The sequence below is a fragment of the Dryas octopetala genome, chromosome 4 (assembly GCF_963921425.1).
Source record: "Dryas octopetala chromosome 4, drDryOcto1.1, whole genome shotgun sequence".
In the NCBI taxonomy this organism is placed as follows: domain Eukaryota; kingdom Viridiplantae; phylum Streptophyta; class Magnoliopsida; order Rosales; family Rosaceae; genus Dryas; species Dryas octopetala.
Window position 1 is genome coordinate 14432191 of NC_141369.1, and position 143867 is coordinate 14576057.

Consider the following 143867-nt stretch of genomic DNA (forward strand, 5'->3'; position numbering starts at 1 on the left):
TTTGAGTAATGTATCCAAATTCAGCTCATAAGGCCCCTTGGCTGGAAATTCTAAAAGACTAAAACAAGTATGTTTCACTACTACAGCTCCAAAGACAACATGCATAAAAGATAAGAGACTCAAGGGGGCTAAATATGGTTTTAAGAAAAACATCATGTTCAATAAATTCTTAAAACGCATAAAGCTTATGGACATATGCTTATATATATATATATATTTAAAAGACTTAGTTGTACTAGTAATACGTGCCACAAAGCCATGTTTGTTATATATCTATAAGAAATTAAATTTCAAACTTGTCTCTCGATCATTCTCTTTAGAAACAACAACATTAAATCAGTGATATATATATATATATATCAAAGAATATGTTGGCGATCATTACATTTTTTTTATGACCAATCACAATGTTTTTTAATATAGTAGTATTAGCCTTTACCGTAGGGATATAACAAGAGCCAAACTTTGATATAAAAATTCTGTTTTCCTTAGAAAAATAACTAGACTTGCCAATCATTTTGTTCTCATTTATTTCTCTACCTTTCTCTTTCTCTATTGATTTGCTACTAAAAAGTAACGTCCGCTAAAAAGCCTAAAAGCCAGGAAGTTCTAATCTTTTCAATTCTTACAAGCTTATGTATGTTTTTATATAATTTTATTTTTAATCAGGCTTATTTCATGATTTACCACTCAGAATTGTTTTTCATTCCTACATTATAACTTGAAAGTTTTTTTGTTTCAGGTTACCACCTATAACTTACATTCGTACGTGTCTCATTTTATCTTGTTCCATCAACAACTTCGTAAAAAGTACTGATGTGGCCGTTAATGTTGACGTGGCGTGCTGGATGTGCGTTATGTGTCACATATTTTTTTAAATTTTTGGATTTTTGGATTTTCTTATTTTTATAAACTTTGAAAATTTATTAAAAATAGTTTCGGACTTAGAAAAATACACAAAAAATTCTTATGGACTCTTCTTGACTAATACTAATTTACTGTAGGGTTCAATTATCAATTTACCTTATGAAAATTTTCAAAAAATTTGGAAAGATAAATTTATTTTTAAAAAATTAAAATAAATTTTCCTCTATTAAATAAATTCTAAAATTTTCATAAAATCTTAGACGAATTCTCAATAAATTTGGAAAGTGCAAATTTATTTCTAAATAGATGCGTATAACTCAAAATTTATAGTATTTGCTCATCATACAAAGTACAATCAATGAATTGAATGACATGTAACTTTCACGAGCCAATGAGCCATGCGTCCCCAAGTCTCAAAGTAAAGTGAAAAATATCTCAAGACTGTTTGGGTCATATCACCAGATATACAAATATCTCAAGACTGTATGGAGCCTTTGGTCAATGAACTCCAAAGGTTGCCTTTTCCGACTTCCTGACTGTTTCGTTTCATACCCGTAACCCATTCTCCATATTTGCTAAATTCACAGCCTCATTTTCATCTGTCTCTGTGAGTCTGTGTCAAACTTGTCTCAAAAAAATTTGTCTTCTTATTTAACACATTGAGAATTAGAACCTATTTTCAATTTAACTTCGATAGTGGATTTTCTTTTTTTTTTTTGGATACTTGGACTTGGAACTTATAATTTTATTTTTGATTTTGATTTTTTTAAATTTCATTTTCCCTTCTCAACCCTTGAGAGGGGCTAACATATAGAGAAGAACTTGCCTGCCCCGGTGTTAGGGGGACAGGTGGTGTCACAAGAGAGAAAAAAAACAGAGAGAGAGAGAGAGAAAGAGAGAGAGAGAGAGGAGAGAGATAGAGAGAGAGGGAGGAATGGGGATGCCAGCTGGTGTAATAGGGGGTGCAGGCAAGTTTTATTCTAACATATATAATAGGGCAGAGATTATACCATTAATTATTGAAGACTTGGGTGAGTTTGGCCATGGCTATTAGCTTTATGTTGTTGTACACAAAGTTGGTTAATGTTTTGTACAAGAAGGCTCTCTTCTACACTATTATTATCTCATCAGTAGTGCTAGACATCTCACAATTTTATATCATAATTTCATACCACCTTATGTGGCAACTTACATGACATTCATGCATTGGATACTAAAAATTAAAAACAAAAATTCAAAAATAAAAAGAAAAAATTTGTCCAATAAAATAATGACACGTAAAATGGTATAAAAATATGGTATAAGAATGTGGTAAATATAGTATTATTCTTATCCCATTTATCAACTTCTTTAACGTGAAAAATAATACTACATGGCCAAAAAAAAAAAAGGTGAAAAATTATAGAGTAAATTATCCATAAGTATCTTAATTATACACTGATTTTTAATTTAGTACCCCAACTTTAAAAATTTGACAAAAGTACCTTAATTTTCATTTTGTGTCAAAATAGTACCTCCGTTAGTTTTTCTGTCAAACAAAACCGTTATATGTTGACGTGGCAGGAGTATTTTCGTCTTTTTCCCCACATTTAAAAGATAATAATATTTTTTAAAATTTTTGAATAAAAAAAATTCTTAAAAAAATTAAAACTTTTCAAAATTTTAAAAAATTTTGGGGGGGCAGGGAGGGTCGAGGGGGTTGGGATGGGGGGAGAGAGGCAGGGGGTGGTTCTGGGTGGGGAAGAAGAAAGAGAGTGGGGGGCTGGTGCTGGGCATGGGGTGCAACGGGGCCAGGGTTGGGGTTGAGTGGGAGCGGTGTGACGGGATTGGGGGTGGGGGAGGGTTGGGTGGGATGGGTGGGGGTGGGCTGGATGGGGGCTGGGTGGTGGCGGGAAGGAGAAGGGATGGGACTGGGTGGGGGCGGGGCTGGGTGGTGGCGGGAAGTGGGTGGGGGTTGGGTGGGGGCGAGAAAGGGGATGGGATGAGTGGGGGCTGGGTGGTGGCAGGAAGGGGAGGGGATGTCTGATCGGGGAGGGGAGGGGACAGTGGCTGGTCAGGGAGGGGTTAAAAATTATAATTTTTTTAAGAATTTTTTTTTTTCAAAAGTTTTAAAAAATATTATTATCTTTTAAATGTGAGGAAAAAGACAAAAATACCCCCCGCCACGTCAACATATAACGGTTTATTTGATAGAAAAACTAATAGAGGTACTATTTTGACACAAAATTAAAGTTGAGATACTTTTTATCAAATTTTCAAAATTGAAGTATTAAATTGAAAATTAATGTATAATTAAGGTACTTAGAGATAATTTGTTCAAAAATATATTATAAACCAAAATAAAAAGTGTGATGACGTGTCTCAACAAAATACGGTTTTTGTCTTGAGAGAAATTACGTGTTGGACTACATGCTTTCACTTTGTTCGAGGTAGGTGACGTATGACTTTTCCCTTTCCGCCACGTGGGTCAACTTCCGCCGCTGATCATGGAGTCCACGTTGTTGGACCCGAATCCGTCCACCGCAGTCCAATTGTACAGGACCAATTGGGGCAAGTTGTTTAGGCAAAGTGGCAAACCTCTCTCTGTGGCTGCTGCCTATTGCTATCAATTAATACAATAATGTTTGCTGTAGTCGTGCACTCATGAATCATGCTAAAGTTTTTGGACAGTTCTGCGCAAATTTGGAGTAGCAATATCAAGATTATCTGCAAATATAGAAAATATCTAATGTTATTCAAATGTTCCATTCAAGTTCACTTTGACTTTAAATAGTAAGCTGGTTCGTTGTTCTGTGTGTCGGTGAAAACTCATAATTTTAACAAGTCATTGCACTATTGGTTTACTTGTTATTTTATAAATTTTGTGTAGATTTATAAATTTTTTTAACTGTCAAGTACATTCACAAATTACATCGCCTGTAACACATTGTCAACTCTGAAATTTTGAGAGTCTGAGACGAACAATATAAATAAGACCCTTGTTGTCTTGATCTACATACGCACTCACGTAATTTATTTTTTCATAAGTGCTCAAAAAATTCATTATAATAATAATTCAAAATAAAAATTATAACATAACAAAACATATAACAAACTATATATATCACAAACAAAAGTTTTATAATTATATCAAAGCATCATGTAAACCCCCAAATAAAAGTTTTATAATTACATCAAAGCATCATGTAAACCATACATGAAAATTAATTTAACCCTAGTTTTCAATTTTTCTCAAAGAATAAAAACCATACCTTGTTTAAATTGGTGTAGGTTTTGTTTTAGAAATTTCGGGATAAAGGGATTTGGGTTATGTGATCTTTTTCACGTTGGGGGGTTCTAGAACTCTTTTTTATTTTTTTTCCTTTGATTTACTTAGTTGAATTAAATATGTATCTGTTTAGTTGATGAGTTTAACAAATTGATGGCCCTATTTCAATTGGGCTATTTCTACTTTTGAATTGGAACTTAAAATATATATATATATATATATATATTACTTGGAGGCACATATTAACATTTTTAAGCCTAACATATAATATATATCATATAAAGGGTTAAAATTTCGAGGCCCTTGAGATTGGGGGGCCCGAGGCGACCGCCTACTCGGCATCCCCTTAGGGTCGGCCCTAGGTCCATTATGTCAAAACACCCTAAATGAACGTTGAGTTTTGTCCATGTGGAGAGACAAATGGGTCAATTCATGTTCTAATGTAAGTCAAATAGGGTCAATTAGGCTGATCGTTTTGTTATTTGAAAAAAAGTGTTGGTCAGTTGGACTCAATGTGTGATCCCATTTGAATAACAAAACCATTTGAAGTGATCTCAATTAACTTGAAAGTACAAGACTATAATATATTAAAAAATTATTATACTCTAAAAATTTGCACTATAAAAGATAAGATAACAATATATATCAAACTAATAGATATCGCACCCTCATTTTAGATTAACTTTTGAAAAATATTAACTTGTTCATATTTGTCAAACAACCTATATTTTCGTGTTGTATAATATTTCAGTACATTTCAACAATTGTCCTTGTGGGGTAGTAGGCAACAGGCATGTTTATAAGCTTCCAAAGTTCGTGGTATTTGTTTATAAGCTGTGCTTCACAGAATCACAATAACTTTTTTCATATTGCTCATTGTTTATGTGTATCCATCTGCTTTGATAATTGGTGCAAACGTGCAACTATCGCACAACTCCATTTGGTATCTAAAATAGATGGATGATGGATCTAATCACATGTATAAGTTATAACCACTTTGCGTATATTGTTCTCTTCTCAAATATAAGATCTTTGTATTATTATATTGTGAATTTAGATTAGACATTCAGATGGGAATCAGTCTAATTAGTGATCTAAATTTATAGCTTGTCGATATTAAGTTTCCAAATTATTTGACAACACATTTTCTAGTATTGTACGTACAAATATAATATTGGAAATACTTTGCACTTTCTGAATGTTTTTTATTTTCTTTCTTTAGTAATTAAACCAATATATATTTGAACCGTCAAGCCAGCTGATTTGACTTTGAGAGTTGTGTGGCTGATTGAGAGGTCATAATATGCTTCTTTGAAATCAAAAGCTTGCTAGAAACACACGCACACTCAACTCTTATGAAAATTGGTCATGCTCCCACTCCCAGAAGCCAAAAAGAACGAAATTTGGCTGCTGGTATGTGATTTAAACTAAATTATTTTGTGATAATGATATTATATAAAAGGACTTAACACAATGATCCATGTTCAAAACCTTAATGGATTGAATCCAGCTATCAAGAGCATGTCAAAAACCAGGCTATCATAGGACTTAACCTTTAGCTTAAAAAATGATTATATGACGAATACAAATGAGAGTGGCTATATTGCAAACGTCCATATCTTATACAGATAGATTGGACCAAAAAAAAAAAAATATATATATATATATATATATTAGAATAAAAATGGGTTAAATCGTCAATCCGATGTGAAAAAACACGTCTACCACATTTATATCCGCATGGTGGCAAGTTCCATTACAAATTTACAAAACATCACACCACTATGACTTGCACATAAAAAGGATGTTGTGATTTTGGCTCACCTTTGATGTTGTTTTAGGTCCATTGGAGGTTTGTGATGGAGTTCTGAGATTATTTGGGCATAGGAGAGACAAAAAGAGACTCAGCTACAAGGGAGGCTCGATCCCTTATGGAGTGGGATTGATCCCAGTGCAAGTCTGGAGGAAACCATCGATTTTTAAGGATCTATCTAAGCTATGGTGGGGTTAGTTGATCTCTTGGTATTTGTGAGGTTAATATGCCATTTTTAAATCAATTTTTTAACATTCCTCTTGCCTTATATTTATGGCAATTCAATTTTGACATTGACACTCCATTGCAAATTTTTTTTATTCTAAAAAATTAATAAACTTAAATTAATTTGACATTGATACTCTCATCGCATGTATATGCTCTTACAAGTTTTAAAACTGAGGTGCCTTTAATTTAGTTGAGAATCCGGCCACTCATCAAAATGTTTATTGTCGTTATTTATCCATAACACCACATCAGCAGTGTTACCAAAATTACACCGAAAAACTCAAGGGAGCTCATATGTTTCATATTTTTCCCTACACATGAGTATTTGATTCTCATGTAGAAGATCGATAACACATTTTTGAAGGTGTACATACCAAATATAGAAATGAAATCTTTCTCATTTTCACGCTTTATTTATGCAAAACAAATGGGGCCTTGAGTTAGGCATCGCAATGAGGCGGGTCAAGGTCGAGTTTCCCAATATCATCCTTGTCCCGCTGAGTGTATGGGTTCCTCGATATCAGCATTTAAATTTAGATAAATACATAATATAGTATAAAATTAAATTATAAAATAACACTATTAAATTTAAAATATAATAAAAATAAACACATAAAATTGAGAGATAATTATAATTTATAAAATATAATTATATAATACATTTATTAAGTTAAGGAGGTATACAGGGCGAGGCGGTGTAGGTGGTATCATAAAAATGCATAATATATTTGAATATATGAATAAAGGGTATTATTCATTAAATCTTCATTTGATAATAATACCTAGCAACTCCTAAACTTCTTGATTGATTAGTGCAACTGAATAGTATTTGTCCTCAACTTTTCACAGATATAGTTTAAGTGAGTCTAACCAGAAATAAAGGGGTAATTTTCGAATTTGAGATAACAACTCCCATAATAAGCATGTCCACCCTTCCTTCTATAGAATATTTTGTTTTAAAGTTCCTTCATTGTTTCATTAAGACACTTATTACAATTCACGCTAAAAAGGTTCTTAGTGCATTGAGCCGCATCATAAAGTATGTCAAGCTTTAACTTTATGTTTCCATGAGCATACAACAATGGACTCGTAGAAGCTGTAGAACATAAATGAGTCAACAATACACCAATTTTATGATCAAACAACCCGGGAGTATCACTAAATTCGTTACTCATCACATAAAGCCCGTTAGTAGTGTCTCTTATACCAAAGAAATGTGCATTTGAGTATTTTATGAGGCAGTCATCGTACCAAATAATAGCTCTTAACTATGAGGGCAATGCATGCAGGCTTTACACTTGCTTCACTAATACAATTTTTGCAATCTGTAGAGGAGACTTCATTCCAGCATTGCGCTAACTCATATATAGCATATTTATTGCGTCGTCCATATCTGCCCCGCACGCCTTCTCCATATCTTTTATAAGAACTCGTAGTTGTTTTTTTTAGGTGTTTGAGTAACGAATCCAAATTCACCTCATAAGGCCCCTTGGCTGGAAATTCTAGGAGACTAAAACAAGTATATTCCAACACTACAGATCCAAAGACAACATTGAGAAACAATAAGAGACTCAAAAGGATTAAATATGGTTTTAAGCAAAACATTATGTTTGATACAATTGAACTTGTATTCAATTTAACTCTTAAAACAAATGCATAAAGAAAATGAAGTTATAGACATATGCTTCTATAGTTATATATATATATATATAAATATATATAGGGTTAATTTCAATTCAGTATCTCGAGTTTGCTTTAAATTTCAATTTAGTATCTCATGTTTAAAATCTTGCAATGTCATACCTCATCTTTCCAATTTATTGCAATGTCATACCTATGTCAGTATAACTGTTAAGAGATATGTTAAATGATGATGTGACACTTACATGACACTCCGACAATGCTGACTAGATGTCACGTGGTCTGACAACATGACACATCATGCCAAGTGGTATAAAAAATAATTTAAAATTTAAAAATTTAAAAATAATTATGTGGTATGATGTGCCATGTTTCTAGATTTTTAATTATTTTTATGCCACATGGCATGACATAGCATGTTATTAGATCATGTGGCATCTAGTCATTATTGTGAGAGTGTCATGTAAGTGTCACATCAGCTTTTAACAGATCTCTTAACAGTCATACTGACGGAAGTATGACATTGCAACAAATTAAAAAGATGAGGTATGACATTGTAAAATTTTAAATATGAAGTATTAAATTAAAATTTGAATCAAACTTGAAGTACTGAAGTGAAATTAACCCTATAAATATATTAGACTTAGTTGTACTAATTGGTGCCACAAAGTCATGTTTGTTGTAGAGGACTGCTATTTGCACACTTTTTTTTTTTTTCTTTTTGCACACACTTTTCTCCTATACACCCCCTATCTTCTTCAAAAATTTAAAATTTCTCTTTAACACACCCCTCTAATTACCCTAATACCCCTATTTTATACATTTCACACACCCCCTATCTCTCTCCCAAAATTTAAAATTTCTCCTACACACCCCTTCACCCACCACACCTCATCAACTCATACAAAAAAAAAAAAAAAACACAGCCCCTCCCCCTCCCTCACCCTCACCCGACCACCTCCCTCCCTCTCTCCTTCCCTCACCGACCACTTCCCTTTCTCTCTCCTCCCCGCAGCACCGACCTCTCTCTCTCTCCTCCCCGCAGCACCACCCTCTTATCTCTCTCTTCTTCCCGCAGCACCACCCTCCCTCTCTTTCCTCCCCTCCGAACACCATTAAAAAAAAAATTTCAGTTCGGCAGACCAGTGTCGAACTGGGCTGTTTCGTTCGGCACTCATCCGCCGAACAATCCTGTTATATTCGGCGGATGACTGCCGAACGAAACAGCTCGGTTCGGCACTGGTCCGCCGAACCTGCCGAACTGATTGTTTTTTTTTTTTAATGGTGGCTGGTTCTGGGCTTCGAGGTGGAAGACGAGGTGCTGCGGGCGGAGGTGTAGCAGCGTGTGGGAGGACAGCGGGCTGGGTGCTGCGCACAGGCAGTTGCGAAGAGGTGGTCACCGATCTTGAAGGCAGACAGAGAAATGGAGAGAGGAGAGATGGAAAGAGAGAGAGAGAGAGCCGCTGGTGGTCTCTGTTCGTGGGGAGGTGGCCAGCGATGGCAGGCGTGGCCAAGGTTGGCGGCGGCCAAGGTTGACGGTGAAGAAGAAAAAAAAAAAAAGGATGGGAATGGGGTGTGTGGGTGTGTGGGTGAGGGGAGGGTCAAAGTGGTCTTTTTTTTTTTGAGTTTTTTTTTTTTCAGAAGGGGTGTGCAAAAAGAAAAAAGAGGGTGTGCAAATAGCAGCCCTCTTGTTGTATATTTATAAAGTACCCAAAAGTGAAAAATATTTCAAGAGCGTTTTGGTCATATGACAAAATATAGGGACATTTCAGTCAATCCACTGAAAAGGATCATTCTTTTGCAAACTTGTGGGATGCCTTTCCGGACTGCCCGACTGCCCGACTGTCCGACTGTCCGACTGTATCATTCCCAATTTCCATATTTGCCTCCATTCACGGCCTCATTTCCATCTGTTTCTGTGTCAAGTTGTCCAGAAAAATTTGTCTCCTTATTTAACAGATTGAGAATTAAAACCACTCCTCTGGCACTTTCTCAAACCTATTTTTTAATTTAACTTTGATAGTGGAATATTTTTTTTTAATTTCGTTAGTTGGACACTTGGACTTGGAGCTTTCAATCTTGATTTTGATTTTTTTAATTTTTAATTTTCCCATCTCAAGTTCTCAACCCTTGAGAGCGGCGGTTTGGTTAGTAACTTAGTATAGATATTTGTATCTACTCCCACACCCCTCTGAAAAAATAAATAAATAAATATTTTTGAGCCATTTATCTCCCTCTCACTTTCCCTCATTTCCTCTTTTCTTATCTGTGTCTCTCTTCATGTTTTCCTCTTGAAAAACCTACTTCTGGGTTTTCTTGAAGGGACCTAAAGAGAGACATGGAGGCCGTTTTACAGACCAAAGGGCTTCTCTCTCTGCCCAAAACCCCCAAAACCAGGGCTTTAAACCCTTCACTGGGTTTAAAGCAAAGATTTTTCTCCGCAAAACCCAAAGCCCAAACTGGGTTCTCTCTATCCTCAAATGGGTTTCAAAAATTTCAAGGCTTTGTCACAAAAACTCATGGGTTTGGCACAAAAGAGAGGAACTTGTTCATCTGCAGGGCGGAAGCTGCTGCAGCCGCATCTGATGGGCAGCCGGTGTTTGGTGAAATTGAGCAACCCAAGTTGTTGGGTGTTGAGACTACAACCCTCAAGAAGATTATACCACTTGGGTTGATGTTCTTTTGTATCTTGTTTAACTACACAATCCTCAGGGACACAAAGGATGTATTGGTTGTAACAGCTAAAGGGAGTAGTGCAGAGATTATACCATTCTTGAAGACTTGGGTGAACTTGCCCATGGCTGTTGGCTTCATGCTGTTGTACACAAAGTTGGCTAATGTTTTGTCCAAGAAGGCTCTCTTCTACACTGTTATTCTCCCTTTTATCGCCTTTTTCGGAGCATTCGGATTTGTCTTGTATCCTCTCAGCAATTATATCCACCCTGAAGCCCTTGCTGATAATCTTCTCAACATTCTTGGCCCAAGGTTCCTTGGTCCACTAGCAATTCTGAGGATATGGAGCTTTTGCTTGTTCTATGTCATGGCTGAATTGTGGGGGAGTGTGGTGATTTCTGTGCTTTTCTGGGGGTTTGCCAATCAGGTAATTCTTGTCATATGAACATAATTGTATCATACCAAGAATATAATTTTGAAGATTATCTCATGCTATTTTCTATTGAATTTGATTGCTTGTGCTGTATGCGTCTGCCATAGACGTTTTCTGGGTTGGTTCATATCTTGTGTAGGTTGCTTAGAAATGGAACTGCATAGCTCTAATATGTTTGAGTTTGGATTCTTTGGAATTGGAGGCTTGAATAATTTAGTTTTTTCTTCTTTATTGTGAATGGTGCTGTGTTCTATCCTGAACAATTAAACAGGCACAAAATGCTATCTTCGTTTTTCAATGGCTTTCTGTACCATTTAGCACAGCAGATTGGACAGTAACTAACTTTGGTGTTCAGAAGTGCTGGCTTCCCAAGCATGTATTATCAATTGTGTTTCATATCACAATTTATTTTTCTCATAATAAAATATCAGAATATATTTTGCAACAACCCCACTTGAGTTGTTTAGCAAGATGGATTCTTGTAGGATATAAGAAGTGATCTCTGAAGTTTCCCATGGTCAAAATTTTAGGTCTGCACCACAATAGTAGTAACTGGAACTGTAAATAATTAATGTTACATGCATTTTGTGCAGATAACTACTGTTGAGGAAGCAAAAAGATTCTACCCTCTTTTTGGATTGGGGGCAAATGTTGCTCTTATCTTCTCAGGTAGAACAGTGAAGTATTTCTCTAATTTGAGGGCAAATTTGGGTCCTGGAGTTGATGGTTGGGCCCTTTCCTTAAAGGGGATGATGAGCATTGTGGTGTTGATGGGATTTGCAATCTGTTTCCTATACTGGTGGGTAAACACTTATGTTCCTCTTCCCACCCGCAGCAAGAAGAAGAAGGTAATCTTCTGCAACAAGAATATCTTGTTAATCATATTTTAATGTGTTTATACATAGGCTGCCTGAAAGTTCTGTTAATCACCTTAATTACTTCATAGCACCAATTTTTCATAATATGTTCCTGGGCAGTTGAAAAAGTAGCATCATCCTGTTTACTATCTTATATTTGTTGTGGTCATTGTTATAGCTTCCTGGATCCCATGCCATGCCAATGTTTTTATTTTGAGCCGTTTTTCTATTTTCTTAATTTTGGTTAATGTGGCGCTTAAATGATGAAGGCCATGTTTGTTTTAACATTATATTGGTAATAGCTCTTATGGTCATGGTATGGATTGAAGTGTCATATCACTTGAGTGATTCCTCATATGCTGTGAGAGTGAGGTCATTGTCCCTATTATTAATTTTTCAAAAATAGCCTGAAGAAATTCCAAAAAAGGAAACATCCCTGTGAAAACTGTGATTTTCAACTTACCACATAATTATGCATGCAAAAATTCAATTGACAAATACTATATTCAGCCAAGATGCATAGCTTCTTTTTTTTTTTTTTTTCTTCTAACCTTAGTTGTGTATGATGCAATATAATTTTTTCTAACCTTTAATTACTCTGCAGGAGAAACCCAAAATGGGGACAATGGAGAGCTTGAAATTTTTGGTGTCTTCACCATATATCAGAGATCTTGCCACTTTGGTGGTTGCATATGGTATTAGTATTAACCTTGTTGAGGTTACATGGAAATCAAAGCTCAAAGCTCAGGTAAACTTTTGCTGTATTGACATAATCTTTGCCTGTATTATGGCTTTCTAATTGATAATCCTCTATCCTATTGTTACCCTGTGCATTGTGCAGTTTCCAAGCCCAAATGCGTACTCTTCATTTATGGGCGACTTCTCAACTGCCACTGGAGTAGCAACCTTCATAATGATGTTGCTCAGCCAAGTTATATTTGAAAAATATGGATGGGGAGTTGCTGCGAAGATCACACCTACAGTTCTACTTGTGACTGGAGTTGCCTTCTTCTCTCTGATATTGTTTGGTGGGCCACTTTCACCTGCTATTGCAAGCCTTGGGTTGACTCCTCTTCTTGCAGCTGTATATGTGGGTGCTTTGCAAAACATTTTCAGCAAGAGTGCCAAGTACAGTTTGTTTGACCCATGCAAAGAAATGGCGTACATTCCCTTGGATGAGGACACCAAGGTTTGGACTCTTTACTCGAATTCAGGGTTCTAGAATTTGACTTAGAGGAGAGGTTTCAGTCACCTTTGGAATCATATTAATCATGAAGAAATTTGAGTTTTCTAATTTGAGTTTCCTTTTGAGCCCTTTTGTGCTTACATTCCCTGTCATATTCCTGTTCTAGGTTAAAGGCAAGGCAGCCATTGATGTTGTCTGCAACCCATTGGGGAAATCTGGTGGTGCTCTGATTCAGCAGTTTATGATTTTAACCTTCGGGTCACTCGCAAATTCAACACCGTACCTCGGAGGTATACTTCTGGTGATTGTTCTTGCATGGTTGGCAGCAGCCAAGTCTCTGGACACCCAGTTTACTGCATTGCGACGGGAGGAAGAGCTTGAGAAGGAGATGGAAAGAGCGGCAGTTAAGATCCCGGTTGTGTCACAAGATGAAAGTGGTAACGGTTCTCTTGCCAGCGATTCAGTGCTGAACCCTGCGGGGGGAGACTCAAGCAGCAGTTCGTCTGGAACGTCAACTCCCCGCAATTAATCCCCAAACTGGAAGATTCAGCAGAGTTGATGAGCAGCAATGTTAGGTGCTAGGATCTTGCTCTGTTTTAAAAATAAGCATATGCTTGTGACTTCTTTTAAGGCCAGGTTTTTCCATAGATATCAAAATTGCCAGTCTGTTTTAGTTTGAGTTCTTATATTTTGTAGAACTAGATTGAATTTACATCATTTAAATAAACATGATTAGTTTATTTTTACAAATACGTTCTTATTCAAATGTGCTTGTGCATGAGGCTAAGCATCAAGGTCACTCTTGTGTACTGTGACATATATATGTGGTAGCAGTGGTATTTAGATTTACATGCTTTGTTTTATGTCCTGTTCTAATTGATTGTAATTCTGAGAGAGCTGATGTTCCAGCCAATTTAGGCAGACTTCCATTTGAGGTATGACTTAGACTATTAAGAGGTTCAATTTTGTTTACTTTTGGTGTCATTGGACCATTACACTCAAAGCTTGTTTTTATCACCAAAACATTGACCATCATTTATGTGTAATATTTGACGTGCTGTGAATTGAGGTTAATATTACGGCTAGTGCTATTTCGATCACCTTAAACTGCTGAGTTGATCATCCTATTTCAAAATTTCAATTTTACCCTTAAAACAAAAAATTTCAATTTTGTTTGTCTAGTCATTCGATAGTTATCCATCGAAATATTTATGATTATTCGACAGTTATCTACTAAACATTGATGGATTATTAGGTGGATAACTACTAAATGGAAATGAAAAAGACATTCGACAGTTATTTGCCGAAATATTTATATTTATTCGACACTTATCTGCCGAACATTAGTGGATGTTTCGGTAGATGACCATCGAATGAATATGGGTGATTTCATCATATTTTTGCAATAAAGAATAAAATAGGAAAAAAATTGGACAAAATATGTTAGGGTGGTCAACTCAGCAGCTAAAAGTGGTTTGCATAGCCTCACTTTTAATATTACACTATGGTTAAGGGATCCAGATCCTAAACGGACGTCTGGAGTGCAGAATACTCTGGGCGTTCAAATGCTCAGAGAGGTCATAATGTTGGACGTTTGAATGTTTCGATGATAAATTATTTTGTGCAACTGATACATCATTACATGGTGTAAATAATTCAACGTGTCATAATATGATAGAGGTATTTTGACGTCCCTTATTTATCCTTTTCCGATCAAGTTGGAGCATAGGTTAACCTAAGAACATTTTAATGGCCTCGGACCTGAGATATTAAACAATCCATATTCTTGGCCCAATTGGTGGCCCATCAGCTTGATTGATGAGCTCTGCACGTTGATCCAGTAACCATGGGCTTTAAATATTGTTTTGGGTTTAGGCTAGCATAAGCCCATTAAGGATCTCCAAAATTACAAAACAAAAGTGGGGTTGGGAGTTGGGACCATGCGCATTCAGAGCTGCTGTTGTTGGTTAGTGGCTGCCATACAAAGTTGAAAACAGAACGGAAGAAAGTTCACGTGCTGGTTGTTATGCAAAATACCAGAATTGGTTCATACATACGGCAATATCCCATCACCTTCTCATTTTGTACATCTTCTTCTCAGGATCTGTTGATCTTTTCCTCTTTTACCATTCCTTTGAGTACAAGATGCATCACTTATTTATGTCTGATTTCCCAAGCTTAATTATATATACCATCACTCATCATTTAGGTAATCTAATTGTTCAATCGCCAAAATTATGTGCGTGTCAAACAAGAGTTATTTATTACCAATCACATCTCTCGTTCAAGTATAACAAATCACTTATTAGTTAGCTAGGTAAGTCTTGCCTCTGTAAAAGGAGTGCAACTTTTGTGGGACGGGTAAATTATGCCTGTTTCGTAGAAATGACGTATAGCTCACACAAGTTTTTGCCTATCATGCAAACACCGATGGTGAACTTTTTTTCACTTTTGTGTAAAAGGGATTCAGTAAATGTTATGATGGTAGACATAATTGTTTAGGATATATATGCCTAACAGTTTTATCTTGCATGCCCATATGTTATAGATGGAGAGAGAGAGAGATTTCTGCAGTTTGCCGTCCCTTTCAATCTGGGTAGTGCTATAATTAATTTTGTTCTCTAATGCCAGAGAATGAGCCATTGTGTGTCATAGTAAGGAATATTATGCATTTATAACACCTTGTCTTCTCTCTCTTTTATCCGTGCATCTTCCTCCTCACCCATCCATCCTTGCTGTCCCAGTACTACTGCTACATAATTACTTAAATCCCAAGCCACCCATGTCCTTTTCTTCATCAGTTTCTTAATTAATCAAGGGTATTTTTGTCAATTCAAGTGCATGCCAACACAAAGTACATACCATTAATTTACTGTCAAGTTAGAGTAATTAGTACATCAAACATACATATATATCTCTTGAGTATTGCCCCTTCCCAGTACACTATTACACCAAAAATTATGAATTACTTAGGCTTGCAAGAATCCGTCACTTTCCCGGGAAAACCATCCCAATTCGCGGCAGAATGCTGGTTCGACGACACATGCATTCTCGACATGGACTACTTCGTCAAAACCCTAGCCGGCATTAAGGCCAAGGGCGTACGTCCGGACCTAATCGGCTCCATAATCACCCACTACGCCTCCAAATGGCTCCCGGACCTCTCCGGCAATCCCGCGTCCGACCACAAAGGCCTTACCAACTTCGGGTCCTCCCCAGAGAGCGTGACCGCCCTGTGGATGAGGAAAAGGTTCTTCGTAGAAACCCTAGTAGGCGTTCTACCGCCGGAGAAGGACAGCATCCCATGCAACTTCCTCCTCCGGCTGCTCCGGACCGCCAACATGGTGGCGGTCGAGCCCACGTACCGAGCGGAGCTCGAGAAGAGGGTATCATGGCAATTAGACCAAGCTTCACTGAAAGAGCTCATGATACCCTCTTTTAGTCACACGTGCGGGACATTGTTGGATGTTGAGCTCGTGATTAGGTTGGTGAAGAGGTTTGTGAGCTTGGATGAGGCTGCTGCTAGGAGTGGAGCTGCCATGGTCAAGGTGGCGAAGTTGGTGGACTGTTATCTCGCGGAGGCGGCGGTGGATGTGAATTTGAGCTTGCCGGAGTTTGTGGCGCTCGCCGGAGCTCTGCCTAGCCATGCACGCGCCACTGATGATGGGTTGTACCGAGCCATTGACACTTATCTCAAAGTAAGTTGTAAGTTTTTTTTATTTTAATTAACTAATTAATTATGAATTGATTTATAATTAATTACTAGATTTATAGATTAATTATCATCTTTCTTTATAGAATCTAAGTTTATCAAATGATTAATTAAGATAGGATAATTATGAATATGACTGTGTATATATGTGTTATATGTATTATCGAAGAGATGTTAATTAACATAACAGAAGGAATGAGGGATGAAGACTGAAGACATAACATATAAACGAATAAAATAATCTTATCTGCCTGGATGCTCAAGACATGGCTGTGTTGTCACCAGCAAGATATCTGAATGAGGTTTAGGTGGCTTCTGAATCTCTGATGGGACGGGAGGTCATGAATTAACATAATTACCCTTTTTGTTTTGGATACACAGTGGGTGGCCTACAATTTTCTCTAAATTTGGCTTTTCTGTTGTTCTATAGTGAAGCATGAGAAAAAGGTACATAGTACGTGAGTGAGCTCTCACTAACAAATTAATGTTCTTATATACTTTTTTTTTTTTCCAAGAAAATTATGTTTTCATGGTATGCATATATAGATGGAGGATAATGTTTGTTAAAGTCTCATGGTTAATTCATCCTTAAAACTGACATGTAAAGGAAGGATTGTTCAAGGCGCATATAATCCAACTATATCATGAGGATATGAGATATTTTACAATATTCATCATATATTGTTAGAAAATTTGACATTTTATATTATTAATTAGAAAATGGATTCACAAGGCACATTAAACTATAAATGTAATTTCATGATTGAATTCACAATTTGGAAGAGGAATACATTTATGTGTATACATATACTGTCATACAATTAACCATTTTATTGATTAAGTTGAGGTTATTGCTCAATCTTAAATTCTTTGATTTTCTCTAAAGAGTGGTGCACGAACTGTTTATATAATGCGCGCTTCAATGAAATAATTCTTAAACTAAAGCTAACGCGTAAATATCGATCAAGTCTTACAAAGACACATTATATATGTACATATGCATTGTTAATTGTGTCACCGATTAAATTAACTGTGAATATAAACAGTAGATTAATTAAGTGATAACTGATAAGTCATGCATGATCATGTGGTAGCTGAGAAACGTACTAATTGCCCAATACATGCAAAGTGTATGCAAGTAATATTAATCCTGTATATGATATGGTGCAGGCACATCCCGGTGTATCCAAGCAAGACCGGAAGAGCCTCTGCAGACTCATCGACAGCCGAAAGCTCTCCCCGGAGGCGTCTCTCCACGCCGCCCAGAACGAACGCCTGCCGGTCCGGGCAGTAATCCAAGTCCTCTTCTCGGAGCAGAGCAAGCGCCACAAGCACATTGACTGGAGTGGCTCCTTCAGCTGCGGCAGCGCCCGGAGCCCAAACCCGTTTCTGGACCAGGCCCCGTCCGCCGCTGCCCGGTGCCACTCGAAGCGCGAAGTGTCGGCTCTGCAGACGGAGATAAGGAACTTGAGAGAAGACGTTGCGAGGCTCCAGAGCCAGTGCCACTCCATGCAAGCACAGATGATCGAGAGATCGTCAGCAAAAATAAAATCTGGTGATCAGAAAAAGAAGGGGGGAAGTAATATTTTTAAGTGGAGGAATTTTGGGATTATGCCTACGTTTAGGAGTGTGAGTGTTGTGAAGATGAATGGGAATGAGAGTGGTGGTGGTGGAGGAGAAGGGGAGGTTGTTGGGTATAGTGGGAGACAAACACCTATGGTTGCTGTGGACATGAAGACCAAGCTGGTTACAGGTAGAAGTACTAGTGGTAAAAAGTGGAGGAAGTCTGTATCTTAAAATGTGAAATTAAGAGGGTAATTAGGAATCAATGGTCTCTTTAATTTTATGTAGTAATTATATATATGTTGTATGTTATAGTTTTTAATTGTGTTATGATTTGAGAAGTGATGCGAACGTGTGGTGATTAATTGTATTAACTTTTGTTTCAAAATCGTATTACCATCACGTGTCAAAAAAAAAAAGCAGAAATTTTTTCTTTTTAAGAGCATGCATTAAGCTTTATTAATTAGGTAGATTATTTTGGTCAATCTGTATTACAATTAGTTGTTAGTACTATACAGACATTATTCTTTTGTGAGAATCGATCGGGCCAAAGCCCCAAACAAAATGAAACAACAGTATAGCTCCAACTCTACCAACACTAACCATATCCAAATCCAATTCAGCCAAACGGTCAGGCACCAATTTCCTTTCACAGTAGATCAAATGAATCATCCCAAGCCCAGCCCAGTCCAGCCCATGGAGTCTTGGCAGCTGAGGATGGTTATCATTATTACCTTTAGATCACTGATTAACCAACTCAACTGCAACAACTTCAACAGTGATATCTCTATGCATACCACACTCCCAAGTCCCAATTAGCACCTTAATTAATTTCATCAGAGGAAAAGGAAACTGTCATGCTAAGGAAGAAAGGATCGAGTTATATGAGGCCGCCTTAATTCGCTGGACCTTATTGCTTCGGCCTAAGAGGGGGCACGAAATCAGAATTAAAAATTGTTTGGTTTCTCCACTTCCATAAATACCAACAAATGATGGCAAATACACTAGACCAAAACATACATATGATATGTTTAATTAGAAGCCAAGCTAGTGCTTGGTTTAGGTTTAGAAGTTAAAACTAGACCAAAACATACCATATGGCAAGGATCCTTACGCATCAATATAATGTTAGAAGTTAAAACTAAAATTATTTTCAAAGTGGGGTTTAGGGTTATGCTGCCTATATATGCATCGCTCAATCCAAAATAATTTGTGCTTGAAATAACTTTATGTTATTTTTATATGATGAGTTGTTCTCTAAAGCAGATGAGTGCATCGAATTCATAGTGCACCTAGCCTTCAACGAAGGATGACAAGCAATCAAGAATCCAAAATCCAAAAATTTTCAACTCCAAACGCCTGGCATATAGTTTGTCTACATGCAGTCTCTAATATCAAATCTCCACAACCAATTCTATCTTATAAGAATAAACTCGTCAAAAATATGGTATAAAACAATGAAAAAAAAGGCGTTGAACTTGATGTTTCTTCCCAATGCTCGGCGCTTAAAATTCACAAATCTAGAGAACTACAGCACACGAGAATTGAAATTTGCAAATCTAGAGAATAATTTTTTTTATTATTTCTTTTTTTTTTTCTTTGTCTGATATATGTATCATTTTCTGAAAAAAAAAAAAAAAAAAAGGTAAACTTGAGTTAGCCACTCATTTGCAGTTCATAGTTTGAGGGTTTGAGCTTAGTTTGGATAAGAAGGCAAAGATTTAGACACGATGGTAAATTGGTAATGTATTCTTGTCACCGATTAAGTTCGTTAAACAGACAACACGTACAATATTGGCCAAAAAATAAAAAGACAACACAATAACTTGATATAATATTTTATTTCCAAAAATATCAGCATTATCCTTTAACCGTTAAACCTCATGCAAAACCCTCTAGGAAAACAATGCTCTCAGTGTCCAAAAATGGCGGTTTCAGCTCAAACCTCTCAAATTCCTCACAACCCACACCTCCCTAATTCTCAATTCCCCAAGACCCACAAGGCCCAAACCGTAGGCTTCTCTAACAAGTTCCAAACCTACCAGATTTCCTTCAGAAAAACCCAAGAAATCACAGTCTGCAGCACCTCCTCTGTCACCACCACCCAGAACCCCAACTCTGATTTAAGCGAGCTTTGCCGCCATGGGAAGCTGGAAAAAGCTTTGGAGCTCTTGGAGTCGATGCGGGAGCTTCAGATTAAGGTGGAAGAAGATGCTTATATTGCTTTGGTTAGGCTATGTGAGTGGAAGAGAACACATGAGGAAGGAGCTCGTGTGTACTCGTATATATCGAATTCTATGACCCTTTTGGGTCTTAGGCTTGGCAATGCGTTGTTGAGCATGTTTGTGAGGTTTGGTAATTTGGTTGATGCTTGGTATGTATTTGGGAGAATGGGTGAGAGGGATGTGTTCTCTTGGAATGTTTTGGTTGGTGGGTATGCGAAAGCTGGGTTCTTTGATGAGGCTTTGAATTTGTATCATAGAATGTTGTGGGTTGGGATTGTTCCTGATGTTTATACCTTTCCTTGTGTTCTTAGAACTTGTGGGGGCGTGCCGGACTTGGCCAGGGGAAGGGAGATTCATGTGCATGTGATTAGATTTGGGTTTGAGTCGGATGTCGATGTGGTTAACGCTTTGATTACAATGTATGTGAAATGTGGTGCTGTTGGTGGTGCACGGGCATTGTTTGATAGAATGCCTAGGAGGGATAGGATCTCATGGAATGCGATGATTTCGGGGTATTTTGAGAATGGAGAGTATTTGGAAGGGTTGAGATTGTTTCTCATGATGCTTGAATTTTCAGTTTATCCGGATTTGATGACTCTGACTAGCGTGATATCTGCTTGTGAGCTTCTTGGTGATGATAAATTAGGGAGAGAAATCCACGGTTATGTTATGAGAACAGAGTTTAGGGATGATGTTTCAGTGTGTAATTCTTTAGTTCAGATGTATTCAATTATTGGGCATTTGGAGGAAGCAGAAAAGGTTTTTTCTAGGATGGAATCTAAAGATGTGGTTTCATGGACATCGATGATTTCGGGTTATGGTAATAATGCACTGCCTGATAAGGCTGTGGAGACCTACAAAATGATGGAGCGAGAGGGTATCATGCCAGACGAAATATCTATAGCCAGTGTTGTATCTGCTTGTGCTTGTTTAGGGTATTTAGATATGGGTATCAAGCTTCATGAGTTTGCCCACAGGACTGGGCTCATATCATATGTGATAGTTGCTAATACGCTCATTGATATGTATTCTAAGTGTAAATGCATAGATAAGGCTTTGGAAGTGTTCCATGGCATCCCAAGCAAAAATGTCATATCTTGGACTTCAATCATACTTGGCCTTCGCATCAACAATCGGTGCTTTGAGGCTTTGATTTTCTTTCGGCAAATGAAACACAGGTCAAAACCAAATTCAGTTACCTTGGTTTCTGTCCTATCGGCTTGTGCTAGAATAGGAGCTTTGATGTGTGGGAAGGAGATTCATGCCCATGCATTAAGGACTGGTGTAGCATTTGATGGTTTTTTGCCCAATGCACTTTTAGACATGTATGTAAGGTGTGGAAGGATGGGATCTGCATGGATCCAGTTTAACTATAACAAAAAGGATGCTGCAGCGTGGAATATCCTACTAACTGGGTATGCGCTGAGGGGGCAAGGAACGCATGCTGTTGAGCTATTTCAGAGAATGGTTGAGTCAGAGGTAGATCCAGATGAAATCACATTTATTTCACTATTACGTGCTTGTAGTAGGTCTGGTATGGTTAGCGAAGGTTTGGAGTATTTCAGTAGCATGAAACTTAATTATTTCATCACACCTAATCTGAAGCACTATGCGTGCATTGTTGATCTCCTTGGCCGTGCGGGGCAATTGGATGACGCTCACGAGTTCATACAGAAGATGCCTATGAATCCAGATCCAGCTATTTGGGGAGCCTTGTTAAATGCATGCGTGATCCACAGGCAGGTTGAACTTGGCGAACTTGCAGCTGAGCAAATATTTAAAATGGATATAGAAAGTGTTGGGTACTACATACTTATCTGTAATCTCTATGCCACCAGCGGTAAGTGGGAAGAAGTTGCAATAGTAAGAAAGGTGATGAGGGAGAGGGGGCTAAATGTAGATCCTGGGTGCAGTTGGGTGGAAGTAAAGGGAAAAGTTCATGCTTTCCTAAGTGGTGATAATTTCCACCCTCAAATAGAGGAAATAAATGCAGTTTTGGAGGGATTTTATGAGAAAATGAAATCAGTGGGTTTCAGAGGGCCAGAAAGCAGTCCAACAGATGAGGTTGAAGCTTCAAAAGCTGAGATTTTTTGCGGACACAGTGAGAGACTTGCGGTCGCATTTGGGCTCATTAATACGGCCCCTGGGATGCCTATTTGGGTGACTAAGAACCTTTACATGTGCCAAAGCTGTCACAATACTATCAAATTTATCTCTAAGGTTGTGCGTCGGGAGATTTCTGTAAGGGATACTGAAAAGTTCCACCATTTTAAGGATGGCTTCTGCACTTGTGCGGATGAAGGTTATTGGGGAAATTCTGATAAATGAGATGCTGAAGGAATATTTGATCTTAAAGAACTGTTGATTAGAATTCGGGAATGACAAACTTTCGGGTCATACTCAGGATCAAGTAGTTGGGCTATGGAACACTAATCAGCTCCATAATTTCAAAGTCTACTTAGGTGGTGAGCAAACATGTGAAGAATATGCTAATTTAGACACAACAATGATGTGCAACAGAGATCTCAGGAGGGGAAGTAGCTGCTTTTCTGCTCTGTTATTAAGGTCCACTGGAAAAATGATTGGAATTTTGTGGGGTGCTTTCAATACAAAATTTTGTTAATACCATCCTCCTCAGGGCATTGTTATCTCATAGCAGTTGTTAGTATAGTGTAATATTTTCTTCTCTGCTTTTGATATATATAATTTCCCTGTAAAGGAGGTAATAGTTTATAAAGTTGTAAATTACAACAAATATGGTATCATGTTGGGTCTGGCCTTCTCAGCATCTGTCAAGATCATTTATGCTTTACCACTACTCTTTCAGGGGATTATAGCCTCAAAATATATGAGCAGCCTTATAGAATTTGGTTATTTATGCAATAAAGCATAGTCATACTACAAGCTTTGCCTATGTCCAATGGATAAGGGAGAATGAAAATGCTGTGAACTTATTGGAATGCACAATGAGTGATCCTTTCTGTCTAACTTTATACTCTGATGATAATTGTTGTTTGATCAACCTATAACTTTATACTCTGGTGATAATTAGACATGATAAATTAGGTAATCACACATGAATATGCTAGAGAATGTTGGTATATCCTTTAGCTTAATGTAAGAATAAAGACTTCAACCTATAATAATATCTTCATGACCCTGTTTATATCAAATACATTAATAATTCTGAATGTTGGATTTGTTTTCTACAGATTTGGTGGCTTCAATTCAACTTTCGTGTATGGTGGAGAAAATAGAATTCAACTTCCATGATCAAGCACAACATAGTTAAGAGATAACAGATCTGTTCATATCTAATAGAGTGCCTGGTATCTGTCGTCTCTGTATCTGGCATTTTTTTTTTTTTTTTTCCCTTGTAGGCTTCTAGCAGAGAACACCCGAGACAAGTCTGGTAACTAAGATCTGGCCAGAGATCTGAATATGATCCTTATTTAAGAAAAATAGTGTACATAGCTTTTAACAAAGTGAGAAACGGAAAGTGAATTTTATTGATCTGGAAAGGAAACTGAATTTATATAGTAAAACAACAAGCTGTTATATTGTCCCACACAAGCAATCTTATACACAAATCAAAGACAGCAATAGAATACCTAAGTTTGACACAATTATTCTCAGCTAAAGGCGTTGTGCCTTTGCTTGCACTCTAATGGGGAAAAAATACCTAACAAATTATAGTAGAAGACAATGGATAAGGAAAAAGAATGAATACACAGTTTCAAGGATAGACAAGTGAGAGTGAATTTCTGTTCACATTTTCACTGTTTTCTTGATTGTCTTAATCGATGACTTCAGAAAGCTGTTTCCCACAGCAGGGTTCTCCTCATCATCACTACTTACAATGGGCTTCTTTCGTATGCAATCGACACCCTTTTTCATTCCCATGATTATAGATGGAGAAGATGGGATTCGTCGAAATGCTCTGTCACTCTCAGACCTTGCAAGTTTTCTTTCCTTTCCATTGCTCTCGTCCCTTCTTTCCCTCCCTTCAACACTCTTCCTGCTAGAAATTCCCTCAACAGTAGTACTGGTACCCACTTCATATGCATTGTCATATTTCTCTCGGACAATTAACTGTTGATTTTCCTCATCAACCAGTGCCACACCTTCTTTGACATCAGTTTCTGGACACTTAAGATTCTTGACCAGTCCCATTTGAAGTGGGTACTTCAAATTCATTTTCCTAATTATATCACCAGTCCCATTTGTTTCATTTTCATTCTGAGAATCTAACTCTTCTGGAGAACTGTCTAGCAGAATTTGAAGCCACTTCTCTACATTCCCCTTGCCACGCTGTTTCCTGCTTTCTTCATCTTCCTCAGTATCTGGTTCCCGAAGTACAGGAAATTGAACTTTGTGCTTCTTCCCTTCTATTTCCAGTGTCCTCATTTTATGCTCTATTAAGTTCTCATCCTCTAATGCATCCTCCCCAAAGTTGTCAGTGGACAACCATTTTGTAGGTCTTTTCAGTTCTTCATTGTATTCTATTTGCCTTTCTTCTTCATTCTGTGATAATGCAGCATCAGATGCCTTCTGTTCTTCCTCAAGAAACACTCTTAGTTCCTTGTGGCAAGGTGTCCTGGGCTTGATTCGTGGTAGATAAAGAGCTGTCTGACTTTCTCTCTCGTTATTGAAGGTATCATCCATTCTTGATCTCTTCCTTGCTTGCTCCCATTCAGGCCGTAACTCTTTCTCAATCTCATTTTTTTGTTTGTATTTCTTATGAAGTTCTTTCTCTGAGGCATCACACATTGCCTTTTGTGCCTCAAGTCTTGCCATGAGCGCATTGCTTGCTACCTGGTTCAGTCTCAACTGCTCTTTATAAATGACACTCCTAAACGAAAAAAATGGCCAAAGAATCAGTCTGTCAAAACTCTGTAATAAAAAATAGAAAATGATAAATCTTTACACACAGATTCTTACTGGTGCATAGCATCTCGAATCATCTTTTCCAGCGTAGTCCTATATGATGATTGTGCCTCTGCTAGCCGCCTGCATTTCTCTGCCCTTCTCTTTCGCTTTATCAGAGTCAGTTCCAAGCTTTGAATGGTGAGCCTTTCCTCTTCATTCTTTTGCCTCAATTCGTTCACTTCATCATCCAGGTTTTGTATCTCTGCCTGCATCTTTGAAGCTTCTTCTCTTTGTTTCATTGAATCTCTAGCCATGACGATGGCTTGGTATGAGTTTGTCATGAAGTTCGGATTCTCATTTTCTTTCAAATCAGTAGGCTTCATTTTTCTTGCAGCTAACAGAACCCAAAAAAAAAAACAAACAAGGTTATGATATTTGTTATTACTAAAGAGTATAGACATAAAAGTAAATAAATAATCAGTACTTGTTATTTAAGCACTAACCAATTGCAGGAGAATATGGCTTTATCTGCTTATTGTAGTCCATGGATTTCAAAGCAGATGAAGAGCCATATGACTCCCTTCGAGTTACAACAATGGCAGCCGGAGCTAGGCCCACATGCTCTTTCGACTCCACGAAATGTTGTGGAAAAGAATGTGATTCTACTGTCTGTGAAGAATTGAGTTCCTCATTTTCACCTTCTGAGAAGAGAAATGAGAATGCCCTGTGCCTGCCAATGTAGTGAAACCACAGAAATTGTCACCAATTGATGTTTTTGAATAGAAAAGCATATCAATAATAGAAATATGAAGTAGACCCACCTGAAATCTGAGTTGGAAGAAGCAAATATGGATAAGAACTGGTTCACAGATATACCCAACTGTAAATCCCACCATGGAATCAGAAATTCTAGCTTGTTATGCTTCTTCTTGCAGCCTTGCCATTGTAGTATCCTCAAGTTGCTTGGGACAGTCAATCCTCCCCCTAAAATTTCAGCAAAAAGACCACATGTTACATATGAGAGAGAGAGAGAGAGGGGGAGAGTAATTAGTGATGAGTCACATACTTGAGCAAGGAAACCAATGATCTATATCCCAAGCAAGAGGAGAAGCAGAATCAGCATGGTAATACAGAACATTGCCATACGGATCTACTCGAATTACTGCAGGATCAAAGCCAGCATTCCTGAAATTCGAAGTAAGTATAAAATGAAGTCAATACTATCATAATTGAATTCTCAAACTTTGCTCATTTCGAAGGTTTATGGAGCAAAATTAAGAGGGGTACCCAAGGTGGTTGAGCTGCTTCCACAAAAGACCAACAAAAATCTTGGGCTTGGCAGTAGCTTTTGCTTTTGGGTCGATAATGGGAAACATCAATTCTAAATCTCTTGCTCTCAAATCCTGAAAACCACATTATATCACAAAACCAGCAGTCTCAGAATGAAAGAAATAAAAGAGAACCAATTATTGCAAACAAACTTAAAAACAAGAAACAAAAGCAGCATTTTCAGTTTGAGCAAAATATGGTGCTTCCAAAATTATTGCATTTTCAATTTCAATAACCAAATTTCAAGCAAATTCAATCATCTTTCTAAATTTGAGACTAAGAGATCCAAATTTAAGATGGCAATCCTAGTTTAGTTTTTTCAGAGAAACAAATAAGTTAAACAAAATACCCTTCCAATTCTCTGTACATAGCTTTCATGAGCTGAAATTTTCTAGTTTGTATTCTCTTCCTCCATTTTCTCTCACTTTCCAGGGAAGCAAACATAAAGTTAAAAAGGGTCATTCTCATACCTCCTGTTGCTGCAGACAGTAAGGCATGAAAGTGAAAGGAGGACCATGACTGTAAGGTCCAGAATGGCGATCGCGGCAGAGCTTTGCATAGGCTTTTGGGTACCCGGCGCCCTCGTCGACTGCCATTTCGTCTTCGGTGAATGCGTAAGCGAAAGCCATCGTCTTCAATCGGATGCACGGAAGAGAAACAGAGGAAGTTAGTGTTCAGCTGAGGAGTGAAGATGCAAATTAACGGTCAAATTGGTTTTTTTAAAAGAAAAAAAGGTGGGAGAAGTTCAAATTTTGTCTGACACGTCATCAAAACGGTATTGGTGTAACGGCTAGATGTGAGCTGGTCCGCAGTTATTATGATAAATAAGTCTTGATCACGAAAGTCTTGCCCACCACCACATCCATCCATCTTGGAGTATATGATGTCATGATGATACTCTTTTGTTTTTGGACCTATTTGTTTGTTGAAATCTTCATAAACCAAAGTCTTTTTCCCATTTTAAATTACACTTAACATTGTATGGTTGAATTGTTTGATATACACTTGGTATACCATCATTTTTGAAAACTTAAATTGGTAAATTTATCGGGCTTCACATCATCTAATATAATTTATTTACGTGTTTAAATTTGATAACAAATAAATAGATGTGTTAAAAATATAGAATCTCTCATAAAATATTTTATCTCTCATAATATACAAGATTTTGAGTCTCTCCACCTATTGTATTTTTGGATTGAATGCTAAGTTTGTACATTTCATCAGCGTATATACAAACTATTTTGGTTGGATACAAATATTATTAGGACAATTAAAGTTGAGTTCAACATATTTTTTAGTAGCCTATAGACATTGAGTTAGTGATGAAATGAACAAGACATTTTAGTAGCCATTTACTGACTTGGACCTCTTGCATATTGTTTTGCACTTTTGCTCGAGTCAAAAGAACTAAGAAGCAATGATTTCCTACATCATTCTAGTTTGAACAACAATTCAACACAGCCTTGAAAGCTACCAGAAAGCCCCTTTTATCACGAAGTACACATCACATTATTGGTTCCCCAAGGACCCAGCAAATGAGCGGCTTAGTGTTATTAGGCTTCTTTGTACTTGGTTTTGCTTTAGCATATGCTGGTTCTATGGCAGCTTAACCAGGTCATGGGCCTAACAAGGAAAAAAATGAAACAGATCATAGGCCTAGAAGAAAAACTTGAATGTGACGGGGTCATATTTGTTTATGTGGTTATCTTTCTCATTATGTGACTTAAACTTTTATTCAACGATTCTATATATTTGTTTATATGTTTGAATAATGCTAAGGATTCAAATTTGTATCTCAAATTTGAGAAAATTATTATGTGTGATCGTAACACCATGTGATAATATGACCAATCAATTATAACTATAACATGTGTACAATTATTAATATCTAAAATCCTAAATTTAAAAACTCGTTGTTAACCCATATTATAACATGTAGATTAAGGGCTTGTTTGACATTACTTTTAAAAGGCTTAAAAACGCTTTCAAATAGTCAAAAACGTTTTTACTTATGTTTGACAAAAAGAAATAAGAAGCGTTTTTGAGTTCTAAAAGTATTTGGAAGCGCTTCCAGGTGGAGCACCTGGTAGATGCTTCCTTAGGAAACGCTTCCAAGTATATTAATAAAAAGTATTTGAATTTTTTCCAAAAAAATTTATAAATTTCTAACAAAAGCGCTTCTAGTGAAAGCACTACTAAGCAAAAGCTTCATACAGAAGCACTCTCAAACAAGCCCTAAGTAACACAATGTAGTAGTGTTACAGTCACATGCAATAATTCTTCCAAATGTGGATCCCAAATAACGCGCCATTACATGTGAATTCCAAATAATACTTCTACATCATTCACGATCAAAAAATTCATAATATTATTCTATGTGTTTATTTCTCTTATCACATAACAACCCATAGTTTACATTAAAAAACAAAATAAAATTGAAAATTTTGTTATATTTAACCAACATAAAATTCCTCTTGAAACCCCAAATAAATAATAAATTTCCTTTAAAAAAGTCCTAAATCCTTCAAACCAAAAGACAAAAAAAAGGTCCTAAATCCCCAATTTTGAAACCTAAGTCCTTGTGGGGTGTCTCCGAAGATGTGGATGTTAGAGCATGCACAATGATTTTTACTATACTAAATGCTATATTTAGCATAAGATTTTAGTTTCAGCTATAGGTTTTGTGGGTTTTGCTCCAATGGACAAAAACTATAGCTAAAGCAGTCCAATAGGAAGCCGCCACATGGATTTCGCTCACAGCATTTTCCTCCATTTTATTCCGGCCGGGTCCCACACTTATCTAGATTCAAGAGATTGGCATGCTAAATTTAACACCAAAATTTGGAAATTGCTAAATTAGCATTTAGAAAACCTCCCTCCAATATTGTAGTTCATTTTTTTACCAAAAAATGCTATCTTTGCGCTATAGCATTTAGCATGTCAATTGTGCATGCTCTTAGCGCTTTCATTTATAAATAAGAATTAAACCTACTATTCAGATACAAAAAGTGTTTTTGAGCATAATGGACGGGGAGGATGTGGGGTGAGAATGGCAGCTGATGGAGTGTTAGTGGAAGATGTGAAGGAGCTGCTAGCATGGTTCACTGAGGCAAGCTGCCTGTTCAGGCGTAGAGATCGATATGAATAGAGCTGCTCACTTGTTAGCTAGACATGTTCTAGCTCATACTGGACTTCATTTTTGGTTTGAAAATGAGCCATCTTGGCTCTCTGAGGCTATGTATCTCTTGACATTTCCCTTTCAACAAAAAAAGTGTTTTTAAGTATAATTGCTAAAACCTGGCCAAAAAAAAGTATAATTGCTAAAAAATGGAAGATAAAAGTGGAATGAGAAAAAAAGAAGAAGAAGAAGTAGGGTGCGTATAAATGTAGATAAGTGAGATAATAGGATTTCAGACCAAAGAAAAAAAGATAATAGTATGTCTTAATTTTCCAAAGAGCACTCATTTATCTATTCTTTTAAAATTAATTGAAGGGTATTTTTTTTGGTGGTGAAAAAAATTATTGTAGGGTTAATCAAGTGAAAATTGTATTTTCAAATAAAACATCATTTTTAATTGGAATTTACAGTCCTTCAAATTCCAAGTTTTTTTCCACATAGAATTTACAAAATTTTATATTTATGGACCCAAACAAGGAAATTAGAGCATGTAATTTCTTAAATGCTGAGTTTTGTTTAAATTCCAAGTTTTTTTTTTTCCATCCAAACACACTAGGAATTTTGTTTTGTTTTTGTTTGTTTTTTTTTTATTAGAGGAGGGGGATCAAATTTGGGTGTATATGAAATAATTCTGCCGCCTTTTTCAACTGGAATACTCCAACAAATGTAAAAAAAATTGTATTTTAGAGGAGTTTACATTTACGTTGATACTTGGGCAGCAAGCATTAGTATTTTACTATTTTCTGATCTCATAATATCAAGCTTCCTGATTTTCTCCAAAATAATCAGGAAAGTAACACTAATTACACTAGTCAGATTGGGCCTGAGTCCAAACTCCAAACCTTATACCCGACCCGATCTGAAACCCAATATCATCTTTCGCGGGTTCTTAAACCCCAAATCGAAAGTTGGTTTTATTAGCTCTCTAGCAGCGGCGGGTTAACAGCAAGAACAAGAAGAAGAGAACCAAAGCCCCTCTCTGCCCCACTTTCTCAATTCAACATGGCCACCACATCACAAGCTCAGGCCGTCAAGTCCCTCAACAAATCTCCCGGACGCCGCCGTTTTGTCGTAAGCCCTTCTTCTCTCACTCACTCTCACTCCGCCGTCCGAAGCTGCTTTTCATTTTATTTTTTAGAATTTTTTTCGCGATGATGATTTGCTGGTTTTGTATATACACAGTTCAAGAGCTTCGCTCAGAGAATAGAAGAAGTTGAAATCGATGTATTCCGAAGCCTCGATAAAGTTAAGGTCGAGCCCTCTGAGGGCTCCACTTTCTTCCGGGATTGTCTTGTAGAATGGAGGGTATGCCCGCCCCTATTTTTGCTATAAGATTTTCCTTCACTTTTGTTTTCTCTGATTGTTGTTGCTGGTTTGTGTTGTAGGAATTGAACACTGCAGAGGATTTCATCTCTTTTTACGAGCAAACGACGCCGTTGGTTCAAACATTGCCTCTGGTGCTGTTGCACAAGGAAACCATTTTCTCAGAACTCGTTTCTAGATTACACATGAAAGCAAGGTTGTCGCTTGAGGCTATTCTCAGGTATTTTAGCTTATTCCACGCCAACCCTTTTGAGATTTTTGTTTATTTCTTTGGATTTTTTAATTATATGAGAGTTTCTATCTGTATTTTTGTGCAGGTTAATCGCAGCTTTGTCCAGAGATCTCCTAGAGGAGTTTATCCCGTGAGTTTCTGCATCTTTTAGAATGAGTTTTAACTTGTAGCTGCTGTTGGTTTGTTGTTTTTTTGTTGCTTCCTTAATTGGTCATGATGACCGTTTTGGAGACGACCGTTTTGGTCTCTCGAAGAACCCCATCATACCCTTTTGCTCTTGTTGCATGTATTTATGGTCACTCTGTATGTGGGTTTCTGCCAGCTTCTTCCCAAGGATTGTTGACTCAATAGTGTCTCTCCTAGAAAGTGGTGCCGATAAGGAGCCAGAACTTATTGAGCAGGTCCAATTTTGTTCCATTACTTCCTATTATGTTCTCAGATTGTTTGCTTCCTTTTTATTTCTATTTTTTATTTTTTATTTTTATTGGGTTGCTTGCTGGTATATTTTTGACGCACTCACGGAGTGTGTTGTTTTTATGCAGATATTTACATCCTGGTCATGTATTATGATGTATTTGCAGAAATATCTTGTACAAAAGCTTGTACATATGCTAAAGTAAGTAGTTGCATCACTTTGTTATTTTGATTTGCAGTGTGTGAAAGCATCCTGTAGGTTTTTTTTTAAGGAAAAAATAATTCCTTTTTACTTTTCTGAGTGATGATGAGAATATTGCCATGATAAATTTCATGTGTATAAAAAAATATATGCTGATCAGGTCTAATTAGTCTGGTTTTTTAGTAAATTAGCTTTAAGCCATAAAATCCATGCCGTTTTAGCCGTGGAAATGAACTTTGAATACCATTACATTAGATTTTGTGGACTATAATGAACCAATATGTTACAGAGGGGCAGATGTGGAAGAGTCGTGGGATAGAGTATCTTCTTGGTCATCTCCTCAGGCCTCTGTTTCTAGTGTCTTTAGGGGTGTGACTTTGTCTGCCATTCTATTAGATTGGAAGGCAGCTATTGGTTAGATTTCCTTTGTTTGAGTTTTAAGGGTTATTTCTTACCATACAACTATGGTCTACCAACCTGACCTATTACTTGGTCATTGCAAGAAACTTATAGTTTTTCTTGTCTGCTAAGGAAAAGGTTTGTCCTTAAGATCATCTTTGGAACGGTCACTGAAATAGAGATCCTTTAAGACTGAAGAATAGTTTAAACTATATCATATCCTGTCAAGAGGATCCATAAAAGAATGAGGAAGTGACAAGTGAGGTCTAGCTGATATTTAATATATTCACACTGAAATGATTACTTATTAGCTGAAACGTTTTTGTTGAGCTTGTTAAACAAAGTAAGATGCCACAGACCTACCAACAATATGTACTTATTTTCATGTGTACACACATTTATTTATATTTCTCTGACAACATTATCTTTTTTTTGTGCTATATATATATATCTTGAAGGGTTACTGTAAAATTGAGATATTATCCAAAGGATTATGTCCAAGAATTTATGGCGGAGGTGATGTCATTCTTGATGAGAAATGCACCTTTTGAGCAGCTTAAAGAAGGTATAACCTTGCTGTGTTTTGGATTTTCAGTTTTAGCCTTTTGACTTTGTTGACATCAGGAAAAATAATCAGATTATCTTTATACGAGTCCACTTGAAGCATGTTTTATAATTTTTTTATTTTTAAATTGTGAAGGACCTTTTGCTTCATGGATTTAAAAAGTTTTTTTCCTGATGAGGGCGGTTCGCTTGGTGTGTTTTTTTTCTTTTAACCAACTCTTCGTCTGATGCTTCATGTGGTGACAATATCATATGGATGTTTGTTTTTATTTATTTTTTGCCCTGGAAACAAATAAATTGTGGCATACTGTCAATGATACATAATAATGTGTAGTTTCTAATTTCATATGCACAATAATACAATATGTGATTGAAACCTGACCTCGTTCATGTCTTATTTAAGAAACTTTCATCCCAATCACTTGCAGAACTTGAATAAGGTCTTAGGTGCTGCTGAAATATCTGTATTTGTGGATATTAAGGCAGTTTTCTAATGAAGAAGTTGTAGGAATGACTTAAAAGGATTTATTCTATTGGTTCTAGGGGATGTTTAGACTTTGCTTATACTGTTGAGAACTAAATATTGAATATTACAAAGTTAGAGAAAGCTTAGAAAGAAGAAGAAAGGACAAAGAGAGAGAGAGAGACAGGTGTGCCAAAGAATTATGCCAGATAACCTAAACAGTCAAATTTGTCTTTTTTGTATATATGCCGCATACTTTGGTTTGTCTCCCCTCATGGAATTTCTATTATGAAATTATATATGATAAAAAAAAGATGTGGCCATATGCCATATATACTGGTATTCTGTTGAAATGACTTTCTTTCACAGTAATTGATAAATTTTCATTATCATTGAATTGGGACAGGTGTCAGAAAGATCATGTTTGAAGTTGTGAAGAAATCAGTACCAATCAGAATATATGGAGTCAGTGCTTTACTATGTTATGTCATGAGAGGTACCTCATCAAGGTTCCATTCTAGAGCCGAGCAAGTGTTGCAGTTATTGATGGACAACTCAATACTTGGTATTGGTGAAAAATTCAGCCAAGGCAAGCATGCTCTCTAAAAGAAGGCTTTTTGTGAACTTCATACTCATATATTTTAATGACATATCCCATTGAAGATTCAAATTTCATACATACCCATAACCCCTTGAGATTCTTCAACATGCTATTGCAATCTGTTAGGAAATTTCCTACATGATATTTGTGAGCGGTCAGAATCATACATTTTTTGTATGGTGTTGATATTGATAACATTATCAACTTTGCTATGAAGTATAAAATGTATATTTGGATACCAACTGCAGAGTGTATACATTGTCTTCTGCAAAACTTGAAGATTATACTATTATGAGAGTATTTGTACTATTATTCACATTCTATACTTGAAATTTTTTACTATCATTTTAGGTTCATCTGATACTTATCCAAGAGCACTGAGTATGTTTGTGATTGTGGCTCCAATGAATTGGTGTGGAGTGCTAATACAAATTAAAGGTTATTAAAGAACAGTTGGTTGGTTTAAGAGAACAATAATGTTGGTACTTGATGTGATTCTAAATTATATGTATGTTTGTGTTTATTTTTTCATTTTTTAAAAATAATTGAAACCTGGCATTCTAGGAGTCCACAACTTGTATTAGATTTTGTGTTTAGATGTTTGATCTTTCCTATATTAGTTGATCATTTTGGACTTTCCTTGATTCTCTACTGTTGAGTGGGTCCAGCAGTGCTCACTCTATTGGCCTTATTGTTATCTCTCTTTAATTTGTATTTGTATGTAGAATGCATGAATATGTTAAATGGAAAGTTAATGGTTGATCTTATTCCATTAAGTAATATTCGTGGGAGTTCTAGGGTTTTATTTGTCTCTGACTTTTGGACTCTCTCTCTCTCTCACTCTGCTGCAGGTTCAGACACTGTTGTTGAAGTCTTAATGTCTGCCTTACAGAGATTATGTGAGGATTTGGACTCCAAGGAGTTGAACTTAATGTTCAAATGTTTATACCAGGAAATAACTGACTGTGTGATTAATGGAGGCATTGTACGTTTAAGCCGCTTGTTGTCGTTGCTTGTTTCTACTGTTCAGGTTAAGAATGGGCAAAGGGTTTCTGGTGAGTGATAGAATGTTTTCGTTTTCTGATTCCTTTATTTTACTATTTAGCATTCAATTGCTTTAGTAATGATGTGTTTTTATGCCCCTTGGGCTACCAAATTTAACATTTGACAGATTACCAACAAATGCTTGAAATTGTGGGGTTGCTTGTGCGGACATATATCATGCCTTCTGGCATTACAATGGCAGAGGAACATTTATCAGAAGTTGTTGATAAGATTTTGCAGTTAATGGTTTGCATTCTTAGTGGACTGCACAGTGATAATGATATGTCAACCATCTCTGGCTGTTCGTTGCAATGGGCTCCTGTATTTGATTTAAAGAACTTAAGGTACTGCCTTCAATGAATCTTTGGGCTTTTGGAGTTGCTTTTCTATTTCTTTTGTTTTTTTTTTTGGATTAGTTTTTCTTGACATATTTGAAGCTTGGTGTTACAGTTTGTTGGGTTTTATTCGACAACTATTACAAAAGGATACCCACATACTATATACCTTCAGAGTTAACATTTTAAGGTAAGATCTAAATTTTAATCGTTTCTGGGATGCTTCTGCAGTTATTATATATTATGTGGCTTTTGACTTTCCTAATTGGATTTTCAGGGCCATGAACGATTTAATAGAAACTTCACAAGAAGATGTTATATATTTGTTACTCACCTTCTCTGAAAAGCTGCAAACGGGAATGCAAAGCTTTACCTTCTTAGAGGGAAACCCTGAAGGACTTTCAAAGATTCAAGGTTTTCTGCGTGAGGCTATCAGCAATTGGGTTGGTGTTTTAAAGGGTATTGTACATGGGGATTCATTATCTACATTAATTCGTGAAGCTGACTTGGCCTTGCTGTGGGGAATCGTTAACTGCTTTCCGAAAATAGTAGAATCTCAATCAGATTTATCCTTGTTACTGGAATTGATAGATGCAGTTGATCAACTTCTGATGATTGAATCTGGTACACTACCTCATATTTTGTTATTAACCTATACTTTGTTGCTTGATCATTCTTTATGCCCTCTTGCCTTATGTTGCTTCAAGAGTAATATGCTACATTATATTGCTATTCAAATGGTCCTCAAGACTCAATTGTTTTTTATTTTATTTTATTTTATTTTTAAACCTGTAGAAGGAGAATATGTGATTCAGGTGGTTTATTAGAATGCTTGCACTGTTATTCTGTCAATATTTTCTTATTTTCGCAACATATTTTTGTCTGAATGAATATGATAATTTGAATTGTTGCACTGGCCGAGTCAACTATGTTTTTCAAGTATCTAAGTGAGATTTTCAGATATGCCTGGGCCATTTTCTAAGTTCACATGCTACTCTTTCAGGCAGTATTGCAGGTTTTCCTAAGCACACTTGGCAGAGCCTAATTGGTGCTTCCTTAAATTCCTATTACAAACTGACTTGCAGCAAAAAATCTGAGCTTGAAGAAACAAGCAGATTTTTGCATCTTGGAAAGAGACACAAATCATGTTTGCAAGTGTTGGTTGCTGTTGCTGCATTTTTGGATTCTATATATGGGTAAGAATATGCATGTCAATGTACATTTTCTCCCCTTCTTATAGTTATAGTTAATTTTCCATATTGATTGATAACTGATTGTGTAAAAACATGCATTTATGTAAATATCCTGCTATCATACAAATATTAGGCCTACAACGGAAGGGGATACCAAGTCTAGAATATATCATCCAGAACTTCAAGCAGATATGGCTATGGATGCTTTCGGCATATTTGCTGATAATTTGTGCCACTCAGACAGAGGGATTCGTGTTTCAACTCTTAGAATATTGTGCCACTTTGAAACTCTGAGTTGCAATATTTCCACAGAGGATGAGCCAGTTGCGAAGAAAATGAAAAGTGAAGTTTCTCCTACTTGTCATGTGGATAACCAAGGCTTTAATGTATGCTTCTCTTTTCATGCGAGTTTCGTTAGAAGTCCAAAGTTCTATTTAGGCAATTTTATACTGATTTTGTTTCACATATCAGGTTCTTCAGCTTCTTCTCTCAATCGAGTCAACTCCTCTTTCAATTTCTACCAGCAGGAAAGTTACTCTATTGATTTCTAGAGTACAGATGGGCCTCTCTTCTGGAAGAATATCTCAAGCTTATCTTCCCCTTGTTTTGAATGGGATGATTGGCATCTTCCATAACCGGTTTAGTTATCTTTGGAATCCTGCATCAGAGTGCCTTGCAGTTCTGATTAGCCAAAATATTGGACTTGTGTGGAAAAGATTTATTAATTATTTTGAACAGTGCCAATCCTTATTTCAAGCATCTTTTGATCAAGTTGACGAAGTAAATTTTAAGTTATCCAACGAGTCCAGTGGTATGTAACAACTTGATTTACGCTGTTATATTGTATTAATTCAGAACGCTTATCTTGACTCCTATGATCCTATGGTCATTTTCTGAGGCTTCTCTCTTGGTTGGTTTTCCATTCACCTTTCTTAAGTCCATGAAATTATCATTGTCTGGGATAAATAATAAAATAACTCATGAAGGTTGTACTTGAGACTAATAAGTAGGTTGTGCGTTATTGGTAATAAGTTACTTTAACTTCTTTTTCTTTTTGTTTCATGAGCAATACCTATAAAGTTTTCTTTTATAACAGTTGGGAATGATCTAACACGGGTACCTTAGTCTCACACGAGTACCTTTGTGATGCTTGTACACACATGAGCTCCCTTTCCTTATAAGCTGGTTTTCAAGGATGAGCTATACCCACAGGTTTATGGTATCATAGTAGGTGCACAGTAAGGATGGGTTGGGTTCGTGCCTCCTCTTGCATAGAGAGCCAACTAGCCTTGGCACTGAGAGGGAGTGTTAGCATAGTCCCACATCGCCTATGTATACGAGTGTAGGGTATAAACACATGAACACTGGATCCTTATAAGCCGGCTTTCATGGATGATACCCATAAGTTTAACATGTATATCTATACTGTGATTTCCTTTTCCCTGAATGGCAATGCAGTTGTTCCTTTGGATGCTTTACTGAATGGCAACGCAGTTGTTCCGTTGGATGCTCAGCTTGTGACCTGTTTTTGTTTTGCAGATTTGGTTGAACGTTTTAATTTGTTTATTACACCCACATCTGATAGTACACCATCTGCAGCAGTATTATCTTCATTGCTCCAGTCTTTACAAAGAGTTCCAAGCCTAATTTCATCTCACTCTCGTCAGATTCTACCTTTGTTTTTAAAGTTTTTGGGCTACAATTGTGAAGACTTTGTAAGGTGACCATCACTTGGCATTGTACATTTTACTGAATACGTGCTTTTGGATGTTTGAACTTGTACAGGCATTAGTCAATTATATCATGGGTTCATTTTCCTTTCTATTTGTGATTGCAGTGTGGGATGTTTCAATTCAGATGTGTGTAAAGGTAAAGAGTGGAAAGGTGTCCTTAAAGAATGGTTAAACTTGCTGAAACTGATGCACAACCTTAAGTCCTCCTACCAAAATCAGTTTCTTAAAGAGGTTTTGCAAAATAGGTTGGTACAATTTCTTATATATATATATATAATGCTTCAATTTATGATATCGGTTGTTTAGTCCCAAATCGGACTTACTAGTGACATTAAGGTTGGCTGAATGATTTTCGTCTGGGTTTTCTTTCCAGGCTCTTGGATGAAAATGATGCTGAAATACAGACGAAGGTTCTTGACTGCCTCTTAATCTGGAAAGATGATTTCCTGCTCCCATATAGTCAACAATTGAAAAACTTGGTCAGTTTTCATAATTTGAGAGAAGAATTAACAACTTGGAGTTTATCCAGAGAGTCTAATCTAATTGAAGAACAACACAGAGCTTACCTTGTGCCCATGGCTATCCGTCTTCTGATGCCCAAAGTCCGAAAACTGAAGAAACATGCTTCTCAAAAGGTATGCTTAATTTGACTGTTTTTTATTTGAGAAGAAACAAAATTTTATTGCACAGCAAGTATGGTCAATTTGAACTTGTAGTATGCTTTATTCTTAATTATTCTTGGACCTGTGGTTTTCAACCATATATGTGTATGTATGTATTTATATATAGGTATGATTACATTAAATATGTATATTTATATACCTATTTCACGTAAGAGGGTTCCTATAAAGAAAATATACATAGGCTGGTAGTAATTTATATACCTGTGGATAGTTGCACACAGGCCTTTTTGATGAAGGGGAGCTCCTAGGGTAGCCAATCCCTTTGTTAGTATGAAATGATGACACCTTGTGCATTGTGCCTAGACTGGTAGCTTGAGGAGAATCATGTCTATGATTGGAACAATATTAGGATTGAACATGTTGATTTGTGAGTGGGACTCTGTCTCCTCAAACAGAAGTTTTGCACCTTCAAAAAAATTTAGCTTGCTCCTTTTGGCTTAGGGATAGTGAGTGTGAGATAAGGCCCCTGAAAAGATTTTCATAGACTGAAATGATTCCGTCAAGCTTAGATGTAAATTGAGGTTTCAGGTAGGTTTGATATCTAAATGTGCCGACCCATTCATATAACTTAAAAGTAACTTAAAGAGTTTCTTAATTCTCATGGGAAATTATGCATCTTCTTTCCTCCCCCCACAAAATAATGGAACAATTTTGTAATTTTTACACACTGAATTTAATTTACAATAAAAGTATCATCAGTTATAAACTTATGAGGAAAGGAATCCACTAGTTAAGGTCAAAACCACCATCAGTTCATTTCCCTAGTTCCCCCCCGGGAATGCATGTGGAGCAGTGTTTGAAATACTAGGAAAATGAAATGAGTGTTTGACGTATGCTTCGATATTTCAAATGCCCTTTGTGGTTAATATTAGTTCATAACTAGGCGAAAAGAATTGATTGTTGGAAAAGACAGACATACCCTTGATAAACAAGATTGGTAGTGGGAATGTCAAGGGCAAGTAGATAATCTAAAAATATATTTTCATGTTTTTGCTATGTAAATAACAAGATAAATAAATTAACACACTTATGTACCTCAAGGGCTAAGGATGCAACTTTCTCATGCTAGGTCTGAGTTCAAGTGACTAGGTGAGTATTTTATGTAATTTCATAAACACACACACACAAAAAAGTATTTGCATATTAATATTAAAATTTCAAGGTCATCTGTGTACACAAGGATGAAAATAACGGAATTTTCTTAAATATCGGTACTCAAATTTATGGATACAATGACAGATATTTCGATATCGATCAATATTGGTGACCGCCAATAGATAGCTTTAATATTTAACCCTTTGTACCTGCAAATACCGATATATCAGCGTTACGGCCGATATTTTGAACCCTGTGTGTACACGCACTGTTTTCCCCCTTACGTGTCATATATTTATCATAAAGTACTCTTTTATGAATTTACATGTTTAATTGATGCATTATTATTTGATTTTAACATCTCCTAAGTTTTCATTAGAAATTTCCATGTTTTTAAGCAAATTTTCGTCATTCCTCTGACTTTTTTCAATATTTCCATAAATCTGGACTACCAATGAATCCAACATTTATTTTGTTTAAAAGAAACAGAATTTAATTGCTATGCACATGAAAACATTACATAGCAGTGGACAAGAAACCCACTCCAATGTTAGCATAAACCATAGACTTACATTAATGCACAGCAGCTTTCTAGTCTAACAATATATCAGAAAAAGATGAATCCTTAGCCCAGAATTGAGATTGAAGACCAAAATCTGGCTTTATCCTATAGCCCTCGCACCCCAACCCCACAATAATCTCTTTTGTTTCTCTCCATTCACCAACAAATCCAACATTTTCATCCTTGATGTGTGTTGCATGTGTGCATGTCTCTGTGTGTTGTATCATTCTTTTACATTTGTCATATGCATAATTGTTGAAGTTTAAATTACTACACGTACTTTTCATTCTCTCTCTGTTTTTTTTTTTTTCAGCAAGGGAGAGTAAATCATCGGAAGGCAATTCTTGGTTTCATAGCTCAACTTGATGTTGAAGAGCTCCCTCTTTTCTTTGCATTATTAATAAAGCCCTTGCAAATTATTTCAATGGGAAGTGATGGTGCTGCAAACTGGTTTTGGAACCCACCAAAAGGTTCTGTGGCAGAATTTCAAGCATTGAATTTCTTGAAATATTTCACATATAGCAATATAACAGCCCTGTCTTGGAAGAAAAGATGTGGTTTCCTTCATGTGATCGAAGATGTTCTTGGAGTTTTTGATGCATCACGTGTTGGTCCCTTTCTCGATTTTATAATGGGATGTGTTGTTCGCATATTAGGAAGCTGCACTCTAAGTCTTGATGTGGCAAAAGGCAATGGGTCTTCTTCAGTTGAAAATTATTCCAACACGAACCTTACTTCACTTGGAAAAGACAGTGCAGTGGAAAATAACGTTTTGGTAATACTTCATTTATTTATTTATTTTTTTTTTGAGAAGGAACAAAGACTTTATCAAATAAAATTCAGTTAGTTACAAAATGTGTCCAGTAGTGGACAAGATGTCGACCGTCTAGACAGCCTACAAAACAATATTTCTGTGTGGTTACAAAATGGTGTCAAGTGATGGACAAAATGGTAATACTTTATTATACCGAATGCTGAATCTCAAGTAGAATGATTACTGTGCTGTTAAAGTTGATAGATAGCTGATTCCATTATCTTAGTCCAAATTTCCAAAATAAAAAATGCTTAATGTTATTAAAATTGGGTGAATATCCAAACTGGTAATGCTGAATACGGTTACTATATTTGTCACAAAATTATACTAGTATTAGTTTTCTGTTCTGGGCTGTTACAATAGTTAGGTCAGTATCTTGTGAAAAATAACAGAATTTAGGTCAGTATATGATGATCACTCCCAAAATTATAGATATGTGGGATGCTATGTGTTTTTGTTGACTTTCGATATTAAATAGATAAATCTATCTCTGTTTGATTTTCTCAAGAAACAGTGGATAGTCAAACGGTAAGCAAATAACAGCTATTTGTTAGTTCCTTGCCAACAATTAATAACACTCACTTTCTGTTTATAATTGAGGGCATATTTTCTATAGTATCTAACAATTGATACAATTCCCCATGCTTGTTCAAGTTGTTTGTGCCTTTCCCTGTCTAAATTGATTACCCTTTATCTGAATGTCGACTCCTTACTACGCATTGAATGTGTTTTGGTTGTTTAGTATTTATTCTTCTGGAGTTCATGCTTCTATGTGTAATATGGATAATGAGCGCGTGTGCACGTGCTCATATTTCTAATTACAAAATCGCCTAGCAATTTATATATATATATATATAAATGTCGGTGGGTGTGCACGTTAAACATTATTTTAATTTATTTTTAATCTCTCTTGGTAGCAAGACAGCCTAGTTTGTTTTCATCCTTACCGTGTAGTATTTGTAAGTTTCTTTGTAGATTGTGCTGGCTTGCTATGTTGGTTTTGTTCCATTTTCTAATAAGCTAATTTTATGTTAATTGGGATGTGATACATACTTTTTGCCTGTAAGCTGAATTAACAAATTCATTTTAATTTGCTAAGCAATTTATGGTCTTTGCAGATCTCCACAGATGTGAGGCAATTCAAGGATTTGAGGTCTTTATGCCTGAAAATTGTTTCCTTTGTTCTCAATAAGTATGAAGATCATGATTTTAGTTGCGAGTTCTGGGACCTTTTCTTCGTGTCGGTGAAATCTTTAATTGATGGTTTCAAGCAGGAGGGATCCAGTGGCCAGAAGCCTAGTTCTCTCTTCTCTTGTTTTCTTGCTCTGTCTAGAAGCCAAAAGCTTGTACCATTACTGTATAGGGAACAAAAACTTGTTCCTGATATACTTTCAATTCTAACCATCACATCAGCATCTGAAGCTATTGTATCTTGCGTTCTTAAGTTTGTTGAGAACCTGTTGACTCTTGATCATGAGTTGGGTGATGAAGACAGTGCTGTGAAGGGAGTTATACTCCCAAACCTTGAAGCAGTAATTGATAGCTTGCATTGTCTTTATCAAAGTAATAGTGCGGCCAAGAGGTAATAGTCGGGCCAGCTAATGTGTATACACGTACATGGACACACACGCACAACTACAAAAGAATGGTGCCACCTTCATAATGTGCTTGCAATGACACATTTTCTTTATTTGAAAATGTCTGCAGAGAATTCTTTTAATTAGTTGCTTTGCTTGCATTGATCTCCACTTTTTCTTTGACACAATGGATGCTTTTGTGCTTCTTAATGGAATACATTTTCCAAATCTACCTTAGTTTAGAGCACTTGGCTATTTCCATGCAAGTCCATGGTCAGCTGACATGTTATTTTTCAGAAATGCTTACAACATCTTAAGAGTTACGACCCTCAATGTTACATTTACCCTACAATGTTTGATAGGTGCATGTACGTGCTTATATATAAGAAAACTGTAGCAAAAAAGGGCATAGAAAATGGAAACTTGAATAATATTGTTGTATTGTTATATTTCTTCTGAAGAAATGAATGTTTGTTATATCTTAAAATATGCTTGAAGTAGACGTTAGGTTGAATACAAATTTTGAGTCCTTTAATATAAGGTATCAGAAATTTGTTCATATACAGTTTAATATGTAGAATCCCTTAGTGTGCTCTCTTCCCATAAAGAAATTTGTCCATTGTTGTTACAGTTGTGAGCTATTCTTAATAAAGTTTCTTTCTTCTCAAAAAAAAAAAAAAAAAAAAAAAGGACTAATGTTTTCAAATAATTTGCTTGACTTTTATTACTTGATGGAGTTCTTCGGATGCTGTTTTGAGGCAGGAATCTTTTCCTTTATGATGCCTAATTGATGCTAAGTTGGCTACCACCATCTATTATCCTTTGGTTTTTTATTAGCAATAAATTGAAGGTAGATTAACAATAATAGAAGTCTCCAGTGTACTCTCTTGAGATGAGCTTTGTTGATCATTTCTTACCATTAAGCATGATGAATCTTCTTGTTGCTGCCTATTTTGATCTTATAATTTGCTTTGGTGGTCTATTCAGTACTTCAACTCTCTTTAAAGAATTCCATATAGTGTTTAGGATTTATAGCCTCGGCCCCCATTTTTTCCGGTTTTGGTATTAGCCATTTACCACATTTATCATGTCTATTCTGCACTGATCATTTTCATGCTGAAAGTATTTTGGGGAAAGAAGGAATGTAAACTAATATGCCCTCTTTAATATTTATCATTATTTTGGTGCCAGGAAATTGTTTAAACACCCGGGGGAGACCGAAGTAAGAATTTTTAAATTATTGCCAAAGTATATAAAAGATGCGTTGCCAGCCATAAAATTTGTGGATATCTTGCTCCCAGTTTTAGCAAATGGAACTCAAAATTCAGGTAAGAATATCTTGTAACTCTCAGCTTTCCTACCTAATCAGTTTTTCCACCTGAGATATTTAAAGTCTTCGGTTCATCTTGCAGATTTCTGTTTTGAAGTGGTGCAAGTCATTTGTGATATTGTTCCAGTATTAGGGAGTGAGATTACAAATAAAATTTTTAATGCGGTTTCTCCACTACTTAGTTCTACTGATCTAGATAAGCGTTCATATATCTGTGATCTTCTGGAGGCTCTCGCTAAAGCAGACCCTTCTGTTCACTTTGTGGTACTGTGTGAACCCTATGCTTTCTTTCAATTTTATTAGAATTTCATTGATTTTGTAATTTGTCATTGTATTCTTGTAACTCTTTGGAGGAATGCAGGCAAAACTTGTCCAGGACTTGAATGCAACATCTGTTACAGAAATGGGTAGCCTTGATTATGACAGAATTGTCAATGCTTATGAAAAGATCAGTGTTGATATTTTCTATACTATTCGAGAGGATCATGCATTAGTCATTTTGTCTCAATGTGTCTATGACATGTCATCTGAAGAAATAATCTTGAGGCATAGTGCTTACAAGTCATTGCTTTCATTTGTTGATTTTGCTGCCCTAATACTTGGCCAAGTAGCAAACAATCATGATCCTTGTTGGACAAGAGCATGTATTCAGCGCTTAACAAGCAAGTTTCTTTTGAAGCATGTGGGTGCTGCTATGAAGAGAGGAACATCTGTTAGAAAGGTATCAAGTTTATTTTTATCATCTTGTAGTACTGATTTACTGATGATATATTAAAGTCCACTAACCACAAAGTGGAAATTTGCACTATGATCCAAAATCCTGTAAATACATACTCAGTACATACACAAGACATATTGGGCACACCTGCATGTGCATATGCTTCTCTAACTAGTACAATTCAAAGAGTCAGTGCAGATGAAATCATGGACATTGTTAGAATATGTGTTAAAAATTCATTACAATTACAATGTCTAAAAGTATTTTAACTCCAAGTTACATCTACTTGATAAATTTCACTCTTTGTAATGGGCTGGTGTGGTTTCAGGAGTGGGTTGATTTACTAAGAGCAATGGTGCTAAAGCTTCCAGAAGTGGCAAACCTCGGTTCATTGAAGGCTCTTTGTGATGAAGATGCTGAAATAGATTTTTTCAACAATATCGTTCACCTACAGGTGAGGTTTTGTGTCATATCTCGTATGGTTCTATCTGTTTATATGGTCATTGTTTTCCTAATTGAAAAATTTACTTGTGATAGAATTATTTACTTTTAAAATATTTTTAATCATCAATCTTTGATCAATTCAGAGAAAATGTTTTCATCGTGAAAGAGTGATGAATTTCTTCTATAATATTCACTTTTTCTTTCAGAAACATAGGAGAGCAAGGGCATTGTCACGCTTTAGGAATGTTAACAGTGCCAGCTATATGCCAGAGGTTTTTTCTCTCTCTCTCTCTCTCTCGCTTTTTTTTTTTTTTTTTTTCTAAAAAATTTTGCGATTTGTGTCACTTCTCAGAGTTTTATACCAAGTCACTGAAATCTATTTTGCTGATATCACTTCCAGGGCATCACAAAGAAAGTGTTTGTACCCCTCTTTTTCAATATGTTGTTGGAGGAGCATGAAGGAAAAGGGGAACATGTAAAAAATGTGTGCATAGAGGCCCTTGCTTCAGTTTCCAGTCACATGGAATGGAATTCATACTACTTGTTGCTGATGAGATGCTTTCATGAGATGATCAAGAATCCTGAAAAACAAAAGCTCCTTCTGCGGCTAATCTGTTCTATTTTGGACCAGTTTCACTTTTCAGATGCCAAAGACACTTTGGACAATGTTTCCAACACTGAGACCGTTGATACTGATTCTTCAATCATGCACAAGTGTAGTAGTTCTGCTATGGTAAAGGAAATACAGACATGCCTTCAAAAAGCTGTGCTTCCTAAGATACAAAAGTTACTAACGGATTCTGAAAAGGTCAATGTTAATATCAGTCTTGCTGCACTAAGAGTATTAAGGTTGCTACCTGGCGATGTAATGGACTCACAGCTTCCAAGCATTGTTCATCGCATTTCAAACTTTTTGAAACATCGATTAGAAAGCATCCGTGATGAAGCTAGGTCTGCTTTGGCTGCTTGTTTGCAGGAACTTGGGCTTGAATACCTACATTTTATAGTCAGGGTTTTGCGAAGTACCTTGAAACGGGGATATGAGTTACATGTGTTAGGATACACTGTACACTTTATTTTATCAAAGTTTCTTATTACTCCTATTAGCGGAAAATTGGACTACTGTTTGGAGGATCTCCTTTCTGTTGCACAGAATGATATTCTTGGAGACGTTGCTGAGGAAAAAGAGGTTGAAAAGATTGCTTCAAAAATGAAAGAAACTAAGAAGCAGAAGTCGTTTGAAACCCTGAAATTGATTGCTCAAAGTATAACATTCAAAAGCCATGCCTTGAAGCTTCTATCACCTGTTACAGCTCAATTTGAGAAACATCTGACACCAAAAACCAAGACAAAATTGGAAAGTATGTTAAATCACATAGCAGATGGTATTGAATGCAATCCAACTGTTGATCAGACCGACCTATTTATATTTGTACACGGCCTGATTGAAGATGGAGTAAAAGAAGAAAACGGTCAGGGTGAGAATTTGTTTATTACAGGGGCATATAGACATCGTCGAAAAGATGCGATTGGAAAAGTTGTTTCCTCAGGTGCTAAGTCAGTATGTTCACATCTTATTTTGGTGTTTGCTCTTGGGATATTGCAGAAACGCATAAAGAATGTGAAATTGGGAAAACATGATGAACAAATGTTGTCAATGTTGGATCCTTTTGTCATATTGTTAGGGAAATGCTTGAATTCCAAGTATGAAGATGTCGTATCAGCATCACTTAGATGCCTTGCTCCACTGGTCCGGTTGCCTTTACCTGCCATTGAATCTCAAGCAAATAATATAAAAGCAGCGCTATTTGGTATTGCTGAAAGTTCGGTTAATACCAGCAGTTCTCTAATGCAGTCATGTCTGAGGTTACTAACTGTACTTTTGCGGGGCACCAATATTACTCTTTCCTCCGATCAGCTACATCTGTTAATTCAGCTTCCACTGTTTGTTGATCTTGAAAGGAATCCTTCCTTTGTTGCTCTCTCACTTCTAAAGGCAATTGTTAACCGTGAGCTAGTTGTTCCTGAGATATATGATCTTGTAACTAGAGTTTCAGAATTGATGGTGACAAGTCAAGTAGAACCAATTCGCCACAAATGTAGTCAGATTTTATTGCAATTCTTACTTAAATATCGTCTTTCAGAAAAACGAAAGCAACAACATTTAGATTTTCTGCTATCAAATCTAAGGTAAGTGCCTTGTAGTGATTTGAAAACTTATTGTCTGTCCTTATCATTTTGTCCAATGATGGCTTAAGTCTTATTGCAGGTATGAGCATTCGAGTGGAAGAAAAGCTGTGCTTGAAATGCTCCATGCAATTATTGTTAAAAATCCAAAAAACATTGTAGATGAGCAATCACAGACATTGTTTGTCCATTTGGTGGTTTGCTTGGCTAATGATCAGGATAGTGAAGTTCGTTCCATGACTGGTGTAGCTATAAAATATCTCGCAGGTTTCCATGGTTTAGGCCGACATTCACGTCGTTCCATTCTTGAGTACAGTTTATCTTGGTATTTGGGTGAGAAGCAGCAACTATGGAGTACTGGAGCACAGGTAATTATTATTAATTTTTTCCAGATGTTTCATTAACTTTAGCCTTTTCATTTGAATGATATGATTTTTTACTCTTTGCTGCTCTATCTTGTCATAAGCAAGGTTGTTAATTACAAATTACAAAATAGGTATTACTGTATAAAACAAGGTTAATTATGAAAAATAGACTTGAAAATTTATTAGATTTAGACCCAAGTAAAATTAAAATTTGGGGAAGAAAAGGGAATTTATGACAATTACAATGGTGCCTACTCAGAAATCAAACTTCCACTGAGTTACCACTATGCCACTGTCCATGAATGACCTGTAACCTATGGCCAAACAATCCATATCCACCAATGACCTGAATCTTGACATAGTACAGCCCCCTCTGTACTTTCACTTTGCACACAGGTAGCACATTGTAAACTCTTAGGCACTGTCTGCTCAGAGACTAGGGTGGAAGTTAAACTATACTAAGCCTACTTATCTTGCTAGTCTTCTGTATCAGAAAGGGTTCTTTCTTGTTTGAGTCCTGTAACTTTATTCTGCTTAATAAAGAGTTTACTTAATTTGAAGGTAAGCAATGGATGCTGCTCTGATACTGGGATTTGTGCTATTAGAAAGGTGGCCGTTCGCCAATTCATTTTGGGTTTCCTTGTTGAAATTGTCTTGATGCTTGAAGTGGAAGAGTTGCTGTGTCTAATAACGATAGTGTTATTTGATTTTTTTTTTTTTTTTAATTTTTTAGATATGCTCAATATATTAAGATAAAAGAAATAAAGCTTAACATTCTGAAAAATGTAATTATATTTTCCAACAAATTTCCGATATGCTGGTTCTGCTACCACTTTTAAATAAATATGTGGGAGAGTCTGTAACTGATACAATATGCCCAATTTTCTATACCATGTATCCCAAAGCTTTCTATAACTTTTCTCTCTTGAGTTTGTTGAATAAGAAAGCAATTTGTGGAAATGTCTGTCACTCTAATTGAAGTTTCATGTTTGGGATGCATGCTGTCTGTCAGAAAGCTTGTTGTCTTACTGGTTTTTAGTTGGAATTATGCATGTGATTTTTTGAGTGATGTGGGTTTGTTTTTTTTCCTTGTTACATTGGAGGGAATCGAACCCTGTACCTATTCTAATCCTAACTCATCACCCACCTTCGTGAGGTGGGATTTAAGTGTACCAAAAATTGATGCGTTCTGCTTTATCTCTGTTTGTATTATCTCATGTTATAGGTCAAACATTCTAATCCTAATTTTGAGGGGAACATCATAGTTGTATTCCAAATCCTGATAAAATTAACTTATATTGGCTCTACTTTCTTTGTTTCACATTGCCTCTTGTTTAAGGCTCTTTATGTATTTGTACAGGTTTTGGGATTTCTAGTTGAAGTCATGATCATGAAGAAAGAATTTCACGAGCACATCAACAGTGTATTGCCAGTGACTAGACGCATTTTACAGTCTGCCCTTGATTCGGTCATTGACAGGCAACTAGATTCTTCTAATGAAACTACCATTCCTTTCTGGAAGGAGGCATATTATTCATTAGTTATGCTGGAGAAAATGCTTCACCAGTTCCCTGATTTATGCTTTGATAAGAATCTTGAGGTATGTCAACATAAAATAAAATGGATTAGAATTCGCTATATAGTTTGTATCACACTTTTTTTTTTTTTGTGGCGGGGGGGGGGGGGGGGGGATTTCACGAGCTATTGAATTGAGTTGGATGCTTTTTAATTCTTAGAATGGTCGTTCATGGAACTCAATGAAGATTCATGAAATGATAAGTACCAATAAATCCCTAGAGAACACCAGATTTCCTATTGACTACTTGTCATACAGAAGGCAAAATTCACTAAAGTTTCGGGAACTCATAAACTTAAAAATGAAATGTTGATCATCCTTGTCATAACTTTAGACGTAAGCATGGTTATGGAAAATGTTGTGATGGAAAACACAGAAAAGCAGTTCTATAGTCAAAACCTTTATTTCCATAGTTTTTTTTTTTTTTCTTTCATATAACTTTGTTCAGAATATCGTATTGATGTCTAGAGATAATTTTTTTTCATAGCAAGAATATTAGTTTTCTGCCATGTTGCATTTGGTTATGATAGAGGTGTCTAATATAGTGTTCCAAAAATCCCTTAAACCAAGTGTAACTCAGATAGTTCAGAACTACCAAGTGTCAAATATACTATGATTCTTCAAAAATATTATAAAAGATACTTAAAATAGATCAATTTAAACTCATACATATAATAGATTAATTGAAATTCACTCTTTGTGCATTGAAGATGTTGTGATAGCCTGGATTTCTTTCTTCTGTTTTTTGGTGGGAAACGTCTCATTTTATAATCCTTTTTTTTTTTTTTTCTCTCATTAAATATAATCCCTTTTTGTTTCTCTTCAACTGTTTCATTCTTTTGCACATATTTAGGGCATATGGGAAGCAATATGTGAATTACTCCTGCATCCACACATGTGGTTACGCTGCAAATCAAGCCGTCTTGTCCACTGCTACTTTAAAGCTGTTACAGAGGCTTCAAAAGATTGTGAAAAACCATTTGTATCTTACTCCCTTATTAAACCAAGTAGACTTTTCATGATAGCAGTTTATCTCTGCTGCCAACTGAAGACAGAACTCATTGATGATGCTGCCAGCGATCTGATTGTAGAAAATCTTGTGTACACTGTTTGTGGTGTGCATTCTTTGTTGGGACAAACAGAGTTTGCAGATGCTCACCAATTCTGGTCTACCCTTCAACAGCATGAGCAAGGCCATTTTCTTAAAGCTTTTGAGTTGCTCGATGCTAGAAAAGGAAGGAGCATGTTTTTATCTCTTACCTCTGGTATATGTGACAAAAATGAAGAAATCCCCTCTAACAATATTCAATACTTGCTCGTCTCTAACTTGCTCAAAAAAATGGGAAAGATTGCCCTTCAAATGGAGGATATTCAGGTTTGTACCAAAGGATTCATTTCCTAAGTTTATTTGCAGTTATTTGGGGAAATTTCTTGGAATAGGAGCAGTTTTTATTTCTTTTTATTTACTGATGGTACTACAGTAGTTCTTTAGTTTGTTTTTTTTTTTTTTTCTCTTCCTAATAAAAAATAATATTGTGATTGTTCCATGCAGATGAAAATTGTCTTAAAAAGTTTTGGAAAAATTGCATCAAAAATTAAGGAAGATTGCCTGCTATATGCATATGAAATCTTGCTGCCTTTGTATAAAGTTTGCGAAGGATTTTCCGGGAGAGTGGTCTCTGGTGAGTTATCTCTCTAATACTATTTCCCCATGTTTCCAGTTTTATTGCATATTATTAGAAATAATCTAGAAAGGTTCTCCAGTATATCCTACAAGCTTTTGGCTCTCATTTCCTCAATAAATATCTTGCACTAGGGCTTCTGGCCAAAATTATTTTCCTCTCCCACAATCCTGGTACAGCTAAAACGCTACAAATTGTTCTTATAATGCTATCGTACATGGGCTGCTTATGCAACATTGCATTAACGATGTCTGAAATGTTCAAACAAATTTTCAGTCAAAATGGATGACTAAACACCTGTTCTGGTTTTAGCTAGAGGACCATTTTATAATTTTCCTTCAAATATCAAAATTCAGTTACCTGGTTGAAGTGTGAACCAATCTTTTTGTACCTTTATTTTCTCTCTATCCAAAACTTAGCGAGGTTTAATTTTTTGAACTTGCATCAATTTTTGTTTATGGCATAGTGATAGCATGTCAGAATGCCAGAACAATCTTCATCTGATATATGAATGAAATAAGCGAGCTCTCTATCTCATGTAGCTATTATTCATTTATATTTCCAAGTGCAATCTGAAAAGTTGCTTTTCAATTTGTCTGTCAGAAAATACGAAGCAATTAGCGCAAGAAGTTTCAGAATGTATACGAAATATACTAGGCATCGAAAAGGTTGTACAGGTTAACAAGGAAATCAGGAAGAATTCCAAGGCGAAAAGGGATAAGAGGAAACATGAAGAAAAGCGCATGGCTGTTATTAATCCTATGCGGAATGCCAAGAGGAAATTGAGGATCGCAGAGAAGCATCGTGCCAACAAGAAAAGGAAGATGATGACAATGAAAATGGGGAGATGGATGCATTCTAAGCCAAAGTAGATGTTGCAACAAGCCAATGCACTTCTTGGAACCCTGGTGGGTTTCTGCTTTGGTGATCATTAGGTGACTACAACAGGAAGGTACTTTTATTGAAAGATTATTTTTTTCCTTTTTGGCGGCCGTAATTCTTTTGTTGATATTAAGTTATCAATACAGTTTTGCTTACAGGAGAATCCATGGGATATTGGGATATCAGAGGGATGCAAATACCACTGTTATTTATTATTATTTTTTCATTCGCTAGAAGTAAATACCATTGTTATAGTATCTACTGTCTGTGTCTCTCTCTCTCTCAGAAACAAAAAGATATAATATTTATTCTAATAGAAGATAAATCTTAAAGCTCATCAAGTTTTCCACAAATGGACTCCATTAATGCCTGATGTTCGAGATCTGAGGTAGGGACCGTGTTTGGTCCAAGAAAGTGAAGGAAAATGATGTTGAACTTAACCCATGTTTTGGATTCAAAGCTTAAACCACACAAGGCAATAGGTTTCTGGCTCTTTTTATTTTTTTTAGTTGTTTTTTTTTTCCTAAACAATCTGGACGAGAAGTTCAAACTTGGGATTTCTTTATTCTTTATTTTGTGCAGAGAGGAATATAACTCGATCAATAACTAGTTTTTATATTTCTTAGAGGAAACGAGGCCAGTGACCTCTATGATTTATTCTTCATATAAACGGTTACACAAAATGAAGGGCTGGAAGAAGCCATGAAGTACAATCCAAACTGTAATGACTAATGAGCCAATTGATGCTACATTGTTACAAACTCAACCAGTCACTCCAACGAATAAATAGTTGGAAATTCACAATCTTATTATCTTTGGTAAAATTAAGGGTGTGTTTGGTAATACTGTAAAAATAATTAGCTGTGAATTAAAGCTGCTGTGAAGTATAACTAACTGTGAAACAAAGTAGTTTAGTGTTTGGTAAATTGTGTTTTCAAAAGTGCTGTGAAGTAAAAGTAGCTGTGAAGCAAAGCAATACTGTTTGGTAAATTTTCATGTAAAAGTGCTTTGGATGTTTATAATGACTAAAATTGACATGTTATAGTTGAAAATATTTTTTACTCATTTGTTTGGCAAAAAAAAAGTGTTTTTTGCTTGTTTTTCAATTTTTTTTTTACAAATTAATAGTTTTTCATTTTACATGTTAATATGTATGAGGTCTAAACTGACACATGTCTCTCATTTGTTTGATATTTGAAAACATAACTATATATTATTATCTAACAAAAAACTATAACTAACATTCGACATCTTTTTCAACGTAAAATAAGAATTAAAAATATTGGAAATAATAACAAATACATATTAAAACGTCTAAATGGATGCACGAATTAAACTTGTAGCAATGTTATTTCTCAGTTGCTCCATCTCTTGTGCTCCCGAACCCTGGGTAATATGATAATCCTCAATTTGATCTGCCTCCTCACTTACGATGTCATTTGGGTCATCCTCACTTTCATTAAAATGTATATCACGGTTGGCATGCCTTCGTATGTAGTTATGAAGTGCCATAGTTGCAATGACAATTTTAACTTGCTTCGTGAACGAGTAATTGGGCATGTCCCTTAAAATCTTCCACCTTCTTTTCCATACTCCAAAAGTACGCTCAATGACACTCCTAAGGGAAGAGTGCGCGTGGTTAAATATCTCTCTAGAACCTCTTGGTTGGCTACCCCTGCGGAAATCTGGAAGATGATATCGTTCACCCTTATATGGTCCCAAATACCCAATCATTTGTGGATACCCAGCATCCACAAGATAATATTTACCTGTCAAATACATTATATGTTTAATTATACTATAATTTTAAACTATAAAATTGAAAGTTCAACATTATAATATTGAAAGTATAATATTACCATTTGGAGGTTTAGGAAAGTTTAAAGCATCATTTTGTAAAACTGACATGAATACTCTTGTATCATGTGCAGTGCCTTCCCAACCTGCACATGCAAATATGAATTGCATGTCAAAATTACATGCAGCCATTATGTTTTGAGTCGGTATCCCTTTCCTGCCAATGTATGGTACTTGATCTTGAGGAGGTATCGAGGCATGTACATGTACACCATCAATAGCACCAATACAATCCTACAAATGATGCAAAGATAAACTTCTCAATACATGTAACTTAATTAACAATAATTAATTAACAAGAAAAATCATAAATAATTAATTAACAAGAAAAATCATAAATAATTAATTAACAAGAAAAATCATAAATTACTAGATCAAATTATTACCTTAAAATGAGGCATATATCTAGGAACACTAATCAAATTAAGTGTGTTAACTGTTAAGGCTGTGTTTATGGTTCAGATTCAGGTGAGGAACACTAACTAAATTTATAGCCTTGGCCATTAGAGTAATGGTTCCTGGATGTACCAAGCTTGTGTCTTAACTAGTCAGACACCCACTTGACTACTTGAGCACCAATCTTTAAATGTTCAGAGAACCAAAAAGGGATTGCAATCCAAAAATGGACAATAATCAATAATCAATAATCAATGCCTCCTAGGGATTGCAATCAAATGGACATAAATTTGTATTGATTTTTGTTCGTGCTTCAGTTTCTCTTCTTCTACGGCTTAGATAATAAGTTAAGATCAATGCCTCCTAGGTCATCACTTTACCACCCAAGTCAAAAATCCACTCAAGCCATTTCTTCTTCAGGCACTAACAAAAGCAGCCATAACCATTTCATCTTCAAGAAAACCCCAAGTAGGTAATTTATAGTAGATGTTAAAAAATAAAAGTGCACTTGAATACACACAGTAACAAAGCAAAAATAAAAACTTGATGATCAATTCAACAAACTTAAATGCTCAGATCATTGTGACAGTGGAACTTATCCAAGCCCTACAGAGGCAATAACCAACACAAACAAACAATTCAGACATTGGCAGACACTCGATATTAGACAAACAACAAGAGTTACCAGAAAAGAAAAGGATGGAGTTCAAGAAATTACTAATTGCTCCTGTAAAATTTTTCTCTCTTGAATGCTTGAACTCCTCTCCTCTGTTAGCTTTAAAATAGTAACTTCAGCCTGGAAAAAATTAGAAAAAAACAAAAAACAAAAGGAGCTGGGTTAATATTATATTTTGAAAACTAATCAAGTAGAGACTGGATTCCAGCAGCATGCCTGTACATTGTATGAAGAGTTTGATTATTGATTATTGATTACTTGCAAACCTCAACCAAATCACTTGCTAGAAGAAGTAATATCCTTGCCCATATAACAGGGGTGATTGGTTTCTATTTCAGAAGACAGCTCAAAGGGTCAAGAAACATTTATTGTAGAAGCTCAACTGTGCTGAAGTCATTGATAAGAGATGTGTAGAAAGTGAAAGCAATTAGGATTCTAGGTGATTGAGTAAAAATAAATTACTCATAAAAGATTTTCTGGTCATTGTTTGAATCCACAGGAGTTACTACCATTAGACTAATCAGAAACTCAACACTCTGTATGTACTAAACAAGAATCCTAAAGAAACCAATCCATTATACAAGCAAGAGATGAGAGAGTGGGTGATATAAATAAATAAACCTCAAAATCTCAAACAAGTGATCGAGGCAGTAAAACCTTTCTACATCTCAAACTAAACCCCATAAATCATCAATTCGCACAAAACCCATATGCACCAGAAAGATTCTTAATCATCCAATGCAACAGCAGCTGCTTATTAACACAAACACACTGCACTCACTATTGTAATGCAAGCACTAATTCAAAAAAACAAGATATGGGGTTTTTTTTTTTGGGAGGATTGATTGAATTTGTACCTGACTTTCAGCAAGCACTAATTAACTAAGATGAAATTCCCAAACAGAAATCAAAATTCAAACAACAAGCCTGGCCTCACTCAATGAACCCTAAATCAAAAATTTAGGAAATTTTGACAGAGAGAGAGAAACATAGAGCACTAACCTATGGAGACGACGACAACAGACGATGGAGACGACGACAACAGACGATGGAGACGACGACAACAGACGATGGAGACGACGAGAAGAAAATGGCGATTGAAGGCTTTCAAGTTGCAGAGACTGTGAGAGAGAACGGCGGAGAAGACAACATCGTGAAAATGTGAGGTATAACATGTAATTTTTCTAACATGATCGAGGGTATAATAGGAAATGTAAATATTTCATTAAATGACCGGTTTTTTGTAACTCACAGCTGCTTTTAAAAGCAGGGGAGGACCTGCTTTGCATAGTTACTTTCACTCACCTCCAACTTTCATACAAAGCAACTTAATTAATATTTACCAAACACCAATTAGCTGCTTTAATTGTGTGTCACCTCACAATTGTAATAAAAAGCTGCTTTTCCATGTTTACCAAACGCACCCTAAATCTATCGCCGGAGACATTCATAAATTGCTCTACACTAATTGTTAGTGGATAACTCCAATTTAGGTTTAATAAATAGGGGGCGGCTGTACTTGTTCAATTTATTTCTCTCAAAAGAGCAAGCAAACGACGAGCTTCTATCACCAACTCGACCAATAACTAGTTGGTCCAGTTCTTCCTATTCCTATTCATTGTCACACGACTCACACCATAGTTACGATAAAACCAATAAAGACATCAACATCATGTGTAAAATAAAAGCATAACCCCTATTTTCTTTTCTTGGTACTAAAAAGCATAATATTTTAATGTGGTGGGACAACTATATGACATTTAAATGTGAATTGTGAATCCCAACTATATATATTATTGAGAGTCAACTCTATCAATAATTCAATTCAAGTTGTTAAGAATCAAGTTAAAAATGATTCAATTCAAGTTTGGCAATACAACATTTTAATGTGGCAAGAAAACTATGTCTATGGATTGAACATTTGCAATAACTTGACTCTTTGTCGATGGATATGGCTTCTCTACACAACCAGAAAGTAAACTCCATTCAAATTTAAGGGGTCAACTTGAAGCCATTCAAATTAAACTTGTTGAAGAAAAAAAAAATGAGTTCGATGTGAATTTGATTTGTTAGAAATGGTATAATCACGAGTAATAACAGACATATGGAATAAAACCATTGGGTCGTCCTTCGTCATTGCCCTTTGCCTTAACGAGGAGTCATCAAGAGCCGCATTCATCCATGCATGGAAGCAATTTTCATTTGAATGGTTGCATCAAATCATCCAACTTCCTTTTTTTTTTGTCAGATTGTCCAACTTTTCGGATTGAAAGCGAACATTTAAATGAGACAACTAGAATTGTAAATTTGATTTTGTATTTATGTTTAAAACTATGTCATTTTAAACTTTCTAAACTCATTCATAGACTACAGATTATACTAGGAGGCCATCCTAATCATATTCGTGTATTTAAATAGGCCAATAACTTTAATATTAGAAATTAATGCCAATTTGATTTCCAGACTATTATATTGTATCAGTTTAGTCCCAAAATTTCTAATTTAAAAAATTTAGTCCCTAAACTTTTTCAATTTTGCCAATTGAGATTGTTCAGTTAATTTAGATTGAAATCAAATGAACATGTCTAAGGTTGAAACGCGTGTGAAATTATAATATAGTTTAGAGTGACTATTCTGCCCTAAAAAAAGAAAGTACGTGATTGACACATGGTTCTATGCAAACGAAGTTTGGATCGGAAAATATGTAAATTGACTTAACAATCTCAATTGGCAAAATTGAAAAAGTCTGGAGATTAAACTGATACATGTATAATAATCTGAGGACTAAATTGACATTAATCCCTTAATATTATAGTACTCTTTAAAATATTTTAACCAAAAACAAAAAAGTAAACTTTTAACATCGATGCTGACAAAAAATCAACTTGTTAATCACTTTAATATATGGTACCGGACAAAATGCACTGCCAATCCTAACCTAACCTTGGCTCATTGTTATGAATTATGATATCCATAACATGCTGATGAAAAAATCAAGTCCTCCATCACCTTAATTAATGATATTGGACCCAATTCACATACCACAATGCCACATACCACCAGGGCTCGCCTTGAGCTTTTCATATTCGAGGTGAACTACTAAAATGAAATCCTGTGATTGTAAATTTGATCGTGCGTTTTATGTTTAAAATTATATTATTTTATGACTTCTTTATTATCTTTTTTATATAATTGTTAAATATTGAATAACATCTTGTTCCTAATAACTTAATAGTGACCTAAACCCATTCGATCATAAACGTACAGGTTTATACTCGGAGGCCATTCTAATCATATTCGATTAATTAAGTAGGACAAAAACTTTGTGGTAAAAAAAAAAAAAAAAATAGGCCAAGACCTTTAATATTAAAGTCCTCTTTAACATCTTTTAACCAAAAACAAAAAATACACTTAACATCGATGCTGACAAAAAATCAACTTATTAATCAGTTTAATGTTATCGGACAAAATGCAATGCCAAGCCTGACCTTGGGTCATTTTTATGAATTATGATTTCCTTTTTATATATTTTTTATGATATCCATGACATGCTGATAAAAAAATCAACTTCTCCATCAACTTAATTAGTGATATTGGACCCAATTCACATCATAGATTTTGACAGGTTGCTCATTCATTGGTTTGTGCCAAAGACCTTCGCTCTGATCATTGTTATGATGTTATCCATATGGTTAAGATTTCTTCCTTGAAATAATGCAATGCCTGCTCACTTGTGCTCCACTCCACATTATTTGTTTGATATAATGCAGCTTTTGTACGGTTTCACTTGATTGCTAGTTTTCCTTATTGATGGTTAAAAGTTAAAATTAGTTCTACTCTTATGGTGCGTTTGGATGAAATAATTTGAAACTACTAAAAAATTCACAAATAATGACGGAATTAAAAATGACGTGATTTAAAATTCTAGAATTTGTAAATTCTCTTGTTTGGATAAATGTAATCATAATAGAATTTAAATATGAAATTTATAGTAGTTTAATAAAAGAGTGATGGTGATGGTGGCAATAATAAAAATGATGCTTTAGGTGAGTTGATGATGGTAGTAGGGGTGATGGCCCATGAGCGGTGAGAGAAATGGTGGTGGCAAAAATTAGGGTATTGGAGGTGGCGGCAACGGATCCATTGGCAGTGGTGGTGGTGACGGCAACGACGATGGTGGTGGTGATGGAGGCGGCGGCGGCAGTGTCAGTGTCGGTGTGGTGGTACTGGTGGCGGTGTCAGTTGTGGTGATGGTGGCAATGTCAATGGTGATGACGGTGGTGGCAGCGGGCGGTGGTAGTGGTGGTGGCGGTGTCGGTGGTGGTGGTGACGGTGGCGGCGGTGGCGGTCGTAGTGATGGCAGAGGTGGTGGTGGTGGCAGCGGCGGTGTCAATGTCGGTGTGGTGGTACTGGTGGTGGTGTCAGTTGTGGTGGTGGTGGCAGTGTCAGTGGTGGTGACGATGGTGGCAGTAGTGGCGGCTGTGGTGGTGGCGGCAGAGGTGGTGTCGGTGGTGGTGGCGGCGGAAGTGGTGTCGGTGGTGGTGGCAGCGGGCGGTGGTAGTGGTGGTGGCGGTGTCGGTGGTGGTGGTGACGGTGGTTGTGGTGGTGATGGTGGTGGCGAAGGTGGCGGTGGCAGTGGTGGTGATGGTAACTGCGGCATGGTAGTAGTGGTGGTGGTATTGTAATTAATTGGCAAGGTGATGGGTGAACATGACCTTTTTTTTTATTTTTATAAAAATTGGAATTTTGAAAATGACATCAATTTAGGTGAAATTTAAACTTAGAATTTATAGTGTTCAAATCCTAAGTTTTTTTCCACATAGAAATTACAAAATTCTATAATTATAGATCCAAATAAGAAAATTAGAGCATGTAATTTCTTAAATGCTAAGTTTTGTTTAAATTCCAAGTTTTTTTTCTCTATCCAAACACACCATTAGTGTTGAGAGTATATCTGGTCGAAATATAAAACTTTGCATTGCAAAATATGATGTTTTAGGCTATTTTGTTGATGGTCAATTAGTTTTGTGTTAAATATTATATGATATCAAAGCAAACAATACACGTGTCAGGTCTAACAGTCACATATAATAAAACATATTAAATTGAATCAATTAGCCTAAGTTTGACTAAGCAAAAGTTAGTTTACACTTCCTTCTTTGAGGTCACGAAATCATTGGAAAAGAAAAATATCGAAAACCTCTTCAATCCAACTTCGTGTAAACATTGGTTCGAAACTAAAACAAACTTTAGTAGCACTTGAAACTCCTAAATATATCCCTCCAAATGTTTTTGGATCATTACTAGAAGGGGTTTTGGGCTACATCTAAAAGTCCTCTAAGTTTGCTTTCTCTATTCTAATTAAAATGGTTCTCGAATTGAAGGATTTAGAGTAGACACAATAAGTTCTAGACTTCTAGTTGAATCCAAAATCGTTTTTATATATCACTAGATCATATGTTCAAATCTTCTCTTTTGTTATATTAAAATGTATCAAATGCTTGACCTATATTAAATTCAACTCATTTTTTCACCTTCTCTCACCATTTTGAGTGCAACATGAAGGCTTAGGTAGATAATCACTCAAACTTCTCCTTAATTTTTTCAAGTCATTTCTACACTTTAATCTCTGTAAGTCAATTGTGAACGACAAACACTACCAAAAAGGAGCACTATACACGCTTGTTGATACATATCCCCCGAGCAGAACTACCCCAATGTCTAACTCCTGACCAGACCTCAGCACTTGGTCATAAAACCCCATAAAAAATCTGACACCTGACCAATCACCCGTGGTCGGGGAACTCAAAACCAAGGCTTGTAAAGCCATACTACATAAGCATTAAATCTGGACAAATGCAGATCTCTCTGCCAAAAAGACGAAGGCAGTTGCCACCTGGAAAAAACTATGAGAACACCTATCATTTCACATCTTCTCCATCAGTAACTCTTATAAATAGCTCCATCACATTGAAGGTGAAAACACAGTTATTATTCCCACTTACTATACTATTTCTGACAAGTATAATGACTTGGGCGTCGGAGAAACTTAGGACGGTACCACACGGCCTAACCCCCTAACACTGTGTTTCAATCTTGAAGGTGTCGCGAACCCTAGTGCTCGCTTTGCTCGGGATCAAATTCTACCACAACACCCATACCAGATTCGTGTAACAACAACACTATCTGGGTTTCATGTTCATCAACATGCTTGATAAAAAAACAAATGTTCATCAACATTCATGCCCCGGAATAACCTCCAATTGGACACTTTGAATTTATAACAATGTCACATTTAACAAATTTATTTACCAAATAATGTAATAATATTTTATTTATTTAAATTTGAGTTCGCTCTGAAATTTAAAAAAGATTATTTAATTCTAACAAGCATGTATGTGTCCTGACAAATTATTGGGTGAGTAAATTTCTGAAATTTAATTTGGTGAACATAACATTTTAGGTTAAATACAAAAATGGTTCTTCAACTTTCACTTATATCTCAAAGTGGTCTACGAATTTCAAAATGTAACAACTTTGCCCATAAACTTTTCAAAGTGTCTCAAAATGGTCCTTCCATCCAGTCAGTTGACAGAAGTGCACATGACCACTTTATAAGAGTATTTCGGTCCATTCAGAAAAAAAAAAAAAAAAAAAAACAAACTAAAAAAAAAGAAAAGAAAAAGCTAAAAAAAAAAAAGGGAGGTCCCCCCCTCACCCCACCCACAGCCTTGTCGCACCCCCCTCCCCTTCCCACCTACTTGCCTTGTTCCCGCCGCCTGTTTCACACCTATTCACTCTCTCTGTCTCTGAAAAATGATCAAATACTTGTAAGGGAAGCTCATAAATAGAGAAAACCTACAAACAAAATTTGAGTTTTTTCTTTCAAAACGAAGAAACAGAGCCTCTCTGTCTCTGAGTGTATTAATGGACAAGTCAAAGAACATCAACAATAAGCTCTCCTACATTTCATTCCCTTCTCAAATAATCAACTCTTTGGGCTCGTATGGTACGTCAGACTGTACTGACTAATTTCTGTCGGATAATATTAATCTATTCCGGAGAGTACTGACTGTTTATCCAGAATATTATCAGACGTTTGGTATGGTTCCGAATAAACAGTCTGACTAAGCTATACTGTATTTGCTGCTCCATCAGATAGCAGCGAATCAGACTATTTTTTTTAATTCTTTGATAACTTAGTGAAAATTGAAATTCATATGACACATATAATTTTTCGCAAGATTCATATGACAAGAAATTTTTGTTTCTTTGTTTTTGCCAAGATTTATAGGACAAGAGGACATACATGAACTAACCCTTTTTGGAGAGAGAGAGAGAGAGAGAGAGAGAGAGAGAGAGAGAGAGAGAGAGAGAGAGAGAGATGAATACCTGGAGAATAGTGAAGAGAATAACTTGTGGAGAAGATAGCAGAGAAGAACCCTAGGGAGAAGAAGATGAAAAAATCGTATGTTGGTTTTCACGTAGAAAACGTGTTTTTATTTTCCCAAGTCTTTATAAATAAGCGTGTATTATTTAATTCTGAGTGTGTGAGTTGTATTAGTTAGTCAGGTAAGGAGAGTATTAAAAGCCCAGTCCGGTTTACATAGTCAGGTAATTAAATAATACAAGTTGACACCAAATAACTGATATGAACTATTTACTCCTATCCAGAGTCTAATACAGTGTACCAAACATGCCCATTTATCTTCATCTTCTCTGCAATCCTTGCTTGTTTCACCCAAGAAATCTTCAAAGAGCAAAAACGGGTACTTGAGCTGCTTCACCAAGTACAGGAGCCCAAGGTTATGGTTTTTGTTTCTCTTTCCCTTTGGCTTTCTTGGTATGCTGAAGTTGGGCTTCAACCTAGACCCTTTGATCCATTTTTCTCCATACCCATGTTCCGTGCCTTTTTTGTTTTTCTTGTAGTTTTTTATTTTAGTTTTTTGAATAGATAGAATACCCTCATAAAAGTGGTCATGCGGTGCACGGCACATGATCACTTTTGTCAATTGACTGGATGGAAGGATCACTTTGAGACACATGTGAAAGATGAAGAACCAGTTTCTAATTTAACCGTAACATTTCATTGATATATAGCCATTTAGGATTATATAGTTGTACAGATATTGGACGTTAACTCATTAATAAGCTTGAATGCTACAACAACCTTTCAAATTTTCAATTGCCTTCTTGTCTTCTTCTACACTAGTAGCAAGCAAGCAAGGCTAGCAAGCAACTACTCAGCCACAGACTCACAGTTGAGCAATACCACAACCCCACACCACCATGGAAGCAGCCTCACCCTCCACCACCACCACCATCACCACACCTCTCCTCCCTCCCCACCACCGGTGGCGCCACCACCTCCGCCTCAAGACCACCCTCTGCGCCGAGCTCTCCGGTGCCGTCGGCGACCTCGGCACCTACATCCCCATCGTCCTGGCGCTCACCTTAGTCTCCCACCTCCCCCTCTCCACCACCCTCATCTTCACCGCCCTCTACAACATCGCCACCGGCCTCCTCTTCGGCATCCCCATGCCCGTCCAGCCCATGAAGTCCATCGCCGCCGTCGCCATCTCCGAGCAGCCCCTCCTCTCCCTCCCCCAAATCGCCGCCGCCGGCCTCTCCACCTCCTCCGTCCTCCTCCTCCTCGGCGCCACCGGCCTCATGTCCTTCCTCTACCGCTTCATCCCCCTCCCCGTCGTCCGCGGCGTCCAGCTCTCTCAGGGCCTCTCCTTCGCCTTCTCCGCCATCAAATACATCCGCTACAGTCAAGACTTGTCCGCCTCCAAATCGGGTCCGCCGCGCTCTTGGCTCGGCCTCGATGGCATTCTTGTGGCTATATCTGCCCTTCTGTTTCTGATACTCGCCACCGGAGCTGGTGATGATCATGACACTAATTATTACTCTTCAGACCCCCCAAGTAATTCTTCATCACCACCACGCTCTCGCTCTCGACCACACAGAAGGTTACAAATCCTATCCGCCATTCCTGCAGCTCTCATAGTCTTCTTATTTGGGTTGGTTCTGTGTTTTCTTCGCGACCCATCAATTTTTTCCTCTCTCAAATTCGGTCCTTCAAAAATCAGCCTAATCCAAATCACATGGGAAGATTGGAAAATTGGGTTTGTCCGCGGAGCCATTCCACAAATTCCATTGTCAATCTTGAACTCTGTGATCGCAGTGTGCAAATTATCCGGAGATTTGTTCCCAGACCGCGAGGCCTCTGCAAAAACTGTCTCCATCAGCGTTGGGGTGATGAACTTCATTGGGTGCTGGTTCGGGGCAATGCCGGTGTGCCACGGCGCAGGTGGGCTCGCCGGGCAGTACCGGTTCGGTGGGCGGAGTGGCGCTTCGGTTGTGTTCTTGGGGATCGCCAAGCTGGCTCTGGCGTTAGTGTTCGGGAACTCGTTTGTGAGCATCTTGAACTTGTTCCCGGTTGGGATTCTCGGGGTGCTTTTGTTGTTTGCTGGGATTGAACTGGCCATGGCTTCCAGAGATATGAACTCTAAGGAAGAGTCGTTTGTGATGTTGGTCTGTGCTGCGGTTTCGTTGACAGGGTCCAGTTCTGCATTGGGGTTTGGGTGTGGGATTTTGCTCTTTTTGTTGCTCAAGTTGAGGCAGATGGAGTGTCAGAGATTTAGATTTCTCAAATTGAAGTCAGAATCATCATCATCATCATCCATGGCTGATGCAACTAGCTTGATTGCTTAGGATTTGACCTACTATTTGTTAAGGCTGAAGCTGCTGGATAATGGATATGCATATTGAAGCAGTTTAAGATTTTACCTATTACTGGTGTTTTAATAGCCATCGTTTTACAATTTCAGCAAAAATGTATAATTATTATGTTGTTTGTCAAGGAGTTACAATGATACATTTTTAGTTAAGTTTGTTTCTGCTTTTGGGATAAATTCCCTGCGTTGTAGTGTTGTACATCCCAATAAGACAACAAAGTTCTCTGGGTCAGCTTCTTGGTCTGAAAATTATCCATATATTTTTTGGTCAAAATATAGATGGTATATCTAGGCCTAAAATGGGCAGAGATGTCCTTTATTTGTTAGGCCCAAGCTTGGCCCAATCTAGGCCTTTTAAAAGGAAGATAAATTTCAGATCACAGAGATAAGATACTATAAGTCTATAAGCATATCATGTTAATTGTCACACTATATATGCATGCTTAATCCTAGATTGGTCCAATGCACTATTATTATTTTGTATAACGAATTAATTGGCATAAATATTGTTTTTTTATTAATCAACAATTATCATTCATGAGATTTAAAATAATTTGTTCCTACAAAGGAGCGACAAAGTGCCACTAAATCAAATAGTCATTAGTGACATAAGTATTTTCTAATTATCTTAGTTGTCATACCTTCATGACTTCATGAAGATGCTTTAACATTCATTCCATAAGCATTATACTGTAAGGCCGTGTTTGTTTGGCCGTAATCCAGACTTGTAATGGGAATGAGTTTCCTATTTTGTTTAAATGCGGTGTTTGGTTGCACTTAACCTTGGAAAGTAAACGGAAAAAATTGAAATTGATCGCAGTCAAACTCCTGAAGATAGGCGTAATAGCAATACCAGGAAGGGGGTGGTATTGCAATTATATCCAATAACCAAAATGAAAATTACACTTATTACCTCTACAAATGTCGACAAATATTCTTACGAATTTAGAGCTAGAGATTAGATTAGACTTGGAAAGAACAATATAATACCAACATTTAATGGTAGCCTTTAAGATTCCAATTTTGTTTTTTGGCCAACCTTTAATATTCTAATTAAATTAAATTTTGTTGGTTCATTCATATAACAGATGATTCTAAATTAGGTATAGTATAGACAATGCAATGGGCCATTGCAATTTGTGAAGAGTCAGGAGACTGAACATTAATTATGAGTGATATTTATCTCGAACATGAAACATATTAAAAATTAAACTTTTTTTTTTTTCTTGGGTAAAGCTAATTATTCATTATATGCATTATAAAACCATCCCTTTTTGTTTTTACTTGATTACTAATTTACCATTCAGGATTCTCAATTTCTTTTTTAATGTAGTTTTATTATCATCATTTTTTTCAATGTTAGAAACTCAAGGAGTTTGATAGTTTGGTGGGAAGGATTGTCTAAAGAGTTGACCGAAATCAATCACTTTTCCTAAAAAAATAAATATAAATTATCTCCAAAATTCTTTTACACGCGAAGTGGGAAGAAAAAAACCAGGAAAAGCTTGAGAAAACACTGCACTGTGAGTCTGTGACACCAGAACCAGTTCAACTTCAGATTCACTCTTTCTCTTCCTTCTTTCCCACCCAAGATCCAATCAAGTTCTGCCTTGCTTTCTCTCTCTCTCTCTCTCTCTCTCTCACTCTAGCCCAAGATCCTAACTTCAGCAAGTGGGGTTCATCTTCACAGAAATCCATACAAGAGGGAACAGATTCAGGTTTGTGTTTCTTACTTCAAATGTTTGGTAGAGTTTAAACACTACCCACTGAAAGTTATATAAGCTTGAAATTGATCATTTCAAGACAATTTTTTTGTATTCCAATTTTATTCATGAACTTCTGTGGATGAAATGTGCAGTAACTGGGTCTTTATATCTTGTGGGGCGAGTACTGTGTAGAAGTTTTAGAATGAACAACTGGGTGTTGAGATTTTGTGTAGTTTAGCTTGTGGGCAGCTGTGAAATCTTGAAGAAAGTGATAAAGTTTAGAACTTTGAGATCATGAAGATTGCATCTTTGGTTGTTGTTTGGAGTGTGTATGGGTTGTTGGGTTTGGGGTTCACATATTCGTACCATCCAGAACCCGGATTTGATTTTAAAAGTGGAAGAAGTGAAAGCCCTGTTACCTATAGCTATGATCGAATAGATGAAGTGAAGAAAGAATGTGGTTTTGTTCTTTCTTCTGCTTCTGAACTGAACGCTGAAGATAATAGAGTTTATAGTATAAAAAATGAGCTCTTTTTTATTAATGGGGACTGGAGGCAGCAGGTGGGGAAGGCACCAATCATGCCATTAGATGATAGAGAAGTTCAAAATGAGTTTTCAGGTAATCGTACTCTGTTGAATTTGGTATCCTTTTGGGTTATGGATGTTGATCGTGCCCATCGAACCAAGAAGTCAGTAAGTGTTAGTGGATTCATGGTTATGGGCATTACTAAAGATGGTACCTTTGCAGATTATGGGTATGATGCAAATCCTGAGTTCCAGATATGGCCTGGCCATTCTCAACTCACAATTTCCTTCCAAGGGATTTACACTGAATCCAAGAAAAATGGTGGGGAAAGAGTAATGTGTTTGTTGGGGAGTACAATGTTGCCATCTCGAGAGCCTGATTCTGCTAATCCATGGGAGTGGTTGAAGGCTTCTGATCCAAATTATAACCAACCTCCTCTTTCTCAAGATGATCAAATTCTACTTGCTCTTCGGTATCCAATGAATTTCACGTTGACAAAAAGGGCTATCCAAGGAGAATTGAGGAGTTTGAATCCAAAGTCAAACTTAAAGTACTTTGATCAGGTTCACATTTCATCACAGTTGGGAAAGTCTGCAATGTATTATCTTGGATCCGAAAAGATTGTGTCAAAAGCATGTGATCCATACCCCTATAATGATGGCTTGATGTATGGTGGTGTTAGCATCTTTAAAGGTCTTTCTATTTGCGAGATGCTTGAAGAGATTACACGGGACCAACCTTTCACTGTTGTGCCAAACTGGAGATGCAATGTCACGGATGATTTTTGCAGTAAGCTGGGTCCATTTGTGGCAGATGAAGAGATCAAGGCATCAGATGGAAGCTTTAAAGGTGTTGAACTTTATATGCAGAATATCAAGTGTGAACAAAACACTGCCCAGGGAAATGGCACTTCAGCAAGGGTTTCAGCTGTGTTTAGAGTTGTTTCTCCACTGGAGAATCAGTATACTGCAGCAAAGAGATCTGGGCTCAACAACATGACTGTAGCTGCTGAGGGAATTTGGAAATCTATCAGTGGGCAGCTTTGCATGGTAGGTTGCCTTGGACTTGTTGATGTTGAAGGGAGTCAATGCAATATTCGGATTTGTTTGTACATACCTATCTCTTTTTCCATAAGGCAGAGAAGCATTATTTATGGCAGTTTCTCCAGTACCAATAACAGTGCTGCATCATTCTTTCCTCTCTCATTTGAAAAGTTAGTGCAGCCTACGGAGCTGTGGAATTATTTCAGATCCTCCCATCCATACTACAGGTACACAAAATTAGATTCAGCTGCTGTTGTCTTGGAAAAAAATGAGGCCTTCAGTGTTGGAACTGTCATCAAGAAATCATTGCTGAATTTTCCCAAACTGGAAGACACAGAAGCTTTTGAACTCAGTCTTTCTCTTCTCTCAGAAGATCTAACCCTTCATGTGTCTGCATTTCCTGATCCAATTCCAAATCCTCGGCCTCCAAGAACAGATATTCAGATGGAGATTCTCTCAGTTGGTCCCTTGTTTGGGCGCTATTGGTCTCCACAAAATGGTTCCACTGTAGAAGAGGAAACTCCTTACCACACAAAGGCTGAATACACTGAAAAGCAGCTCCTTCTGAATGTATCTGCACAACTCACCATCACCAGAAAAGAGTTTAGCAATTTTTCTGTGCTTTTTTTGGAGGGTCTTTATGACCCACATGTTGGAACAATGTATCTAGTTGGCTGCAGGGATGTCCGAGCCTCGTGGAAGATCTTGTATGAGAGCATGGATCTTGAAGCTGGGCTAGATTGTTTAATTGAGGTGGTTGTGTCTTATCCCCCCACTGCATCTCGATGGCTAGTCAATCCAACAGCAAGTATTTCCATAGCCAGCCACAGGAATGAAGATGAGCCCCTTTACTTCAGTACAGTCAAGCTCCGAACCCTTCCAATTATGTACAGGAAGCAGCGGGAAGGCATCCTCTCTCGTCGGGGTATTGAGGGAATCCTTCGGATTTTGACTCTTTCACTGGCTATTGCTGGCATTTTAAGCCAACTGTTTTACATCAAGCATAATGTGGATTCTGTTCCTTACATGTCTCTAGTCATGCTAGGTATACAAGCCATTGGGTATAGCATTCCTCTGGTCACAGGGGCTGAAGCGCTCATCAAGAAGATAGCTTCTGAATCCTATGAAACATCTTCATATGATCTTGAGAAAAATCAGTGGTTCCATATACTTGATTACACAGTAAAGCTTCTTGTGATGGTCTCACTTTTACTGACTTTAAGGCTTTGTCAGAAGGTGTGGAAATCTCGAATCAGATTACTAACACAAACTCCCCTTGAACCACATCATGTTCCTTGTGACAAGCGGGTGTTTCTGACTACCTTGACAATACATTTTATTGGATACATAATTGTTCTAATCATTCATAGTATGAGGACCAGCCAAAGATCTATTCGGACAAGAAACTATAAAATCGCTACAGAAAATTCTCATGCACTGTGGGAATGGGAAACTGAGCTAGAGGAGTATGTGGGTCTTGTCCAAGATTTTTTCCTGCTCCCTCAAATCATTGGCAACTTTGTGTGGCAGATTGATTGTAAACCTCTCAGAAAGTTTTATTTCATTGGGATCACACTGGTCAGACTTTTTCCTCACATTTATGATTATGTTAGATCTCCTGCCCTCAATCCTTACTTTGCCGAGGACTACGAGTTTGTCAACCCAACTTTGGATTTTTACTCCAAGTTTGGGGATGTTGCCATACCTATTACAGCAATTTTCCTTGCAGTTGTAGTCTATGTTCAGCAGAGGTGGAGTTATGAGAGGCTCAGCCAGACTCTTATTTTGGGGCAATGCAGGCTTCTTCCCCTGGGATCCAGAATGTATGAGAGGTTGCCCTCGAGTTCCAAGACATTTGAAGCTGAGCTTGTTTCTGGTGTCAATGGCAATGCTAGACATGAGAAAGAGAATGAAGTAGAATGACGTGGAAACCTCTCAAAGTTACATACAGAAAATGTGTTGTAAACATAGATGCACAGTAAGGTGTTAATTTGGGTGCTTAATCAGTCTCACTTATGGGATGTTCATGTTGGCTTCTAAGAGAATGATAATAAGAACAAAATTCTCATGCAAATTTGTGTCAGTCTTATGCTGCTATCTTGGATGTTCTCCTTGATTTTCTTCTTTGTTGTAGATCAAAGTGTATAGATCTAATAGTGAGGACAATTTTTGACATGCAAACTAAGATAGAGTAAACTAATGCACAGTGTTGTTAAGAAATGTGTAGATCAAATATAGTTGTCTGCCATTGCATAATTGATTGTCTAATATTGTGAATATTAAGTGGGATACTTCCCTAAGATGTACCAAGATCATTTGAGGTAAAACTCCACAACTACTCACACAAAGATGGTTAAGCTGGGAACAATAATATTAGTGTAACATGGACGAGGTGGACTTGCATGTCCCCCGGTGGTATCCCCATCCTCCTCTCTCTCTCTCTCTCTCTCTCTCTCTGCCATTACACCAACCTGTCCCTATCACCGAGACAAACGAGTTATTTTCAACATGGACAGGTGAAAGATGTAGGTGCATTGAATAAGTGGTATATGTACTGAAAGATCAGAGCAACTGCGCATGGTACGTGATTATCATTTGAGGTGAAGTTTCTAAGGGAATGTGGGGCACGTGGAATGAGAACGAATTGTTGGAATTAAGGTACATGTAATTATCATATTATTTAGGAATGATAATGAGGTGGGATGGGGACGGGTTTGCCAATATCAAACCTGCCCTGCCGAGTAAATGGGGTTCATGTTGGGTATGGAGGGTCTGGATATCTTTTTTGAAAACTTTTTTTTATTTATTAAAATAATACCAAAACAACATAAATATATAATATATTATTTGATAAAATACACTAACACACATCATATTACATTAATAAATGAGCTTGTTAACACTATCAATTTTAAGATCCATAACAAAAATTAAATCATCATATTGAAGTATAATTGTAAAGATATTATATAATATATTTATTCCCTTAAATAGGGCGGGAGTGGTATTCCCATACCCGCTTAATCGGGTAGGGCCCAAGAAGTATTGGTGGGGCCAGGAAATTTTGCCATCCTACTTCACAATTTCAATAGACTTCTCCCACTTCTTTGTCCCTAGGAGAGAAGCCCAGTCAACCCTCACTAACAAGAGTTTAGAAACCACATGTTAGTAGCCATTAGTAGGGGTGGACATAACCCAATGCAACCCGACCAACCCAACCAAAATGGGTTGGGTTAGTTCGGTTTCTAACACCCAATTTAGAGAGGTCAGTTCATAACTCGACTAACCCGACCTCAAATAGGTTGGTTAGTGGGTTAAGGTTCCAAATAACCGATCAAACCCGACCCAACTCGACCTAAAAAAAAAAAATTAAATTAAATATTCACATGTCTAGTTTCTCATCTCACCTTGTTTAGAATGGTTAAAGGCTCAAAGCAATAAGAATTCATCTCACCTTCCCTAGTTTTATGGCCTATGTTCTTTAATATCATAATAAGTTACTATTAATCTTTCACATGACTTTATTCTTTAATATATTAATATTAATGTTTCAAATATATGGCTTTCTTGTTTTACATGTGATTGTAATTATTCTACTGTAAAAGCAGGCATGCACTGAATTGGGTTTATGTGTAGAAAATAGAGACATTAATTTTATAACTTAAAAGGAGTTTCATTCATTTCTAATTTGGGCTTAAATTTTAATTGCATTTTGAGACATGCTCAAACCAATCAAACCGACCAACCCAACCCAACCCGAATTTAATTGGTTTGGTTTGGTTCGGTTGTTTCACCTTCATTGGGTTGGTTTGGTTTGAAAAATCACCAACCTGAAGGCATTGGTTTGTTCTACGGTTTGGAAGCTAAACCGAACCAAACCGACCTGTGTCCACCCTTAGCCATGAGGAATTATAGGTGGGATTCACCTTTAAGGACCTTTTAAAGATGTCCTTACTTTAAGAAAAGTAGGAACATTATCTCCATGTACCACCTAGCAATGAAATTTAATGATCGAAACCGTCAATTTTTTAGGTCTTTCCTCAAAGCTCATCCCTATAAAGATCAGCTAAATCGGTAATTGTTTGGTCATTTAAACTTTGCAGACAAACATAGTTCATCAGATAATATATAGAGATGATGTTGATGGTAATAAATTGGATAAACAGTTTATAATTTGGCTAATTTTTGGCAAAAGTGATCTTTGAATAATATTTTAAATATAGACGGTTCTGATCATCGAATTATTGGCTCAAGATATAATGTCCCTTATTTTTAGATCTCTAATGAACTTGCCTTCTACTAAAGGGTAAAACCGTAAAAAGGGTACACATAGTACAATTGAAGCTCAACCATGTGATATATGCTAATCAGAATTAGGAATATTATAACAAAGATTAGAATATCAGCATAGTCTGATTCTTGTTGGTGAGCCTAAACCCAAAGCTCAACCTATTATTGAGCTATTAGATCATCTCCGGTCATCTCCGGAAAAATATTGAAAAATGACTGAAGATGATCCGGTCATATGCAATGCGTTGATTAGAATATGCATATTCTGATTCTTGTTGGGCCTAAAGCCCAAACCTCAACCCCTTATTTGCAATCGAAAATGGGCTAGACGTATATATAGCAGCAATTCCAAAAGGATTTCTTTGTCCACATTCTAAACCCTACAAATACAAATTTTTTTCTCAGATATTTGCATTTTAACCCCTAAATATCAATGTAGGAAATACGTTATAAAAGAATTGGAAACATTCCTACTTTCATGAAAGGAAATTAATAATATTTTGATGTTTAATTTGTTCAATATATATAAATTCAAAATTATGTATATATGAAACACATAACATGCATTCCAAACTGTCTTTTAAAATATGTACAAAAAGATTCGAAATTCCACTGAAAACATTTTCACCACAATTTTGTCTACGAAATAGGTTTATATCTACACTTGATTTGTACAAATCGGAAGTTAAAACCTTACTAGTTCATACATTATAAGTTACTCATAACGAGGCACTTACTGAGCCATCATGTAACTGTGTGTCTGAGTGGTCACTTCCCTATACTAATGTTAACATATCTAGACACATTTTGATGCTTTAATTTAAACCTACCTACCATAGATGTACCTATGCTGATGTTAAATTGTTAATGTGCCTAACATTTTGGGCAGGTAAAAGTTCAAAGTCATTGATTACTGAAGTTAATTAGTTAAGTTGGAGATTATATGGACGGAACATGTGGGCAAAAGGGGATTTGGATGCTCTACTAAGTACTAATCCTTCTATACTAATTCCATACTAATTAATAAAAATTACAACGTTTTACTGCGTAGGTTCATAATCGGAACTATTTATTTTCTAGATCACCTTTTAAAGATCATCTTTGCAAAAAATCAATCAAATCAGAAATCGTTTGGTTATATAACTGTTATTGAATAAACAAACAGTGAGTATAACTGTTACTAAAACCGTATGTTTATTTGATAACTGTTACTAAAACAATGCTATTTTATATAGTGTTTTATGAGTCTGGATATTCGGTGTTGATCTTGTGCAAATATGTAAAACTACATCATTTAATACTTTCATTTAATTATTGTTCCATTATGAATTTCAAATATTAAACTCTAACCCAAAATAACTCTGGGTTAAACTCAAAATGACCTTATTTTGAATATCATGACATAATCAGCATAAAAAATTTAGGGCGGGAATTTTCTTATATCATAACATAAATTAGTTGTAAACTTAGTTGAAGAAAGTAATCAATACTAAAATAATAAGCAATGATTTAATTACAATTAGCTAGATAATTAGAAAAAAGGGGCCGCGTTTATAATTGTATAACAAATTAATAATTTAGTGGAAAACCAACTAACTATTGGTTTAGTAGTATTTCTCTTTATTTTGAGGAAAAGAGTTGGAATGCCTTTTCTCACATATTAAATAAAAAGTAGAAAACGATGTTTTATCGTTTTTAAAAAATAGGTATGTTTTTTAATTTTTTTTAGAAACTGGTTTACCAAACATGTTTTTTTGACTAAAAACAAGTTTTTTTGTTTTTGAAAAAAAAAAACATTTTTGAATAGGATACCAAACCTGCCCTAAGCATTTAACAACAATGTTTTATGTCAATAAAAGATATTGAGTTTATAAATATATTGATTGTTGCTTTCATAACACAACCTCCTGGTGTAGTGAAAGTAGCATTACATGTACAGCAATTTGGTCCTAGGCGGTTCGGTTCGATAGGAATCGGTGATAAAAGAACTTCAAACCGACGATGAACCGAACATTACCAACTATTTAATTATAAATCAAACCTTGAACTTGTCATTTTTCTAGGTTGATCTCTAAGGGACTAGTCTTCTTGACTTTTACTAAAGGGGAAGAGGGCACACTTAATTAACTACAAACGTTAGTAATTCTTTTCTTTTCTTGCATTAATTAGTCTTGATTATTTAGTCAAGTTATTAATGTGAGAGCCAAACTTTCCTCACAAGAAAATGACACTAGTTTAAAAACTGTGGTCCAAAATTTTGACATAGCTTAAGTTGTAATAAGTGTGTAGCTTCTTCTGGCATACTAGAGGAAGGAGACTCTTTCAAGCACTTAAAATCAAAACGAGAAATTATGGCATTACCTTTCTATATATAGTTGTATCTAAGGCCTAAAATCCTAAGATGAAAAATTATAAGGCCTATAATTTTAATACGTCCGTCATTTAAACACCCACACACAATTTACACTGTTGTCATGTCGTAATTCAACTTATTGAATGCATATATGCATGGGATGCATGATGTGTGTAACATGGCTCATGCGAGAATTTTTCTTCTTTTTTATTTTTCTATTTTTTTCAAAATTCATCTTGCAGGAGATTTTGTGGTAAAAATTTGTTCAATATAGTTAACTTGAAAATTATGTATATACGAAGCATAACATGTCAAAACAGTCTCATAAAGTATGCATGAAACATCCGAAATGCCACACTTTGGTCATTTTCACCACAATTTGTGTGCAAATATATATGTAAAAGTTTTGACTTCCATATTAAGGTGATCATTAATTGGTTTCTCTTTTTCTAGAAACTTAATAAGAAACCACAACACGGAAGTTGCTTCTCTTGTTTAAATTAACTAACACCCTTTAATGATCATAGAGTAGTGACCACACTTCTCATATTGAAGCTAGCTTTGCCTTTTCTATTATAAATAAGACAAATCATATAGAGTTTCACACTTTCACAGTTGATTTTCTTATTTATAATATTAATTTAGATATTAGCCTACTGACAGTATATAATATCGGCATAATTAGGTTCCCATCCTTTGTTGGCCTTCTAATTTTAATTCTTTGGCTTTTATCCACATCAGCAATTCAACATTAATTGAATCACATGTCAGCATTTTTGTTATTTTTTATTAAAAGACTCAATTATTCTAGTTATCTTATCAACTAACTATTCATCTAGTGACATTTCTCTTTTTAATTTGAAAGAGATTCCAAATTCTGACTCTCCCTCTCCCAAATAAATAAAAAAAATATAGCTTAGGCAATTGATTTGAATATTTAATAAAGGAAAAATAATTATTTAGAGCCGAAAGTTATCTTCTAAACCTAACTTTTTGCATATAGATTATACTTAGGTTTCAAGTGGTAATAATTAGTATTCATGGTGTGAATTGGATCATGCCTTTGTAAAGGACAAACAAGCCCCTATGCAGCATAGCCCTTCTTCTTTACACTTATCATTTTTTCTAATCAAAACACATGCACCTATTTGTTTGTTTAGTTGTTAAAAGTTAATAGTTATGTTGTGTCTAAAAACACATTTTCACTTATGGGAATGAGTTGCTTGGGAATGTTATACCCATGCTCATTCCAAGGGGTTGGAAATGAATAATTCCCATGACATTGTTTAGAAATACCGAGAATGGTAACCAGAAAATTATGACCATTCCATGTTTTTATATGCAGTAATAGGAATCAGAACTTATTTTCCTGTAACACCCTCATTCATTACGTTTAAAATAATATTTTTAATTTTTTATTGGCGTAATTTGGTAATAAGTACCAACAACAATAAATGCTTTCCGAAGTGATGAGAATAGCAAACCCAAGGGGGCCAAAGAGTTTCGAATTCCCCCTTTATGGGTATATAAATGACCATTTTGGTCCATGTAATTTGGTGGTTGTTTTAATTTTGTTCTTGTTGTTTCAATTTTTTCAATCAAGTAATTTTAGTTTACATTTTGTAACAATTAAGTCCAAAATTAAAATTTCGTCCAAATTTAGATTGTGAGATCCTTTCTTTTACCAACGTAGGAGTGCAACTACACTAATTTTATGACCGTTTGCTCTTAAACTAGTAAAGACTAACATTGCATGCTATTGTCACATAAAAATTTTGTCTAAAATTTGCACAAAATTTTAATTTTAGACTTGATTGTAACAAAACTATAAAGACTTGATTGAAAATATTGAAACAACATGAACGAAATTAATTCAAGAGCCAAACTACATAACCAAAATGGTCATTTGCCCATTTCATACCCTTGTAAAAGATTAATACATTCCCGTGTTTACCAAATATGAGTATGAAACATTCCCAAATATGGAAACCAAACAGGCTTGGGAATGATATTCATTCCAAATTCTTTCATAAAGTTTGCATCTTTATTATATATATTTTTTTCCCATTCTTTATGAGTAGGCTAAGGAGGCATCAAGCCTTAGGGGTTAGTTCTAGTGATGAGGTATAGTTTTAGCCTTAGGGTTGAATTTCCATTTCCGCGCCAATTTTTGAGACTGCCAGTGATGTCATGCACCTACCCAACAGAGTACTTCTTCCTCTATATATATGATAGTCTTTCCACTACCATATTTACCATCATCAGAGGAGGTCCAATAACAAGAGCCCATTAATTTTTCGAGTATTTGATAAAATTTTGCAAAAAAAAAGAGAAAAAGAAAAGAAAATATTGGTTTTAGTGGAGTTTGGAAGTTCTCCAAGTACCAAGTTCTGTTTTAGACTTTAGTGGTAGTTTTTGTGTTCAATTTTGTGGGTTCTTGAGTTCTCCATTGGTTGAAATGGAGAGTGGTATGGAAGTTTTTTCGAGGTCTTCACGCCAGGAGGAGTGTGAAGAAGCTCTTAAATGGGCAGCACTCGAGAAGCTTCCCACTTATAATCGTTTGAGGAAAGGCATACTCACTACAACGGGTGGCCAAGCTAGTGAAATTGACATACCAAATCTTGGTTTCCAAGAAAGAAAGGAATTGATGGAGAGGTTGCTTAAAGTTGCAGAAGTAGACAATGAGAGCTTCTTGTTGAAGCTCAAGAATCGTATTGATAGGTAAGGCCCTCTCCTCCTAATCCCATTTCAAACTATGTTTATGCCAATCTATATAGAAAAAAAAAAAAAAAAAAAAAAAAACTTTAGTGTGCTTAATTCATATTCATTTTGGTTATAGTACCTATTTGTTTAATTTGTTGGCTTTTAATACCTATTTGCTTAATTTTTTTTTTTGAATTAAATGTTGCTTTGTTAATTATTTAACAATTTTCTTAGTAGCCAAGTAGAGGAAACATTTTAATTAAAATGTTTTAATTGAACTTTCTTTGGCGGGTTGTTGCTGTTTCTTAAATATTTTTCAGAGTTGGAATTGAACTTCCCACAATTGAAGTTCGATTTGAGCATCTAAACATAGAAACAGAAGTTTATTTGGGAAGCAGAGCTTTGCCTACACTCTTTAACTGCACTGTTAACATAATCGAGGTAACAATGAGCAAAATTTATAACAAACTATCTGCATGTGCAGAGGTTGATGTTTTTGATTTACTATTGATTTTTCACTGATCGTGTTCTGACAGTTTACTTTGTCGATTGATCTTGAAGGGTCTCTTGAATGGTCTCCGTATTCTTCCAAGTAAAAAGACAGAATTGTCTATCCTCCAAAATGTTAGTGGAATCATAAAGCCTAGCAGGTGAGCAAAGGGCATAGTTTGATGTCTTCTTTTACTTCCTCACTTTCGAAGAAAAAGAAAAATAAATTTGGGGACCCGGTGACCATTTGTTTTGTTTGCATCTTTTAGAATGGCATTGCTTTTGGGCCCTCCAGGTTCTGGCAAAACCACACTCTTATTGGCTTTGGCAGGAAAGCTTGATCCAAATCTAAAGGTGTAAAGGAATCTCACTAACCACTATAAACCACTATAAATCCTTCTCTAATTTGTTTTCAGAGAAGTTTCAGCAAAGTCTGAATAATCTCATATCTAATATGGAAACCAAATTTTTTGCTTCAGTTTTCTGGAAGGGTGAGTTATAATGGCCATGAAATGAATGATTTTGTACCCCAAAGAACTGCTGCCTACATCAGTCAACATGATCTACATCTTGGAGAAATGACTGTAAGGGAAACGTTTGCCTTTTCTGCAAGATGCCAAGGGGTCGGAACACGTTATGGTTAGTTCATTTGTACAACTGCTTTTCTTTTCCTTCCATATTGATTTCTAGGATACACTCAAAAGGATTTATACATATGTGAAGGAATCACTCATTTTCATTTTGGTCATCTGCAGATATGCTTGCAGAGTTGTCCAGAAGAGAGAAAGAAGCTAATATTAAGCCAGATCCAGACATTGATGTTTTCATGAAGGTGAGAAAGACAGCTTGTCAATGTTAAACGCACACACAGAGAGTGTATAACACAAATTTGGTTGTTTTGTGTGAAGACACACACACACACAAACACAGGCACACGAGGAGTCTATAGCACGAATTTGGTTATTTTGTGTGAAGAATGACAGGTATTACATAGAAACACTACCTTTCAGGATGCACACTGTAGCTATAGCTAGGCAAAATTGAGCCACATACTGTGGTACCAACCAACAAAATCATATCATGGAATTTTGACAGTAACTGAAAGTTTCAGAAATTGACATGACAGTGATAGGTGGTAATCTTGCTTGCTTCATACTATCCAAGTGAAAATTATGATTATAAATATAATCAATTGCCTTATTCCAAGTCAACAAAACTTGCTTTCATGGTCATTGACAACTCATGTGGTTCTAATTATTGGCTGCTGCTAATGTAGGCAATAGCAACAGAAGGGCAGGAGGTGAGCGTAGTGACAGATTACATTCTAAAGGTAAGTAACACTGAGAAGTGAGAAGTTACCTTTGGTCATATGAGTCCTTTCAGAAAGCACCCGAAAATTTTCTCAATTCATTCACATCCGAGTGAGTTTTATTAATAGGTTCTGGGATTGGAAGTCTGTGCTGATACCATGGTAGGGGATGAAATGTTAAGAGGTATCTCTGGAGGACAAAGAAAGCGTGTTACAGTGGGTAAAGAAATTAATAATGATCATATTGCACATCATCATCAAATTTTTCTTATCTGCATAAATATTTAGTTTTTAACATTTAGAAAATTAATTTACAGGTGAGATACTTGTTGGACCTGCAAAGGCATTGTTCATGGACGAAATATCTACTGGTTTGGACAGCTCAACAACATTTCAAATTGTGAATTCAATCAAGCAATACATTCACATTCTTAATGGAACGGCTGTCATCTCACTCCTCCAGCCAGCACCAGAGACTTATGAGCTTTTTGATGATATTATCCTCCTCTCGGATGGCCAGATTGTGTACCAGGGTCCCCGTGAACATGTTCTTGAGTTTTTTGAAGCTATGGGCTTTAAATGTCCAGAGAGGAAAGGCACTGCTGACTTCCTGCAAGAGGTAGCTGGCTGTATTTGTAATAGAACTATGTACTAAATGATGAACATTACATACGGAATCTCACATCTCATTGTATATGTAATCAAATTTGTCATAGGTGACATCAAGGAAAGATCAGGAGCAGTACTGGGCATGCAAAGATGAACCCTATAGTTTTGTTACAGTCAGAGAATTTTCTGATGCATTTCAATCATTCCATGTCGGACAGAAACTTGAAGATGAACTTTCAATTCCATTTGACAAGAGAAAGAACCACCCAGCAGCTTTGACAACCAACAAGTATGGTCTTAAAAAGGGAGAACTGCTGAAAGCTTGCCTCTCAAGAGAACTTTTGATAATAAAGAGGAATTCCTTTGTGTACATCTTCAAGCTGGCCCAAGTAGGTTTTAATTAAATGTACTTTAGTTCTTGATTCTGGAAATCATTTTTTTTTATTTGTTAATAATTCTATTTACTGCTTCTAGCTGACAGTTGTGGCACTGATTACCATGACACTCTTCCTACGGACCAAGATGCACCATCATTCATTAAATGACGGATTAATTTTTATTGGTGCTTTGTTCTTCGCTGTGGTCACAAATTTGTTTAATGGGATTTCAGAGATGTCTATGACCATTGTAAAGCTTCCTGTTTTTTACAAGCAAAGGGACCTCTTCTTCTACCCTGCATGGGCATATGCTCTTCCAACATGGATTTTCAAGATCCCAATAGCATTCGTAGAAGTAGCAGTGTGGATGTTCCTTACCTACTATGTGATTGGATTTGATCCAAGTATTGCACGGTAAACAAGTAAAAAATAGTAGTTAACTTTGTTTTATATGCATACCTGTTGAGAAAATCCCAGAACAAATATGTTAAGCCTTACACCACAATATATAGGATCTTGGACCTATACACGCATTTCCAGTTGGTTTTGGGTTGGCCGCTCTTACTTTTGTTGGAGAATGTAGAATCGCACATTGGAAGTATAAGTCTTGCATAACAATATATAAGATCTTGGGCCTCTCCACCCATTGTCAATTGGTTTTGGTTTAGATGCTCTAATTTTAACAACTTTATCATGGTATTAGAGCATGAGATCTTGAGTTCAAATCCCTGGAATTGCACCCCCCTATAAGTTGAATTCCACATGTTGGGCTCTAATGGTGGAGGGAGACCCATATGGGGATTGTTAAAGCATAAAATAATTGTTTGTCCATACCCTAATAGTTAAGCTTTTGGGAAGAGTGGTATCAATACCAATCCTTGATTCACGATTTTGCACATGCTGCAGGTTCTTTAAGCAATTCCTATTGCTCTTACTTGTGAACCAGATGGCTTCTGGATTATTTCGTTTCGTTGGAGCAATCTGTAGGAACTTGATTGTTTCTAACTCATTGGGGACATTCGTAATGCTCTTACTTTTTACATTTGGAGGCTTCGTGATTTCTAGAGGTACAAACAATATAATAAGATAAAATTGATGCATGGGAAAGACAAAATTCTTTCCATAATTACATTACAGCTTATATGTTGCTTTTGTCTTTGCTTAATGTCACAGATGATCTTCACAAATCGTGGCTTTGGGGTTACTGGTCATCGCCTCTGATGTACAGTCTGAATGCAATAGTAGTTAATGAGTTCCTTGGGAAAAAATGGAGACATGTAATTTCTTGAAAATCATCTTGTATTTGTTTCTTCAAAATCATTGCATAGTTTTTGTATATCTCTTCAAAATCATCTGATGTCTGAATTCACTTTTCTATAAAAGGTACTCCCATACTCCCAAGTATCTCTAGGTGTTGAGGCTATAAAGTCTCGCGGGTACTTTCCACAAGAACATTGGTATTGGATAGGTGTTGGGGCACTGATTGGATTCATATTGCTATTCAACATTTGTTACATTGTAGCTCTCACCTACCTGAACCGTGGGTTTATCTACCTTATCCACCTAAAATTTTTATGAATTAAGGTTATCTTATAATGTCAACCAAATGATTTTGCAGCACTTGGGCAATCTCAGGCTGTTGAATCAGAAGATTCACAGGGCAATGAACAGGATTGCAGAACAGAGGAAGTTAGTGAATTACTACACAGAGAAAATAGCTCCAGTCAACAAACCAGGACAGGTGCTTTCTAATGCGCACCTCCAAAGGTTATGTGTGTGTGTGTGTGGATTTCTCATATTATGCCTTTAGGTGACTGATTAAATTTCAAATGGCATGCAGAGAGTAGGGATGCAATTAGGAGGGGAAGTACCTCCTCATCTGTCGAGACAACTCATAAGAGAAAAAGAGGGATGGTTCTTCCATTTGAACCACATTCCATCACCTTTGTTGATATAACATACTCAGTTGACATGCCACAGGTAACTTCAAACCAAATAATGAGTGTATTTCCAAAAGTTTCATTTCTGAAATCAATTAAGCTCCTTCAATTTGTTCTGTTAAGTTACTTTATATTTCCAACAAAGTCTGAACGTACAGGAAATGAAGATCCAGGGTGTCCTAGATGACAAATTGGTGCTTCTGAAGGGTGTAAGTGGTGCTTTCAGGCCAGGTGTTTTAACAGCTCTGATGGGTGTAAGTGGTGCTGGGAAAACCACTCTCATGGATGTACTGGCAGGTAGGAAAACCGGTGGATATATTGAAGGGGACATCAAAGTTTCAGGGTACCCGAAGAAACAAGAAACATTTGCCCGAATATCTGGATACTGTGAGCAAAATGACATCCACTCCCCTAATGTTACTGTGTATGAATCCTTGCTGTACTCAGCGTGGCTTCGTTTGCCAGCTGAAGTTAATTCTGAAACCAAAAAGGTTAGTATGATAGTATCTAAAACAAGTATATATCCACTTCAGTATTTATGTTTAGTGAACAATCCAAAAAAATTTAAACATTAAATTAGAGTAGGAAACCTTCATCATATGATATCTTAAACCACAACATGCATAGTCATTTTATATAAGCATCAAAACCCAAATGTATAATAATTATCCAACAACATATATAACACCACATGGAAACCCCATAACATAAACATTAAAAAAAAAAAAAAAGGTAAAGTTATTGTCAACAAACCTAAATAGGAAAGAGCAGAGTCACAGGAAATACCTCAGTCAAGTGCATAATAGAACACACCATATATGGAGTGAACATGATTGTTATTTTTCCTAAAACATATGTATAATGTATTATTTTATTATTGTATTTTTGTAGTATCTATATCTTTGTTTTTGGAGGTTTTTTCATATTGGATCAAATTGTATATTGAATCACACATCTGTATCTGTGCAACAGAGTAACAGTCAGCATATGAAGCAGTTTGGCCTGATCACATGTGGTTTGCACATTTCCTGTTTATGGTGATGTTAATTTCTAATTGTGAAATTATTTTGCAGATGTTCATTGAGGAAGTGATGGAGCTTGTGGAACTGAAACCATTGCGGCAAGCACTTGTTGGGTTGCCTGGTGTAAATGGTCCCTCAACTGAGCAGCGCAAGAGGCTAACTATTGCAGTTGAGCTAGTAGCAAACCCCTCTATAATATTCATGGATGAGCCAACTTCGGGGTTAGATGCAAGAGCTGCTGCAATTGTCATGAGAACGGTTAGGAACACAGTGGATACTGGAAGAACAGTTGTTTGCACCATCCATCAGCCCAGCATTGACATATTTGAAGCTTTTGATGAGGTGAGAAAGGTTAATAAATAGATTGGAAGACTAGTGTTTTTAGGTTCGATCTCTACTCTTATATAAGAATGTGATTGCAGCTAATCCTACTGAAGCGAGGAGGACAAGAAATATATGTTGGGCCATTGGGTCGCCATTCTTGCCATCTAATCAAGTATCTTGAGGTAGGATCTGATGGACCATTAAGATATCCAATAGCGAATATTTTAAATATTTACTTTAATTCTGTAATGTCATATGCCTGCTATGCTATATATTGAACATTGCTTTCTGTAAATCAAGGGAATTGAAGGAGTCAGTAAAATAAAAGATGGTTATAATCCAGCAACTTGGATGTTGGAAGTTACAACTTCAGCACAAGAATTAGCTTTGGGGATTGATTTTTCTTATGTTTACAAAAACTCAGAACCATACAGGTTTGTCCAATGATGTATTACTGCTACATTGCAGCATAGATGGTTTACCACCTTTTAAATTAAGGACAAAATGCTGAGAGATACTTCTCATGTTTGTGTATCTTAAATTCGTTGCTGAAACTTTTGCCTGCTGGCATGTGGTTCAGGAGCAACATGCAAATTATTAAAGAATTTAGCACACCTGCTCCTTCCTCAAAGGATCTCTATTTCCCTACTCAATACTCGCAAACATTTCTCTCACAATCCATGGCTTGCTTTTGGAAGCAACATTTGTCATATTGGCGCAACCCATCATACACTGGAGTAAGACTTCTCTTCACAACTTTCGTAGCATTGATGTTCGGGACACTTTTCTGGAACCTCGGCTCCAAAACGTGAGTTGGAACAAGGAAGCAATTTAAAGAAAATGTTGACATTTGTAAAACTGATCATAAGTATTTTCCTTAGTTTTTCTCATATTTAAATTTGCTTTGTGTTATGATATGCAGGAAAAGGAGACAAGATCTGTTTAATGCAATGGGTGCTATGTATACTTCCATTTTCTTCATTGGGTACCAAAATAATTCTTCTGTGCAGCCAGTAGTTGCTGTTGAAAGAACAGTCTTCTACAGAGAAAAGGCTGCCGGGATGTACTCAGCCTTGGCATATGCGTTTGCACAGGTGACATGGGTCTTATATTGTTAACCTTTTCAATCAATTATTTGGTTCTCTATATGACTATTGAATTTCCATCTTGTCACAGGTTATGATTGAACTCCCATATATTTTAGCACAAACTCTGGTTTATGGAGTCATAACTTATTTGATGATTGGATTTGACGTGACCTTTGTCAAATTCTTTTGGTATCTATTTTTTATGTACTTCACATTGTTGTACTTCACATTCTATGGCATGATGACTGTGGCTGTGACACCAAACTATCACATTGCTGCTATTGTTTCCGGTTCATTTTATGCACTGTGGAACCTCTTTTCAGGATTCATTGTCCCACGACCGGTAAGTGTTCGTAATTTCAAGAAATGTTCAATATATATATATATATAGGAGAAGGATTCATAGCATCTTATTTTTTACACAAGTTTTGACATAAGTATATATATATATATATATATATATATATGTACCAAATTACTAATTTTCCTTTTGTCTATTTCTTTTTCCTACCTGGCCAACAATAGAGGATTCCCATATGGTGGAGATGGTACTATTGGGCATGCCCAGTAGCTTGGAGCTTGTATGGAATGATTGCATCACAGTATGCAGATATAACCGATGCGCTTGACAGTGGTGAAACAGTCAAACAGTATTTGAGAGATTATTTCGGTTTCAAACATGACTTTTTGGGAGTGGTTGCAACAGTAGTTGTTGGGTTTGCAGTGCTCTTTGGATTTGTCTTTGCCTTTTCCATTAAGGCTCTTAATTTCCAAAAGCGATAGATATATATATATATATATATATATATTTATAGATATTTCTTTTAATTAGACTAATAAAACAAGAAATGTATCGAGCTGTTGAATCTTGATCTCTCTTTAGTCACTCTCAACCCCACCATATATATATGACCCTTCTGTTATGTGTTAGAAGCGGAATAGACCAAACTAATAAAAGCTGAATCTTGATCTCACTTTCAATTCGTGTAGGTTTTACTTCTTAATGGAAATTTTCTTCTAATATATTGTAGATGAAAATGTAGAGATGATGAGCAAAAAATTTGGCGTACAAATGAGATAGACCAAACTAATAGAAGAGTGCTATTAAGAATTGATTGGATCAAATACGTACAACCGTCTCATGGGATTGTTTTTCTTTAATTTGCATCAAGGTCTTTTGAGTAACACTCAAACACTTGAACACACCGAAGTAGTTAAGTTGGAAACAATATGAATGCAAAATGAGGGCGAAATGTATGGTCCCCAATAAGTGATAGTAGAGTGTGGCAGTTCGGTTGAGACATGAAACACATGGTGGTGGTGCTGATTCTCTTCTTCATTAGCATGGATTGGTTGGCTTCAACTGAGAGGTTCTTTTGTTGCTGCTTGCTCATCAGTTTCTTCTTTTATCACTAACCGAGTGTGACAGCGCTGGACCCATTAGTACTGATACCATTGAATGTTTGGGGCATTTAGATAATCAGTGCACATTGAGGCTAACAAATTCTTACAGTTTGATCGAGCACCAGAAATGGATACATAGGATCACTTAGCCATGCTTCATAATTGGAAAAACGAGCACCATGGAAATACATACCACTCAGCCAAGCTTTCTTGTTTTCAGGATTTTGAATAAAATTGGTATGTGGACGTACAGCGCTTTAATGACAGAAGCAAAAGCTCTCCTACGCTATTTTCCCTTGGCTTCTTGTAGTTATGTTTGTAATTAGGCAGCCCATCTTTTTTATGCATGCGCTTATGCCTCCTGATTTTATGTATAAATCATTAAAGGAAAAGATTTACAAACAGGACACATACTTTGATGGTTGTTTCATTTCAGGACATTAATTTTAATTTGTGTTAATGAATGACACATATTTTTATTTTGTATTAATTAAGAACCATATTTTTTTTTTTTTTCAGTTTTTATCTCAACTTTGACTCGACATTGAACCCATCAAAACTCCACTAAATTTAGAAAAATTATACTGGGTTTAAAGATATGCATCTCATTTTTACAACAATATAAAGATCACCCAAATCGAATTTCTACAACTCCAGATAATTGGCCCCAAAGTAGGGTACCCGAAACTGTCAAATCGGACCTCTGAGAAAAAATTTGAAAAATCAGACAGTTTCGGGTATCCTACTTTGGGGCAGATTATCTGGAGTTGTAGAGATCCGATTTGGGTAATCTTTATATGGTTGTAAAGAGGAAATGCATATCTTTAAACCCAGTATAATTTTTTCTGAATTTGGTGGAGTTTTGATAGGTCCAACGTCGGGTCAAAGTTGAGTTAAAAACTGAAAAAAATATGGTCCTTAATTGACACAAAATGAAAGTATGTGTCATTCATTAACACAAAGCAAAATTAATGTCCTGAAATGAAACAACCATCAAAATATATGTCATGTTTATAAATTTTTCCCTATTAAAAATATAGGTTTTTTTTTTTTTTTTTTTTTTTTTTTTTTTTTTTTTTTTTTTTTTCGGGGTTGGAAGTGATAACCAGTGTATGCGGTTAGCTCCTGGACAATCCAACCTTAAGTTGGATAAGGATTCCTTGTCTTCCTTGGATAAGGCTTCTTCTATTTTCCTCAAAGGAGAAGATTGAGGTCCAAGAGGAGTCTTCTCCTTCTCCTAGTCATCCTAGTACTTTTTTTTGATCGGGAAAGCATAAGTAGTTATATATTAAGAAGTCATCCTAGTACTTTCAGAAATCCCTGTCTGGTTACAAACATTGTTAATTTGGTTTAATTTTTTGATTAACTAGATGTTAGGTCTTCATTAAAGAGTCATACTTATAAATAATAAAAAAAGACAAGTATATAGAAACTCAAGAATGCTCTAAAATTAACTGATTATTAAGTTAATACAAAGCTAACCACTATGTTGAGCCCACTGCATAATGTAATATTAAAATCCAAACCGTCTATTTTTTAGGCTCTACTTCAAAGATTATCCTTGTAAAAAATCTCCAAAATCGGAAGTCATTTAGTCATTTGATTATAATAACAACTATTTATATGCTTTTATCGAAAATACTGATCGTCTATTTATTTGATCTCAATTAGATGACTACATGTTTTTCGATTTAGTTGATTTTTTACAATGATGATTTTTGAAGTAGAGCCTGTTAGCTGGTTTTAATTAACAGACAAACCATATTGGTCTCCTAGTCTGCTAAGGAAACTAAGTCTTAGAATTGATCGTGGAATTCAAGAAGGACTAGCCTTGTGGTTATAGGATTTACATGTGCAAAAGACCAATCCTATAGCTAAAGGGATTCTGAATTCTAAGAGGACATGGACTGATATTCTGATGGCAATAGGAACACGCCAGAACTTCTTGATGGGCAAGGAGTGTTGGGGTGTATGCCTGTATAAATACAAGGGTCCCTTCTCACACAGCTCACCACCACAAATCAACAAACTACCCCATCTAGTTATTGTGCATAAGGAGCTGCTGTGAGAAGAGCATTCTTGAAGGTTTCTTTGTTGCTCGGCTTATTGGTGAGATATGGCAGGACAAGGACAAGGTTAGTAATTCATTTGTGTTCTTTTACATATAATCTATAAGGTTAACAAGTGGTATCAGAGCATGATTATATGTTTAAAAATCTGGAAGTTATTGAATTACATGACTAATATATGACTATCTTCTGGAATAAAAGTTGTTTTTCTATCTGCTTGCTCAATAACATGATTATTAATATTCTTATACACAAGTTTTGATCAAAGTTTTCTTGATTCTTGAGTTTAACCAAACGGGCTATAGCAGTTTGGCTGGCTCGAGAATTTTGAACTCAAAGCAAATTGGTCAGATTGCACTGCTAATTGACCCAGGCATGAAAAACTTACTGCCTATTGGTGTAAGGTCTTCATGCTTGATGTGGTTAGCAGTGGTGAAGTATGAAAGTGAGCCATATGAACTGGTAAGAAGAATCCTTCTGTCTATTGATGTTGGAATCTTTACTTACAAAATTAAGTTCATATGGATTTTTCATCTTTTAGTTCTTCAAGCATGATCGACTTACTGCCTATTGGTGTGAGTAAGGTCATGTTGATAACGTTTGCCTATGGGGATAAAGTTTTTGATTGTGTTTAATTTTAATTTTCAGTCATGAATGCCTCATTGAACTATAATACCATTGAAACCTTAACTGGTACCAATTTCAAGAAATGGAAGCAAGATCTGGAATTGGCTCTTGGCCTTATGGATTTTGACATAGCTTTAAGGATTGATGAACCTCAGAAGCCTACTGAAGATGCCACTGCAGAAGAGAAATCTCTCTATGACAAGTGGGAAAAGGCTAATAGGATGGCCTTGCTTATTATGAGAAAATCCATCTCAGAGACAGTAAGAGGTGGAATCCCTGTTTCTGATACTGCAAAAGGTTTTCTTGCTGCAGTAGGACAGAAATTCAAAGAATCTGAGAAAGGAGAGATTGGTATTCTAATGAACAAGCTCACTGATTTGAAGTATGATGGTAATGGATGTGTCAGAGAGCACATTCTCAATCTTATTGACATAGGAGGAAAGCTGCGTGATCTGAATGTTAATGTGGATGACACTTTGCTTGTTCATTTTGCTCTCAACTCACTTCCTGCAGATTTTAAGCAAATCAAGAGTACCTATACTGCACAAAAGGAGAGCTGGGGGCTAGATGATCTGATTGCTATTTGTGTTCATGAGGAACAAAATATAAGGAGAGATAGGAATGAGAGACAGGTTAATATGGTTAATGATTTTAGGCCTGATGATGACAAAGGAAAGGGAAAAGTTGCTAGTTCTACACATGCTAAGAAGCACAACCAGATTGTTAAAGCTACCAAACCTGTTGGAATTAAGTGCTTCTTTTGTAAGAAATTTGGACACCTCAAGAGGGACTGCAGAAGGTACAAACGTTGGTTAGAAAACAAGAAGGCTAAAGGTAACACTTGTCAAGTTTTAGTATGTTTTGAATCTAACTTAGTTGATATACAGACTGATACTTGGTGGTTAGATAGTGGTGCAACTACTCATGTGGCTAATTCTTTGCAGGGGTTTATAAGCAAGAGGCACCCAAACAAGGATGAAGTGAAGGTGTTCGTTGGGAATGGAATGAAGGTCCAAGTGGAGTACATTGGAGTAGTTAGGATTAAGTTAGAAACTGGTTTCCTTTTAGATTTATTTGATGTTTGTTATGTTCCCTCTATGAGGAGAAATTTGGTTTCAGTTAGTAGATTAGTCAAGTCGAATTTCAGGATTGATTTTGATGTTCTTGGTTTTTCAATGTTTAAGAATAAAGAGCTTGTTGGCAGTGGAATTTTTGAGAATGATATGTTTAAATTCAATTGCAAAAGTGAGTCCAATTTAATTTTGAATGCTACTGCTGTAAAACCTGTTTTGGATAAAAGAAATTCATTCAAGCTTTGGCATAAAAGATTGGGTCATATCTCAAAGGAAAGATTACAAAACTTGACCAAAGAACAAGTGTTACCAGCCTTGAATTTTGATGACATGGATGAAGTATGTGTTGAATGTGTAAAAGGAAAATTGACAAATGCAAGAAAGAAAACTGCAAACAGAAGCAATTGTATCCTACAATTAATTCATACAGATATTTGTGGACCTTTCCCTACTCCTACACACGATGGTTATAAATACTTTATAACCTTCATAGATGACTACACTAGGTTTGGCTATCTGTATTTGATAGCAGAAAAGTCTAATGCCTTTGAGGTTTTCAAAATCTTTAAAGCAGAAGTTGAAAACCAACTAGACACAAAGATAAAAACTGTAAGATCAGACAGGGGAGGGGAATATTATGGGAGGTTTGATGAAAGTGGGAGAAATCCTGGCCCTTTTGCTAGATACCTGCAGCAAGAGGGTATCATTGCTCAATATACCAATCCTGGAACACCACAGCAAAATGGTGTTTCAGAAAGAAGGAATAGGACTCTTAAAGATATGGCTAGAAGTATGATGTGTAATGCAGGTCTCCCTGATTTCTTATGGGGAGAGGCTATCAAGACAGCAAATTACATACTCAATAGAGTTCCGAGTAAGAGTGTAGTTGGCACTCCTTTCGAATTATGGTTTAAAAGGAAGCCTAGCCTTAATCACTTGAGAACTTGGGGCTGCAAAGCAGAGGCGAGACTATACAATCCTGCAGCAAAGAAATTGGATCCTAAGACAACTAGCTGCTATTTTGTTGGTTATCCAGAAGGCACTAAGGGCTATAGGTTCTACTGTCCAAATAACCTTACACGTTTTGGTGAGACTGGGAGAGCAGTGTTTTTTGAAGATGATCAAGTTTTGATTGAAAGAGAAGTTTTTGATTTTGATGAAATAGATGAACATAGGATTGAACCACAGAATGTTGTCATTATTCCTAGTTCAACCACAGTCGAGGCCACCATTTTAAATGACCAAGTAGGAGCAGTTGCACCTTTACAAGATCAGACTCAAATTGAGATTCCTACAGAAAATTTTGTAGAGCCTTTGGAGGTTGAGGACCAAAACTTAGTTCAGCCACAAAATTTGCAAAATCAGCCACAAAACTTAGAACCTGTAGCTGTTAGAAAATCCCAAAGAATTAGAAGACCAGCTTTACAAAGTGACTATGTTGTTTATTTACAAGAGTCTGAGCATGACTTAACCAATTCAGATGACCCTACTACCTTCAAACAAGCCATGCTTAGTGAACATAATGAGAATTGGCTTGCTGCCATGAAGTCAGAGTTGGAATCTATGGAAAAGAATCAAGTGTGGGAGTTAGTTGAGCTGCCTGCAGGGTGCAATGCAGTGGGCTGCAAGTGGGTTTTTAAAACCAAAAGGGACTCTAAAGGAAACATAGATCGTTTAAAAGCAAGGTTAGTGGCAAAGGGGTACACTCAACAAGAGGGAGTGGATTACAATGAGACCTTCTCACCTGTTTCAACAAAAGACAGTCTTAGAGTAATCATGGCCTTGGTAGCTCACTTTGATTTGTTTCTACATCAGATGGACGTTAAAACTGCATTCTTGAATGGTGAACTTCTTGAAGAAATTTATATGAAGCAACCTGATGGTTTCATTCAAGAAGGGAGAGAAAGTTTGGTTTGTAAACTTAACAAGTCCATCTATGGTCTAAAGCAAGCTTCAAGGCAATGGTACTTAAAATTTGATCAGGTAGTAAGGTCACATGGTTTCTCTGAAAATCCAGTGGATGAATGCATTTATTTGAAGGTAAGTGGGAGGCATTTCATCATTCTCATCCTATATGTCGATGACATTTTGCTTGCTAGTAGCAATTTAACATTGCTGCATGATACAAAGTTATTTCTGTCTAAAAGTTTTGAAATGACAGATATGGGAGAGGCCTCCTATGTTTTGGGTATCGAAATCACTAGAGATAGAAAAAGAGGGCTGCTTGGTTTGTCTCAAAAAGGATACATAGAAAAAGTTCTCAAAAGGTTTGACATGGCAGATTCAAATGGTGGACAGGTTCCTATTTCTAAGGGTGACAAACTGAGCAAGAATCAAAGTCCTAAAACTGAACAAGAAAAGGCAGAAATGAGAGCAAAACCCTATGCTTCACTAGTTGGAAGCCTTATGTATGCTCAGGTGTGCACCAGACCTGACATAGCCTTCTCATTAGGAGTTTTAGGTAGATTTCAATCCAATCCAGGACATGCTCATTGGGTTGCAGGGAAAAAGGTTGTGAGGTACTTGCAGAGAACCAAAGATTTCAAGCTTGTATATAGAAGAACATATTCATTAGAATTAGAAGGATATGCAGATGCAGACCACGCAGGATGTGTTGATTCACTGAAGTCAACCTCAGGTTATGTGTTTATGTTTGGTGGAGGAGCAGTATCATGGAGGAGTGTCAAACAGACAATTATTGCTCCATCAACAATGCAGGCTGAGTATGTGGCTTGTTATGAGGCTACAATCCAGGCTATGTGGCTTAGAAATTTTATTTTGAGCTTACAAGTTGTGGAATCAATTCATAGGCCAATCAAACTTTTTTGTGATAATAGTGGAGCAGTATTTTTTGCCAACAGTAATAAGAGATCACATGCAACTAAACATCTGGAGATCAAATATTTGTTGGTTAGAGAAAAGTTCAAGAGAAATGAAATGCAGCTGCTGCATATAGACACTCATTCAATGATAGCAGACCCTCTCAATAAAGGATTACCCAATGCAGTTTTCCAGAGCCATGTAACCAACATGGGATTGCTTGCTGGTTTTGATGTTTAATTTGTGCAAGAGTCTGTGGGAGTGTTTTTATTTATGATTATTTTCATTTAAGATTTTTGCTTTATAGTTCTGCTGGATGGAATAAAGTTGAGGTTTAATTCATGAATTCTGTTTTATTATTCTTGTTCTTGATAAAATTGACAAGTGATCAAATTACTTACATTCAGCCGAAAGTTGCTAGCATTCTGATTGCTGAAATGTAAAATCACCAAAGAGTCATTCATTTGCTTGCTGCAGATGGGAGATTTAGTGATCTCGTTAAAGAGGACCACAAAACGATCAGTATTTTAAAATGCATGATTAAAGAGATACAATGATCAATTTGGTGTCCATGTCTTGATGGTACTTCATGTGGAAATGAATGCTTATATGAGTAGCTATAAAGTCCTTGAATGATCTGAAATTCGAAGTGCCTTGATAGTTCCATATGAGTTTTTCATTTTTGACAGAAGTTTTGAAAAGAGTTATGTCTTGATGAATTCCATAGGCCATAAAGAGATCAATGCTTAAGATTTAGTTGACTAGTCGACCAAGTGGGAGATTGTTAGCTGGTTTTAATTAACAGACAAACCATATTGGTCTCCTAGTCTGCTAAGGAAACTAAGTCTTAGAATTGATCGTGGAATTCAAGAAGGACTAGCCTTGTGGTTATAGGATTTACATGTGCAAAAGACCAATCCTATAGCTAAAGGGATTCTGAATTCTAAGAGGACATGGACTGATATTCTGATGGCAATAGGAACACGCCAGAACTTCTTGATGGGCAAGGAGTGTTGGGGTGTATGCCTGTATAAATACAAGGGTCCCTTCTCACACAGCTCACCACCACAAATCAACAAACTACCCCATCTAGTTATTGTGCATAAGGAGCTGCAGTGAGAAGAGCATTCTTGAAGGTTTCTTTGTTGCTCGGCTTATTGGTGAGATATGGCAGGACAAGGACAAGGTTAGTAATTCATTTGTGTTCTTTTACATATAATCTATAAGGTTAACAAGCCTAAATAATTGATGGTTCGGATTATGAAATTAGTTATGTAGTGAGCCCAAAAACATGGTTAGTTTCGTATTAACTTGCTAACTGGTTATTTTTAGAGCACTCTTCTATAGAAACTATTGTGACCAAATTAATAAATGGACAAACACAATATTTTTAATAAACAATAAAATGACAATTATTTAATTAAATGATCCGATTTGTTTCTTCTTTTTTTAATTAGGAATAATTCTTGAATTTGTTTTTTTTTTTTTTTTCGTATGAAAATAAGAAATTATAACACAAAATTTGGACTACACCTAGATCTAAAGCGATCAAAATTTAAGATGAAGTACTGGGCATTCAGAGGAAGCTCATGGTCCAAACTTGGGATGAATGTAGAGAATGGCCAAGAGAGCCCAAAGCATCACCTGAAATTTCTACCTTTAAAGATATGTTTAAAGATAATCTCCTCAAACGAAGAAACCAACCGATAAATATTCCGAATGATTGTGCTTATACATCAAAAGAAATTGAACCCTAAACTTATCCTATTTCTAACCTATTATCCCACTTAAATTAATCCCAAATTAATCCCAAATTTGGGATTAATCCCAAATTAAGCTTATGATTTGGAGTTTCATAATAAAGCTTACAGATACAAAATAACACTACACTTCGTAATACAAGATGCAGATTAATTAAAAGCCCAACAATACCAAAATGTGGTTGGTAATTATTGCACTGCATGTTGGTCACAACTCACAAGCCTCAAATGATTTTTTGTCATTGAGAGCTTCAGCCTGGAATATATGGGCTGATCTTTCTGTTGGTTCCAAATTTGGCCCGACCCAATTAGATTTGTGCCGGAGACCTTTTTGGACTCAAATTAATTGATTTACTAATCAAACAGAAAAGAATAAAAAAGGGTTTTGCGAGTTATTTATACTTACACTCCTTACGGTTTATCATATTTTTACATATACTCACTGAGATTTTAAAAATTACATATACACCCCTTGATGTTTCAAAAGTGTTGCATATAACCTCTTGCAAGAGAAAACAATGAATAAATAAACAAAGAAGAAGATATTTATATTGAGATTGGACCTTATACCTTGAGTAATCTTATTAGGCCATTTCACCCCCTTAGCATGCCTTTTTGCATACTTTCTCATCATTTTTGTCTCACTGTAGGGAGTTATGTGCAACAGTTTTGAAACCTCAGGGGTGTATGTGTAATTTTTGAAACTCTAGAGGGTGTATATGAAAAAACGATAATTAAACCTCAGAAAGTGTAAGTGTAAATAATTCAGAGCTTTGCACCCAAATTTTTAGTAATCACGATTAACTCCTAAGAAAATTTTCTGGCCTTTCAAATTTTGTCCTCATTAATTTTAATTTACTTTTATAATATTATTTTAGGATCTCTAAAAATCTCTCCAAATCTTAGAATTTCTCCCATTATATTATAGTATATATGAACAACATCACACACTTACAAATTCAAATAGTTTAGTAATCTTACATATTCATCCAACAACTAAATCTTGATCTGCAATCAAATTTAGTACACGCATGCAGCACAAAATAACAAAGAAATTGCTTAAATTAAGAGTGGTCCTTTTGATTAAAAAAAAAAAAATTAAGAGTGGTCCTAGCGTTTAGGACCACAAATCCATAATTGGTCATATTATATATATGGTCTTTCTTCTACAGGATGCATGACATCCATTTGAAATTAAGTGTTCATTTGATGTCATTGTGAATTCATCATATCTACTACTGGAATCTGGAGAAAATGAAAGCATTCTTAATGGGACATATTGTACTTAACAATACAATTAATTTCATATTTTCAAAGCCTCCAATCCACATTAATACAATTGCTTATATTGTTTTATGACAATCGTGTAATAAGGTATATTGAACTGAATGTAAGTGACAAATTAGAGCTCAGTTATATATATAGGACAATGACAAATATATCAAAGTCCTAATTTCAAAGATTCGAGGGCATCGTAATTTTTTTTTGTATGATCATATGATAACAAAGAAGAAAAAAAAACTTTGAATATCAAGTTTTCTTTTTTAGGTTGAATATTTAATTAAAATAACCTTCTTAGCTCAGCTGTAGAGCGCATGACTCTTAACCATGTGGTCGTGGCCCGTTGGATTCCCACAGGCGGCATAATGCTTATTAATAATTAGTGGGGTAATCATCTTATTTATTTTATTTTAATTTCAGAAAGAATAATAACCAGTGGTCCAATTTTATTACAAAAAATAATCAGTGGTCCAATTTCATTACAAAAAATAATCAGTGGTCCAATTTCATTACAAAAAATAATCCGTGGTCCAATTTCATTACAAAAAATAATTAGTGGTTCAATAGCTAGTAGTTTATTGATTTCCACTAATTAATAACAGTATAAATATATCATATTCGACCAAAATTTTAAAAGAAGAATAATATATCATACATCCATCTGGATATATATTATATAGTTTTCTTTGGAGCTGCTGTACGTATGCCCATTAATTATAATTTATTCCTCCAAAAAAAAAAAAGTATTATGTAATATGTACCTGAATTGATCCTTAAATTTAAGCTATTTTGTCTTTGGATAAAGCCTTCACAAAGAATGTAGATCAGGATGGTTTCTGTGAAAATCTTGTATTTGGAACAACCAAAATTTTTTATCATGATAATTTCTTGTATTTTAGTAAAAATATATGAAGCGAATAATTAATGGAGATCTTCACTGGAGATGACATACGTACATACATACACATATATAAAAACAAAATGTAGATCACTTTCACTATTTTTCTTATTAAATATATATAGTACCTATTTTTTTTTTTTCTGTTGTTGTTGTAAGGCACAAATTAAACTACGAATATATATATATAAATATATATATAAATATATATATATAAATATATATATATATATATATATACCTTACTAGACATAGTAATAAGAAAAGCTAGAGAAACTTAATTCATTTTCTGTCTGATCAAAGTAAATAATATATATCAACCCAGAGAAAGAAAATAAACATTTTAAAAAAATTATTGAAATAATTTTCTTTGTATGAAATAATTAAAAAAAGTGGTCCAGCATTCAAAGAGTTTTTTAAAAAGAAATGAACTAGTTCTCATTGTCATTTGTCAGGAAACCAAGATGATCATGATATATACATATATATTCCCGGCCAGAGAAATCATGGGGGACAGGATCAACATATATGGAAAGTATAATAATCTTAATAATTAAGTCATGTCTTCAACTTCCAATTAATTAATTTTCAGTTGTATCTATATGTTATATAGGAAAACGAAAGCATTAATATTTAAAACAAATGAAAAAAAATACTTGTAATAATTTCACTAGCTGCATGCTTGCACCCATATGGTACAATTCTGTGATATTCAAGCAATAACATACATATGGAAATTAAGCAGGATCACGAATTATCGAGGAAATTTGAAGGAAGGTTACACCAGTTTTAATTTTGTTATTCAAAGAGTGAATTTCTCTTAACAGACAATCTAGTATATACATTATCTTATTTGGTCGTCAATTATGATCATTGATAAAGTGGAATGATATTTGAATATATGTGTGTAATTCAAATCTGATCACAGTAATGAAAGAATGAAAATAACTGCTCTAAGAATCAGAGATAACAAGAAAAGAAAGAAAGGTTGAAGAGAACAAGCTCTGAGATTAATTTATTTTCTGAATCAATTCACTAATTAATGATCGTTTACAGAGAATGAGAAAGCATATTGACGCCTAAACAACATTCTAACAAATTATATATTTCAAGGGCTGAGATCTCATTGCTTTCTAACTGATTCCACATGTCACAATCTTGTAAGCCTTCTACTAACTAATTCAGTCAACAAAATCAACATGTTTTTTTTCTTTTCCCAAAGGCATCAGCCGAAGGAGAGGGCGATTAGTTTTTTTTTTTTTTTTTTTTTTTGTTGATAATTGTTGTCTATGACATTTTAACAGGACCACAAAAAGGAAACTGATCGAGTGTCGTTAAAAGTTTAGAATTATAAATGTTTGTTAACCACTAAAAGTAATTAAGGAACTAAGGATAAATATTTGCTATTCACTAGCTGATATATCAATCGTTATTCAAATTTCAAAGCGTTGATAAGGTGGCCAAAAAAAATTCAAAGTTGATAAACGATGAAAGCATGCTTTATTAGTTGCACATGACAAAACAGATGTAATCTCACACAATCTGATTCATATATAGTTGACATGAACATATATGAGAACATAAATTAATTATGTAATGTTTTGAACATAATATTCTTTCGATCAGTCTATCTAAATAATGCAGCAAGAAAACAAAACAAATTAAAAACAATTATATATTGCCTGTCTGATGCGGAGAGACATCTGCATATATGGGAAGAATAATACTCTTTGATCTCGTTCAGTCCTAATCATGGGAATAAATATCAGTAATTACAGAACCCAGAGACAAATAGAAAATAAACTATATAATACATGCTGATTGTACATACATGCATGACGACCTCACTTTTTTTAGAAAATATTATCAATTAATTTATATACATATATATACTTATAATGCATACGTCAATATTACTAATGACGAGTAAAAGACATGTATTAAGAACAAATTTTAGATGGAAAGACAGAATTATTATTGTTCGTGTGATGAATGGAGATATCAATTCTTGAATAATAAGAAATGATAGTCAAGGAACTTGGCAGAATGAACTTCATGGCAACCACGTACAAATTATAAGGCATAAATTCTTAGGTCATGGTAATGATTTTAATTTGTAGTAATTTTTGGTTCATTGATTCGATTTAAATAATTAGTAAATTTTAGTTACTGAATGATGTGGTAGGATAAATACTTATTAGAAATTAATAAAAAAGCTTTAGAATTAATTGATCCATATATAAACAAATAAAACACTGCCACCAATTGGGATTCAAAATTTTGGAATTTTTTTTCGTATTACTCTTAATTAGCCTTATTTATGGGAGAGAGTGCGCTCATGCTTAGGCTACCCACAGTGATGAGAGTGAGAGTGTAAAATTAATCTCAAAAAGTAATTAGTGGACCAGAGGTGTGAGAGTGAGAGTGAGAGTGAGTGAGATCAATATTTGAAAGCCATGTATTGCTCCGGCTGAGAGTGAGAGCAACAGTTTGGTGGGGCCCATTACATGCGAAATGTGACTTGGAAGTCCTTCAAGAGAAATTTATTTTCAGGCCACAAAATCACTTTTCAGGTCACGTATTACTCTCACTCTCACTCTCACTACTGTAGATAGCCTTATGATGAGGTAGTAAATAAGGCTCTTACCATGCATGCCATAATTAAATCATCCCATGCATGAAACTATGTTATCTATTTGTATGTTTTAGAAAATCATTGAATTTTCATCTTAAGTTTTAGAAAATCATAAGTGCTTAGTCAAAACATGCATTAATTGGGCTGGTACGAGCTAGCTAGTCTTTAACATTTTTCATTCTTGCAAATTAACCGGCATTTACATAATCATAAATATTATTCTTCCCCATCTACATATTCTCTCAAACAATTCGAAGTCAGTAATAGTATTATGAGTAAAGCTACACTTATATATCAGATTAGTCGCACTTTTATTAGAAATTTATGCATATGGTCTGAAAATGGGGTAAAATATTTTTTTTGTAAAAATATTATTTATGGAAGTCACTATTAATTACTGCCATAGAATTATGAACATGAATCTTCTATTAAATTTAAGCCAAAAAAAGAATCTACAAATCCATTTCGGTTGCGAATGCTACAATAATATGCTGCGTGCATGTGAGATCTTAATTTCTATAGCATTATCTTTACTTCCTAAGAGGAAAAGCAGCAAACTAGATCATCATGGTGATGGCAGAATAGACAGAACCATAAGGAAAGTATAATCTTAAACCATAAATTATTCCTTGTACGTCCAACAAAAACAGGACAGATTTAACAATAAATAAATGAGCAACTTGACACAAGCTAGGAAAGACAAGAAATTAAACAAATCACGTAGCTAGAATCACAAAATGCATTAATCAGACTAATACTAACTTCAAGTAATAAACCTTGTTAATCATACTCATCCATACTAATTATTGCATACCTGCGATCAAATTGTCTACTTAATCTGGTTATTGCTAGTGTTTTAGGTCAACTCGCTTTATCATTTAAAAATACTTTTAAGCTGATGTGAAGATGAACTAATTAACAATAGTTAATCTAGGTTATGTGCAACCATAATCAAACTTTAAGTAATTGGGTTGCAATTTCCGAAGATACAAGACATAAAAATGTAGCACACTGTATTGGACGTACTGTATTGTAATGTGCAGAGTTTTCAAAAGCTAGCCGGCCCTTAACTTTTGAGAAGTAGTCCTACATTGGATGGGCAAATTGCCTAATACGGAAATAAAAATTTCATTATTGAGTCCCTATAGCTAGCTTATAGCTTAAGCATTGACGACATGGTATCACCATATCAAATGTAGGTTACCCTTAATTAACGTTGATCACACATAAGAGTTTTTAGGTCTCTCAAAAGAAGGACTATTTATTCACATGTATGATCACTTAAAAAAGAGGACGTGTCACCTGATGAAGAATATTGAAAAGAGAGGTCTCATGTGAGGGAGAGCATTGAGCATTTAGTCTCTAATTTATACGTACGTACATATGTCCAAGGATCGGTGATAGGGATCGATCAGACGGCCACCTTGAAGTGTATGTGGTCTTAGTATCCTACAAACCTCCAACAAGTAGGTAATTAATGCCAAGAGGATATTAGAACATCAAGGTGATAGGGATCGATCGGTGATATTCAGCAACTTAAATTTGCTTCTCCGGCCTGCGGTGACCATATCACCTCATTAGTTTGTCTTGTTATGGCACAATATATCACACCAATACTTTACTTTAACATCTAAAAATAATTAATATATAACAACTAATCAGATCGATAAACCCAACTGATCAACAATCTCTAAAAGTTTCTAGGTGAAAAGGCAAAAAGCAAGACATGGGTTCTGATCACCAAGTGCAGCCAAAGCTTCCTGTGCTAGATTTCTCAAAGGAAGCTCTCAAGCGTGGCACCAACTCATGGTTGTTGGCATGCAAAGATGTTCAGAAAGCACTTGAAGAATTTGGCTGCTTTGTAGTATTGTACGACAAAATCTCTCTGGAATTTCGCAATGCTCTTTTTGGTGCTGTGCAAGAATTGTTTGATCTCCCTACTGAAACCAAAATGAAAAACAAATATGATGTTAAGCCCGTAAATGGGTATGTTGGGCAAATTCCCAAGCTTCCTCTCCATGAAAGCTTGGGCATCGACAATGCAACCACTTTGGAGGAGACTCAAAGATTCACAAGTCTCTTGTGGCCTGGTGGAAATGATGATTTCTGGTAAGATCTGACTCTTTACCGGCATTTTGTTTTTTGTTTTTTATTTTAAATTATTGTATGAGTCAGTCATATGGGTTCCTCTCTCACACATCTGTGCAGGAATCACTATTATATGACAAGAATGTCATATATGACGGGGTCATATATACAAAAATTCTTGTTTTTTGTTTTTAGGTGACTTTTTGAAGTCCTACACTATTTAATTGCTTGTGGCCTTATTATTATTATTTTTTTCTTGTGGTAATTAAGTGAATGTGCATCTTCGTTTGCAAAAGTAGCAGAGGAGTTGGATCAAATGGTGACTAGAATGATATTTGAGAGCTATGGGGTGGAGAAGGATTACGATTCTTATGTTGGGTCCATCACCTATCTTCTCCGACTCTTGAAAAATAAATCGCCCAAAGAAAATGAACCTAATCTTGGCTTCGTGGCTCATACTGACAAGAGCTTCACAACCATACTTTACCAGAATAATCAAATCAATGCTCTGGAGGTTGAAACAAGAAACCATGAATGGATTAGGGTTGAATTTCCACCCTCATCCTTTATAGTAATGGCAGGTGATGCACTAATGGTGGGTTCTCTTTACTTGCAAAAATATATATATAAGAAAATTTTGTTTAGTCAAAACTGTCAATTTAGACCATTGAATAAATTTGATATTTTGAATATGCAGTTTAGAACTTTAGATTAGTAGTCTGGCAACTTATATAGCATGTCAGATATTTGGTAAGAGAATGTTCTCTAGCTCTTTTTTAGATATTTGGCGTGCCATATATGTTGTCAAACTATTTATCTAGACCATACATTGAAACAAAAATTTACCTAATCAATGATCCAAATTTATAGTCTTATGGCAATATAAAATGTCAAATTATCTTGCAAGAGAACATTTTACTGCCACACACATATATAATGGGAAATATTATCGTGCCAAATAATTTGGCAAACTAATTTATGTTGTTGGTATGTAAATCCGAACCACACATCCACGTACGTAAGAATCAATCTAATTAATGGTCCAAATCCACTACTACCTAACAACATAGACATCTTATGTGTCAGATTAGCTTATGCTTAATTTCTCAATTATAAGATACATACATGGTTAATTTGGTTGTGTAATATTTAGGCATGGAGCAATGACAGAATATTATCTCCCAACCATCGAGTGATTATGAGTGGGAATGAAGCAAGATACTCGCTGGCACAATTTGCATTTAGCAATGGTGAGATACAAGTGCCTGAAGAGCTTGTTGATGAGGAACACCCAAGACGCTACAAGTCATTTGATCATCTTGGACTACTGCGTTTCTTTCGCACTGCTGATGCTTATAACTCAAACAGTGCAATAAAAGCCTATTGTGGAGTTTGAAACAAACCTAGTGCCTCTCTTGCAGTGTAATTCTCTTCTTCTGCCTCTGTAGCTTATGAATTATCTTTGACCAAAAAAAAAAAAGAAACAAACGTGGTCTGATAAAGCTTGGCTTGTTGGGTTGTTTAATAGTTTAGTCATTGTGCTGTGTGGCTCTATTTCTTCGATCTCTGTTATCTTCCTGCTGATATCAAAATGAAAATATGTATAAATAAATTGTAAATTTCATGAATATTGTGTTGCATATATCTTTTGTAATTGGATGGTTAATGTTCGTATAATTGGAAAAACGTTTGGTACATTTAGGAGTAACGTTGTGCATGTTATCAGACAGTAACAATAATGAGATGCATACTGTCAGATTGTGAATATCAAACCACGTACTAATCCAAAAAAAGCCAACATACTCAATAATCCAAATTCACCGTGAAAATCAAGAAAAAATTTTCACCCCAATAATATCAACTATAAAAAATTATGATTAAATATCAATTATTAATAGTTTTTCAGTAAAGCAGCAAAACACTAATTTTTTTAGTTTAGGTACTAACTTAGAGCAAGACATTTTTTATTAGGTCACAAATCTGTACGAAACGTGAATTTTTTGACACCAAGCACTCGGCCAAAGTGCCGAGCCCTCGGTGGTTTTCCGTTGATTTTTTTTTTTTTCGATTTGCAATCGATTAAAGTTTATAAGAGTTTAATGCTTTTGATTTAGACTTGGGAGATGAAGTCCTACAATTTAGAGACTAAACATTAAAGTAAGTCTCACAAACATTGAAAAAACAACAAATTAGTAAAAAAGTTATAACTGTTGGATAATCACAGTTAAGTTTGTAAAAAAAAAGAAAAAAAAATTTCTCCAGAGCGGTCCTTAAACAATAACGAGTACTCGGCAGAACCATTCTTTTAAAGTTGATACCTAAATTGAATTTTAGTATCTAAAATGAAATGACATAAAAGTTTTGGTAATTAAAATGACAAAACATTGAAATTTGATACCTAAATTGAAATTTAATTAGTATTTAAAGCGAAATGACATAAAAGTTTTGTTAGTTAAAATGAAAAAATATTGAAATTTGGGTACCTAAAGTCAACGGATCAATTACTAACCGATCCAATTTTCTTTGTAAAATTTTGGGATTTTTTCTATTTAATTATTAGTGGTTGGCTTCAATTGGTCACAATAATTAAATTGAGGCCATTAATTGTAAGGCCCAATCATCAAATCTGTAGGGAGTTTTTGTTAAGGGATTCTCTAAATAACCTTATTTAAGGAATCATTTGTGGGGCCCACTCCTCATTGTATATCACTGATCAGAACTGTTTATTTTTATAATAAATTACTCTCAAGGATAAAAAACTCAAGGTTTTTAACTAGAAATCCCCCTAAAATTAAACAAAATTAAGCCAAAGAACATCGTAGCTATTTGGCATGCACGCGGTCGGTAGTAGGGGTGGGTTCGGTACGGGTATCGAACCGAGAACCTCAAACCGTGTACCGACCGGACCCCCTTCGATTGGCCATTTTGGTTACCGAAACCGGTACCGAAATGTCGGTAAATTGGCACTCAGTTGAACCGGCATTCTCGGTTGGCTCAGCTCGGAATGGGCATTGACCGACATGGTGGTAGGTTGAGCGATGGTCTGATGAGAGGATCAAGAACATACCAAGTTCGCCAGAAAACTAGCAGGGAAAGCGACCTTTAAAGCCTTTGATTTGCCACCTACGGTGGTCGGACGGACAACCTAAACACACCGAAAAACTCAAGCCGACGAGAGGAGGCTTTGGGTACCAACCACGAGTCATGACGATGCCGGAATCGCAGAGTTCGTCGGAGAAGACGACCGACCTTGACTGGGTTTTGGGTTTTCGGAATCTTTGGGTGATCTGAGGATAGGGGGAGAGAGAGGAGACAAGGGGAAGATTTTCTGAGGTGGTCCCATTGCCACCCAAGGCCGGACGACGGCAATTTCGCCGGTCAATGCTCGGCGTGAGTGAAGAGGGATGAGAGAGAAGAGAGCATCAAGGGAGAGGAGAGAAAAATAAGTTTTTTTTTTTTTTTTAAGCCTTTGAGAGAGAATGAGAATTAATTTCTGATTTTGGGGGTTTGGGGTTTGGGTTTAGAGTTTTTACTTTAAATACCTTTATATATATAATACATTTCTATACCCTAAAATATCTTTTTATATAATACATTTTTATAATTTATATAAAACATCTAATTTATAAATTATAAGTTTTTTAATTTATAATACATTTCTATATAAAAACTAATTAAAAATATTCTAAACCCCAATATTATACCACATCCTAAACCCTACGGTATATAGGGTATAACATATTCTAATATTATACCATATCCTAAACATTTTTATAGTTATATAATTATGTATCAACTATGAAAGTATGAATTATAGTCTTAGGGTATAGGATATAAGGTATATGATTTAAAAATTTTAAAACACACAATGGGGTTTAGGGTATGGGATATAGGATATAGGGTTTAGGATTTAGTATATAGTTATATAGTATATAGTCATATATGATATATTTATGGTTCAATTGAAATAATTATATTAATTATATAAATTAAAAAACATATAAATTATTAATTATAGGGTTTAGGGTTTATAAATTTATATATGTTTTATAAATTATAAAAATGTATATAAATTTATTATAGAAAGGTATTTTAGGGTATAGAAAATTATAAATGTATAAAATTGTATTATTTTAAATTAAATGTTATATATACTCGGTTCGGTAAACCGGCGGTTCTAGGATCTGAGAATTGAAACCGGAGCCGAACATACCGTTTCAGTTGGCAAATCGATATTTCGGTACAGTTATTCTCGGCATCGGTTGGACCGATTTTGGGTTCGATCTCGATTTTTTGGTCAAACCGACCCAGCCCTAGTCGGTAGTGTAGAAAAAGTTGGTGAGCGCAACTTTTTTAAGATGCAGATTATTTGTATCTATATTTGTAGCTAATTTTAGAGTTGCATATGCAGTTTTTAGGGTATCTTGAACTTGCATATATATACAATTTTTAGGATGCAGATGCACATGTTTAGATTGCAAATGAAGGCTGCATATATCTACAACCTCTGATTGCTTGGCTTCTTGCCGAGCGCTTGATAAGAATTTTGTCTTGGAATTGAAGTTAAGTATTGGGATAGGTGGACTGTAGGTTAAGTTTTTTTTTTTTTTTTTTTTTTTTCTCATTTTGGCCTTTTAGGCAAAGTATTCCTATTTTTTAAGCTACAATTGTAGGATAATCCCTAGATAAATTGAAAATTATTTAACTGTTGATTAAATGGTTATTATTTAAAGTGTTTGTAAAAAATATTATATATGTTTGTTTATTTATTTTATTAAAATTAGATATTCAATAGTTTTCGATTTGTCTAATTTTTATAAAGATGATATTTGAATAAAGATTTAAGAAATGACGGATTGGATTGTTAAAATACAATATGGACTCATGGCAAATGCCTTAAAATGAAATTATGTATATACATATAGGCTCATTCTATTGAGGTATATCTCAACTTATTTATGTTGAGGTATACCTTATTGGTACCTTAAGTCTATCAGATTGTTCTATTTCGCATACGTTAATTTATTGGCATACTATGCACCTTTGATGGTTTTTTTTTTTCTAGCTAATTGATTGGACCAAATTGTCGTTGCACTTTGTAGTAAATATTGTCACTTATTTAGGTATGGATTAATTGAAAATGCAAAGTATACCATTCTTTTCTAGAGCTGAGAATGCATTTATTAATTAAATTGATTTAAATATATAGTACTCATAATATATGTGCAAGTGAGCAGTAAAGTGACTATTAATAATAATGTTGTAGGAAAATCATCATTTAAATTATGATTACATTGCTTATAAGAGACACGTCATACGTTGTTGAGTTAGAGCAAAACTTCTTTGTACACCATATTTATGGTAAAAATGCCGCTTTCACCAGCTATTGAGCTTTTTTTTACTTGAACTAAATGTGTTAATTTGAAAGAAATGTTACCCAAAAGCAAAATCATGATCCAATTCATAAACTCAACTACTCCAATAATCTACCCTCTCATCGAGTACTGAGATTCAAGCAAAACATTATAATATGCCTAATCACTCCTGGAAGCTACATGTATCATGTAAACCAAATATTTTTACAAATTTACATTTGTTCCTACTAAATATCAAGCACTGTATCTGCAAGAAAAATAATACCTCAAAACAAAGAACATCGAGAAATTGAGCCTGCAACCTATTTGATGTGGGACTTGTGCACTATAATTGTGTTAGATTGATCTTATGTGTTATAATAATGCATTATAGGGAGGTGTTATTGGCACTCTGATCATTTTGCAGGAATAGGAATGGATAAGTTTTCTTAACTTTTAACTAATACTAATCCATCTTCTTCCCTCAACACCAGCATATATTAGAACTTGGGACATCTCCCAACACTAGAAAGAGAAATATCATTAGACTAACATCTAGTTGGTAGACAAATTAAAGTTAGAAGTTAGAAGTTAGCCTCTATTTCTTCCTTCAATATATCATGAATTTAGTGAGTTTAACTTATCCAATCTAATCCTAGACACCAGCCAGACAGCCATAGTGTCGAAAGAAATACACCTTTCTTTATTCATTCAGTAGAAGCAAAGACGAAACTATCATCAATAGCCTTGACAGAAGAGAAGCAAACCAGAAACCCACATAGCCTAGATACACATAATTAAAGATTAATCATGCAATAGTAAGATAACATTAATGGCCCCTTGAGATCAATCTCAAACACCACAGTAGGCTTTGATGGGACACTCCAAGTTCTCTCCCTCTGGTGTTTGACGAAAACGAAGGTAACCAATATGATCAAATGGTTTGTAGAGTAAGGGGTGTTTGTCATCAGCAAGCTCTTCAGGTACTTGCATTATCCCACTATCGTATGAGAATAATCCCAAGGAATATCTTTCTTTCTTCTCCTTCAGGATGACTTGGTGCCCACAAGCCTGTATTCTGTCATTGCTCCATGCCTACCAAGTCAAAATAAAAGAAAAGGTGGAATGTCCAAAACATATAGAAAAATGTCAGTCCATAAATCTTAGAAGACCCTTATAAATTATAGAGTCTTTTTTTGAAAAATTAGAAAACATTCAATAACAATTAATTCAAGCTAGAATTACATGAAATGTGAAATCAATTGTGAGAATATAAGAATGGCCAAAAAAAAAAGGTCAGAATAAAAGAACTATTTGTGAAAACCAACTTTAGTATACGTTTCTCCATAGTGTAAAATATCCTCTGCTTTGATTTCGATGCCCTGAAGGTTCAAGATCTTAAAAACTTGTGGTGATGCATATATGCTCCATCAAATTATCAATCTTTTGTCTACATGGTGCAATTGGCTTCCCTGTTAACCTGTTCAGAATGATTTCAATTTTTTGCCAAAATTTTAGTTTGGCCTTAACTTCTGGGGAATTTATCCAAATTGCTTGTAATTTCTGCCTGCAGATAGGAGTTGTACTTTTTATAGTCTATTGTGCATGGCCATTATAGAAATTTGGTTTCCTTTCTTCCTTTTTTGTAGTTTTTCAAATATGATTTTTCCCTTAGAGTTTAATTTATCAAATGAAAAAAGAAAAATCACTATCAATGACCAATCTACTGCATAGTAAAAGTTGTCGATCATCAAGTGTTATTTTTGTTAGGGGAATGCTATTCACGCTCCAAGAAAGACTATTTTAGCCTTCCCCATTCTTGCGGGAGTTATAAAGGGAAGCGTTATTCGTGCTCCCCTTCTGTTAAAGCCATTCTTAAATTATGGAACTTAAAAGAAATTTGACCTACCATTAATGTGTCGCTTGCCATGATTAGAAAGGATGAAGGTGAAGGTTGAACATCAATCCACTGACCATCTTTAGTTTTTATCTGCAAACCAACCTGATTTTGGTGAAATACGGATGTGAAGGACGGATCTCGGTGAGGAAGCATTCCCATATTAGTCTCATTCACCTGGGGTGTTCTGTACTTAAAGCATCTGAAGCGGTAAATGGTTGATGCCATGTGAGACTCATAAAGCCTCTGCACACCATACCTATCAAACACCATTCTTGTCACCATTTGATGCAACTCTACCATCAGCTTTGAGAAGGAATGAGCATTTTCACTAATTCAAAGAACAAAGAGTCACACAATAGGCATAATATATATAGTAAAATTAGAAATTTAGAGTGAGTTATGAATCAAATTAACTTTACCAAAAATGGTCGTTTCCTTCAGGCCACATGATACTTGTGAAACCTCGAGCTCCTTCTAACGTTGTAGGGATGCCCAAGGATTCATAGAGAGGAAGGAATGAATATTGTAAATGGTTGAAGAAAGGCTTGTCAACGAATTTCTGCTTTTTAGTTTCTATTGGAAGATTGAGTGGTGAAGTTCCAAAGGGACTTTATGGTAAACAGCTTCAAAGCAGCCATACTCTTCTAGAGCATGTTGAACTTCTTTGGATGCCATGAGCCATCTCTCTGTACCAGGCTTCAAGTCTTCATTGGATAAATCTATAACTGGAACTTGAGACCCCATTAATTATGTCAGCAATTAATCTCTGATTCTCTCTTCAACTAGCTAGTTAGTTTGGGGGCTTAGTGCACTGATCTTGTTGTGACTTTATAGAGAGGTGTCAATATTGATGTACTGATGTCATAATGGGACAACTGGATCCTAATTAACATATTTCGAAAACCATATATTTAACCTTAGAATGATAAATTTTAGTTGTTGGTGCTATACTGCTATGCTTGATAGATTTGATCTGTGTGACAATCATATCATGTTATGTTGGAGTTGCGCCATAAGTGCTAGTCAATTTGGATCTAAATTATTTAATTATGTTCGGTAATTTGATAATAACTTTATCTATTTATTAATCATGGTGTTTTATCCATACATATATCGTAAACCAAAGCTTAGGATTCTCTTATTTGCAAACCAAACCCTTGCATCACTCATTCATTCTTCACTAAAGAAAACCCATTAATTAATGGCCAAGAAAAAAAAAAAAAAAGGAAACCCACTTGATCCAAATGTTAGCAAAATCGATCATTTATGTTTGACGGTATCTTTTTAATTCAACCCAAAGCTGCTTAGTTTCCTCCAAAAGGTGCCCGTCCGGGGCTAAGTCCTCCTCCACACGCTTTTACGTACCTAGATATAACAGTTTGTGCATCCGACTCCAAGAAAATGGAAGGAAACCCAACATGAAGCTATATAAGAACCGAGTTAAGTAAGACTTGAGCTCTTATTATGCTTCTCAAAAAAAAAAAAAAAAAACCATTCTGAAAAAAAAAAAAAGAGCTCTTATTATGAAAACAAATATATTGTATATAAATATATAGCGCCACTACGTACGTAGTGATCATTAATTTATATGTTATAATATAAGTGGACGACGACTTTATACATTTATATATAGTACAATACTTTTAAGTTATTGTCGAATATAAATAGTCAAATTTTTCTAACATTTAGATCAACTGATCAAGTGGATTTCTTTGGTGAAGGTATGAATGACGCAAGGTTTTGGTTTGGAAATTTCAAAGAATCCTAAGCTAAATTTTGGTATACTATACATGTATAATGTTTGAATACGACAACATAATTAATAAATAGATAAGTTATGTTGTCAAATTACCGTACATACAGTACAAGAAATGTGAGCAAACCTCACCCTTATTGGTTGCTATAAAAGATGTGTCAATTAAGCAATAGGAACTAAAGTGCATTGATTTTAACAAAAATGGGTGGCAATTAAGCAATAGGGACTAAAGTTCCCAATTGTCACCCTTTTTATTGCAACCAATCATTGGTGAGCTTTAATTTCTTGTAGTGATAATTAAATAATTTAGATTGAGATTGATTGGCACTTGCACACAAAACCTAATTAAAGACACAACTGGAACATGACATGATATGGATTCCAAGCCGGAAAATTTATTTAAGCACAGCACCAACAACTAAAATTTATCATTTTATGGTTAAATACATAATTTTCCAAATGTATGATGTTAGTACATCAGTGTGACACCTCTATAAGTCAACAATATTAGTGCACTAATCCCCCAAACTAATAATATTAGTGCACTAATCACAACAATATGGGCTGATCTTTCTGTTGGTTCCAAATTTGGCCTGACCCAATTCGATCTATGCCAGAGACCTTTTCGGGCTTAATTGATATACTAATCAAACAAAAAAACGAAGAAAAAAAATGGCTTTGCACCCAAATTTTTAGTAATCACCATCAACTCCTAAGAAAATTTTCTGGCCTTTCAAATTTTTCCTCATTAATTATTATTTTAATAAAATTATTTTAGGATCTTTCAAATTCTCACCAAATCTTAAAATTTCTCCCATTTTATTAGGCTTAATTAGACATACATCCATTTCGGGAGACCCAATTTTATATTACTCTATTTTTTCTGGGAAAATTATTGGATATACACCCATTTTTAAATTTGTTATGTAAGATTATCTATTTGCCGCAGCTAGAAAATTCATTTTTTGACTTTCTCTTTTACCTTTGAGTTGAAAAAAAGTAGATTTTAATTTTGTCAATTAATGCCTTATTTCAAGGTATTACCATGAAATTTTTTTTGTAATTATTTGTCATTAATTTATGGAGTTGAATATTAAGATTGTCTATTTTTTATTTTCGTTTTCAAATTTCAAAATTTTTTGCGTTTTCCAATTAGTGTGTAGTAATTAATGTCTTATTTCAAGGTTTTATCATTTATTTGGTAATTAATTTCTATTTATGTTTGACTTTAAAAAATAAGTATATTCTTTTTAATTTTGTTTTCAAATTTCAAAATAGGTGTTTTCTTGTACAAATTAGTGTATTATGATCAACATTCAAAGATTAAGAAGAAACGCCGTTTACGTTTTCCAAAAATCATTAAGCTTTCATCCTCAGATGTTCTTTAGGTTAACAATTTTAAAAGTTTAACACAATGTGTTTTGCAGTGCTTTTCAAGTTTTCTTTCATAATTACTTACAGGTAAGTAACGCGTTATTTTGCTTTATTTGTGTTTGTGGTTTCTTCGATCTTCTTTTTCTTTTTCTTTTTCTTTTTCTTTTTATTTGATTTTTCTTCATCTTCTATCCTTCTTCATCATCAATCTTCGATCTTCTTCTTCTTTCTCCCATCTTTTTTTTTCGATCTTTCTTTTTTTCAACGCCAAGCCTCCAAGATTGTAGTTCTTGTTTTTCTTCCACATTTTTCTACATTAATAAGAGATGATGAAACCATTGGAATATATACCTCAAAAGGAGGTTGGTAATTATATATACATACTTCAAAAGGAGGTTGGTAATTATATATACGTACTTCAAAAGGAGGTTGGTAATTATACATTTTTCTTGACCTGAGCGATAAGTATCTTCTTATTTTTCTTCTTTTGTTTTATATACTTGAGTCTAAGGTATTTATATTTGTATTTATATATCTTAGTGTTATGTTTGTATTGTGTTGAATTGTTATATTTTTATGAGATATTTCTCTCTCTTTTTTTAACCCAAAGTGGAGGTTCATTGTGTTCATTTTTTTTATTTATATTATAGGTATATTATATGTATATTGGGTGTTTAATTTTTTTGTATTTGAATGTTTATATGTTGATGTTCATAATTGGTAGCAATTTTTTTTTTTTTTGAACTGGATGCATGAATCATGAAATTTAATCAATTAAAACATTCAAAATTAGGAGTAATATATAAATGCCTCAAACCATGGATCTTTAAATATTGCTCAAATTGAAGCAATGAAACAATGACATGCATCTTTTGTAAATATCTATAAATTCATGCCTAAGTATTTATCTCACGTGGAAAAAAAAAATCTTCACACATTTATTTACCTACTAGACCTACTCTAAAATGAGATATTCAAAATGGTGTTATATCTAAAGACTCATTATATTATAGTATATAAGAAGAACATGAACATCGCACACTTATAAATTCAAATAGTTTAGTAATCTTACATATATATATTCATCCAAAAACTAAATCTTGATCTACATTTAGATTTAGATTTAGGAAAATTTTAGCTAAAGGATTCCAACTATACTTCATGTCTCTATTTAGGACATGAATTTCACTTTGTATCAATTAAGGATTGAAACTTTCATTTGGTGTGAATTAAGGACCCTGTTTTTTTTTTTTTTTTTTATAATAGTTTTTATCTCAAATTTGGCCCGACATTTGACCCATTAAACCTCCACCAAATTCAGAAAAATTATATTGGGTTTCAAGATATTCATCTTCTCTTTACAACCATATAAAGATCACCCAAATCGGACTTCTATAACTCCAGATAATCTGCCCCAAACTAGAGTATTCGAAATTGTCCAATTCTCCAAATATTTTCTCAGAGGTCCGATTGGACAATTTCAGGTACCCTACTTTGGGGCAGATTATCTGGAGTTGTAGATGTCCAATTTGAGTGATCTTTATATGGTTATAAAGAGGAGATGCATAGCTTTAAATCCAGTATAAGTTTACTGAATTTGGTAGAGGTTTGATGAGTCCAATGTCGGGCCAAAGTTGAGATAAAAACTGGAAAAAAGAGTCCTTAATTGACACAAAATAAAAGTTTCAGTCCTCAGTTGACACAAAGTAGAATTCATGTTATGAATAGATACATGAAGTATAGTTGAAGTCATTTAGCTAAAAGTTTTCCTTTAGATTTTAGTAAACGCATGTAGCACAAAATAACAAAAGATGTTGCTTAAATTAATTAGAGTGGTCCTAGCTTGTGATAAAATAATTAATAATATAAATTAAGAGTGGTCCTTGTGATAAAATATAAATTAAGAGTGGTCTTAGCGTTTAGGACCATAAATCCATAATTGGTCATATTATATGGTCGTTTTCCTACAGGATGCATGACATCCATAAGAGAAACTTTCCTGTAACAAGAATATGACTGATTTAGTATCACAATCCAATAACATTATGGCACTTAGGGGTGTGCATGGTTCGAAAAACCGAACCATAAAGGCATAACCGTAACCAAACCAAAATTTTCGAAATGGCCAATTTAAGAACCAAAACCAAACCAAACCTATCCCAAACCAACTGGTTTGATTAACCGAGAATATCGGTTCGGTTGGTCCGGTTATCCGGAAACCAGATAAAAACTGGTATACCCTAAACCTCATACCTTATCTCATATACTTATATACCCTATACTAGTTTACTCTATACCAATTACCTATACTATTATACTCGATCTATACCCTAAACCATATATATACCTTTAACTATAATTGTTTTAGTATATATATATATATATATATATATATATTGTAGTATATGAAGAAATCTAAGCATCCATCCCAAAACCAATTGGCAATGGGTGGAGAGGCCCAAGACTTATAAGCACATATGCTAAGCTCTAGTTTTTCGATGTGGGACATTGCTCCACATTACTCTCAACACGCCCCCGCACGTGTGGCGATATTTTGAGCCTTACACGTGAAAAAATTGTATTGGGTGACGTGAGAGCACATGTGTGGCCGTTGGGCCTTACACGTGGATAACCAAGCTCTGATACCATGATAGAATTAGAGCATCCAACCCAAAACCAATTGGCAATGGGTGGAGAGGACCAAGACTTATAAGCACATATGCTAAGCTCTAGTTTTCCGATGTGGGACATTGCTCCACATTACTCTCAACAGTATAGTATATACAACTATAAATTATAGACTAATCCTATAAAGTATAAACTATACTATAAACATATATAAATATATACTATAAACCTATAAACTATACTGAAAACTATAATAAACATATATAAACTATAATAGGGAATTTGGTTTACTCTATAATAGGTATTAAAATCATATATAAACCAATTAATATATAAAAATGAATATATATTATCAGTAGTGGTTCGGTTCGGTTAAAACCGAAAATTACAATATTGAAAACCAAAACCAAACCCCAAAATTCGGATTGGTTTGGTTTGATATCCAAAAAAAAAAATAAATAAAAAAAAGACCAGACCAAACCGATCCAGTCGATTTGATTTGGTTGGAAACTCGATTTTTTTTTTTTTTTTGCACATCTCCAATGGCACTTATGCTTTTATATTTCTTCACATAAAACTCTCTCAAATTTTAAGACAGAAACTATTTCTAGGGATATACCAAGTCAACTTCTATTCCTATTATATGTAGGTAAGTTTTTCTCGACATCCATATAGAAATTAAGTGTTCATTTGATGTCATTGTGAATTCATCGTATCTACCACTGAAATCTGGAGAAAAGGAAAGCATTAATTGTTAATTGGATAATCATGTAATACAGTATATTGTAAATGAATGTAAGTGACAAATTAGAGCTCAGTATTATAGGAAAATTACAAATATATCAAAGCCCTAATTCAAGGATTCGAGGGCATCATAATTTTTTTTTTGTAGGACAATATGATACCAAAGAAGAAAAAAAAACTTTGAATATTAAGTGGAATAGATATATCATACACCAATCTATATATATATTATACAGTTTTTCTTTGGAGCTTGCTGTGCGTATGCCCCTTAATTATAATTTATTCTCCAAGAAAATATAAAAGTATTATGTACTAGCTAGGAATTGAATCCTTAAATTTAAGCAATTTTTTGTTTGGATAAAGCCTTCACAATCAGGATAATGTCTTGTATTTTAGTGAAAATCTATGAGGTGAATAATTATTGGAGATCTTCACTTAAGGAGACATACATACATACACATATATAAAAGGCTTATTCGCAAAAATGCTCCTTGAAAATAATTTTCATTCTCACTTTAGCCTCTTAAAGTTTAATCTTCTCATTTTACCTTCCGAACTTCACAAATTCATTCAATAAGTCATATTTCGTCAAGTCCGTCAATGACTCCATCAATAAAGCTGACGTATTGTCACTCATCAACGTAATCAATACTTTGGATTTTTTAACGGAGTCATTGATGGACTTGACGAAATATATATATATATATATATATATATGGAGTTTGTAAAATTCGAATGACAAACCTAAGAAGCTAGATTAATAAAAATTAAAGTTTAAAGGACTAAAGTGAGAATGAAAGTTACTTTCAAGGGGCATTTTCATGAATGAACCTATATAAAATAACAAAATGTAGATCAATTTCACTTTTTTTCCTTATTAAATATATATAGTACCATTTTTGTTGTTGTTGTTGTAAGGTACAAAAATATAAATATATATATATATATATATAGTCTGATTCAGGTGTGAACGCCGCATTTGACTATTGGATCAGATCAACCGACGTGATCCAAACTACAAATAAATAAATATATATATAGGAGCGCTCTAAAACTAACTAGTTAGCAAGTTAATATGAAACTAACCATACTTTTGGGACCACCACATAACTAATCTCATAATCCGAACCGTCAATTATTTAGGTTATACTTCAAAGATCATCATTACAAAAAATCAATTAAATCGGAAATCATTTAGTCATCTAATTGAGATCAAATAAATAGACGATCAGTGTTTTCGATAAAAACATATATTAAGTTGTTGTTATAATCAAATGACTAAATGATTTCCGAATTTAGAGATTTTTTATAGGAATGATCTTTGAAATAGGGCCTAAAAAATAAACAGTTCGGATTTTGAGATTACAATGTGCGGTGGGCTCAATATGGTGGTTAGCTTTGTATTAACTTACTAACTAGTTAATTTTAGAGCATTCTTGTATATATATATATATATATATAATACCTTGATAGACATATATATTATATTAGTATGAATAGGAAAAGCCAGAGGAACTTCATTTTCTGTCTAATCAAACTAAATAATAAATATCAACCGAGAGAGATAAATAAACATTTTTTAAAAAATTATTGAAATAATTTTCTGTATGAAACAATAAAAAAAGTGGTCCTGCATTCAAAGATCATTTTTTAAAAGAAATGAACTAATTCTCATTGTCAAGAAACCAAGATGATTCATGATATATATCTACCTAGATAATTCATCGGGCACAGGATCAACATGGAATATATAATAATCATGTATTCAACTTTTCCATATAATTTATTAATTAATATGCAGTTGTGTTTTATATATATATATATATGAAAACGAAAGCATTAATATTTAAAACAAAGAAAAAAAAATACTTGTAATAATTTCACTAGCTGCATGCAAGAGCACGCCCATATGGTACAATTCCAGGGTCAATTCTGTGATATTCAAGCAATAAGATATATGTGGAAAGCAGGACCACGAATTATCAAGACTTGTACGTGGAAGGAGATTACACAAATATTAATATTGTTATTTAGAGAGTAATTTTCTCTAATCAAACAACATGAAGGCATGCATTATTAGTCGCACATGACAAAACATATGTAATCTCACACAATTTTCAATTGCCAAGTCGTGACCTGCAGGTACCCCTGGGGTATCCACCGTCCGGCCTCTTATGTAAACGTGATCGACAAAACAGTGCCTAATTTACTCATTCACGTCTTTACAATAAAAGGATATATAGTTTATGATTGACTCTAATACCATTTGTTAGGACACGATTCAATGCTAAATAGAAAGTAGCCATTTAATTTAATAATGCATTATTCCTAATGACAAAAAATTTCCCATCTATTTATATGCTCTAAGTCTTCTTATTAATCATTGAATTTCATCTAAGTTTTAGAAAATCATAAGTGTTTATTCAAAACATCAAATGGGCCGGTACCAGCTAGTCTTAACATTTTTCATTTATGGGAACTAATTGGCATCTACATAATCATAAATATTATTCTTCCCCATGTATATTGATATATTATCTTACTCGGAGTCGATCAATAATAGTATTATGAGTAAAGCAACACTTGTATATTAGATTAGTCGCACTTCTAATATTAGAAATGTACGCATATGGACTGAAAATATGGTTGAAATATTTTTATTTGTAAAAATATTATGGAAGTCATTATTACTGCCATAGAATTATGAATATGAATCTTCTAAGCCATTTAACCCAAAAAAAAAATCTCCAAATCCATTTCAGTTTCGAATGATACAATTGATCAATATATATGCTGCATGGGAGATCTTTTTATAGCATTATCTTTACTTCCTAAGAGGCAAAGCAGCAAACTAGATCATCATGGTGATGGTAGAATAGGCAGAACCACAAAAGAAGTATAATCGATCTAAAACCATAATTTATTCTTTGTCCAACAAAAACAGGACAAAACGTACAATAAATAAATGCAGCAACTTGACACAAGGAAAGACAAGAAATTAAGCAAATAATGTAGAATCACAAAATGCATTAATCAGAACTAACTAAATATGTCTGCTAATAACACATAGCCCTTTCAGACAAGAACATTAATTCTTCAAGTAATAAACCTAACTAATCATACTCATCTCTACTAGTTGTCCATACAAGTGCACGGTGAGCCCATGCAAAATTAGATATTCAATATATATGTTTTCTATTTAATTGTCTAATTTTTGTAAAAATGATCTTTGAATAAAGATTTAAGAAATGATGGATTGGATTGTTAAAATACAATGTGGACCTCGTGACAAATCCCTTAAACGAAATTATATATACATATATATATATATATATATATATGGACATCGAGAAATTGAGCCTGCAACCTATTTGATGTGGGACTTGTGCACTATAAATGTGTTAAATTGATCTTATGTGTTATAATAATGCATTATAGGGAGCTGTTATTAGCACTCCGATCATTTTGCGGGGATAGGACGAGATAAGTTTTCTTTTTGACTAATACTAATCCATCTTCTTCCCTTAACACCAGCATTAGAACTTGGGACATCTCCCAACACTAGAGAGAGAAATACTATTAATTGGACTAACAACTAGTTGGTAGACAAAAATTAGAAGTTAGCCTCTATTTCTTCCTTAAATTATCTTGAATTTAGTGAGTTTAACTTATCCAATCTAATCTTAGACACCAGACATAGTGTAGAAAGAAATACACCTTTCTTTATTCATTCAGTAGAAGCAAAAGACGAAACTTTATATCATCAACAGCCCTGACAGAACAACATTAGTTACAAGCACAGAGAAGCAAACCAGAAACCCACATAGCCTAGATACACATAAAGATTAATCATGAAATAGTAAGATAAAATTAATGGCCCCTTGAGATCAATCTCAAACACCACAGTAGGCTTTTATGGGACACTCTGATTTCTTTGCCTCTGGTGTTTGGAAAAAATGAAGGTAACCAGTATGATCAAATGGTTTGTAGAGTAAGGGGTGTTTGTCATCAGCAAGCTCTTCAGGTACTTGCAGCATCCCACTAGTGTATGAGAATAATCCCAAGGAATATCTGTCTTTCTTCTCTTTCAGGATGACTTGGTGCTCACAAGCCCGTATTCTGTCATTGCTCCATGCCTACCAAGTCAAAATAAAAGAAAAGGTGGAAATGTCCAAAACATATAGAAAAACGTCAGTCAATTAATTAATCTTAGAAGACCCTTAAATTAATATAGTATTTTTTTTGAAAAATTAGAAAACATTCAATAACAATTAATTCGAGCTAGAATTACATGAAATGTGAAATCAATTGTGAGAATATAAGAATGGCCAAAAAGAAAAGTGAGAATAAAAGAATATTTGTGAAAAACAACTTTAATTAGTTTCTCCATGGTGTAAAATATCCTCTGCTTTGATTTCTATGCCCTGAAGGCTAAAGATCTTAACAACTTGTGGTAATGCATATATGCATCTCCATCAAATTATCAATCTTTTGTCTACAATGGTGCAATTGGCTTCCTTGTGAACCTGTTCAGAATGATTTCAATTTTTTGCCAAAATTTTAGTTGGCCTTAACTTCTGGTGAATTTATCCAAATTGCGTGTAATTTCTACCTGCAGATGGGAGTTGTACCTTTTATAGTCTGTACGTTGTGCATGGCCATTATAGAAATTTGGTTTCTTTTCCTCCTTTTTGTAGTTTTTCAACTATGATTTTCCCCTTAGAGTTTAATTTATCAAATGAAAAAGGAAAAATCACTATCAATGACCAATCTACTGCATAGTAAAAGTTGTCGATTATTAGGTTTTATTTTTGTTAGGGGAATGCTATTCGCGCTCCAAGAAAGACTATTTGAGCCTTCCGCATTCTTGCGGGAGTAATAAAGGGAAGCCTTATTCGTGCTCCCCTTATGTTAAAGCCATTCTTAACTTACAGAACTTAAAAGAAATTTGACCCACCGTAAATGCATCGCTTGCCATGAATAGAAAGGATGAAGGTGAAGGTTGCGCTTCAATCCACTGACCATCTTTAGTTTTTATCTGCAAACCAACCTGATTTTGGTGAAATATGGATGTGAAGGACGGATCTCGGTGAGGAAGCATTCCCATATTAGTCTCATTCACCTGGGGTGTTCTGTACTTAAAGCATCTGAAGCGGTAAATGGTTGATGCCATGTGAGACTCATAAAGCCTCTGCACACCATAACTATCAAACACCATTCTTGTCACCATTTGATGCAACTCTGCCACCAGCTTTGAGAAGGAATGAGCATTTTCACTAATTCAAAGAACAAAGAGTCACACAATAGGCATAATATATATAGTAAAATTAGAAATTTAGAGTGAGTTATGAATCAAATTAACTTTACCAAAAATGGTCGTTTCCTTCAGGCCACATGATACTTGTGAAACCTTGAGCTCCTTCTAACGTTGTAGGGATGCCCAATGATTCATAGAGAGGAAGGTATGGATATTGTAAATAGTTGTAGAAAGGCTTGTCACTGATTTTCTGGTTTTTAGTTTCTATTGGAAGATTGAATAGATCTTCCATCACAGAGAAAACTGAGTGGTGAAGTTCCAAAGGGACTTTATGGTAAACAGCTTCAAAGCAGCCATACTCTTCTAGAGCATGTTGAACTTCTTTGCATGCCATGAGCCAAGTCTCTGTACCGGGCTTCAAGTCTTCGTTGGATAAATCTATTACTGGAACCTTATGCTCAATACCTTGAGACTCCATTAATAATTATGTCAGCAATTACTCTCTGATTCTCTCTTTAACTAGCTAGTTAGTTTGGGGAATTAGTGCACGTACTGATCTTGTTGTGACTTTATAGAGAGGTGTCAATAATGGGACAATTGGATCCTAACATATTTCCAAAACCATATATTTAACCTTAAAAAAAAACCTTCAAATGATAAATTTTAGTTGTTGGTGCTATGCTTGATAGATTTGATCTGTGTGCCAATCATATCATGTTATGTTGGAGTTGTGCCATAAGTGCTACTCAATTTGGATCCAAATTATTTAATTATGTACGGTAATATGATAATAACTTTATCGATCTATTTATTAATTATGGTGTTTTATCCATACATATATCGTAAACCAAAGCTTAGGATTCTCTTATTTGCAAACGAAACGCTTGCATCACTCATTCATTCTTCATTAAAGAAAACCCACTTAATGGCCAAGAAAAAAAAAAAAAGGAAACCCACTTGATCCAGATAGAATTAGAGCATCTAACTCAAAACCAATTAGCAATGGGAGGATTAGCCCAAATCCTTAATTATAAGCCACTAGCAAGGCCCTCACATTTTTAATGTGGGATTTCTCTCAACACGCCTCCGCAAGTGTGGCGTCATTTAAGCCTAACACGTGGACAATTTATACTGGGTGACGTGGGAGCACGTGTGGCCGTTAGGTGCATCACGTGGATAACCTGCTCTGATACTATGAAGAAATCTAGGCATTCATCCCAAAACCAATTGGCAATGAGTGGAGAGGCCCAAGATTTATAAGCACATATGCTAAGCTCTAGTTTTCCGACGTGAGACATTGCTCCACATTACTCTTCCATGAAGAAATCTAGGTATTCATCCCAAAACCAATTGGCAATGGGTGGAGAGGCCCAAGACTTATAAGCACATATGTTAAGCTCTAGTTTTCTGATGTAGGACATTGCTTCACATTACTCTTAACACGCCCTCGCACGTATGGCTAGATTTTGAGTCTTACACGTGAAAAAATTGTATTAGGTGACGTAGGAGCACGTGTGGCTGTTGGGCCTTACACGCGGATAACCTGGCTCTGATACCATGATAGAATCTAGGCATCCATCCCAAAACCAATTGGCAATGAGAGGAGTAGCTCAAATCCTTATAAGCCACTAGCAAGGCCCTCAGATCTTCAATGTGAGATTTCTCTCAACATATCCAAATGTTAGCCAAATCAGATCATTTATGTTTGACGGTATCTTTTTCTTTTCTTGGCCAAATGTTTGGCAGTATCTTAATTTGTTTGTTAAGTCTTATTTTCTATTTGTGTTAGGTTTAGTTGGTTACTAATAATGGCCCGTTTGTTACTGGGAATTAAAACTCTGGACAGGTCCAACTTCTGCCAAGAAAGAAGCTATTTTTTTTTTTTTTTTTTTTTGGGATTGAAATAACTTTGTTAACTAGAAACTAAGCAGGATTATAATCAATCAACTTGTAGATGTGTTCTTAGCCATTCAGGAAAGTCACTCTCCTAAGTAATAGAATTCTCACAATGTAGAGCATAACGAGCAAGCTAGGGAGTCAGCAACCCCCTTTGCAACTTGAGAAATATATGCACAGCTAGCTAGCCTCGTGAAATTCAACCCAAAGCCGCTAGTCTCCTCCAAAAGCTGCCCATCTGGGGCTAAGTCCTTCTCCACACGCCGGTAGCTAGATACAATAGTTTGTGCATCCGACTCCAAGAAAATGGAAGGAAACCCAACGTGAAGCTATTTAAGAACCGGGTTAAGTAAGACTTGTGCCCTTATTAGGAAAGAAAATTGTATATAACTATATATAGCGCTATTACGTAAGTACGTAGTGTTTATTAATCCATATGTTATAATATGAGTGGACGACGACTTTATACTTTTATAGTACAATACTTTTAAGTTATTGTCAAATATAAATAATCTAATTTTTTTTAACATTTGGATGATCAATTGATCAAGTAGATTTTTTGGGTGAAGGTATGAGTGACGCAAGGGTTTGGTTTGGAAATAAAATAATCCGAAGCTAAATTTTGGTATACTATATATGTATAATGTTTGAATACGACATCATAATTAATAAATAGATAAATTATGTTGTCAAATCACCGTACATAATTAAATAATTTAGATTGAGATCAATTGGCACTCTCACACAAAACCTAATTAAAGACATATCTCGAATATAACATGATATGATTCCCATGCAGGAAAATTTATTTAAGCATAGCACCAACAACTAAAATTTATCATTTATGGTTAAATACATAATTTTCCAAATGTATGATATCAGTACATCAGTGTGACACCTCTATATAGTATACCAAACTAATCCCCCAAACTAATAAGATTAGTGCACTAATCATAAGAATATGGGCTGATCTTTCTGTTGGTTCCAAATTTGATCTGTGCCAGAGACCTTTTCGGACTCAAATTGATATACTAATCAAACAAAAAAAGAAAAAAGAGAAAAAGGGCTTTGCACCCAAATTTTTAGTAATCAGGATCAACTCCTAAGAAAATTTTATGGCCTTTCAAATTTTTTTCTCATTAATTTTTATTTTAATAAAATTAGAGGATCTTTCAAAATCTCACCAAATCTTAAAATTTCTCCCATTATATTAGGCTTAATTAGACATATATCCATTTTGGGAGACTCAATTTGATATTACTCAATTTTTTTTGGGAAAATTAGATACACATCTATTTTAAAATTTGCCATGTAAGATTAAAATTCATTTTCTACCCTTTGAGTTGAAAAAAGGTAAATTTTAATTTTTTCAATTAATGCCTTATTTCAAGGTATTATCATGAAAAGTTTTTGTAATTATTTGCCATTAATTTATGAAGTTGAATATTAAGATTTTTCATTTCTGATTTTCGTGTTCAAATTTCATAGTTTTCTGCATTTTCCAAATTAGTGTGTATTAATGTGTTATTTCAAGGTATAATTTACTATTTATTTTTTTGGTAATTAATTTCCATTTATGTTTGACTTTGAAAATTAAGTATATCTTTTTAATTTTGTTTTCAAATTTCAAAATAGGTGTTTTCTTATCCAAATTAGTATATTACGACCAACATTCAAAGATTAACTAGAAGAAACGTCATTTACACTTTTCAAACATCATTAAGCTTTCATCATCACTTATTTCATTTCTTTAGGTTAACAATTTCAAAAGTTCAACATGACATATTATTTTGCTTTGATTGTGTTTGTGGTTTCTTCGATCTTCCTTTTTTTTTTTTTTTTTTTTTTTCTTCTTAATTATTTGATTTTTCTTCATTGTCTGTCCTTCTTCATCATCAATCTTCGATCTTCTTCTTCTTCTTCTTCCTCCCATCTTTTTCTTTGATTTTTTTTTTTTTCAACAGCAAGCCCTCCATATTGATTGTTATTGATTGTGGTTCTTGTTTTTCTACCACATTTTTCTACCCGAGTAAAAAGTGATTAAACTATTGGTATATATATCTCAAAAGAAGGTTGGTAATTATGAAGAACATCACACTTATAAATTCAAATAGTTTAGTAATACTCATACATATACATCTAAAAACTAAATCTTGATCTGCATTAATTAGATTTTAGTAAACGCATGCAGCACAAAATAACAAAAGATGTCGCTTAAATTAAGAGTGGTCCTTAATTGTTATAAAATAATAGATAATATAAATTAAGAGTGGTCCTTGTGATAAAATATAATAATATAAATTAAGAGTGGTCCTAGCGTTTAGACCACAAATCCATAATTGGTCATATTATATGGTCGTTTTTCTACAGGATGCATGACATCCAGTCATCCATATAGAAATTAAGCGTTCATTTGATGTCATTGTGAATTCATCGTATCTACCACTGAAATCTGGAGAAAATGAAAGCATCAATTGTTAATGGGACAATCATGTAATACGGTATATTGTAATGAATGTGAGTGACAAATTAGAGCTCAGTATTATAGGAAAATTACAAATATATTAAAGTCCTAATTCAAGGATTCGAGGACATCATAATTTTTTTTTGTACGACAATATGATACCAAAGAAGAAAAAAAAAAATTTGAATATTAAGTGGAAATAATGTTGAATAGATATATTATATTATACACCCATCTAAATATATATTATACAGTTTTTCTTTGGAGCTTGCTATACGTATGCCCCTTAATTATAATTTATTCTCCAAGAAAATATAAAAGTAGAATAATGCTATACTTACCACATTCTTATACCATATTTTTATATCATCTCACGTGTCATTACTTTATTGGACAGAGTTTTTCTTTTTCTTTTTGAGTTTTTATTTTTATTTGTTAGTGTCCACTATATGAATGCCATATAATAAGTTGCCACATAAGATGATATGAAATTGTGGTATAAAAATGTGGAATATCTAGCACTATTGATAAAAGTATTATGTACAGGAATTGAATCCTTAGATTTATGCAATTTTTTATTTGGATAAAGCCTTCACAATCAGGATAATGTCTTGTATTTTAGTGAAAATCTATGAGGTGAATAATTATTGGAGATCTTCACTGAAGGAGACATACATACATACACATATATAAAAGGCTTATTTGTAAAAATGCCCCTTGAAAGTAATTTTCATTCTCACTTTGTCCCCTTAAAGTTTAATCTTCTCATTTTATCCTCCGAACTTTACAAACTCTTTCAATAAGTCATATTCCGTCAAGTCCGTTAATGACTCTATCAATAAGCTGACATATTGTATCCACGTAAGCAACATGTCGAATCTTTTAACAGAGTCATTGATAGATTTGACGAAATATGAGGTTTGTAAAGTTCGGAGGACAAAGTGAAGAGATTAATAAAGATTAAAGTTAATTTAAAGGGGCAAATTAAGTGAGAATGAAAATTAGTTTCAAGGGACATTTATATGAATAAGCCTATATATGTAAAATAACAAAATGTAGATCACTTTCACTTCTTTTTTTTTCTTATTAAATATATATATAGTACCATTTTTGCTGTTGTTGTAAGGTTAAAACTACAAATATAACATGCAGTCTCTACAAAACCCACTCTACACCTTAGGAGGGGAAATACCCTTCAAATCGAGGGAAATACTCTTTAAATTGGGGAATGACTTTATTATGAATTAAAAAGATTTTTTTATAAGTTAAAGAAACGTACTTTATTATGAATTATAAAGATTTTCTTATAAATTTAAAAGATTTTATTATGATTAAATGAATTTTCTTATAAATTTTAAAATACCCCCAAATTCTATCTAAAAATTGTTTTTCTAAAAGATCTAAGTCTAATTCTCTCTATATATAATACCTTGATAGACATATTATATTGGTATGAATTGGAAAAGCTAGACGAACTTCATTTTCTGTCTGATCAAACTAAATAATAAATATCAATCGAGAGAAAGATAAATAAACATTTTAAAAAAAATTATTGAAATAATTTTCTGTATGAAACAATAAAAAAAGTGGTCCTGCATTCAAAGATCATTTTTTAAAAGAAATGAACTAGTTCTCATTGTCAAGAAACCAAGATGCATGATTCATGATATATATCTTCCTAGAGAATTCGTCGGGGACAGGATCAACATGGAATATATAATAGTCATGTATCAACTTTTCCATATAATTTATTAATTAATATGCAGTACGTTGTATCTTATATATATATATTTATATATGTGTGTGTGTGTGTGTTATATATGAAAACGAAAGCATTAATATTTAAAACAAAGAAAAAAAATACTTGTAATAATTTCACTAGCTGCATGCAAGCGGCCATATATATGGTACAATTCTGTGATATTCAAGCAATAAAATATATGTGGAAAGCAGGACCACGAATTATCGAGACATGTGGAAGGAGATTACACAAATATTAATATTTTTATTTAGAGAGTAATTGTCTCTAATCAAACAATTCGGTATATATACATTATCTATTTCACCGTCAGTTGTGATCATTGATGGGTGATTCAAATCAACATTTTATTTTTTCACAAAGCTTTCAGCCGAAAGCACCAAAGCACGAAAGAGGAAAGCATTTATTATCTACTGTCGTAGATGAGATTTGAACTCAAAACTCATTTTCACAAAATTAAGAGAGACTACCCATCTGGTAACGTTTTACAGAATAATTTTCTAAAAACTGTATTGTAAAATGAAAATGACAAATTAAATTTTGCATTCTCAAAATATGAAAAGGCATCTGGTAGCGTAATTGAAAAACAATTATATAAAACAAAAATAATGAAAACACATTTGATATTAACCAATTATTACAACCAAATAATTATATACACAAAAGATATTAATTATAAATTATTATTAATCAATTTCATAAAATATATAATTAAAAAAAAGAGACGTTTTATAAAACCCAACCCACCTCAGCCGGCGCGACTACCTTGGAGGTAGAAGAGTTGTTGGTGGCCGTATTATTAATGGAGACAACACTGCAAGCACCTATGATCTAGTTGAATAGATATATTTTCTCTATGTAAGAGTTGTTAAGGTTCGTGAGCTTCCTGCCATAGATGTTAGGGAGAGTCTTGATCCGTTTATTGAAGCGGGAATTGGAAACTATAGAGGGATTACGTACAAAGTATATATTTTGAGAGATGGGTAGAGAGAGAGAAAAAAAATAGAGAAATAGAGAAGAAATGAAGAGAGATGGGTGAAGTGGGCAGCGGCGGGGGGTAGGGCTGTCGCCGGAGGTGGGGAGGAGGTGCAGATCACATGTTTTTTTATTTTTTTTTTTTCAGTTGTAATTTTTTTTTTTTTTTTTTTTTTTTTGTATCTGTGTTATCTATGTTTTCTAAATTCACTGAAAACATCATTTAGTCGTTTTCTGAATTTACACTGTAAACTAGAAATTCTATTTTGTGTTTTTCAAAAATTGTTTTCTCAATACGACAACCAAATGCATTTTTGTTATTTTTTGAATTTATAAAATGAAAAATTGTTTTGTAAAACGTTATCAAACGTTAAATGCTTTTTTAAAAAAAAAAAATTTGAGCTAGCTTAATTGTAGGGCTATCGAATGAAAAGTCTAAACCTATATATAACTCTCCATGCTCAAATTAACAATTTGAAAATATAGCATCGGCTAGATTTCGCATTATCCGATAATTTATCGCTATTTAAATTTCAAAGTTGCTAAACAACATGAAGGCATGCATTATTAGTCGCACATGACAAAACATATGTAATCGCACACAATTTTCAATTGCCAAGTCGTGACTTGCAGGTACCCCTGGGGTATCCACCGTCCTCCTATCTAGACGTGATCGACAAAACAGTGCCTAATTTACTCATTCATGTCTTTACAATAAAAGGATATATAGTTTATGATTGACTCTAATACCATTTCCTAGGCCATGATTCAATGCCAAATAGAAAGTAGCCATTTAATTTAATAATACATTATTCCTAATGACAAAAAATTTCCCATCTATTTAGAGTTAATTATACTTACACCTCATGAAGTTTATCGTCTTTTCACATACACCCTCTGGGATTTCAAAAATTACACATACACCCCCTAAGGTTTCAAAACTATTGCATATAACCCCCTACAAGAGAAAAAAATAAATAAACAAAAAAGAAAATATTTATATTGAAGTTGGACCTTACACCTTGAGTAATCTTATTAGGCCATTTAACTCCTCAGTATACCTTTTTGTATAATTTCTCATAATTTTTCGTTTTACTATAAGGGGTTATATGCAACAGTTTTGAAACCTCAGAAGGTGTATGTGTAATTGTTGAAACTCCAGAAGTTGTACGTGAAAAGACGATAAACCTCAGGAGGTGTAAGTGTAATTAACTCCATCTATTTATATGCTCTAAGTCTTCTTATTAATCATTGAATTTCATCTAAGTTTTACAAAATCATAAGTGTTTATTCAAAACATTAAATGGGCCGGTACCAGCTAGTTTTAACATTTTTCATTTATGGGAATTAATTGGCATTTACATAATCATAAATATTATTCTTCCCCATGTATATATATATATATATATATTTAGAATCAATAATAGTATTATGAGTCAAGCAACACTTGTATATTAGATTAATCGCACTTCTAAATTTCTAATATTCGAAATGTACCCATATGGACTGAAAATATGGTTGAAATATTTTTATTTGTAAAAATATTATGGAAGTCATTATTACTGCCATAGAATTATGAATATGAATCTTCTAAGCCATTTAAGCCAAAAAAAAAAAAAAGAATCTGCAAATCCATTTCAGTTGCGAATGATACAATTGATCAATATGCTGCATGGGAGATCTTTTTATAGCATTATCTTTACTTCCTAAGAGGCAAAGCAGCAAACTAGATCATCATGGTGATGGTAGAATAGACAGATGAACCACAAAAAAAGTATAATCTAAAACCATAAATTATTCTTTGTCCAACAAAAACAGGACAAAACGTACAATAAATAAATGCAGCAACTTGACACAAGGAAAGACAAGAAATTAAGCAAATCATGTAGAATCACAAAATGCATGAATCAGACCTAACTAAGTATGTCTGCTAATATCACACAACCCTTTCAGTCAAGAACATTAATTCTTCAAGTAATAAACCATATGTAATCTCACACAATTTTCAATTGCCAAGTCGTGATCTGCAGGTACCCCTGGGGTATCCACCGTCGCCCTATGTAAACGTGACAAAACACTGCCTAATTTACTCATTCACGTCTTTACAATGAAAGGATATATAGTTTATGATTGACTCTAATACCATTTGTTAGGTCACGATTCAATGCCAAATAGAAAGTGGCCATTTAATTTAATAATACATTATTCCTAATGACAAAAAAAAATTTCCATCTATTTATATGCTCTAAGTCTTCTTATTAATCATTGAATTTTCATCTAAGTTTTAGAAAATCATAAGTGCTTATTCAAAACATCAAATGGGCCTGTAGCAGTTAGTCTTAACATTTTTCATTTATGGGAATTAATTGGCATTTACATAATCATAAATATTAAAGTAAATAATTATAAAGTCCAATATTAGACTCCTATTCCCTCTTAGACCAACCTATTTAATTGGATTTCTCGGCCAGTTCACCTTCTTTTCTTCTGGCCCACTTTTAAGTTTTCATCCCTTGTCCGTCTCTCTCTCCGTCACTCTCCTACTCCCTTTCTCATTTCTCTCTCCTCACTCACGCCCAGCCACCCCTCCTCTTTGATCTGTGTCGTCCCACGTGGGCTCGGAGGTTGAGCGATGGTGCTCGGACGGCGTTGCGACGCCAATCTCGGAGCAGCCAGGTTCAGTGGCTTTGCTACCATCGTCGAGCTACTATTTTGAGTCCGATCGGCGATACTGAAACAACTTGCGCTACCTTCAAGTTTGGTTAAAGTTGGTAAATCATCTGTCTATCCCTCTTCTTTATGATTATGGTTTCTAGTTGGTTGAATGACTATTAATTTGTATATTTGTCATTGAATGTTTTAATTTTTTTAGAGGTCTTTGATTTGGGTGTGATTACTGTTGTGGGTGTTTGATTATTGATAAAATGATTGTGGGTTATATATGTGTTTGATTGAGTTGGATATTGATATGGTTCAAGTTAATCATTATATATATTTGATTTAATGGCTTTACCTTTCTACAGTCGCTAGTTCTTGATAGAATTAGAGTATCCAACCCAAAACCAATTGCAATGGGTGGAGAGACCCAAGACTTATAAGCACATATGTTAAGCTCTAGTTTTCCGATGTGGGACATTGCTCCACATTACTCTCAACACGCCCCCGCACGTGTGACGATATTTTGAGCCTTACACGTGAACAAATTGTATTGGGTGACGTGGGAGCACGTGTGGCCGTTGGGCCTTACACGCGGATAACCAAGCTCTGATACCATGATAGAATTAGAGCATCCAACCCAAAACCAATTGACAATGGGTGGAGAGGCCCAAGACTTATAAGCACATATGCTAAGCCTTAGTTTTTGGATGTGGGACATTGCTCCACATTACTCTCAACACGCCCCCGCACGTGTGGCGAGATTTTGAGCCTTACACGTGAACAAATTGTATTAGGTGACGTGGGAGCACGTGTGACCATTGGGCCTTACACGCGAATAACCAAGCTCTGATACCATGATAGAATTAGAGCATCCAACCCAAAACCAATTGGCAATGGGTGGAGAGGCCCATGACGTATAAGCACATATATTAAACTCTAGTTTTCCGATGTAGAACATTGCTCCACACCAATTGGCCATGGGTGGAGAGGCCCAAGACTTATAAGCACATATGCTAAGTCTTAGTTTTCGGATGTGGGACATTGCTCCACATTACTCTCAACAGTTCTTGCTAGACTGCTAGTTCTCATGGTCAGTAATGTTTATGAAAACTGCAAGCGATCCCAGAATGCAAATGAAGTGGGCTGAGTATCTTCCATAAAATATATATATATTCGGAATTCAATAAGATAGTAAAGTTCTAGACTCTAGTGATTTAATGCCATAACTCTTATTTGTATTTTACTTTTTATTGGTGGTATTGGGAAATCTGCACAAATAGGATATATTGCATACTTGAATGCAAATGAAATGCAACGCAACCAGAAACATTCAAGGGCTAAAGTATGTGTTGATGCAAATTCTCGTGAGGTAGATGCAACAACTTAGAGGTGGTGACTTGGCTGACCCGAAGCCTTGCTGGATGATGACGTGGATGTTGTTTGAGATCTCCCTGTAGACAAACACAAGATCAAAGGAGATGGACCGGTGTGGTACCAGCCAAACACGCTCCGATGATGAAGTCAGTGATGGTGTTTGATGGTATGTGAGGAAGAACAAAGGATGAACTTGGGAGAATAGGAAGAACAAGGCAAATGTTCTGGGTTTATTCTCAGCAAGTCGGGTATGCTCTTGGGTGAGTGGAAATTTTGGTTAAGTGTTTGTCTGGTGAGGAGTTGATAGCTAGATTTATTGATTGATCCCCCTATTTGTGCATATATGGTGCCTTATATAGGCAAAGGAAGACTTGATGAGTAAGTTACCTGCATGTGAATGAATGGTTGCCAGAGACCCACGCGCTTGGTCAGAACCAGTTGCATGCACAGCTACTCACCTCCTCAGTATTCAATGCTGCATTGAATGTTCCATTAAATGCAAGGTTGGAAGGTTCAGACAAACTACCCCAATAGTCATGGATGCAGGCTGGATATTCCATCTTTCAGAGGATTTGTGTCAGGTGCATTTAAGCGTGGCGGTTCATCCCAACGTGATCTTCTTGGGAATGGCGGCGGAGGGCCGAGCCGAACCGAACACATGTCTTTATGCGTATACATGAAGCCCATGTGTGGTCGGATCGGACATGGGATTCCAGACCGAACCGGTCCAGTAGATAGGGGTCCCTCCGAGCCCTAACTGGTCGACGCCAGAACTCGAAAGGAGATTATCTCTGTGCCGAGCCAAGCCGAACCGGGATGACCATGGAAAGATGAACACTCAATCCCTTGGAAGATCATCGGTTCGGCTCGGACCGAGTATGAAGGACTCGGCATGGAGACCCGACCTGAGCTGGCGGAGGAAGTGCTGAGCAGTGATGATGTGGAGGTCAAAGTCTGACCACTGAAAGTCAACTCCAAGGTTGGTTTTGACCAGCCACGTGTCGAGCTATGATTAGCTGTTTAGATCGGTGTGGGTTTTCCCACAAACAGTATGCCCATCTATTTGGTTGCTTTTAAAATAGAGGAATTTTTTGTGGAAGTGGATTTACTAAGTAAGTATTTTGAAAATTGTCTTTGTTTCCAATTAGGAATAATTTGTGGATGAAAATGGTTATGTTTGTTACTATCGAGTAGTAACTATTGGGACGATAGTTACTATCAGACAGTTGTAATAATAATTATTATTAGTGTGGGCGCGATCTGGAGGTGCTGAGCGCAATTTGGAAGAGATGGGCGCGATTGAGAAATATTGAGTGATTGTTACTGCTTGTCAGTAACAATCCCACTTATATGTTGTTACCGACAAGCAGTAACAATATGTAAGTGAAGCTATGATTGTTACTGTTTGTCGGTAACAATATCTAAGTGGGGCTGTAGTTGTTACGGTTTGTTAGTAATAATATATAAGTGGAGCTATGATTATTATTGACAACAATAACAATATGTAGGTGGGGCTATGGTTGTTACTACTTGTCAGTAACAATATATAAGTGAGGTTATAATTGTTACTGACAAACATTAACAATATGTAAGTGAAGCTATGATTGTTATGTTTGTTAGTAATCATATGTAAGTGAGACTATATTTATTATTACTTGTCAATAATAATATATAAATGAGGCTATGATTGTCACTGTAATATGTAAATAAGGCTATAAATTAAGAAGAAAATCGATTAATTATTAATTACTACTGTCATATAGTGTCACGTACACCAATTAATTATTAAAAAGAAACAAAAAGAAAAGACACATGACTAAGCTTTTGATCAAGGACTTGGTGTAGTGAAGCCCATTTTGCTTTATGACTCCTTTCAGGCCACAAATCCAATCACAAAGTTAATTTTGGCTTTTGACGAGGTGACGTGTGGCGTATATGGAAAATAAAATAAAATAAAGTTGTACGGTGGACTTTGATTGGTTTTCATTTTGATTATTTCTCATCTCTGAACAGAAATTTTAGATGCAGGCACTTGACTTGATTGGACTAGTTTACAAAATGATGGATTTATTTGTTGGAATTCGGGAGAAAACTTGTACCTTTTTTGCCGTTAATGTTTTCGTTTAATCTTTTAAAAAATGGGCTGCTACAGTAGCACGTGGCCGCTACAATAACGCATTATTGCTGATGGTCCGGATAATCATGGTTTTTATTGAACTAGACTTAAAAAAAAAAAAAAAAAAACCCTAAATATTATTCTTCCCCATGTGTATATCATCTTACTCGGAGTCAATAATAGTATTATGAGTAAAGCAACACTTGTATATATATTAGATTAGTCAGACTTCTATTAGAAATATATGTATATATAGGGGTGGGTTCGGTACGGTTACCGAACCGAAAGCCCCAAACCGTGTACCGACCGAACCCCCCTCGGTTGGCCATTTTGGTTACCGAGACCGGTACCGGAATGTCGGTAAACCGGCACTCGGTTAGACCGGCATTCTCGGTCGGCTCGGCTCGGAATGGACCCTGACCGGAAACAAAGAAAGCGAGATTGCAGAGAGAGAGAGAGAGAGAGAGAGAGAGAGAAATCGCATCAGAGAGAAAAAGGAGAAAGGGAGAAGAGGAGCACTTGGGGCAGCAGCAGATCTTTGCAAGTTCTTCTCCAGAAATCGAAGTTGGCCGTGATCGGAGATGAAGGCGGAGCTCGGAGATGATGCAGAGCTCAGAGATGATGCGAAGCTCAGAGATGATGGCTTGATAGCTAGGCTAATGATCAGTACCGCAATATATGAGATGCGAAGCCCATAGATTTTATTATATGGATAAGTAATTGCTTTCTGCAATATTAGAAGGACAGCTCCAAAAACCAAGAATGGTATCTCAAAATCTTTTCAATTGGCCATTGTGTGGTAGCCATCAAAGCCACCTACGTCATTCAAGCTTTTTGTTATTTGTGGGAATTAAGATTCCATGGGGTAGGGGGTATAGTAAGAATGTGAACATCCAATCAAAGAATGCCATGTATTTTAAAAAATAAATAAAAAAAAAAGGTCTTAATCATTATATTTTATATTCTTAAAAAAAAAATAGGATTATTTTGTTTAAGTCTTATTTCATTTTATTAATTAATTTAATTTAGACATTAGGGTATTTTGAGATTTGGGGTTTGGAGTTTGGAGTTTGGAGTTTTTACTTTTAATACATTTATATAATACATTTATATACCCTAAAATACATTTTTATATAATCTATATAATACATTTCTATATAAAAACTAATTAAAAATACCCTAAACCTTAATATTATACCATATCCTAAACCTTAGGGTATATAGGGTATAGCATATATAGTGATATACCATATTCTAATATTATACCATATTATACCATATCCTAGACATTGTTATAGTTATATACTTATATACCAACTATGAAAGTATGAATTATAGTCTTAGGGTATAAGATATAAGGTATATGATTTAAAATTTTTAAAACACACAATAGAGTTTAGGGTTTATAAATTTATATATGTTTTATAAATTATAAAAATGTATATAAATGTATTATAGAAATGTATTTTAGGGTATAGAAAATTAGAAATGTATAAAATTGTATTATTTTAAATTAAATGTTATATATATTCGGTTCGGTTCGGTAAACTGACGGTTCTAAGATCTGAGAACCGAAACCTAAACCGAACATACCGGTTCGGTTGACAAACCGATATCTCGGTACGGTTCTTCTCAGGTACGGTTATTCTCGGTATCGATTAGGCCGGTTTCGGGTTCGATCTCGGTTTTTCGGTCAAACCGACCCAGCCCTATGTATATACGTACGCATATGGATTGAAAATATGGTTGAAATATTTTTATTTGTAAAAATATTATGGAAGTCATTATTACTATACTGCCATAGAATTATGAATATGAATCTTCTAAGCCATTTAAGCCAAAAATATATATATATATATATATATATCTCCAAATCCATTTCAGTTGCGAATGATACAATTGATCAATGCTGCATGGGAGATCTTTTTATAGCATTATCCTTACTTCCTAAGAGGCAAAGCAGCAAACTAGATCATCATGGTGATGGTAGAATAGACAGAACCACAAAAAAAGTATATTCTAAAACAATAAATTATTAATTCTTTGTCCAACAAAAACAGGACAAAATATACAATAAATAAATGCAGCAACTTAACACAAGGAAAGACAAGAAATTAAGCAAATCATGTAGAATCACAAAATGCATTAATCAGAACTAACTAAATATGTCTGCTAATATCACACAACCCTTTCAGACAAGAACATTAATTCTTCAAGTAATAAACCTAACTAATCATACTCATCTATACTAGTTGTCCATACAAGTGCACGGGGAGCCCATGCAAAAAGTTTGGTTAAGATATGCCATATTCCACCAAATATACAAATGGAACCTAACCATACATGCCCTTCAATTATATCTTCGTTATTTGGTTAAAAGGCCTTCTCTCAGACTTAGGGTTTAACAACAGCACACCTATGTCACTCTATTGTGATAACCAAGCAGCCATGCACATTGCTTCCAATCCGGTGTTCCACGAAAGAACAAAACATATTGAAGTCCATTATCACTATATTCGTGATCAGGTTCAATCCAAGGTGATCGAAACTGTGTACACTCGGAGTCATGATCAGATCGCAGATATTTTCACCAAGGCCCTAGGTTCGATCTGCTCAGTTTCAGCGTTTACTGTCCAAGCTTGGATCAATTAATCTACTTGCTCTAGCTTGAGGGGGAGTATTGGAAGAGATGCACTAGCTGTGGTTATCATCTGATCATCTCACACGTTTGTAGTTAACTTGTAGTTAACAGCTTTCTCCTTAATTTAGGGCGGCTTGTTTCTATTTCTTGTAATAACTCTTGTCCTATAATTGGGGCTTAAATCATGGAGAGGTCTGGTGTTAAGGCTGTGGTGTATTGGCCAGTGTTTCTTAGCCTCCTCTAATTCTGCCTATATATCTTTGTATCTTGTAAAGCAAAACATATAATGAAAAATACATTCACACTATCAAATTCAACATTTGGCTACTGTACTTTTCTGCAAACTTGGACTTCCAAATCATTGGCACAAGTTTAGGCACTAACTTGATGAAGTTTATAGCTTTGCTCGTGAGGCAAATATGGTTTGCACCGGAGGAACAAGAAATTAAGGAGTGTTGATGCCAATGGTTAAAGACTATTGGTTATGCAATTGCATTGTTGGGATCTGTTATAATTTTCGCTTTGCCCAGTATACCATATGCGAGAGGATGAAGCCAAGGGACCATGTCTGATGGAAGATCCCACTTGATAGTGTTTTCTTCTGCTTCACTTTTGATCATTGCACATGATTGGTTGTTGCTGCAAGCTACCTTGCAGATTTTACTAAGGTGCATGTAGTTACAACAGTGCATTCTCACCAACAGCTTTAGGAAGTTTTGCAAAGGATGATGCAGATTCTGCACTTGTTTGAATTAACTTGTTTCCAACACCTTTAATTTGTAGCCACTAAGGAACTAAAGGCAATCTCATGATAGGTTCCCTCTTATGAGCTTGAGGGGGGCTGTTAGTGTATGCGTTAGTTGTTAATAAGTTTTACTGTTACAGTTAGTTACTAAGAGTATATAAAGTCTTGTACTCTCCCTTGTAATATTTACATGAAGCAATGTAGTCTCTTTGGATTTTTCCTACTCTCTCCTCTCTCTCTCTATCTCTCTCATTTTCTCAGCAATCCTAACACTTATGTGTTATAATAATGCATTATAGGGAGGTGTTATTGGCACTCTGATCATTTTGCGGGAATAGGAATGGATAAGTTATTTCTTTTTGACTAATACTAATCCCTCTTCTTCCTTCAACACCAGCATTAGAACTTGGGACATCTCCCAACACTAGAGAGAGAAATACCACTGGACTAACATCTAGTTGGTACGTAGACAGAAGTTAGAAGTTAGCCTCTATTTCTTCCTTCAATATATCTTCAATGTAGTGAGTTTAACTTATCCAATCTAATCCTAGACACCAGCCATAGTGTAGAAAGAAATACACCTTTCTTTATTCATTCATTAGAAGCAAAGACGAAACTATCATCAACAGCCTTGACAGAAGAGAAGCAAACCAGAAACCCACATAGCCTAGATACACATAAAGATTAATCATGCAATAGTAAGATAACATTAATGGCCCCTTGAGATCAATCTCAAACACCACAGTAGGCTTTGATGGGACACTCTGATTTCTCTGCCGCTGGTGTTTCACGAAAATAAAGGTAACCCATATGATCAAAAGGTTTGTAGAGTAAGGGGTGTTTGTCATCAGCAAGCTCTTCAGGTACTTGCAGTATCCCACTATCGTATGAGAATAATCCCAAGGAATATCTGTCTTTCTTATCTTTCAGGATGACTTGGTGCACACAAGCCTTTATTCTGTCATTGCTCCATACCTACCAAGTCAAAATAAAAGTAAAGGTGGAATGTCCAACACATATAGAAAAATGTCAGTCCATAAATTAATCTTAGAAGCCCCTTATAAATTATAGTCTTTTTTTGAAAAATTAGAAAACATTCAATAACAATTAATTCAAGCTAGAATTACATGAAATGTGAAATCAATTGTGAGAATATAAGAATGGCTAAAAAAAAAGTGAGAATAAAAGAACTATTTGTGAAAACCAACTTTAGTACGTTTCTCCAGAGTGTAAAATATCCTCTGCTTTGATTTCGATGCCCTGAAGGTTCAAGATCTTAAAAACTTGTGGTAATGCATATAGCATCTCCATCAAATTATCAATCTTTTGTCTACATGGTGCAATTGGCTTCCTTGTGAACCTGTTCAGAATTATTTCAATTTTTTGCCAAAATTTTAGTTTGGCCTTAACTTTTGGGGAATTTATCCAAATTGCTTGTAATTTCTGCCTACAGATAGGACTTGTACTTTTTGTTGAGAGAAATCTCACATTGAAGATGTGAGGGCTTTATTAGTGGCTTATAAGGGTTTGGGCTACTCCTCTCATTGGCAATTGGTTTTGGGATGAATGTCTAGATTTCTTCATGGTATCTGAGTAGGTTATTCACGTGATGCGCCTAACGGCCACACGTGCTCCTATGTCACCCAATATAAATTGTCTACGTGTTAGGCTTAAATGGTACCACACGTACGGGGTGTGTTGAGAGAAATTCCACATTGAAGATGTGAGGGTCTTTCTAATGGCTTTTAAGACCAATTAGTTTTGGGATGGATGCCTAGATTTCTTCATTTTATAGTCTATCGTGCATGGCCATTATTCCTTTTTGTAGTTTTTCAACCATGATTTTTTCCTTAGAGTTTAATTTATCAAATGAAAAAGGAAAAATCGCTATCAATGACCAATCTACTGCATAGTAAAAGTTGTCGATCATCATTTTTGTTAGGGGAATGCTATTCACGCTCCAAGAAAGACTATTTTAGCCTTCCTCATTCTTGCGGGAGTTATAAAGGGAAGCCTTATTCGTGCTCCCCTTCTGTTAAAGCCATTCTTAACTTACGGAACTTAAAAGAAAGTTGACCCACCATGAATGCCTCGCTTGCCAGGAATAGATAGGATGAAGGTGAAGTTTGCGCTTCAATCCACTGACCATCTTTAGTTTTTATCTGCAAACCAACCTGATTTTGGTGAAATATGGATGTGAAGGACGCATCTCGGTGAGGAACCATTCCCACATCACTCTCATTCACCTGGGGTGTTCTATACTTAAAGCTTCTGAAGCGGTAAATGGTTGATGCCATGTGAGACTCATAAAGCCTCTGCACACCATAACTATCAAACACCATTCTTGTCACCATTTGATGCAACTCTGCCACCAGCTTTGAGAAGGAATGAGTATTTTCACTAATTCAAAGAACAAAGAGTCACACAATAGGCATAATATATATAGTAAAATTAGAAATTTAGAGTGAGTTATGAATCAAATTAACTTTACCAAAAATGGTCGTTTCCTTCAGGCCACATGAGACTTGTGAAACCTTGAGCTCCTTCTAACGTTGTAGGGATGCCCAAGGATTCATAGACAGGAAGGTATGGATATTGTAAATAGTTGAAGAAAGGCTTGTCAATGATTTTCTGGTTTTTAGTTTCTATTGGAAGATTGAATAGATCTTCCATCACAGAGAAAATTGAGTGGTGAAGTTCCAAAGGAACTTTATGGTAAACAGCTTCAAAGCAGCCATACTCTTCTAGAGCATACTGAACTTCTTTGCATGCCTTGAGCCATGTCTCTGTACCAGGCTTCAAGTCTTCCTTGGATAAATCTATAACTGGAACCTTACGCTCAGTTGTTTGAGACCCCATTATGTCTGCAATCTTTGATTCACTCTTGTTGTGATTAGTGCACGTACTGATCTTGTTGTGACTTTATAGAGAGGTGTCAATAATGTACATGATGTCATAATGGGACAATTGGATCCTAACATATTTCGAAAACCATATATTTAACGTTAAAAAAAAAAAAAAAAAAAAAAAAAAAAAAAAAACCTTAAAATGATAAATTTTAGTTGTTGGTGCTACGCTTGATAGATTTGATCTGGTGCCACGCTTGATAGATTTGATCTGGTGCCAATCATATCATGTTATGTTGGAGTTGTGCCATAAGTGTTAGGGCCAGTTTGGTATTGCTGTGTAAAAAAACAGCTGTGAGGTAAAACAGCTGTGAAGTAAAGTCAGCTGTAAAGTAAAGCAGCTGAGTGTTTGGTAAAGTATGTTTTCAAAAGTGCTGTGAGTGCAAAAAACAGTATCAAAGTGTTTGGTAAATGTTAATGTAAAAGTGCTGTGACTGTGTATAATTACTAAAATAGACATGATGCTAAAAGTGTCTTTCACTTATTTGTTTGGTAAAAATAAAATGTGTTTTACTTGTTTTTTAAATTTTTGGCTACAAATTTTTATTCTACAAATTTTTATTAGCATTAATTTTTCTAAGAACAACATTATTAAATAAGTATGTCTATTATTTTTTTAGGTATATTATAATTTTAATCGTGCAAATAAAATATCATAATTAATTATCACAATATAAAATATAACTAACAATGGACATATTTTTTAATTTAAAATAAACAAATTAAAAATATAGAAATCAATGAGGATATTATGGGTAAAATAAAATATTCATTATTGCTGTGATTCACTGCAGCTTTCAAAAGCACCTAGAAACCTGTTTTTTGTTTTTGTTGTGGGGAGTTGAGAATTGTGGGAAAAAAGCAGTTTTTAATTTTTTTACCAAACGCCAAAAACTGCTATAGGTGATTGAGAATTGTCATCCACAGCAGCTTTTGGGTCTTCCACCGCAATTCCAAACGGGGCGTTAGTCAATTTGGATCCAAATTATTTAATTATGTACAGTAATTTGATAATAACTTTATCTTAATTAGAAGTATGTCCAATTTTGGAGGATCATTCGAACTAAAACCATATAGGAATTTAGATTTGTACTTCAATCCAATTTTTTTGGCTAAGGTTGAAAAAATGGACTTGTTAACAATTTTGACTCATATTATCTCTTAAAATTAAGATAATTAATATGAATTAATTTTAAAAATTATGAAAGATAATATATGTTAGGACCATTTTAATTTTTACATTTTTTAATTAAAACATTTAAGATTATCTAGTTTTTATATTTGATAATTTAAAATAATAAAAGATAATATCTGTTTAAATTATACAAATATCAAAAAAATGCATTAACCCACAAAATCAAAAATAATCCAACAAGTACCAAATTATACAAATAATCAAAATGCATTTCAATTATACCAATACTTGGGTTGATATATATATATAAATATATATATATTTATATATACATATTTGATTAAGTGCGCACATGATCCGAACATTTGGCCATGTTGCTTCTTTTCCCGAGTTTTAAGGGTAAATCCACATCTTTTTACCTCATACCCTCCTAAGATATAGAATGAGTTTGGTGGAGCCCAAAAACCCAAAGCTAAACATAACATAAACGCCGACAAACCATCGATCAATAGATATAATTGAAATATATCCATAAAGAATTTTTTTCCTTATTTGATTATTTTTTATTTTTTAGGCTTATGTATTTTTATTAGATTAATATAATTTAAATTTCACAATTAATTTTAGGATAATATAATAATAGTAGAATATTATAATATGATAATATGCTAATATTATAATATTAAGATAATATAAAACTAGGATAATATTATGATAATATTAGGATAATATTAAGATTTAAATATTATTAATTTTAGGATAATATTAAAATTTTTTTAAATTCAAAACATCTGAACAATATTTTTGGACCTCAGTCAAAAATTAAAAAGCTTATTAGTTTAAGAGAGAAGGAAAAACTGGATTGGCCTGTAAATGACTCATTTATTAATCATGGTGTTTTTGTTAAGAGAATCTCACATCGAAAATGTGAGGGCCTTTCTAGTGGCTTATAATAGTTTGGGCTACTCCTCCCATTACCAATTAGTTTTGGGATGGATACCTAGATTTCTTCATGGTATTAGAGCAGGTTATCTACGTAAGGCGCCTAATGACCACACGTTCTCTCACGTCACCCAATATAAATTTTTCACGTATTAAGCTTAAATGACGCCACACATATGGGGGCGAGTTGAGAGAGTCTCACATCGAAAATGTGAGAGCCTTGCTAGTGGTTTATAACGATTTGGGCTACTCCTTTTATTGTCAATCGGTTTTGGAATGAATGCCTAAATTTTTTCAGTTTTATCCATACATATATCGTAAACCAAAGCTTAGGATCCCCCTTGCATCACTCATTCATTCTTCACTAAAGAAAACCCACTTAATGGCCAAGAATAAAAAAAAAAAAGGGAACCCACTTGATCCAAATGTTAGCAAAATCGGATCATTTATGTTTGACGGTATCTTTTTCTTTTCTTGGCCAAATGTTTGGCAGTATCTTAATTTGTTTGCTAATTAAGTCTTATTTTCTAAACGTTTAATTGGTTACTAGTAATGGCCCGTTTGTTACTGTGAATGAAAACTCTAGACCGGTCCAACTTCTGCCAAGGAAGAAGCTATTTTTTTATTTTTTTGGGATTGAAATAACTTTATTGAATAGAAACTAAGCAGGATGATAATCAACTTGTAGATGTGTTCTTAGCCATTCAGGAAAGTCACTCTCCTAAGTAATAGAATTCTCACAATGTAGAGCATAACGAGCAAGGGAGTCAACAACCCCCTTCGCAACTTGAGAAATATATGCACAGCTAGCTAGCTTCGTGAAATTCAACCCAAAGCCGCTTAGCCTCCTCCAAAAGCTGGCCATCTCGGGCTAAGTCCTCGTCCACACGCCGGTACCTAGATATAATAGTTTGTGCATCCGAGTCAAGAAAATGAAAGGAAACCTAACTTGAAGCTATTTATAGATCATCTCTGCAAAAAATCAACTCAATCGGAAATCGTTTAATTATATAACTGTTGTTGATTAAATAGAAAAAATTAACGGTTTGTCCAAAAAATCACTCTTTAATTGAAAACCATCAATTTTTTCTACTTAATTGACAACAGTTATATAACCAAACGATTTCCGATTGATTTGATTTTTTGCAGAGATGATCTATAATAGGTGATCTAAAAAGTGAACGGTTCCGATCATGCGCCGGCATTACCGAAATTGTTATTTTCGGGGGGAGGGTGGACCTTGGGGTACCCCCAAGGGGTGACCCAAAGATTTTCCATAAAATAATCCTAAGCTAACTTTTGGTCTACTATATATATATATACATATATGTTTAATATTTGAATACAACATCATAATTAATAAATAGATAAGTTATGTTTTCTAATCACCGTACATAATTAAATAATTTAGAGTGAGATTGATTGGCACTTGCACACAAACCCTAATTAATTAAAGACACAACTCGAACATAACATGATATGATTCCCATGTGGGCAAATTTATTTAAGCATAGCACCAACAACTCAAATTTATCATTTTATGGTTAAATACATAATTAAGTTTCCAAATGTATGATATCAGTACATCAGTGTGACACCTCTATAATCGATTGATCACAACAATATTAGTGCAGTAATCCCCCAAAATAACTAATAATATTGGTGCACTAATCACAACAAAAAAAAAAAAAAAAAAAACCTAATAATATTAGTGCACTAATCACAACAATATGGGCTGATCTTTCTGTTGGTTCCAAATTTGGCCCGACCCAATTCGATCCGTGCCAGAGACCTTTTCGAGCTCAAATTGATATACTAATCAAACAAAAAAACAAAGAAAAAAGGGGCTTTGCACCCAAATTTTTAGTAATCACGAT

General features: G+C 35.0%; 12 protein-coding genes and 1 pseudogene across 12 annotated transcripts; 8 read left to right on the forward strand and 5 right to left on the reverse strand.

Moving 5' to 3' along the window:
* The first annotated feature begins 9749 nt into the window (after positions 1-9749).
* NTT1 (nucleotide transporter 1) lies at positions 9750-13815 on the forward strand. The gene is made up of 5 exons (XM_086241357.1): positions 9750-10917; positions 11517-11771; positions 12385-12528; positions 12622-12969; positions 13133-13815. The coding sequence occupies exons 1-5, from the start codon at positions 10156-10158 to the stop codon at positions 13493-13495; spliced, it is 1872 nt and encodes a 623-aa protein (XP_086097483.1). The 5' UTR covers positions 9750-10155; the 3' UTR covers positions 13496-13815.
* A 2072-nt stretch (positions 13816-15887) lies between these two features.
* LOC147287137 (coleoptile phototropism protein 1-like) lies at positions 15888-18637 on the forward strand. Its single transcript, XM_086241515.1, has 2 exons — positions 15888-16664; positions 17849-18637. Exons 1-2 carry the CDS (start codon positions 15927-15929, stop codon positions 18473-18475), a joined length of 1365 nt encoding a protein of 454 aa, XP_086097641.1. The 5' UTR covers positions 15888-15926; the 3' UTR covers positions 18476-18637.
* Positions 18638-20120: 1483 nt separating this feature from the next.
* Positions 20121-23950, forward strand: ECB2 (Tetratricopeptide repeat (TPR)-like superfamily protein). The gene is made up of 2 exons (XM_086241552.1): positions 20121-23031; positions 23679-23950. Exon 1 carries the CDS (start codon positions 20125-20127, stop codon positions 22792-22794), a length of 2670 nt encoding a protein of 889 aa, XP_086097678.1. The 5' UTR covers positions 20121-20124; the 3' UTR covers positions 22795-23031; positions 23679-23950.
* Positions 23951-24072: 122 nt separating this feature from the next.
* Positions 24073-27319, reverse strand: LOC147287139 (trichohyalin). The gene is made up of 7 exons (XM_086242337.1): positions 27135-27319; positions 26623-26738; positions 26402-26520; positions 26157-26319; positions 25839-26065; positions 25408-25729; positions 24073-25318 (listed from the first exon to the last, which is right to left on the reverse strand). Exons 1-7 carry the CDS (start codon positions 27291-27293, stop codon positions 24235-24237), a joined length of 2190 nt encoding a protein of 729 aa, XP_086098463.1. The 5' UTR covers positions 27294-27319; the 3' UTR covers positions 24073-24234.
* Positions 27320-30811: 3492 nt separating this feature from the next.
* On the forward strand, positions 30812-52584 carry LOC147287140 (ARM repeat superfamily protein). The gene is made up of 31 exons (XM_086240451.1): positions 30812-30916; positions 31028-31150; positions 31231-31388; positions 31486-31530; positions 31723-31801; positions 31943-32016; positions 32874-32980; positions 33849-34031; positions 34895-35098; positions 35215-35431; positions 35538-35612; positions 35700-36046; positions 36426-36618; positions 36749-37001; positions 37087-37426; positions 38155-38335; positions 38453-38593; positions 38722-38983; positions 41002-41463; positions 42621-43084; positions 44271-44407; positions 44492-44673; positions 44771-45130; positions 45456-45581; positions 45778-45843; positions 45972-47761; positions 47841-48126; positions 49484-49723; positions 50553-51074; positions 51252-51381; positions 51985-52584. The coding sequence occupies exons 1-31, from the start codon at positions 30848-30850 to the stop codon at positions 52251-52253; spliced, it is 8085 nt and encodes a 2694-aa protein (XP_086096577.1). The 5' UTR covers positions 30812-30847; the 3' UTR covers positions 52254-52584.
* An 868-nt stretch (positions 52585-53452) lies between these two features.
* LOC147287141 (uncharacterized) lies at positions 53453-56340 on the reverse strand. Its single transcript, XM_086242344.1, has 4 exons — positions 56195-56340; positions 55235-55312; positions 54123-54354; positions 53453-54032 (listed from the first exon to the last, which is right to left on the reverse strand). The coding sequence occupies exons 3-4, from the start codon at positions 54250-54252 to the stop codon at positions 53578-53580; spliced, it is 585 nt and encodes a 194-aa protein (XP_086098470.1). The 5' UTR covers positions 54253-54354; positions 55235-55312; positions 56195-56340; the 3' UTR covers positions 53453-53577.
* A 7006-nt stretch (positions 56341-63346) lies between these two features.
* MOT2 (sulfate transmembrane transporter) lies at positions 63347-65155 on the forward strand. Its single transcript, XM_086242342.1, has one exon. It carries the CDS (start codon positions 63482-63484, stop codon positions 64907-64909), a length of 1428 nt encoding a protein of 475 aa, XP_086098468.1. The 5' UTR covers positions 63347-63481; the 3' UTR covers positions 64910-65155.
* A 1254-nt stretch (positions 65156-66409) lies between these two features.
* Positions 66410-70405, forward strand: LOC147287143 (PII, uridylyltransferase (DUF2921)). The gene is made up of 2 exons (XM_086239134.1): positions 66410-66650; positions 66791-70405. The coding sequence occupies exon 2, from the start codon at positions 66933-66935 to the stop codon at positions 70128-70130; it is 3198 nt and encodes a 1065-aa protein (XP_086095260.1). The 5' UTR covers positions 66410-66650; positions 66791-66932; the 3' UTR covers positions 70131-70405.
* A 6903-nt stretch (positions 70406-77308) lies between these two features.
* LOC147287144 (pleiotropic drug resistance protein 1-like) lies at positions 77309-85615 on the forward strand. Its single transcript, XM_086239133.1, has 24 exons — positions 77309-77571; positions 77874-77994; positions 78115-78203; positions 78312-78396; positions 78522-78681; positions 78798-78874; positions 79319-79372; positions 79481-79571; positions 79669-79970; positions 80068-80349; positions 80435-80751; positions 81244-81404; positions 81511-81614; positions 81721-81877; positions 81956-82078; positions 82178-82317; positions 82436-82768; positions 83351-83641; positions 83722-83805; positions 83924-84057; positions 84204-84431; positions 84546-84717; positions 84800-85054; positions 85237-85615. The coding sequence occupies exons 1-24, from the start codon at positions 77309-77311 to the stop codon at positions 85492-85494; spliced, it is 4281 nt and encodes a 1426-aa protein (XP_086095259.1). The 3' UTR covers positions 85495-85615.
* Positions 85616-101004: 15389 nt separating this feature from the next.
* Positions 101005-102762, forward strand: LOC147287145 (putative 2-oxoglutarate-dependent dioxygenase AOP1). Its single transcript, XM_086242530.1, has 3 exons — positions 101005-101387; positions 101637-101961; positions 102520-102762. Exons 1-3 carry the CDS (start codon positions 101005-101007, stop codon positions 102760-102762), a joined length of 951 nt encoding a protein of 316 aa, XP_086098656.1.
* A 4810-nt stretch (positions 102763-107572) lies between these two features.
* Positions 107573-109364, reverse strand: LOC147287146 (putative 2-oxoglutarate-dependent dioxygenase AOP1.2; annotated as a pseudogene).
* A 9651-nt stretch (positions 109365-119015) lies between these two features.
* Positions 119016-120857, reverse strand: LOC147287147 (putative 2-oxoglutarate-dependent dioxygenase AOP1). Its single transcript, XM_086242429.1, has 3 exons — positions 120490-120857; positions 120080-120398; positions 119016-119258 (listed from the first exon to the last, which is right to left on the reverse strand). The coding sequence occupies exons 1-3, from the start codon at positions 120855-120857 to the stop codon at positions 119016-119018; spliced, it is 930 nt and encodes a 309-aa protein (XP_086098555.1).
* A 16882-nt stretch (positions 120858-137739) lies between these two features.
* On the reverse strand, positions 137740-139866 carry LOC147287148 (putative 2-oxoglutarate-dependent dioxygenase AOP1). The gene is made up of 3 exons (XM_086242556.1): positions 139499-139866; positions 139089-139407; positions 137740-137982 (listed from the first exon to the last, which is right to left on the reverse strand). Exons 1-3 carry the CDS (start codon positions 139864-139866, stop codon positions 137740-137742), a joined length of 930 nt encoding a protein of 309 aa, XP_086098682.1.
* Positions 139867-143867: the final 4001 nt, after the last annotated feature.

What these genes read in the sequence shown, in the direction of transcription:
- NTT1 (XM_086241357.1), top strand. Translation starts at nt 10,156, where the DNA reads ATGGAGGCCGTTTTACAGACCAAAGGGCTTCTCTCTCTGCCCAAAACC. An exon ending in TCTGGGGGTTTGCCAATCAG is followed by an intron (nt 10,918 to 11,516) that starts GTAATTCTTGTC and finishes CATTTTGTGCAG; the next exon opens with ATAACTACTGTTGAGGAAGC. An exon ending in CCCGCAGCAAGAAGAAGAAG is followed by an intron (nt 11,772 to 12,384) that starts GTAATCTTCTGC and finishes ATTACTCTGCAG; the next exon opens with GAGAAACCCAAAATGGGGAC.
- LOC147287137 (XM_086241515.1), top strand. Translation starts at nt 15,927, where the DNA reads ATGAATTACTTAGGCTTGCAAGAATCCGTCACTTTCCCGGGAAAACCA. An exon ending in CCATTGACACTTATCTCAAA is followed by an intron (nt 16,665 to 17,848) that starts GTAAGTTGTAAG and finishes GATATGGTGCAG; the next exon opens with GCACATCCCGGTGTATCCAA.
- ECB2 (XM_086241552.1), top strand. Translation starts at nt 20,125, where the DNA reads ATGCAAAACCCTCTAGGAAAACAATGCTCTCAGTGTCCAAAAATGGCG.
- LOC147287139 (XM_086242337.1), bottom strand. Translation starts at nt 27,293, where the DNA reads ATGGCTTTCGCTTACGCATTCACCGAAGACGAAATGGCAGTCGACGAG. An exon ending in AAGCAGCTCAACCACCTTGG is followed by an intron (nt 26,521 to 26,622) that starts GTACCCCTCTTA and finishes TTCGAATTTCAG; the next exon opens with GAATGCTGGCTTTGATCCTG. An exon ending in TCATTGGTTTCCTTGCTCAA is followed by an intron (nt 26,320 to 26,401) that starts GTATGTGACTCA and finishes CTGAAATTTTAG; the next exon opens with GGGGAGGATTGACTGTCCCA.
- LOC147287140 (XM_086240451.1), top strand. Translation starts at nt 30,848, where the DNA reads ATGGCCACCACATCACAAGCTCAGGCCGTCAAGTCCCTCAACAAATCT. An exon ending in GTTATCCAACGAGTCCAGTG is followed by an intron (nt 37,427 to 38,154) that starts GTATGTAACAAC and finishes TTTGTTTTGCAG; the next exon opens with ATTTGGTTGAACGTTTTAAT. An exon ending in TATGGAGTACTGGAGCACAG is followed by an intron (nt 48,127 to 49,483) that starts GTAATTATTATT and finishes GTATTTGTACAG; the next exon opens with GTTTTGGGATTTCTAGTTGA.
- LOC147287141 (XM_086242344.1), bottom strand. Translation starts at nt 54,252, where the DNA reads ATGGCTGCATGTAATTTTGACATGCAATTCATATTTGCATGTGCAGGT. An exon ending in CTTTCCTAAACCTCCAAATG is followed by an intron (nt 54,033 to 54,122) that starts GTAATATTATAC and finishes TGTATTTGACAG; the next exon opens with GTAAATATTATCTTGTGGAT.
- MOT2 (XM_086242342.1), top strand. Translation starts at nt 63,482, where the DNA reads ATGGAAGCAGCCTCACCCTCCACCACCACCACCATCACCACACCTCTC.
- LOC147287143 (XM_086239134.1), top strand. Translation starts at nt 66,933, where the DNA reads ATGAAGATTGCATCTTTGGTTGTTGTTTGGAGTGTGTATGGGTTGTTG.
- LOC147287144 (XM_086239133.1), top strand. Translation starts at nt 77,309, where the DNA reads ATGGAGAGTGGTATGGAAGTTTTTTCGAGGTCTTCACGCCAGGAGGAG. An exon ending in AGGGGTCGGAACACGTTATG is followed by an intron (nt 78,682 to 78,797) that starts GTTAGTTCATTT and finishes GGTCATCTGCAG; the next exon opens with ATATGCTTGCAGAGTTGTCC. An exon ending in CTGCTGACTTCCTGCAAGAG is followed by an intron (nt 79,971 to 80,067) that starts GTAGCTGGCTGT and finishes AATTTGTCATAG; the next exon opens with GTGACATCAAGGAAAGATCA.
- LOC147287145 (XM_086242530.1), top strand. Translation starts at nt 101,005, where the DNA reads ATGGGTTCTGATCACCAAGTGCAGCCAAAGCTTCCTGTGCTAGATTTC. An exon ending in GGTGGAAATGATGATTTCTG is followed by an intron (nt 101,388 to 101,636) that starts GTAAGATCTGAC and finishes GTGGTAATTAAG; the next exon opens with TGAATGTGCATCTTCGTTTG. An exon ending in TGGCAGGTGATGCACTAATG is followed by an intron (nt 101,962 to 102,519) that starts GTGGGTTCTCTT and finishes TGTAATATTTAG; the next exon opens with GCATGGAGCAATGACAGAAT.
- LOC147287147 (XM_086242429.1), bottom strand. Translation starts at nt 120,857, where the DNA reads ATGGAGTCTCAAGGTATTGAGCATAAGGTTCCAGTAATAGATTTATCC. An exon ending in GAAGGAAACGACCATTTTTG is followed by an intron (nt 120,399 to 120,489) that starts GTAAAGTTAATT and finishes TCTTTGAATTAG; the next exon opens with TGAAAATGCTCATTCCTTCT. An exon ending in TGGCAAGCGATGCATTTACG is followed by an intron (nt 119,259 to 120,079) that starts GTGGGTCAAATT and finishes TTGACTTGGTAG; the next exon opens with GCATGGAGCAATGACAGAAT.
- LOC147287148 (XM_086242556.1), bottom strand. Translation starts at nt 139,866, where the DNA reads ATGGGGTCTCAAACAACTGAGCGTAAGGTTCCAGTTATAGATTTATCC. An exon ending in GAAGGAAACGACCATTTTTG is followed by an intron (nt 139,408 to 139,498) that starts GTAAAGTTAATT and finishes TCTTTGAATTAG; the next exon opens with TGAAAATACTCATTCCTTCT. An exon ending in TGGCAAGCGAGGCATTCATG is followed by an intron (nt 137,983 to 139,088) that starts GTGGGTCAACTT and finishes TTGACTTGGTAG; the next exon opens with GTATGGAGCAATGACAGAAT.